At 41.4% G+C, this 144,179-nt stretch overlaps 5 protein-coding genes across 5 annotated transcripts; 2 read left to right on the top strand and 3 right to left on the bottom strand.

The window, feature by feature from the left end:
- Positions 1 to 14,873: 14,873 nt before the first annotated feature.
- dusp6 (dual specificity phosphatase 6) lies at positions 14,874 to 19,912 on the bottom strand. Its single transcript, XM_061035992.1, has 3 exons — positions 18,887 to 19,912; positions 18,087 to 18,521; positions 14,874 to 16,570 (listed from the first exon to the last, which is right to left on the bottom strand). The coding sequence occupies exons 1-3, from the start codon at positions 19,287 to 19,289 to the stop codon at positions 16,257 to 16,259; spliced, it is 1,152 nt and encodes a 383-aa protein (XP_060891975.1). The 5' UTR covers positions 19,290 to 19,912; the 3' UTR covers positions 14,874 to 16,256.
- A 34,521-nt stretch (positions 19,913 to 54,433) lies between these two features.
- On the bottom strand, positions 54,434 to 105,232 carry poc1b (POC1 centriolar protein B). Its single transcript, XM_061035990.1, has 12 exons — positions 104,931 to 105,232; positions 104,387 to 104,471; positions 102,490 to 102,661; positions 102,206 to 102,385; positions 100,830 to 100,937; positions 99,669 to 99,784; positions 99,326 to 99,459; positions 99,114 to 99,182; positions 98,843 to 98,995; positions 98,075 to 98,152; positions 56,118 to 56,429; positions 54,434 to 54,841 (listed from the first exon to the last, which is right to left on the bottom strand). The coding sequence occupies exons 1-12, from the start codon at positions 104,943 to 104,945 to the stop codon at positions 54,683 to 54,685; spliced, it is 1,581 nt and encodes a 526-aa protein (XP_060891973.1). The 5' UTR covers positions 104,946 to 105,232; the 3' UTR covers positions 54,434 to 54,682.
- A 487-nt stretch (positions 105,233 to 105,719) lies between these two features.
- cep41 (centrosomal protein 41) lies at positions 105,720 to 113,176 on the top strand. The gene is made up of 11 exons (XM_061035994.1): positions 105,720 to 105,852; positions 106,163 to 106,226; positions 106,664 to 106,711; positions 107,376 to 107,437; positions 107,722 to 107,791; positions 107,958 to 108,102; positions 109,320 to 109,486; positions 109,573 to 109,640; positions 109,758 to 109,872; positions 110,046 to 110,255; positions 111,192 to 113,176. The coding sequence occupies exons 1-11, from the start codon at positions 105,820 to 105,822 to the stop codon at positions 111,317 to 111,319; spliced, it is 1,110 nt and encodes a 369-aa protein (XP_060891977.1). The 5' UTR covers positions 105,720 to 105,819; the 3' UTR covers positions 111,320 to 113,176.
- Positions 113,177 to 114,499: 1,323 nt separating this feature from the next.
- On the bottom strand, positions 114,500 to 122,045 carry cpa5 (carboxypeptidase A5). Its single transcript, XM_061035991.1, has 12 exons — positions 122,002 to 122,045; positions 120,039 to 120,122; positions 118,906 to 118,987; positions 118,595 to 118,729; positions 118,295 to 118,399; positions 117,240 to 117,341; positions 117,040 to 117,141; positions 116,816 to 116,926; positions 115,976 to 116,066; positions 115,673 to 115,872; positions 115,391 to 115,475; positions 114,500 to 114,853 (listed from the first exon to the last, which is right to left on the bottom strand). The coding sequence occupies exons 1-12, from the start codon at positions 122,028 to 122,030 to the stop codon at positions 114,666 to 114,668; spliced, it is 1,314 nt and encodes a 437-aa protein (XP_060891974.1). The 5' UTR covers positions 122,031 to 122,045; the 3' UTR covers positions 114,500 to 114,665.
- Positions 122,046 to 127,673: 5,628 nt separating this feature from the next.
- Positions 127,674 to 142,690, top strand: tes (testis derived transcript (3 LIM domains)). The gene is made up of 7 exons (XM_061035978.1): positions 127,674 to 127,892; positions 132,764 to 132,849; positions 133,499 to 134,057; positions 134,465 to 135,430; positions 139,126 to 139,341; positions 139,603 to 139,761; positions 141,429 to 142,690. The coding sequence occupies exons 1-7, from the start codon at positions 127,746 to 127,748 to the stop codon at positions 141,618 to 141,620; spliced, it is 2,325 nt and encodes a 774-aa protein (XP_060891961.1). The 5' UTR covers positions 127,674 to 127,745; the 3' UTR covers positions 141,621 to 142,690.
- The last annotated feature ends 1,489 nt before the right edge of the window (positions 142,691 to 144,179 follow it).

The following is a 144,179-nucleotide window of genomic DNA, read 5'->3' as shown; positions in this document are numbered from 1 at the left end:
TTCGTTTTTACACTCTGTCTAGTAAACATGCTACACAAACATGAACTGAAATACACACACATGCACAAACAGGATCCTGTGGACATGCACTAATGGAGAGGTCTCAGAGTGAGGGGGCTGCCCACGGCGGGTGCTCCTGAGCTTGTGGGGGGGGGGGGGGGGGGGGTTAGGTGCCTTGCTCAAGGGCACCTTGGCAGTGCTCAGGAAGTGGCCTGGCACCTCTCCAGCTACCAGACCAATTTCCGGACTTGGTCCGTGCCGGGACTTGAACTGGCGACCTTCCGATTCCCAACCCAAGTCCCTACAGACTGAGCTACTGCTGCCCACAATTGTCTTAATTTTCTGAATATTCTAAAATTTGTATTTTGAGTTGAGACATTGACACCATTACCATCCCAACAAAAGGCTGAATGAAAGTCGAGGAAGAGAAATCATCAAGCTACTTTTCTTCATCACTGAGTGAGGGTTGTGGTGAACTTCGAGTGGATATTTATCGATGTAATTCTGCATCCCTGTTATCTTAAAACAAGAGAGGGAGGCTAACAGACAACCCAGGTAAGCAGCATTAGTTTAAAAAACCTGATTACGGGTCCGTCTGTGTGGGTGTCTTGTTCCTCTCATTTTGTCATTTCTAAAACGGCTCTTCAATGATAATAACTATTTATACTCCTCTTGAGTTTGCTGCGTGGGCTCGATGGAGACAGCGACGATGATTCACAGCCGTTGGAGAGCTTCTTTTGTCAACCAGTGCTTCTCTGTCCTTCTCCCTCCCTCTCTTTCTAGTTCTGTTTATCTCTCTCTCTTGATGTCTCTCTCCCTCCCTCTCTTTCGCGTTCTGTTTATCTCTCTCTCTTGATATCTCTCTCCCTCCCTCTCTTTCTAGTTCTGTTTCTCTCTCTCTTGATGTCTCTCTCCCTCCCACTCTTTCTCGTTCTGTTTATCTCTCTCTCTTGATATCTCTCTCCCTCCCTCTCTTTCTAGTTCTGTTTCTCTCTCTCTTGATGTCTCCCTCCCTCTCTTTCTCGTTCTGTTTATCTCTCTCTCTTGATGTCTCTCTCCCTCCCTCTCTTTCTCGTTCTGTTTCGCTCTCTCTCTCTTGATGTCTCTCTCCCTCCCTCTCTTTCTCGTTCTGTTTATCGCTCTCTCTTGATATCTCTCTCCCTCCATCTCGTTTCTTCAGCAGAGCAATAATAGAAAGATCACTTCAGGTAGAGTCTGTGTGGGTGGAAGGACACGTTGACTAAAGGTTTATAAAAAGATAGTTTCTTTAAAAGGGAAGGTTTCATAAGTCTCCAATCTGACTCATGGTTAATTTAAAGGTTACAGTAAGTTACAGCATTAGTCTGTCCGGTCAGGTTACTGTGCTACTTTCCTTTCTATTCATTCAATGACAAAAAGCTGGAGAAAAACACATTCTGAAATTCAATTTTGGGCCTGAATGAGTCATTCAAGTGGCTAATGAAACAGTGTACATTTGCATAACAGAAAAAAAAAATCATGCCATTTTAGGACCTACTTTTCAAATAATGCCATTCATATTATTTGGTTATTTTACAACAGAATTCAGTATTCAAAAGGGCCCTTGATGTGTCCCACATTCGGTCCTTCATGTTCTGTTGTGGATCAAGCTAACATTAGCACTGTTGGTTTTGATATTGTTCTCTTATAGCACAATAGTAGGGTCTTTCCAAACAAATTAGAAAACTCCTCCTCCTTCGGAGAAAGGGAACCTGCAGATTTCCACTCAAACATGTTCTCGTCTAACCATTCAAGACGTTTCTTTCAAGGTGCCTATAACGGTAAAAAACCTATTATGGTATAAACCATGAAAACTGGATGTTTCCTTCATAGCTTTTCCTGTATCTGGGGCAGCTCAGTGTGGCACGTGCAGAACCTGACAGTGAGCTCTATCAAAACCCTGCAAATCCTTCAGATTCACACTTGGATCACAGGGGGAGGTGGGTGGTGAGGGGAGGGGAGGGGGGGGGGGGGCTGCAGGAACGGGGAGGTGGGCGTTGTGAAGATGTGCAAGCATATACAGCAAGTTATAAAGAGGCACGTGATGTGAGCGGCCAATCTATTTTGGTCATAGCCTGTCAGGTGACACTCTGGAGGGTTTGATAGAGAGGCGTAGGGAGAGGATTTGTGATAATTGAGGGCACTTCTGCAACTCCATGGAGGTAAAAACACAGACAAACCCGGTAATTCTAACATTGTAACTATTTTTGTCCCCAGTTAACACCTTGTCACAGGAGGATTTAGATTCCAACATTTGGCATATTAAGCACAAGCTGCCCGCTCTTAGCACCTGCCAAAACTGGGAATTTCTCACATCAGGACATTCAGGAGACATTTTTGGCATCCTGAACATTGAAAGTGTTGCCACTGAGCACAAATAACAATTTTTATTCAAATTAAGTTTCCTTTTCCCCCTTACACCTGCAGGTTGGGCATGAGGTTCAGTTACTAAATAATGATTTATTGTTATCAGTAATTCAAAATCTTGTACATGTTTTTGAATCTGTCCATCCTCTCTATTCCAACCAAATGTAACCATGAAACAGTCTAAAACTACACAACAAATATAAAAACTTCCACATAATGTTTCCATCCCATGACTCGAAGTGATGAAGCCACTTTTTTAACCACCAAATATTTGTTTTGATCTCCTATGTTATTGTCTGTCTTTAGGAATAACCAAAAAGAAATGAAAGTTGGAATTGAATTCACCATCGAGAAAGCAGTTTTTGTTTTACAAGAAAAAACAAATATCTTCCAAAAATAAATGAACATAATATAATGACTTTTTTTGGTTTGAATTACACAAAACTTCTCAACACTGAAGTTGGATTAACATGAATCAACATCCAGTATATTTTGCCCCTTGGAAAATCTAAAGGCCCTCCTAAAGTTCATCTGACAGAAATAAAAATGCTTTATTTGAGCTGTATAAAGTCTCTTCCTTGTGTGCCTTCTCTTGTATGTGTTATATTTTTATTTGTATTCAAATTAAAATGGTGTACTGTCTTGGCCAGGTCTCTCTTGGTAAGTTATTTAAATTGCACAGGACTTCCTGGTTAATAAGAGTTAAACAAACAAGAAGGACAAAAAAACAAGGAGAATAGTGTCCTTAACAAACAGAGCAAATCATTTTTAAGTTCAATAAAACTCTTGTCTTCAAGCAGCATTGTGAAGAAAATTCATCTTAAAATAAATCTCAGAGTTTTTATTCGTTTAAGAGAGACAATTGCAGTGGGGGTACTAAATGTTAAAGGACATAAAGTCTGTCTCAAAAGGTTTCTTTAACCTCATATACCTTAAAAGATTCCAGATTTCAACGATGTTTCACTTTGTCAAAGGATCAGACCATCTCATCTTGACTGTAGCCTGCTGCCAAAAGACACTCTGTGGAAAAAAGCTTAAAAAAGTAGGCAATGAAAGCGTCACCTTGGGGTAAGATGGTTGTTAAGTTAAATCGGACAGATTAATTCATGTTAAAGTTAAACTCAGATCACGTTAAAGGTGACATATTTTGATAAATGTCAGACAGTTCCAGAGCAAAGTCTAGGTTGAGTTGTGATCACAGAGGAGGGGGAAAAACACTGTGTTGCTGTGGAAATTGAGTGGGCTAAATGGCTGTGATAGAGAACATTGTAATAGACTGTGAACACACACACACACACACACACACACACACACACACACACACACACACACACACACACACACACACACACACACACACACACACAGAGGAAGAGCAAAACACGGCCTGCAGAAACAAAGCTCATCTTTCTAGCTTTCCCCCTACTCCAGACATTCCTTCCCAGCATTCCACAGGGCGTGGGTTGGGGTCACAGGTCCCAAGGACACAAGCGATGATTTTAACAGTGGGGAAGCATGTGAATGAATCCTACACACACGTTTGTGAGGACCATCTGTGATGTAATGCTATTCCCTGTCCGTGACCTGTCCCTTACCTAAACCTACATCTGATTGTAAACTAAAACCCCTCGGCCATGTTTTCACCCAGAAACCGTTCCTTCAACAAATAAGGCGGCAGTAGCTCAGTCTGTAGGGACTTGGGTTGGGAACCTCCGGTTCAAGTCCCGTCGCGGACCAAATATGGAATTTGGTCTGGTAACTGGAGAGGTGCCAGATCGCTTCCTGAGCACTGCCGAGGTGCCCTTGAGCAAGGCACCAAACCCCTCCCCACCACCAGCTCAGGAGCGCCTGCCGGGGGCCGCTCCATCACTCTGACATCTCTCCATTAGTGCATGTCCATAGGATCCTGTACATGTGTGTATATTGTGTATATGTGTGTGTTGCATGACTTACAGAGTGTAAAAACAGAATTTCCCCTTACAGGATCAATAAAGTAAATCTTAATCTTAATCTTAATCTTAAGCACTTCACAAACTCTCCTAACTTGTCCTGATTAAAGTAGTACTATAAGATCACACAGACAATAGGAGTGGGACTAAGCCGAAGAAATACAGGAAAAAATGATTCTTGGAAAATGTGTCTTTCAAGTTGTTTTAACAGCTGAAAAGAGAGAAATGATTTCAAAACTGTTTCCACCTTGCAGTTGATTCCTTCATCTGTTTCACTAGTCAAACAAAACAAGTTCAAAGTGTAAGAACATTAAACTGGTAAAAGCTGTGTTTCTTCTGTTCTTCTTCATGACCAGGAGAAAACACAAATAAGTTCAGACTTCAAAATCTGATCAGCAGATTCTATGATGCAATATGATATGATGAAGTACGATACAGTACGATACGATAGGGTACGGTACGACACGCTGCAATACGATATAATATGATATGATGCAGTGTGATACCACACGATACGGTACTATATGATGTGATGCGATACGGTAGGGTACGGTGCAACACGATACAAGATGATACAATACGATGTGAGACCTTATGGAATACAGTACGATATGATGAATACATTTAGCTGCCTCCACAGAAGCATCAATGAATAAAAACAATAAAAAAACAACAATCCACATGTAAATGGAGAATCGTAGTCAAATGAAAATTACTGTAAGATGGAGATGAGATTTTGTTTTTGTGGAAATGTATTTTATAGATCTTTAATTTTCTCAGGTTGAGATGACATACATTATTTGATTTTATGCTAATTTCATTTATATTTACATTATGTTCTTTGCATAAAATTGCAAGAGTAACTGTTTGATATGATGCACTTTGCCTTTAAGGCTGCTCATGGTTACGCTTGGCGAAGTGATAGTGCTTTAAGACAAGTACGGTATCACTGCTGTTGTTGTTCGGTCTGACATTAAAGTATACGACACGCACAGCAGAAGGTACATTTAATTCAGTATGTGTTATAGTTAACGGAAAGACAACCAAGGATTAAACTAATAATCAACATCACCCAAGAAGCGCCGTTACACTACCAACAAAATATTGTATGCAAACCATTATTGCACAAGATCTGCATAAAATACAACATAAAAAACAGTAAGAGATGAGAACACCCTGAGTATTGCACAAGTCATCCAGCCTTAAGAAACATCATTTGAAATACATACACATGGTTTCTTTGAAGAATATAGAAACCATGTATTTAAGGCTGTAAGGAGCGATGTCTATGTGGGGGTTTTGGAGTAAAAGAGGTGATGATATCAGTGTGAAAGTAGTCCAGTAGTCTGAGAGGCTGTGAGGCGGCAACAGGCCCGACTTGCTGACACTGTCAGAGGAAGTGTGCATTTATTTGAGAGCAGCGATCAGCAGACACCAGGTGCATCCTGCTATCTCATAGTTGACCTCTGGACCTCCATCTGGTGTAAGCCATCATTAAAATGTCATAAAAAGTCCAGTGAACATTTAGACAGTTGCTCAAACAATTATTTTTGCGCCAATACACTTCTGTAAGTAAGTATTTGTAACAGTTCTTTAAAAATGGCATCAAGAAACCCCCCCCCCCCAAAAAAAAAGAAAAGAAAAAAAAAGCTAGACATTGCATGCAGGCTTAAAACTTTTTAAGTCCCACTTTCGAACAAGAGCAGTGAGTAGTTAATGTTTAATAACCACATTCGGACAGTTATAAACTGACTTCCCCACGGCTAAGATTCATTAGTTTACTAATAAGTTGGACAACTAACTAAGCTAGCAGTCAGCGTAAAGTTAATGCAGAAAGTGATGCCTGCTAATTAGTGCTTCCATAAGATTATCCTACAATTTTATTTGCATTGGAACTATTATCTGCTTCGCACGCTAGGAGTTTGATATTCACATGAAAGGTTCTGCAAAAGGCACAAACAGTGCAGTGGTAGCTGAGCAGACAGCTAGCTTCACTCACCTGTCACTCATTATTCAAATTTAAGCCTTAAGATAATGTCAAAGAGTTCTGTAAAACTAACTCCCTCCAACAGTTTATTTAGCTGTAGAGTTATGTATTTTCACATGTGGTCTATGGGGATTTATTCACTTTTAGAGCCAGTCTCTATGGCTATTCAAGGAAATGCACTATCCAAGACTTTTTCTGGGCTTCACTTTGCTGCTTGAGGTTTGCTTTGCTACATTTTGGGACGATTTACAAAGTATGTTTATAAAGCTAAAATCCCGGTTTACTATGCTAACACTGATTTGTAATTTCAGAAACATCTATGTATTTTTTAATGGTAATTTTCACGTTGAGGATGTACAAATTGCAAACATTACAGCCCCCCATCAAGCCTGAAAGACCCTAACCCTAATCCTAATCACGTGAATGGCTCCTGGCTGTCAAAATATGACATCACAGTAAAAATGACATGTCATTCAGACACGTAGGTTTTACCCTTGCTCACATATGGATTCCTCTCACCTGAAGCTGCAACATTATTTTTAATTAGCACAATGCCAGCTGATCAATTAAAAAAAAAATTACAATCTGCCAGCTCAGTGATCTTTATAACTTTATCTTCCTGCCACACACACACCAGTCACACGAGCACATGAACACAGACACACATACTCAAACAACACCACACTGCTCACATGCCCTCGTCCCTTATTTTCACACTGACACAGACGCACGCCAACACCTTAACACATGATTTCAACTTCCCCAATCGTACTCACAAAAACACGTACGCTGAAAACAACCCTCCAAAAAAAGAGCTGCGTTTGCTTAAGGAGTTGTTGAGTACACACAATCACACACACACACACACACACACACACACACACACACACACACACACACACATATTTTCTAATTTTAACCTCTACATCCTGTTAATCATAATCATTCATGGGAGGTGTTATGTTATGTGCTGATATGTTGGTGTGTCTGTGTGTGTGTGTGTGTGTGTGTGTGTGTGTGTGTATGTGTGTGTGTGTCTGTGTGTCTGTGTGTTGGTGAGCATGATCTGCATGAGTGCGAATCTGCCGACAGGAAGTGTTTGTGGGGTTTTCGTTGTTTTTTTGGGAGGCAGTCCATCTGTTGCTTCCGACTAGGTTTTCGGTCACAGCCTGTTCCCTGAGCTGGATTAATAATCTGGTCAGAGAGAGAGACAGAGAGAGTTAGTGAGTGTGTGTGTGTGTGTGTGTGTGTGTGTGAGAGAGAGAGACAGAGAGAGTTAGTGAGAGTGTGTGTGTGTGTGTGTGTGTGTGTGTGTGTGTGTGTGTGTGTGTGTGTGTGAGAGAGAGAGAGACAGAGAGAGTTAGTGAGAGTGTGTGTGTGTGTGTGTGAGAGAGAGAGAGAGAGACAGAGAGAGTTAGTGAGAGTGTGTGTGTGTGTGTGTGAGAGAGAGAGACAGAGAGAGTTAGTGAGAGTGTGTGTGCGTGTGTGAAAGAGAGAGAGAGTTGGAAAGTGTGATGGTGTAAGCGTCGAGATTGTGAGGATTGGCAGTGAAAATGATAGCATGGCTGGCATGCAAGAATGGGTGTGTGTATACGTGTTTGTGTGTAAGAGAGTGTTACCCCCATTAATGTCTATTAGAGTGACTTTGTACGCAGTGTGTGTGGGTGTGTGTTTTAGTTGTGTGTCTGCTGTTGCAGTTTTGGAACTTGAAACACGATCTGCGAGGGCAACAGGAAATTGCTGGAGTGGATGTGAGGGGCTAGCAATGTGACATGGGACAGGTGGGTTGGGGGTGCAGGGTGAGCTGATGGAGGGAGGAGGGGGAGGTGAAAGGGGTGGAGGCGGCTGTCAACACGCTGTCGCTGGAGGGTAAGAGGGACAGGAACCGTTAGCAAAGGATTAGCAGGCGCGCCAAGTTTAGCCCCACAACCTCTTGCCTTTATTTTCATGGTCAGTGAGAAGTGGGGCAGCCGCACTCCTCCTCGACACCCGCAGGACGTCATGTTGGGTGTCGATTCTCAGTAGCTCAGAAGTAGATTGAGCAGAGGCCTGTACTGCAGAGCAAGTTCAACAAACCCAGGGAATATTTAGTTTATTCGGCTTCACTGCCACTAACAAAGGAGATTGCGTTTAGTTGTCGCACAAAGCAGGTTATTAACTCAACATATAAACGAAGAGCACATAAAAGGGGCGGAGTTAGCATCATATGACCAAATATAAACACAAAAAAATCTTCCATTGGCAGATCTTCACATTTCATAAACTCAAAGCAAACTATGTTATTAAAAAAATATGAAGAAAATAAAACAAGTGGCAAGCGGAAAAACTGAAGAGAATGTGAAAGTGCAAAAACCTGCAGTTCCTAGAGTGTCCACTTGAGGCTGACTTCAGCAGCCTCAGAACAAAAATTTGTTCTGAATAGCTCTTTTCTTTATCGGCACATACTGAAGGAAGGGGTGGTTTTTATAAACGTATCTGTTATAATGTTAGGAAGAATAATACTTCCTCATAATAAGGAGCATGGCTGGTCTAACTGACAGGCTGGGACTTTGTAGCTGTTTGTCAGATGACTTAAAACCCACCTCAGCTCCAGCTCTTTGGCTGTTATAGCTTGACTGAAAGTGAGTTTGAGGCAGCATTTCCAATATGGTGATTGCCACCGATGGGCTTTAAAAGTCTGCTTCAGAAACCAATGGGTGACATCACTGAGACTACATCCATGTTTTATACAGTCCATTACTGTTAAACACACTCAAGACTAAAATTACACAACTGCTTTAATAATATCTTTCACTTTTTAACAGTGCTAGTGACTCAACAAGTATTCCTCCTGGTGTTGGTTTCAGACTTTTTAAAGTTACTCTGTTGTTTTAAAAATCAAAACTCCCCACGCAGAAGCTTCTTAGCTGCTCCAACTGGAGGCTGGCGTTATAAGCAAGCACCTGGAATCATTATCCAGATCTGCTACAAAAACTGAAAGTCTCATTCTAAGGGCAGAGTAGCAGTTGTGTCATTATTCCAAAATTCAGTGTCTTTATATATTAATCCCACAAGTAATTTCAGTTTTACTCTCCCCGTCTGTGAAACAATTAGCGCGTAGGTGGCTAAAGTTCTATCACCAATGCTGCAACTCCTACTGGTGACAACAATGGTCAAGTTTGAGTATATATTGATGACACAGCATAGTTTCATCAGTACTTTCTTGTAACTCAAAGTAGTAATGCATCACTTGAGACTAAATGTATCACAGTACACTCTGCTAACTGTAGTCACTTTACATGCCGTTTCTGTCTGTCTGCTTGAAGGTCTGTACAAGACAGCTTCTTCATTTGGATCTAACATCCAACGAAGCAGAGGGTTTTTTGTTTTTTATTTTATTGAAACATGTCTATATCTAATCTGTCATCTCATGTAAAGACATTAGCAAAATGCGCTGGCTGCATTGGCAGATATTCTTACTTTACAAGCTTTTCAGGCCTTATATTTGCTTTTCATATCTCAAAATGAAATATTGATCTGGACTTGTCAGGAAAATGTGGCTTATAGTAAGTGTAATGAGATATTCTGATGAGAAATCAGACACATTCACTCGCCAAGATTTGAGTTTTTGTGGTGCACTGATTTAATGTTGGCTCAGCTCAGTGCATTGACACATTGGAAGTGTGAACCCAATTTTGTAGATTATGCTGTAGCATGAATGGTCATTTCTGTTACTTGATGGCTATAAGTATAACTGTATAGTGTTGTAAAATCATGAAAATAAAATTCTGGCTTTGACAGGACTTTGGAGTGATCATCCTATGTCTCACTTCTGTACATATAGCCCACCCTTGCAGACCCCAGTGCAGTGCTTTTTTAGCCTTCCAGCTGATCGCCTCCCCACCGTACATTTAACTCTGCCCCTATCAGTCATCTGACCACGTATCCACATGCCGACCCCCTAACAGCCCTCACCATGACCCAGCGGTACATATTTCCAGATCCCAGTATGGCCTGCCCTGTCACAGCCGCCCTGCCGATGTGATGAAGGTGCTGATGGGTTCTGCCAAGCCCATCGACATGCCTGTCTAAAATTAGCACCGGTAGTTTCCTGTGCCCTTTAATCCTTGGCTTTAGAACCACGAAAAGGCCAAGCCGCAGACAGGAAGAACGGTCATGAGAGCCCCCCCGGCACTCGACATGCCCTGCATACCCCCAACCCTATCTGTCAATCACAGTGCTGCCATGACATCACAGCGGCCCATTCTAAGAATAAGAGCTTCCCAGGCTTGGCTAAAGTTGGGTTTAGGTTTTGATGTACGACATCCGGAGCATGTAGAGACCTGTCCCTTCACCTGCAGGTTCACAGGTTTGATCCCTGGCAGCAGAGCAAGTCTGTATCTGTTACACTGGCCTTGGCAAGACATATAATCCCATCCTGTCCAGACAGCATGCCTGGCGACTGTACATTTGTGCTTTTAATGTCTCAAATTGTGAATTCATTGAATATTTACTGTACCTATTTTATTTAATGTGAATACTTAATACCTTGCATCTTCTCTTTTATTTTATTTGGGGTTGGTCAACATTATACCTCATAGATATTATGCCATATCAATATTTTTTAACCTCACTTCTTGAGGAGGCAAGTAGTAATCATTTCCCTCCTTCTGGATTTATAAGCAACAACGGCAAATTAATAGTTAAAATCCGGAGGGAAATATGGCCGTATTTCAAGATGAAACAACGTATTTGATAACCCATTAAACATTAGACATTAGCTAGCGTTAGCACTCAACCACTGCAAGCTAACATTGCTATTATAATCATAGGTGCATGGTTGGCTAACTTCACACAGTTCTGGTTGTCTCGTGTAACACAAGAGAGTGGCCTAATGCTAGGATTAGCTTTTGTGTAGTAGTTGCTAACAGGTAATCACATTGATTGTCTGAATTACTCCCCAATGTCCATTCAAATCTTTACTATCCTTAGTTATAATTTAGCAGCTTTGATTTCTATGATTTCCTCAGTATAGCCGTTTTCACATATGCACTCCGGATAATATCTAGATATTTACAGGAGGACTTCTCCGGAGATTCTCCTGAACTAGCAGTTCACATATGCTCCTCACAGCGGGGGACTATCCCTGTCAGAGGGGAGGGGGCGCGGGGGGATTTCCTGATGTAAGACATGACGTAAATAAACAACGCGGAAGTAGCGGCCGAAGCAACAGAGTCCGCTACACGACGTTATAATGAGAATATTTGCCTTTATATCAATGCTATGTGTAATCCAATGGAATGACAACATCCACAAAAGAGAGGAGAACAACATACTGACGAACAGAAAACATAATGCAGCCGTTTAATAACGTGCACGGAGATCGTAGAGGTCGTGGGCAGACACTTTATGCAGTCACTGTATATAAACGTCATTCTCTTTTCATTGGCTGAAATTGAAATCTCCTGAGTATATGCTGCCGCGTTCAGACATCAGCTCACTCGGATATTCTGCGGATAAAATACTAGGGGTCTGGCCGGATAAAATCCGGGTAAAGTCTGCGCGAAAAATGCGGCTGTTTGCGTTCACACATAGCCTAAAGAACCTCCGGGTAGCCAGAGTTTTTCAGGAGATTTCCGTATGTGTGAAAAGGGATTATGACTTAAAATCACAGCAGTATGAAAATATCCTTTTGATAAGAGTATTTGGGTGTCACATCTTGAGCCTTTAGAGTCACTAATTACTTCCTGCCGTGTTAAGATTGTAAATGTCCCGTGTCTAAGATGTGGACACCAGCAAGTTACAAGACAGCTACTTTTATTCTATTACCATAGTCTTTTTTACCGCTGCCTAAACTTTAGAGCAATACTTTTGAAAACTCAATGGTTGAACCAAGACGCATAGACCAAGCAGGTTACCAAATAGATGGAGTTAGCATCTTAGCAAAACCATCAGGCATGGCTGAAGAAGATTGATTGCAAGACTGATTGGACAACATTCCCTTTTACATTCATACCAATGATGCAAGATAATGAACTTCAGAAATAGCAGTGTCCATCCAAGAGGAAGTCACATGCAACCAATAGTAATTACTGTAAGATTGTTTTGCATTCATATTTGTGTGGATCCCTTTTTCTGGGGGGTGCAGTGACTCCATGGTTGCAACAATTATTGAATCAACAAACATCACATTTCATTCCCAGCCATGAGCCTTCATTCTGGAGATAATGCCTGTTGATCCACAGTTCCTCTATGCTTCCTCATATAATTCAAATGGATTGGATATGGTGTTCGATTACAGACTGATAGGAGCGTTATCACACATTGCCCTGTACAGCATATCTGCATTAATCCTATGATGAACTCTTGACTCTTGTTTCCATTTAGTGCAGCCAGCGAACCACATGACCCTATAAAGTATTAAGCAGGGGAGGAAAAAATGAATGAATGATGACATCATTATATGTCAGTATAAAATCCCACAGAGATTTGCCTGGAGGATTACTTGGCATGAATGAGTACAAAGAGTACGCCTGTATAAAACATGAATACTCAACAGAGTTTTCATTTTTTTAGCCAAAGCTACTTCTATTTGTTCTTGTTTTTCCTCGTGGTTATGCAATTTCTTCTGGGTGAAATGGAAAATAAAGAGCACGAAGATCCCATCTAACAAAATGATGCCTTACTTTGTGTACTTTTTGGTTAAAGTAGGATTGAAGCAGTCACATTATTATTGAAATGATTACCCAGGAAACAGAATCTATCACCTGAACTGGAAAGTGGGCAAAGGAGAGAGTGCTGGCACCCTGTGAAAAGTTTGAGTCTTCTTATAAATCATTTACGTCTGGATGTGAGTGTGCAGGTTTGGCTCTTTGTTACATAGCCAATGATTCACTGGTTTTGTTCAGCCGCATGCCTGGTTGTAGTTCCAACTCACACCTGAGAAAGACATGTCTGGTTTTCCAAAGAACATTCTTGATATCGCAAGAAATGAACTCATCATGGGAAAACCAGCGTTGTTATCCTGAGATAAATAAGTGATCTCTGGAATACAACCTAACTTTAATTGCCACCACAGGAAAACAAAGCTACACATGAGGGGGTCCAGTGTCTTGCTCAGTGGCACCTCGGCAGTGCTCAGGTGTTCAGAGAGTGAACTGGCACCCCTATCCAGTTACCAGAGCAATTTCCAGACTTGGTCTGGTAGCTTGTTCTGACCCTCCAGTTCCCAACCCAAGTCCCTACAGACTGAGCTACTGCAGCCCCATTGAAACGTACAGATGTATGGCATCTTCATCTCATTTTTAAGACACTTATTGTAATATCTTGAAATATGATGATCATCTGGACTTGTCAGGTGAATGTGGCTCATGAGAATAGTGAGATCATTTAAACTGGAAATCAGACACTTGGTTGGGTATGAGTTCCTTACTTGATTAACTTGATGATTGAAGCGACTTTAAGAAGATAATTACAGTGAGGATGATGATTGTGTTGACTCACTCTCACTCTTTACTTCAATGTAGGGACTTTACTCCATGACAAGCACAAACACGCTGCACTCATCAAACACAAAGCAGACAAAAAGATCTGAGTGTGAGTCAGTCCTCTAAACTGCCTTTTTTAGAATCACTTAACGCCCACACATCTATTAGCTTTAATCTTGTTTTGATGAAATGGGTTTTCATTTTCCAACTTTTGTTATGCATTTCATTTAGATCGGTTGACTGACTTTACGTATGCTATTATTTTCAATCAGGTTTTACTTTTCATCTCACAATTATGACACCCTACCATTATATAGATTAACTTACCGACTGTTTTTTATGTGCATTCACCTTGTCTTTTTGTAATGCAGTTAGCTACCTGTCTGCTGTTGTTGATCTGTGTGTGTGTGTGCGTGTGTGTTGGGGGACGTTAGTGCAGAGCAGGCAGGCCTCTGCAGAGCTGTGAAGCGAGTTGCTGCTTGCATGTGAACTCTCCGCTCCTCCTCCCTCTTCTGCACTGCGAGTCGATCTCCTCCTGGGCCTCCAGGTCTTTACAGGTACACTCTGCTGCCCTCCCTCTCAAACAACACCGTATCTGGCTACTTTCAGCTCCTTTGATGCCTGAACACAGTGGCCCCGCCTTCAGGAAGCGCCAGAGGGATTGTTTGTGTGAACCCAGAGCCCTCACCACAAAGCAGCACCTGGAAAAACCAGTTGACGGTGTTTACAGCGTGACCGGAATCACTTTGTACCTGTTGAGTCGCATTTTGCAGCTCGTGAATGATTGTCGCAGAGAACAGAATGTCCATGATGCTTTGTTATATAAGCATCATGGGACAGGGCACACTGATTTTGAACTGGAAATTTTAAGTGGGAGATGTGTCGAGCGCTGCAGTTAATGAATAGCGGGAGCTTTGTGAACAAGCCTCGTGATTCAAGGCAACTTTTTGTTTGTTTGTCGTGACTCTGCCGGCTGGTCCGCTGTACTGCGGGTGAGGGGACACTTACAGAAACGTGTTACTGCAGACACAGGACGAAACACACAGCAATGAACTCGGTGGAAAAACAGTCATGGAGAGCAGAAAGTGTAGACAAAATAGCAATTTATTAATAACTTATCTTTTTCTTTACATTCGTAAGAGAGGAGTGTGGAGCAGGGTTGGCAGAGGTTTACCAAGATGGCACCCCCCCGGAAAGAGGCCTTCTCTTTAAATGGGGGGGGGGGCACTTTTCCTCTCTTATCTTCACAAATAAAAAACTGCATTTAGCAGAATTTTCCCTGAAGAGGTGAGGAGAGCAGCGCCTCCTCCTTTCTCTCCACACATTGGAGACTTTTAACCCTTGTGCACAGATCAGGATTACTCACATTAACCTTCAGAGAGACCCAGACAGCACATGATGGCCATGCTGACTCAAACATGCATAGTGGCCAATTAAATGCAGACATGAAAAACTGCTTACGGTTGGATTGTGGCTATTTCAGAAAGGTTCTGTGGGTTTCTATGGAACTGAATTTTGGTGTATTTCTCTGAAAGCTAATGCACAAAACCTTCTGAGGGCAAAAGTAAGGCAAACAACCAAGGTGACTTTGATTTGTGAGGGGGGGGGGTGCAAAAACAAGGCCATCGGCTGAATTCACACGTAAAGCGATTATCAAATATATTACACATGTACACGTTTCTGCACAATTCTTCTTGATTTTTGGCATAATCAACTTAAACATACTGATCAATATGCAGTTTGCTTTGCTTACATAAAAGTAGAATATGAAACAAAGAGAATCTTCAGTACCCAATTGTTGCAAAGGGCGAGTATATATAGTAGAGCAAGGCTTGTACTGTACTGTCTCTTATATTAAGATATATATACACAACGTATAAATGTTGGAAAAGACTCCACAAATGTAAAATTGAGTCCAGTATATAGTGTGCCATTTGAAGCTGGGGTGCTTTAACCCCACACAGGCAAGTCTTCACAGAAGACAAAGCGTACAAATCGTCTTGATGTCTCGGGGGGGGGGGAACGAGTGCTAGACCCCCAAAACTGACCATACAAAAGATTTTTTTAGATCTGTCCAGTTTGAACAATCTCGTCTCTTTGGCACACCAGCCCAGGAGCTTTGAAGCGAAACACACAGCTGTCCGACTTTCATCTGATACAACAGATACAAAAAAAGAGAGAAAAGACCCCAGGAGTCCAACGGTTATATAAGATCGAAGACAGTATCTGCATTCTTTAAATGACTCTCTTTCCCCTTTCACTGTCTCTTCTCATTTATTAAGAAAGCAGCTGCGTCTCGGCCCAAACTGCTTCGGCCCTCCGGTAACGTTGCTCAGCAGCAGTCGCCTCAAACCAGCTGTATCAATGCCATCTCGCCAGACGACGGAAAAAAGAGAAAACTTTTTGCAGCTTTTCCAACAGGAGGTGCATGAGACCTCCGTTTCACGTAGAGGAGCGTTTGAGCAGACCTCACGTGGACTCCAGGGGGTCCAGCTGGAAGACATTATGGTTCGTTGGGGTGGTGAAGAAGAGCGGCTGGCTGGGCGCCGCTATGCGGTTGTCGCACGGGCTCTTCAGGCCCAGAGTGCGCTCAAAGTCTAGGAGCTGGCCCATGAAGTTGAAGTTGGGAGAGATGTTGGATTTTTTCGTCTTGACAATGTCGTAGGCGTCGTTCATGGACAGGTTGAGCTTCTGCATCAGGTAGGCCACCGTTACCGTCACAGAGCGACTGATGCCGGCGAGACAGTGAACCAGGACGCCGCACTTCTGACCTCGAGCTTCGTCTGATGGAAGAGAGAAGGGAGGGAAATGTTATAGACTTCAACTACTGTACCAACCAGGTAAAGAGCAACATTTTAAGCATTTTAATAACTACAAAATGCAATGCTTCTTTGATCAATGTAACTTGAACAACGTTGTCTGTTTTGTCAAACTAACAGTCCCAAACCTTCAAATAATGATAATAAGCAGAAGATCTTCCTACTGCGGCTCTAAACGAAGTCTACGGGTCTGATAATCAACTGATATTTTGAATCTTTTAAATGGATGTTTAGATCTGTTTAGAATGTATGTTTTGAAAGCTCAAGATGCAATATTAGATGCACTTAGCCCCTTTACACGTGATTCAAAAGTGCAGACAAACTAATCAAAACTTCTGTGACATTTAAGTTGAGCTGTATTGAAAGTTGGAGTGGATCCAGGCAAGAGAGAGAGAGAGCACTGGAAGTTATTATCCCGGCTTTCTCCCAGGCGTGTCAGTCAACAAACAGGGGCTGCAGCAGTAGCAAACATAAACAGAGCAGACATTCTTTTAGGTCTTTTTTTTTTTTAAGCCTGGAGTAGCCGGCTGGGAAATTGACTATTACGGTCTATTAAACCATTCTTCCGCTCGCTAGGGTTACTCCGACAATGGTGCCATTTGGGCGTGTAAATGTAGGAGTCATGAGGGCAACCCTGTCAAGGCGAACAGGATGTCAACAGGGCCTGTAAATGGCTCCTTTTGTAATGTGGAGAGGAGAGAAAGAGGAGGAGGGGGGGGGGCAATGCCATGTCCTAGATTACTTTCATTGCCACTTCCTTCCTGTTGCGCTCGAATTACCGCCCTCCCCTTGTTCACTCTCCCCAGTTCTCCTGTTTCAACGTCGCCCTTTGTGCTGCAATTACACAAGCCCCGGGACAAGAGATAGGCCAGGATGTCTTCCATTGAAGTCAGGGCCTTTTGTACACACGCACACACACACACACAGAGTGCATTTTAGCCTGTGCACCATTAGAGGCAGACTTGTGTTCCTCTGCCTCGCACACAATGGCCCTAATCTGCCCGCTCTGTGTCCCTGCCTGAGTGACTGATAAGATCACAGCCAGGGACACCTCATCTAATCTCAATTGCACAATAAGAACATAAGAACTTCCTGGCAGCGATAACACATATCACATTAATAAGATTATGTCCCCTAGTATCACCTGCCGGCCCACAGCTTTGTCTGCTAATGCTCAAAACAATCACAAAGGTCGCCGAAGTGATAAAGGGACGCTTAGTGAATCGAATAATCAATGAACCAGCTGCTTCCTGCTCAAAGAAGGTGACTGTTTGTCTTTTGTAAACACATTTGAGTTTGATACTGTTTGTCAGACAAAACTGGAATTTAAAAAAAAAAGAAAAAAGACAGAAATGATTCATAAACATCACCATGCAGTTTAGTCTATAATTAAAAGAATCACGATTTGCAGGTTTAAAAAAAAAAAAAGTAAATAAGTAGGCCTGTGGCTAAACTGCAGTCAGTGTATTCAGATGCTTACCGATGAAGCTGATGGCCTCTGGGAAGAACTGGGACAGATTCTGGCTCCAGTGGTCCGAGATGGGGATCTGCTTGTACTTGAACTCCCCCGCGTTCTCGAAGAGGTTGGGCAGGTTGGGAGTCACGTTGAGGATGTACTTGATGCCGTACTCCTCCAGCACGTCCAGGTTGGTGGAGTCCTTGGCGCAGCCCAGGTACAGGTGCGGAAGGATCTCCACCGGGAAGGAGGGCTGCGGGTTGGACAGCGGGCTGCCGTCCGAGTCCGTGGCGCTGCTCGGGTCCCGGTCGATGTCAGACTCGATGTCTGAGGAGTCGGAGCTGATGCGCAGCCCGCCGAGGCCCAGCACCTGCGCGGTGGGGGAGCTGCTGTTGGAGGAGCCGTCCAGGTTGGTCTCGCACATAGCGGGATACTCGGCCTGGAATTTACTGAAGCCACCTGGGGAAATGCAAAAGAGACGTGCAATGAGTTAAAGGGCTCTGTGTTTATGTCTCACACTGCAAGAATATGCATCTTAATTTAGAATTCAGACACGTTCAGCTGCACGTTTTTACCTTCCCTGCAGTAAACAGAGCCTACACGTGCTATGCAGTTTTGCATCTCAATTAAAGTAAATAAAGGATCGACCTATTGCTGATTAAAAAGGTGAATGTAAACATCTGAATGTAAACAACCCCCATGATAATAGACATTAGATTTCCCATTAAACGCCGGCTATAATGCGACTCCTTCAGTCTCCGCAGCGCTCTTTGCGGGTTTGACTGAGGAGCAGGGGCCCTAAAATGTGAATGAACCGCACTCACCCTCCAGGTAATAGGCCCTGTATCCTTCGTCCTTCATCCTCCTCAGCAGTAAACCGAGCACCGAGCCCCCGTCCACATTCTCGTTCCACTCCCGGCTGTACTCGTCGTACAGCACGATGGTGTCGGTCTTGCACCTCCGCACGAACTTCTCCCGGTCCTCCCCGTCAGAGAGCAGCGACCTCACGGGCAGGTTCCCCTTCTTGAGTCTGCGGAGCATGAGGCTCGGGATGGCCACGTTGATGGCCGTCTCGACATGCGACGACTCGTAAAGCTCCTGGGCCCGGCAGTCCATCACAAGCAGGCCGTCCCTGCGCGTCTCCAGCTGCTCCCGGAGCCAGCCCACCGTCTTGCTAATCGCCATTACCGAGTCGAGCTGGACGACGGGCTTCAGCTTGTCGAGCATTTATACGCAGGAGTTTAAAAAAATTTATTGGAAGAAGCGAAGGGTTTGGATGGAGTTTCTTGGCTGCAGCTCGACAGAGGCAAGCAACCAAGAAAACAGGTCTGGGATTTGTTTTGTTTTTAGTCCGCTGCTCGAAGGGCCCTCGAGCCGCTTAGGAAGCCAAAAAAAAAAAGAAGAGGAGAAAGTCAAAATCAGACGCATAAAATGTCACTCCGAATAACCGTCAGTGTCCCGTGCGCGTTTGAGAACGAGGCTGATGAACAACAACGCGAGTCTCCTTCACAGATTCCCCGACTGCGGGCTTCCGACTCAGGCAGTCATTCATGCATCTGTCCGGACACGGCTCGTGTTATTTATCAATGAGTCACACCGACCCCTGCGACCACTCTGACGCTTCCTCTGCCGGAAAATAGCTCCACGGATGCAGGTGCTTTCTTGTCTGATCCACGGTAATTTTGAAGGTGGAAAAGGGTTCCTTTCGAGGGTTTTCGTGTGTCTCTTCGGGTCCTCCTGGTTCCCTCCTCCTGTGTCTGTCTGTGTGTTTGTCTGCGCTGTGAATCGACGCTCTGCAGGCTCTCTGGCTCGAGTCTGCTCTCTGCGGCGCCAGGTTGCTGAATGGCTACAAACAGGAGGCGTCTCATTGGATACATTATGTCGACCGGCCAATCAGAGGAGGCACAGCGGCGGTCGCCTTGGAAACGGGGGCCGGATGAAGCGGCCCCGTGTTGATGAATTGTTAATGAGTTTGTCATTCACAAAAACGGAGAGGAATTTCCGCTCCGGATCAAGTGAGTGCAAACAAACAGAAGAACTGCAGGGAGAAGGAAGGAAGGGAGGGGGGAGGGAGGAACGGGGGGGAGAGTGGCCTTTACTTACACCGAAGAAGAGAGAGAGGGAGGGAGTATCAAATAAGAGGGCTGTCATAATGACTTTACATTATTAAGTTTTTCTGGAGCTTTTGAAATTGAAAGATGAACCATTTTGGCAACAAAAGTCACAGATGAACTGTTATCACAATCACATAACACCTAAAAGTTAAATCCATTAAAGCATAGATTTATAGCCTATACTTTTTCTTTGACTTGTAGCTTTTAAAGGGGTCCTAAAAGTAGTAACATAAACATTCAAAATGTAATGTGCTGCAATAAATAAAGAAAACCAAGTGTCATATAGACCTTCTTTTTCTGATCTGAAATTCTTTTAAAGGACATAGGCCTACAAATTGAAACACAGAAAACAATGGGAAAATAATACAACATATTGATACATCACTTGGGACAGAAAGTGGCTATATCAGCAAGTAAACTAAAGTCGTCATGTAATGAAAGAAAAACATAACTAAGAACAGTATACTAGTGGATACATATATGCACACATGTACAGATAGATATAACTTAGTTATCCACATACTCAAACATACAGATAGGCCTACGTATAGCCTACAGATAATAACACCCCTATGAGCTACGTATACATACATGCCTGAAATTAAAAGAAAAAAATGCATCCAAGAGACCAAGTTCCATATATTCCAAATGTGAGCCTTTTTTTTTAGGGAAAACATGCATAAAGAAAGCAATAACACACTTGTTTGTCCATGTGATGACATAACTCTGGATGTTTCTTTCCTTAACCTGCTGACTTCCTGCTGAGGTAAGAAACTCTTGTTTTCTCTGGCCTCCATCCTTGAGATCAGAGGTCAGCCAAACAACAAGTGGTACCAGATCTGTCCGGTAACCCCCAACTTTCACTGAACAGGACATTCTTCCTCTAACTTAATTTTACTTAAACTCAAGTGAACATTCTGGCTTTTTCCTCATATGTTACCATAACTTTATGTTTTAATGCCTAGATATATTTTAAGAAACACCTACCAGTGTGGCTCTAACACTTTACTGCTTAAGAGAGTATTCAGTCTGAATGAATGAAAAAAAAACACCCATCTAATTATGCTTGAAAGATTGCGTACACGTGGTAAACCTACTAGTCTCTATGGAAATGCTAGGGAAACAATTATAAATAGCATTAGACTGCAGACTGTGCACCTTTTCAATGAAGAGCATCACAAATAAACAGATGAATGACAATATAGCTCAGTGTCCTTGTGAGCAGACAGCAGCTCTGCAGCTATTTCTGTCCATGCAGCCTTCACTGGACTGAAGAGGCTCGTCTGTGTGGGTGCTGTGTAACGTGTCACCCTCTCTTTCTCAAACCAACATGGCTCACTCAACTAGATGGGCTACTAATCAGCTCGATAATCCTGTAACACAACTGTAGAAACACCGCCATAAAACTCACGTCAATGCAGCTCATGCCTTTATAGTGTGGAATAAACCAACAGGCTACCATTATAATATTTTACTATCTCTACAGGGGAAGTGTTGGATTGTTTCCTCGTGAATGAACCGGATCTCAGGCTCCTTCACGCCCTCTTGACGCGCACATCTTCGGTCCATACGGCGCTGCTGATCGGCGCTGATCGCTTCCCATTAATGACCTCCTCACACAAACTGAATGCATATGCGCGGAAAACAAAAGGCAGCCTCTCCGCCGGGAGTGTTTTTTTTTTTTTTTTTTTTTTTTTTTTAATCGCTGCAGCCGCCTGTAAACGCACACAAAGGGTTTTAATTGATAAGCTGTTGATTTAACAGGTCTGACACTTCATGTCCAGACTCAGGAGGTTTCATTGACTTCAGACTGCAGGACAAACAACACAGTCTTTACATTAAAGCCGATACTACAGCACTGATCTACTGTCATGTGGGAGTACAAACAATGTGCTATATCGCAGGTGTTATTTTATAATTAAAAATCCCAGACCCATGCAACGTGTTTTGACACGTTTATTCTTACACTTGTGTTTATAGGGACATCTTTATCTTATTTTTTTAAAAGTGGTCTTTTAACCCTTACATATGCGAAAATGAAAAGAATAATGAAGTTGCATTTTTTTTTTTTCAAACGGACTGTATCATAAATACATTTATAAACCCAGCCTTTATAAGCTTAGATGACACCATGAGTAGAAACTGTCCGGGATCAGAGTGCATGTAGGTGTATTCATTGTCATGGAATAGAAGAAGTCTGCTTTTCCACTTTGTGCTAATCTGCCCACCAAAAAATATATATGTTTTATATCTGATATTTGGATAGCACTGGATAGGTATGTTTTCTATACATGGTGTATAAATAAATAGAATAGTTTGTATTGAAAAAAAGGTCAACTCCCAATTAAGAGAGAAATACCCATAGTGCTCTGTAACCTATAAAAGGTAGATTTGACTCTTTATTTTGGTTAAATATTCAAACTAAAAGTGAATATTGGAGCGTTAGCCAACATATAAGGCAAGCATGATAAAGTCATTACGGTGTTGCGTTCAAATGCTCTTCATAAATGTGTATTTTCCAGCTTAGGAGGTTGTTATTCTGTTGTTGATGTGTTTCAATAGTTATTTGTGTTTAATGCTCACAGAAGGTAACGGTTCAAAGTTATACAATATTACACGTTACATTAGAACAAATATGCAATTCCACATCCCTAGCCATGAACACACCATTTACTTTGGTCCACTATTTTGTCAGTATAATGTGACGTCAAATTCTTAAGCTTGGCAAGTCGTGAACCAAAACTTTACCAGGTATTGTTGTTGTGACTCGTCAGGCCATTGAAGTACATTTTCCCATCAGACAAAATTTTTTCCAATTATTCCAAAATAACTTGAATGCAACTTGCATAAATGAACATTAAATGGTGAGTTTTTAAAAGTGTTGCAGGTTTGCTGCTACATTTGCAAAGTGGTGTTAAAACACTTCTAACAAGATTAGAAGATATTATTATTTCTCCTGTACTTATACAGAAAACCTGCTTTCTTCAGGGACACAACAAACTTATCTTTCATTCTACCTTCCTGCAAACGATACATCCCATACACTGTGAGAGTTGAATTCTTCTAAACCCTGCTCTGTGTGTTTCTGTCCAAATATAGTCGTGTTCTGACAGCGGCCTTGTTTCTCTGCGTTCTGTCTGTCTCACACCTCGGACACTAACAGCTCTGTGATGAGATAGCATCAGCGTGCAGGAGGTGTTTATCAATCATCTGCCCACATCCTCTGACACACGTTGTGCAGAATCATCGTTACAGACTCAGAATGCAATGTATGAACTGGAAAGATACCTTATGCTGTTAAAAGGACAGAACCACTGCGATGAGGACATTTCAAATGATTGTTTTATACTCTGTCTGAAAACATCATCATCATGCAAAGTAAATATTCTGTTATTCTGTATTCTGGCTAGGGATGACCCCATATAGTCAAATCTACAACAATTCATAGCAAAGAGCCTCAGTCGACTGCCAATCTCACATTCAAACACCACTTATCACACCAGGATCATCCCATTCCAGCTATGTGGGGGTGCACAATGTCTAATTTTACAGATAATCATCTGTTTTCTCTTTAAGTCACTTTAAGTGTAAAATATATTTTCCTTTTTTTCCTTTTAAGAAGCCCAGTTTTTATGTAGCTGTGATGAGGAAGGAACTCCTCTGATGCAAACTGAAGCAAACATCTGAGGTCATAACTGTGTAAAATAAACAAGCTTGGGTGTGTTTCCATTCATGGAGAAAATCACACAGGCCTTCATACATTTGGTTCAGTCCCTGATAAATGAAAATGTACCTGATATTTCCTCTTTTTCACTCACAGACACAATCACACACACACAGCAGACAACTCTGTCTCCCCCAGCAGCCTGTCTCCTCACTCATTACCTACAAGTCTCTGTGTGTGTATGTGTGTGTGTGTGTGTGTGTGTGTGTGTGTTGCTGCAAACTGCAGTGTCTCTGTGGTGTGTTAGCATATGAAGCGTGTAACGGCCCCGGCGTTAACATTGGCCCTTTGGCCCCAACAGCACCCAGACCCCCCCCACCCCCCCCCCCCACCCCCACCACCCCTCAGCGTGACAGAAGTCCCTCTGAATGGAGCCAAGCTGTTTCTATTCAGCTTCAAATGAATTCTGCTGCCTTTCACCATCAGCCCCTCAGACCCCCCCCCCCCCCCTCCTCCCTCCTGCTCGCTATTCTTCCCTTTCTGCCCCCTTTTTTTGCCCTTGGCCCCTTCTTTTCTACCCCTTCTCACCCCTTCTTTTCATTTTCTCCTCTCTCTTTGTCCCTGAGCTCTGTCACCAGTCTCTGTACATGTACAATATCACATTTGTCAGAAACCTTTGATTTAAGTTTAAATGCAGGCAAATGCTGAATGCCAGAGATTGGAAACTTGCTCTGGTCTGCCTGTTTGAGGTGACACGTCTCATCATGCCCCAACATTACCATGAAATGAAAACACTGGTCACAAGTGTGAACGACTTGCTTCCTTTAATTTTTTGGGTAATTTCCAGGATGTTCTGCTGGCTCTGACCACACTGAGGCCTGAGCCTGTGTCCACACTAACTACCCAAACCAAATCCAAAATGTTTGTATCTTGGTCATAATGTAACACATTTGAACATCAAAGACAACTGGGAAGATATGAAGGTATTGATTACCTTGCATTCATGTAGGAATAAGCGTAAAGATGTGGTTTGTGACTGCCGGGACATGTCCACGAGAATGTCCCCTTAGCCAGAACGAAATCTGAGAAAGATAGAGAAGATTTCAGCACTTGACTTGTTAAGTTGGAAAACATGTTGATCACGCCAATGGATAGAAGGTGAAAGTAAGTTTTTTGTTTATGCCAAGAAACTTGTAATGAAATAATTTATCACGTACCACTTTTTGGTCATGTGTAATGTGCTGTGGGTTGTAATAACTGGTAAAAGTGGTCTAGATTATGTCAGATCAATAAACTGTAACATACAATCTTAATAGTGTCCTTGTTATTTCAAATAGTAAGACTTGAGGCTTGTGAACGAGTCAAATTTAGAGGAAAAAACGTCCCTGTTCATGAACTCTGAGCATCCTTTCACCTTGTAAATTCAAAGGTCAACACAACCAGACAAGGAAGGAAGTTGTTTCAGTTTGTTTCTGTTGTTTGTCCAGAGACAAACAATGCATTTTTAAATGTATGTTAGAAACGTTCAAACTTGTACAAGTGACTTTTAATAGCTGTGGCTACGTTTGAAAACATTAGCAATCACAGTGAAAGGTCAACTCAAGAAAAGCGTGGTAAGAAAACCACACTTTTGCTAACAGTATCTGTTTGTTAAACTGGAAAGCTGAAAGGAAAAGAAAAGATGCATTTTCAGTTTCAGCCTTGTTGTTGTTGTTGTTTGATGTTAAATTACTTTTCATATTGGTGCTAACTGTTAACATACACAGGATGCAAGTTATCCAAGTCCGTGTACAACAATGTTATCAACCCTACATGTAGTTACTGTGTTGCATTAGAGAACTATCGAGCCTGTTCAGTAGAGACTTTCTCTTCATAGACACAAGTCAAACAGATAAAGGCATGAGTCTAGCTCTAACATGTTTAACAGATGGATTTTGCTTTTGTTTTCAAAAGTCGTATTGAAGTGGTCGAAACACCAACGAGGGCTACTCCACCATTGTCAGCTTGTCAATCAACACCCTGAGAAACCTCAGTTCATACATTCAAAGCTTGATCCAAAGGAAACTGGACAGGTTGAAGGCAACTTGATCCGGTTGCCTTTGGATCAAGCTTCAAAAACTTCCCATGACCTAGATGACTGAGAACCTACACAGACATCTCACCTCGTACAATGTTTAACAGAAAAATAATAAAAAAAACACTGTTAGAGGTAGATTTTTTCACAAACACCAAACTTTCAAATCAGGTTTCAAGCCAGCAGCTGACTATCTGTGTTTCTTATTTGGTCTTCATTTCTCTGTATCCTCCTGGAAACCCCCATGACTTTCCTCTCTTTGTTCCTATTGGTTCATCTCCTTCAGCCCTACAGACATACTTGATTTCCCATGTGTTGCTTTACTAGCCTTGTTTTTTCTGTTTTGGGGTTCCTGACTATGTGATCAGTACATCGTAGAGAGGCAAATGGTTTCTTCTCTCTTACTGCCTTGGCCTCTTTAGAAGTTTCACCTTGTCTCCAAACATTTACATGTCAGTGAGGTCTCATTTGCATATTAAATGACCCAATGATGGAATGATGTGAGTAGAATCAGCTTTAATTATCAGATGTGTGTGAACAGAGAGTTTAATGGTCAGTGACATTTGTGCATTACCTCTGATTAATAAACTCCAGTCTGCATGTGGGGCGTCATTGTACCTGCTGGGGGTGTTGTTTTTAGGTTTTTAAGTTCTTGCTCTGGTCTCTTTCAAACTTCAATGAAGCCAGTCAAACGTCTTATAAAGTTGTCATACCATGTAAAAGTCTAAAGCCTAATAAAAACGCTTCTTTCTCAAATGTCAGCCATGTTAAACTGTCCAACCTTAAATCACAGGACGGATTTTGAAGTCACGTTGAAGCAGTTTCATATTCTAAATCCCAGTCTTTAACATCCACCCTCAAGCCCCACTCCTCCAACCCCACCCTCTCTTCTCATTCAGCAGCTAATATTGTCCTCCTCCTTATTTCTTTGCCACCGGCTGCTCGTCTCAGACGGGGAAATCCTTTGTCCCCAAACAAAGGCTCACCACATGCACTAATCAGGTCTGGAGCTGGACCTGTCTGCGTGTTTTTCTGTGATAATGTGCTCACATGACACAGATTCAGGAAGTGAATATGATTTATCACGGACTATAATGTGTGAGAACGACAGTAAGTCAGACAGAGGCAGACAATGAGAGAGTGTCTGCAGACATCGCTGCGTTGCAAAATCCCAAAGTTAGCACATGATGCACAGGAAGTGTGTTTGTGATTGTGCTTTGAAAAGGGGAAGTTGGTTTTAAGTATGAGAGCAGTGATAAACACTTTACCCACTAAAAGTTAAGTAAACAACATGAGAATGTAAACGTGGTAGTTTAGGACCTCTAACCCTTTATTTAAAGTATCTCACCTTTAAAGATGCTTTCATATGAACAGAACATTAACAATGAATATATCTTAAGTTTGAGGATTAACAGATTAGAGAAAAGTGTGCCTTGGAAGGACTAAATAACAGGAACGAAAAAAAGGAACAGAAGTGAGGAAAGCATGGGTACTCCAAGATAGCCATCTGCAAATTTTTACCAAAAATGTATTTGTTTTGAAGTATTTATAGTGCAAGCCTAGGTCCTTCAGTGCACACATGCTAGATGGCGATCACTGTAGTCTCTGCGGCATGTTGAGGTGCATCATTGCAACAAGCAGTAGGCCTTGTTCCGGCAGCATGAAGCCAGGCTCTCAAGTAGAGGTAGCTCCCCCAACCTTCAGTGAGGTGAACTGGCACCACTACCACCCGACGTCCCTGAGACCCAGCCTCCACCATCAGACAATGTAGTCCCTCAACCACCGCCCGACGCCCAGCCACTACCATCTGACTGTGCCATCCCAACCATCACCCGACGCCCAGCCACCACCATCGGACTGTGTCGTCCCTCAACCATCACCCGACGCCCAGCCACCACCATCGGACTGTGTTGTCCCCTAAACCATCACGACAGCATTAATGAACGGCCTGCTCCGACACCACCTCAGGGGCTAGCTAGTGTGGACAACTTTTTTTTAAGGTAAAGCAAAAAAAAGTGTCTCACTTTATCTGAGGGGGAAGTGTGTGTCAGTAATCAAGAGCTAAATTACTTAAAACTTTGTGTGTGAACAACTGAAGTAAAGAAACGCCACACATCTTGTTCCAACCAAACAAGATGAATCCAAAAATGTGAAGGCCATGAAGCATGAGGTCGAAAAGATTTAAATCTCTGAGACAAAACAGGAGGAGCTGTCAGACTCCTGCTCACAGATAAAGACTGCATGCTTCCTTTTCTTATCACACTGATTACATCTTTACGGGAGCAAGACCGCTCACCAGAGCTACACCCACGCAAACGCTCACTCACAGGTGAACGGCACGCGATGCCCTACACATCTCTGTACTGTACACACTGTTCTCCAGGAGACATTCTCTCCTCGTTGTGGTGCTGCCGTGATGAAGGCTGTGGGCTTCTGAGTGCTGACTCAGTTTTAGGAAGCTGTGGGCAAAAGCTGCAGATAAACTCTTTTTTTTAGCTGATGTACAATATAATCAGGCCAAATATTATCAGGATAACCCAAAATGTATGTTAGGCCAGTGAAATTTGTAGTTTAGAGATCAGATTGGTTAAAGCAGTGATTTTTGCTTAGGACAGGAAAAGTACAACATGTGTCATGTTTTCTTGTATTATATGATATTTGAACTGACATTTTTTCAAGGTTTAAATGCAAAAGGGAGATCCAAAAGGGGTGCCTTTAAAAAGAAATCCAAATCACATGAATCACAAAACACATGACCATTTATGTACACTATGCATGCATATGTTGTTGATAAGAGAAAGCAGGTATAAGACATGAGATTTATTTGTGTTGACCAACCATGAGATTGAACCGAAGACTGTTTAAAACATGGATGTAGCCTGAGTGATGCCAAAACAAGAGGCGTTATGAAACCCAACCATGGCCGTCGCCATATTGAAAATGCTGACTCAAGCTAAATATAGGCAATCGAACAGACAAAGAGGTGGAGCTGAGGCAGGCTTTAAGTCTCCTGGCAAACGCTACAACACACCAACCTGTCAGTCAATCCAGCTACATCCTTCTTCAAAAAGTATGCTACTTTATGAATAACTCTTTGCCATCAAAACAGATGAGTTATAGTTATACCCCCCCTAAAAATGTAACAAATAAAGACCTTAGCTATTGAGACCTAAACCACTTTTTGTACCCAGATGTAAACATGTTTATTTCTGCTTTAAAAATGGCCATTTTAATACGAGACCTAATGGGGATTCTTTGGCGTTTAGAGACAGCCACAAGTGGAGTTAAACTGCAGCTTTTGCACTTCAGAATTGGCTTCATTTGGCGTGGGTGGAACTGTTATTGAGAGCAGGAAGTAATGCATGATACAAGCCAAGAACTCACATGGGAAAAGATGCAACACTATTTTTCTCCAAATGGCAATGTGAACATAAAAAAAGTGAGCAGCTCAAATGAAGAATAACAAAGATTTACAGTGGGTCCAGCCTTCAATTGTTCCATAATTCCCCCTATTGGTTTGTAATAAATTATCTTAAAATCCATTTGTTTTACTGATTAAGTTTGCCAGGATGAAGAAAAAGAATGGGCACTCCTTGACTTTCAGTGTAAATGACAAAAGGAGTGTCACTGCATCAATGAAGAGGAGACCCTTCTTCTTTCAACCCACAGTGACATCTCGTCTCTGCTGTGTCAGCCGCCGTCTCCAGCACCCATTCACATGTTAATCACAGAAATAATTTGCACCTACATCACCCAGGGGACTGAGGAGCACACAGGGTGACACACTCAAGCAGACACACACACACACACACGCAGAGACGCAGACAGGCAGGCGCTCATGTTTCCTGTGTTGTGAAAACGTGTCCTGCTCTTACATACACACTTATCTTGTTTCCTGTGCTGTAAGTTTCTGTGTGTCATTTGTGAAATTATGCTCACTCATAAACAATATCCTTAATCTGTTAATCTGTTAGTTTGCATGTCAACATCGAGATTTTATAACTTCCAAGTTATGATTTTTATTGCACAGTGAATGTTTTTAAAATCATTTTCAAGGTTGCATGCTTACTACAAGTGTTCTAATGTGTTATGACACCCAAAACAAGTTAATTGCTTTTATTTATCAGTTATAATGCAAGCATGTTGGACTGCATTTTTAGCAAGAAAACAACTGAAAACACACAAACACTTCCAGGGAGGTTCCCTCCAGCTGTGTCATGACAGCTCCAGACACACACCCATGGCCTAAACTCTGGGAAGACAATGGCGGCTCCAGTGTTATCAACAGCTCCATCACTCTCTGGTTCTGCTTTGCATCCCCTGACTGCTGTCCTGTTCTGTGTGTGTGTGTGTGTGTGTGTGTGTGTGTGTGTGTGTGTGTGTGTGTGTCTGTGTGTGTGTGTGTGTGTCTGTGTGTGCGTGTAAGGAGTTGGGGATTGTGTAAAGGGCTTGGTCAGCTTCCATAAAGTGTATGCGTGTATGTGTGTGAATCCCAAAGAGAGGATTTCCCCTTCACTGAATGTCCATCTCCCTCAGCCTTTGGCCCATTTCTGTCACTTTGCATTCACACGTACATATCTAAAAAAGCCTGATGGACTCTCTCCTCTCACTTGCGTGGCTTTTGTGCAGTTAAGCACTCATCTTACTATTTAATTATCAACCTAGATTTGGCAGTACTTTCCTGAAGAAGTAAAAGTAGGTCAATCATATTGTTTACTCTGATATGACCAACTTTCTTTTTTCTTCCATATCTTGTGATAGTTATGTGAAAGATGTTTTTATGCAATATGTTGCCTTGAGAGAAATGTCAAGAGCCAACATCAGCTTGGTCTTTCTACAGTGTTTGCTGAACCTCGTGCACAGAAAGGAAAATTGAAGAAATCTATAGAAGAGTATATAACCACATCATCTGCATATAGAATGATGTATAATGAGAATACCAGAAACAGGCCCTGGTTGATGCTGAAGTTTCCACACAATGTGGTATAAAAACAGCAGAAAAAAAGCATTCACTTAAACTGGTTTAGCTACAGTACATTTTATATTGGACTAACTTTGGACTTGGTAGTTTTAGTTTTAAAATGCTTTATTGTCACGTGCCATTGTGTGTGTGTGTGTGTGTGTGTGTGTGTGTGTGTGTGTGTGTGTGTGTGTGTGTGTTGTGTTTAGTGTTTCTCTCTCTCCCTCTCCTGTTGCTCTGCAGGTTGGGGCTCTCCCCACTACAGCTGGTGATTGAGCTCACCTGATGCCAACTATTAATCAAGGGACTCAGCATAAAAAACAGGGAGAGAGAGGAGAGAGGAAAGAGGAGAGAGGAGAGGAGAGAGGAGAGAGGAGAGAGGAGAGGAGAGAGGAGAGAGGTTGTGGGTCATACAGTCATCTTGTGGAAGCAAGAGCTTTTCTTACTTCTTCATTGGAAGAAAGGTGTTGTTGCCATAGTTAATAGTTTCTTTAATTAACTAGGATTTTGTGTTGGTGTTTCGTTTTGACAGTGTTTGGCTTCTCTTTAGTTGTGTTTTCAGTTCAATTGTGTATCCACTCTAAGTTGCTCATAAATAAATTAGTTTTCCAAATTCCCCGTCTTATTTCTTCATTCCTGATTTTCAATTTTTATTGTTACTCAGCTCATCCCTTAGCCATTTCGGGGAACATAACATTTATATATGAACTTTTCCGCAAAATCTGTGTAGCCAGGGCTACACATTACATTGTAAAGCATGGTTTCTAAACGGTTACCAATCACATAATAGATGGAAATTGCCATAGAGATGCATTCCGAAATGCATCAGATACATTGTGAATAGTAATTTAGATATTGAGTTGAGATTGCTTTTTCACAACCACCACCTGATATCAGTGGAATTCTTTCCCTGAGTAGGTAATGGAAAAGTCACGGTGTTGTGCTGTTGGTTGAAGTGGACAGAAGTGCAGGACTGTTGCCCTGAACTTTTCACTACTGCGGCCCTAAGTGAAAACAGGAAACGTTTCAGTGAAGGGCGTCCTTTGAGAGCAGGTCTGCAAACAAACAGACCCACTGGAAACAGATGAGAACAAGCATGAAGAAAACAGGAAACACAAATGGGGAGGGGAAGGGGAGAGTTTCACAATGTTGAGCTGTGAAAGTGTATTATGAGTTTTAATGTGAGCCTATTCTTTTTTTGAGACACTATTTCAGGAGGACGCAGTGGAAACGTTAGAGAAGGGCAAAACAGGAAAGAGGAAGGGGGTAGAGGGGACAAGGGTGCTAGAGAGGTGCATTGACGAACCTTGGAAATATTCCTGTAATTCAGTGAGAATTTTCCAAATTAGGTTGCCTCGCTTGCACAGAATCACCTTTGTTTATCAAGAACATCTTTGACATTCCTTGTCAGACCTCTGAAAAGACAGCGTGTGTGTTTCACTTTCTGAACAGCTGTGCAGACGTCAGCAAGTGGACTCAATGTACAGGCAACAGTCACAACAAGACATGTTTGCACTTGCTGTAGATGCTCTGCCTGCTATTGCAGTGTTTACGATTTTACTTTGTATATTTAGAAACTGGAACTATGGACTCGAAAGGAGTGACATTGAGGACTTGTGGACTCAGTCAGACAGCGTGCGCCATGCCCCACTGGGTCAGTTTCTGGAGCATGAGCGCAGTGGAGCGCAGCCATGAGCAGCTGTATACACATCATAGGAGAACTACAAGATTAGGTGGGAATAAAGAGAAAAAACATGCAAACATGATGTTATTATGTCTTTCTGAGGATGATTTGTTGTTCGTTTGGTGCCTGTTTTGACTTAAAGTTGATAAAGTGAAGGAAAATACAATCATGAGTCTGTATTTTGTGTTTTAATTTTAAATTGACCGGACTCGTCAATCTAATGCCTCGTCAATCTGGAAACAGGAGCGTCGACTCAAGTGGCAGCGAACAACGGCATATTGCGCTGAGCGGAAATTGGCAGTTTCTCTGTAATTGTGCTTCTGAAACGCTGTAATGCAATGGGAATTCCCAGAATAGGACACCAATATTAGGCAGTGGCAGAAATCAATATGAATGTACAAAGATGTAATGACGGCGGGGCTTCGTTACAGAATAAGTCAAGTCTTTTTGCGCAACTTCTTCAGACTTCTTGTTTTTCTCACAAACGATGCCTACTGCACCTCGTCAACAAGTGCTGGCAAACAGCTGCCGATGAAACAACAAGTGGAAATGTGCAGAGTCGGATGCATTACTGCCAGACAACACGGGTGTGTCTGTCCTTAAGTCCTCATCTTACACAAAGGGTCATTGTATCACTGTAATCCAAACTACTGCATAAACAAGGTGGACTCAGCGTCATCCGACCACAACCACAATGTGATGTGATTGAATTGTCTCATCCCTTCCTGAAAAACATGCAGGAAACATTAAACACTGGCGTTAAACGATATGTAGCTGAGGAAACCCGGGGCTTTTAGTAATTTTATGACGTCTTGTTAATGTTGAATTTTTAAACCTTTTTTAAAGAGAACAAAATTGAAGTTTATCCTCATAACATTGGGGTCATGTGTCAGGTGATGACCCTGATGAAGGCCACTAAGTGCTGCTGGAGCTTTTTGACCTTTTCAAGCCCTCTCCATGCAGAAAACCCCAATCTGCTTCTCCAGTAACTGGGAAACTTGGACACTGGTAATGTCTCATGGTGATGTCTATAAATATCTCCATTGGGACAAATAGGTGCCTGTATATAGAGTCAGAAAGAAAGACAACAAACTCCTTGTGACAGCAGATGATGAGGTCTGAGCTTGATTCATTCCGGCGCCGCGTGGCCTCCCTCAACCTCAATAACAACCGACTAAACTTCACAACAGCAACCACAAGTCAGGAAATGAGTCGGGCTCAGCAAGTTCAGGCAAGACCCCTCGCTCCTCGACAGCTGCTTCAGCCCCACACGCAGACACTCAGATATCCTGGCATGTTCTGGAGCTTCCCATGCAAGTATGGATGAAAAGTATGGGAGGAATGCGGTAAACACTGGGAAAAGGAAGGAGGCCCTGAAGCAGCGTGGGTAATCACTGGGCTGGGAGGAGGAGATGGCGAGCAGGATGAGGGACATTATGTGGTTGTTTGTTGCTGATTTGCTGGTCGTTGTGTGACCTTAAGTGAAGTGGCCCCTGTAATTAGGATGCTGTAGCAGTTATTACTATAAGCATCTGGTTAGTAGGACAAACCAGAGGAGGAGGACCTGCATGAAGACAGAAACTTTGAAAGTCAACACTATATTTCCTTTAAGAAAATCCATAAAGCATTAGGCAGGCCCAGATACAAAACAAGTACATCCCATTTCAGCTGTATAGCGTGTGATACAGACAAAGTAAAGCTAATCTTTATCTGTCTGAGTTGTTGTGATAAGCACATGCCGAGGCTGCCAATGTTATCTGTATCTTTGCTGCAGAATATGTTGATTTTCTAAGCCAACAGCAAGTGATATGACGTACATGGTGGCCTGAAAGAAGAACAACCCTGATTGCTAACTACCAACAAAACTATACTACAAAGAGCAAAAATGCCATCCCAAAAATGTTTTGCCTGTTGGTGCCCAATGCATCCTGGTACATGTTGGCACTGCAGCCACGTATCTGCAAGCAGGAGTTTTTACCTTTCTTTCTCAGTATTCCTACCAACATTTACTTTTATAGTAGTAGTTTTATAGTTTATATGATACAAAGTAAGTGGATGCATTGTGTGTCAACAGGAACAAGATTTCTTGTTAATTCCACTAAGTGAAATCTGTAGGTTATAAAAGAAAATATTCTTTACAGAACTCTATTGACATTTAAGTTTGTGCAAGGTGTGATCTTCTGCGCTTTTTGCAAAAAGTGAAAAGTTTAAGAATCACATTTTTTATAAGTTTGTTAGAGCCGCAATGAATGATAAAAGAGGGCAAACTATTTACCAGACTTACAAGCAGTGAGCAGCACAACTTGAGCTGAGTTTGAACTCAATACATCCCTGAAATCACACTATGACTGCAATTTTTTAAAGAAACAGTCGTGTCATGAAAGTAGCTGTTTCAGGGAATCCCAAGTGATTGGATAATTTCTGGCAAGTCCAAAATGTAAGAAGAACCCAGCTTTGTACCATTTTATTAATGGAAAAATCCTGAAGCTATGGGATGCTGAAATGATTGTACACATACTATTATTTTCACGCACAGAGCAACTCTATTGTGGAAAAACAACTACTGACCCATGCAGACCTAGACATCAAACCTTACCTGAACCTTACCCATTACCTTTTGGATGAATTCAAATGCAGAATACAAGCTATAAGCCAGGCCTCATCAACCAGCATCTATGGCTTACTTCACAAATTATTTTGTGCATGATAACGAGCAAATCCCGGCAGCAAGGCTCCAAAAAACTCGAACAATGCTTTCCAAGAAGAGTGGAGGTTGATAAAGCCCAATTGCAACACCAAAATCTGGACACTGAGATTTTCAATAATCACATATGGGTGTTGTATTAACTCTTAAAGTTAATGTCACACCATTAGACTATAGTTTGAACATTGAACAATTCCTTTGTTGTCCTCCAGTCAGGTTTTCAACCACATCACAGCACTGAGACTACTCTGGTTAAGGTATTTAGTTGACCACAATATAATACTCGACCAACTGGAAAACTGATAAAACAATAAGTGGAAATGTGCAAAAATCAATAGCAGATTAGACTTGGACTTTGTGAGAATATCTGGTATACGTATATGTACTATGGATATGTGTTTAATTAAAGGTTCTTCTCCCTATGCTGAGCTTTGCATGCTTTTACATCTCATGTTAAACTAACATTTGGGGGAATTCTCATTCTGTGTCAGATTGACACAACTCGTTGAATGTTTTGGGTGCTTTGTAAATGTTAGCAAAAGGTAAAGGGTCTTTTCTATACAGCAAAACAAGAACTGACTCTGCTTGACTCGACCCCACAACCCCCAAGTGTTGTGTGGCTGTGGGCCACCCAGGCTGCCACTCACTCAAACCACCCACACAGTGGGACACCATTGTTCAGATGTCTGGAGTCGGTCCAGGAGAACAGGCCTTGCTCTACTCCATCCCCACTGGAACAATTAGTACAAGGGATGACCTCTGACCGACTGAGTGGCAGGGAAGAAATTAGCTGTAAGGAACTTTGAGGGACGTAAAGCCAGGAGTCTTACACGCTCCTGAAGATAAACAATAACTTGGGTTTTTGGAGAGAGCGGGTAATTTGCTTCAGCTAAGAGGATGTGGTCTCCACTTTGCTGTTCAAAAGTTGAGATCAAAGATGAAAAGATAATCCAACATTTGCAGCGGCAACCCCTGAACTTTGGTGCAACGTGCTCGAGGAAATCCTCTTACAAAAGTTTGGAAGTCCTCTGAACACTTCATTGATAAGCTGTGCATTTCCACTTTGTTGTTTTTGTTGTTTTGTACTACTGCTGTTGCAATAAAGGCATTAGTTGATTAGTTGAAGCACATGCAGTACTTTTCTGATAGGCCAACAGATGTTTGCACTCTTCAGCATAACTCATCAGACTCAGCATAACATATTTCCTTATATTTAGATATATTTATACAAAAAGACATGCTTCTTTGATGGAAGTCGAATTTCTTGAAGTTGGACTAACACACCAGCATAATACTGTTGGGGGTCAGTATTTTCTTGCAAGTATACACCTCAATCGGCCTCCGAACAGGCCTAGGAGTTCTGGGCATGCTCCACAGTTCCAGCCACGTAAAAGACAGCTCGAAACCACCACGCATTTCTGATCAAATGTGGAGACACAGTTTATGTTGTGTCACCTGAAGGAGTACGACATTTTGAAGAACATGGATTTAAGAAGAACATTTTGCCGAGTGCTAACTTGTTTGTTGTGTGACATAATATGTGTACCAGGAGAATGTCCAAAAGTAACTAGCTTAAGGGCGTCATTCATTTAAGGCTTCATTCATGAAGTCCACTTAACAACAGGACGTCTAAAGGTTAAGTTGCCTGACTGCAACTTGCCTTTTGTCACGATTATCATTGAGACCTAGAGTAAATATAACCATGTAAACATGGTAATTTAAATCCTGGGAAGCTGATTTTCTTTCAACGCTTTAGCAGTTGTGACAGTGACACACATGGATAGTGAGCAGTCTGTCACTTTACACTCAGAGTTGAAAGCGGCTAGCTAAATGCTCAAGATTCAGCGATTACCACTCTCACTGCTGGGCAACCTGGGTAACCAACTGTCACCACACATCACACAAACTAGGCCCAGCACGTGGGCACAAACGCACCAATACTTTTACATTCCCAAAAAACAAAACAAGCAGTAAATGTCTTTAGGTTAATTGGCCACTAAATTATTTATTCCAATTCATAAACGGCCCCTTTTATAGTCATCCATGCGTCATATTCATCAGTCCAAGGACACACGTGCACTCCCCTCTCTCCATTCATCTTCCAACACATATTTCCGTTCCCACAGAGGATGAAAAGCAAAATACCCATAATCCTTGGCATTGGCACACCATATCCACCCCAACCCTTGCACCGGTTTTATTAGTGATTTGAACCAGGCCAGATTTGGCACCAATGGAATACTGTCCCCTGCCAATATCCCCATCCGACTGACTGACTCCCGGTGTAGCCACAACACTTTCAATCCCATCAGCCCTGCACAGGGCCAGCTGCCCACAGGTCTCGTGCATCGCTGCGGTGTCTTAAAGGATCTCTGTGCCGCTAATGCCACTTAAGCACAAAGAACTTCATCCGAGGAAGGCTCAGCACTGACGGTGCCCCACTAAAGATCAAACGTCACTGTCCGAGGGCCAGCTGCTCACTGACTGGCCCTTTGCCTGCTCAGCATACTACAGCAGACTGCCAAGACAACAGGAGTGGGGGTTACTGTACCACAGCCAGAGATGACTATATAAGCTACAGGTGCCAGAAGGAAAGAGAGCAGGGCCTAACTGAGGGCTGATGGCATGTGATGCTGAGGAGATCTGATGTCATGCTGCTTGAGTTTTCCTTCACTCTTATTTGGGATTATGTAAAGTTCTGAGTTAAGGCTTTTCTGTTGGAAACATTGATGTGTAGCCTACATGGGGTTTCCATGTTCTCGCCACAGATATAAAATAAAGACAAAGGAATTGATACACAAAATTACTGCTCCTTAAAATTTGTACAAACACAGTACATCTTAATTTAATCTTTTGCGGAATAAAAGCTTGTCACCAGATTAATAGGTCAAAGCTAGATGTACTATTGCCATGGAATTTACCCTGTTGTCTGATGTAGTGGGTGATTGTTCACCCTGTGCGCCATCCAAGAAAAGGTTCATTAATGCACCACTTTGTCCCAATGTTGACATAAGACTTAATTGGAACCAATGGTCTCATTGAATTCTTCAAAGATGGTCAACATCAAAAATTGCAATCTAAGAGCAAATGAAAACCAACCAACTTGGATACTGATATGGTTTATTTTCTCCTTGTTCCAATAATTGGTTAGTGAGGTCACATTTAACGCAGTTAAGTGTATCTGGTCCCATTATTGTTATTCACATAAATGTTTCCTAAAACGGGCATTGGATTAATCCCAAGTCCCCCCCTCTGGCCCAACAACCAATTTGTGTGCATTGCTGAACAACCTAGGGGTCCTTTTTCTTTCATGAATCAAGATGTAGTGGTCATTGAGTGAGTGATGTAACTTGGGTTGGGCTGGGGGTACTCCCATTACAGCACATCAAAAACTGTTATTTGGTCACTGTTGCATGCTTATCATTATTATTTTGTCTGTTTATGTGCTTCATCTGAACAAACAGCTCTGTGCCTCTTTCTTAAAAGTGCTGAATCTGTATTGTTTATGAGAAAATTTTACTTCCTGCCTTCCTGGCGCCTGATCATGGCTTAGCCACAACACAGGCCCCTTTCCCATTTCCCCTCTGTGTTCAGGAAGACCGGCTGTGAGGTCAGGAGGTCACAGCCTGTTTAGCAAAGAGGGACAGTACACGGTGAGATGTGTCGAGACAGGCACTTTGGGTTTGACAGGACTAGAGGTACCAGATAGAAAATAAGTGTTCATACTTTTTTCAAGGGATAAAATAAGGAAACTGAGCCGGATCTAAAGTTGAATCCATTTTCACTTGTGTACTCCTGAAATTTCTAGAAACTTTTAGGCTGGCTGCCCCTGAAATCTTCCCGACTTGCTTGTTTATACACGCACCTGACAGCAGAAGGCTATCCCTGTCAGACGGGAGGTGGTGGTGGTGGGGTCTAAAGGCCCTGACACACCAAGCAGACGGCAAAGAACTAGTAGCAACAAGGGCTGCCAACTGGGGCCGACAGGTAGCGACAGGTAGCGATGGGTAGAGGCCGAGCCAGACACACAGCAAAAACTAGGGCGACGACCGCTCACCGACTAGGACCGACGGCCAACGATCTCCTTGGTTTGTCAGGGCCTTAAGGAGACAAGACACGATGTACAACACAGAAGTTGTGAACAAAGCAACACGGCCTAATGCTATAAACACTTTCACACTTGCAGAAAACTCCTGATATTTTCCGGAGGAGCTCGATGTGTGAACCAGAGTTTCTCCTGCAAGACCCCTAGTATTTTTTTCGCAGCAAGACTGAGTGAGCTGATATTATCCGGAGAATTCACCTCAAGCCAATTGGAGGGGGGAGTGAAATTTACAGTATATCCTGTGACTGCGTAGAGTGTATGCACGCGAGTGCTACCATCTCCGTGCATGTAATGAAGCAGCTACATTACATTTTCAGTTCTGTAGTATGTTGTTCTACTCTCTTGTGTTGAAATGGTGATCGCGTTGAACTACACGTAGCATTGATAAAAAGGCAAATATTCACATTATAGCATCTTATAGCGGACTCTGTTGCTTGTCCGCTACTTACTTTCTTTTTTACGTCACATCTTACCTCAGGAGACCCCCCTCTCGTCTGACAGGGATAGTCTCTCGCTGTAAGGAGCATATGAGAACAGCTAGGTCAGGAGAATCTCCGGAGCAGGCCTCTTGAAATTATGTAAATCATGTATATAGAAAACTGCTTATGATGACAATTTGTTGACGTTTTGTGCATGTGTGTAAGATCTGACCTGGAGATCATTCAGCAATGTCTTTTTTATTTTATTGCTTCTGATTTTGGAGTTTCAATGGGGATGAAAATGTTTTAACATTGAAGAAAATTAAAAAACTCAAAACACTTGTAAAACTAAATATATTCATAGTAAACCTAAGAATCTAGAAATGCCAGAGATTTCATGAAGGACAAAACAACACGATGAAAATAAGATTTGAACAAGAAATTAAATACAGATGTCTTGGGAATCAGAGAGGAAGAGACTTTATCAAATCAATCAATCTGCTCAAGAGGGATTCCCCTTCATTGGTCACGGTATTGATGGCTTTCCAAATGGGTGGAATCCGCTTTGTGCTATCAATTGCTGATTGATCTCTGGTCCAGTGGGACCTCTTTGATGTAGAGAACAAAGGTTTCCTATTGGGTTACACGGGTCACGATTGATGATGCGTGAAATCAAGGCCTCGGAGGGGAAGACAGGGGAAGATGCTCATCTTCCCATAGGAAGATCACTATTTCTTCAACACATGGTATTCTACAAAAATGCTTTGTAAAACTGTTTACATCTTGAAAGGCTAATGAACAGATAAAAGCAAACTTCAAAGCAGTGGTTCAGGTTATTCTGTTGTTGGCAAAGCAAAGTGCCATGAGGTTGATGAATATCTAGAAGGGAATTTTTTCTTCTTGAGTGAATAAATATTTCTGTTTACCAAATCTGGGAGGAGACAGGAGCCATTTTTGACAAAGAAGCACTGTCTCATCCATTCCTTTGGCTGCTCCTCTTGCTTTCTCTCGTCTATCAACCCCTTCCTCTCTTCACTCCCCTTCCTTTCTCCAGTCTGGGGATAGATTCGCTGACAGATGGACCTAGGACATCCGGACGTTTGAGTAGGGAGGGTAGAGAGAGTGCAGACAAGAGAAGGAGGAGGCTGAGAAGGGGTTGATCTGGAGGGAGGGAAGCCAAAAGAAAGCGAACAACAGCAGAGGTTGCCAGAAACAAAGTGTTTCTCCTCGTGGGTGAGGAAGACATGTCTGATTCCAGGAATGGAGACATGATGAAGAGGTGGAGGAAAGGTGAGGGTGGAAGGGGGGCAGTGCATGGGATGAGTTGGCCAACACCTGGTGGGGATTACTGGGAGTAGGGGGGGCTCTGTTGTGTTTTTGAGGAAAGATTTTTTTTTTGTTGGCAAGTTGCTATATAAGAGGCTTGGAGTGGTTGTTGAGGAAGTAGAGCTTTCCAAAACACTCAGACACACACATAGGGTTAACAAAGGTCATGTAGTGTAGGGAACAGCTATTGTTTTTATAAGACCTAATTATAAGTTGCCATTAAAGGATGAAGCTGGTAAAGTGTTTTAGGTATGAAAAAACAACAATGCATTGGCCAGTTTTTAAAATACTTATTATTTTACTTTTGCCTTTACTTGGATAAGAAAGACAAAGTGTGACAGAAAATACGGAGAGAGTTGGGAGTGACATGCACCAGACAGTGTCAGGACTGGGAGTTGCATCTGTGACCAGCTGCGACAAGGACTGCAGCCTCTGTCCTGAGAGGCGCCTGCTCCACCAATTGTGCCAAACCAGCACCCCCAGTATGTACAATTGATTGCTATCATTGCCTGCTGGCAGATGTCAGTGTGTGCACTGTCGACCAAATGATGAGTAGCATCTGGTGGTTCTGAGTTGGTTATCTTTTAAAACAATTTTATTTTCTGTTTGTTTCAGCTCCAAGTCATTCGCAGCACACCACACAGCATCAATACATATCATTAAAGGCTAGAGGACAGTATTTAAGTATACTCTCTTTGTGTTTTGTTGTAAATTCCAAGTTGTAAAAGTTTGTATTTTGGTTCAGAAATAGTATTAAAGAAGTGAGTAAGAATGGAACCAACCAACCAATAACCCTAGCCCTAACCCAAAAGTCAGCTTTGGAGATATTTTGTGAGCTGGGAAATGTATTTAACATGCTAAACCTTAATTTAAGCCATGTTTTTTTTTATGATTGACACGCTGACAGCTATTCAGTTCATTCAGCTTTGTATTTGTATGAGTGGTAAATCTATTGGTAGCTGTAAGGATTTTTGCAAAGATCTAGCTGTGATTAGGTTATTGAGGTAAGATAGAGGACTTGCCAGGTGACTGCAGAAGATTGGAAGTGACTCTGGTGTCCTGACATTCAGTGGAAAGGTCAATGAACCATTAGGGTGACGAGAAGAATCAAGCGGTGGCTGTGACACCAAAGCCTTGCTTATTAAAATCTTTCCCCTGAGCATGAACATTTGTCATTTTGCATCTAGCTAAAACAGGACGTGTTATGTGTATGTGTGAGACAGGTACAGCTCAGAGGCACAGTAAGGTGTTCTCACTTTTTGCTGCAATGGGGGGGGGGGGGGGGGGGGGTTGGTAGTGAGAGAGTGTCCAGTGGAACATTTCAATATTTTCAATGTTTCACAATGCCCACATCAACCCTACTCTTACCAATTCAAACGTGTTTTATATATGGTGCACCTATGTTTTTTGTCCGTTTATCATTTTAAAAATTGAGGATTCACACCCATGAAAAGGAAATAAAAAACACTTAGTTGCACGGGAGAAGTGATGACTTTAATGTTGGTTATAGTAGGTTCAAACTTACGTACATTTGTATTGACAATGTAAAGGTCAAATCTACTTCACTCAAAAAAAAAACATCAGCCATAAGAGAAGAAAGAACGAGAAACGACGTATAAGGAGGAAAGGAAAGGTGAGTGTGTTGAAGAGAAGAAAAGAGGAGATCAGCAGGTAAGGATATTAGCGTAAAGCGGTTCACAAACAGCAGAATGAAAGCAGGCAGGTGTCCTTTAAATCCAATCAGTGAGGGTAAGGAGGATGGAGGGATAAGGGAAGGTGAAGGAAACGAGGGATCAGGCCGGCCGGCCGGCGTGGTGGCAGGAGACACTACAGTCACGTACAGGGAAGTGGGCTACACCACAGGTGCATTGTGGGAGCTGACCCAGAGACTGAACAGAGGGCTTTAGCTTAGTGTGGTGCTGAAAGTACAAGAATGGACAAAGTTATGCACAGAAAAGTTGTTTTCCATGGAAAAAAGGTTGGGAACCACCAACTGTTTTAGATCATGGTTTGAGTAAAAGAGTGTATATTTGACTTTTTCTTAGTTGTTGAAAAAAATCCTTAGATTACAATTTTTTGTCGTAAATAATTTTGTGATTGGGCAAATCCAGCGCCCGTTTTGCCATTAAGTTTGTATTGTCTCACAAAGAACAAATTTGGCTTGTGATGATAAGATTGCACAGCACAACTACATGTTTTATACCCACTTTGAATATCTTAAAATATATTCACAATAACTGCAATTCTAAAAAAAAATATCAACATTTTTTTTGTTGGGATTGACGAAGAAAGGAAGACAAAACAAGCACCATTCACTTGTCACATTTTGTAGAGCTGTTAATCACATGAAGTAATTATCAGAAATAAAACCTATCTCTTCCTGTTTAGCTGTCAATAAAAGTTAGTTGGGCACCATTGCGCACTCAAACAATTTTGCTCAAATGTTTTTCTGCTCTATATCATCACACATGTGACTGGAGGTCAAGTTGTAAACAAGCTTCCTTTCAGCACGTTAGTTGCATTTGCACGCACCGATGTAAGAAACTGTGAATCTTCAGCATTCGACCGAGGAGTGTGTGGTAGAAAACATTAGCTGCTGTGAGCAGGATGTGTGATCCCTCCCTCTCCACACCTCTGAGGTGGACCACTCAGGGACAGACTGTGAAAGCAGGCTTAGAGATAAAACCAATAACCAGGAGAGGATCCTCGAGTCTGGAGCCAAACACATGACTGAGCAGACACATGGAGGCCTGACGAGAGAGAGAGGAAGAGAGAGAGAGAGAGAGAGAGAGAGAGAGAGAGAGAGAGAGAGAGAGAAAGAAAAAGAGAGAGAAAGAGAGATAGAGGGAGGAAGAGAGAGAGGAGAGAGCACAGAGGCAACAGAGGGATGGAGATGATCCAAGTGACACAGTTACTCACATGAGGAGAGAGAGAGTATCATGCTCTCCGTCTGTCCATCACACAGCTGAAGACAATATTTGTTTAAGACTGAGAGTCTGTTGTTGGTGTTCAGACACAAGCTCAGGCTAATGGTTTTACAATGGACTAGTTAATAAAATCATCAGCCAGGAGCATGACACCTGTGTCCCTGTGTTTAACAGTCTGTCCTGGCACAGGGCCTACATGTACCAGCATGCTTTGTGTGTGAGATTATCAATGGAAAGCTGGTGAGCATGTTTACCTGACTAAGTAAGCTTCTTATGAAAACTTCCAAGTGAAAGAAAGTCTTCCAGAAAATCTTTTTAATGGCTAATTTTGCAACTCATGACTTGATATTTTCATTCTCCGTTCACCTTTATATAACTTTTTCAATAATTGATTAATCATCAAGAGGAGAAAATGTCAGGAAAAAAAGTGACATATACCCCTTACAATGAGCCAGACCAAAAGGTGACATCTTCAGATGTTGTTCTTGTTTGGGTTTTGTATTTTATTTTATTGATCAGGTGAGGGTAGGTGGCAGTAATGCACTTGAGAACGTTTAGATTTTATGAAGGATTTCCAGCATGGAGACCGCCATGGATGGTAACATTTTTGGTGCAGAAGTTTCTCCTTCTAGTTTTTCAGTAGATATTTTTACAATGTTTGTGTAGTAACGACAACACAAAGTGTCAACAGGTTGTCTAGGGCAAACCTTAGTCCACTTCATTCAATTTTACAGAATGATCAAAAGTTCTACGGACACAAAAGTGAAAAATCAGAGATGATAAAATGGTTGAAAAGTTAAGGATTCCGTCACAAAACCAAAGTGATGAGTATAATGTTGACCATTTGTGAATTAGGAAAAGTGTGTGCGTGTGTGTGTGTGTCAATAGGATGTGCCAGTTATCAGCCACCCACATCCAGATGGCACCTCTTCTAAATCTGTATTCCTCAGAATCCACTGGAGCAGAAACGCACACTTCTGAGAACGCACAAACTGCGGCTGTGAGTGAGAGAGCTACGCCGGACAATGTCAGGACCTGAAACTACGGACGCTGTCCAGAGTTCATGAGTGAACGGCTTAGGATGACGTTTTGGAAGGCCAAGCAATGATGATGTACAATGACATCCTGACATCTGACGGTTCTGCACTACGGTAATAAGGTCCTTTATTTTTTCTCCTTTATTTTTTCTCCTGACATGGGAAGCGCTCATGGTAGAGTTTTATTGGTTCACCATGAATACAACTTAATAAACAATCACCTGTCAATACATAAAAACATCCAACATTTGTTTGGTCAAAAAACAAAAATGTGTATGAAGACGCTACAATGATTGGACAGGACTCACCAAACAGGTTGTGGACGGCCAGGAAGGAAAGATGTGTGATCCAGTAGAGTGACCTAAGACCTAAATGGCTCCGGACCAAAATACACCAATACGCCAGGAAGTCCACCACTTCCTTATCTGAGGAACCGAGAGTGTTCCCACGTTTTGTCCCTGTTCCAGAGAAAGAGGAACCAGATAAAACAACTGAAAACGGAGCCATGTCGGAAGCTCGGCAGCATTTACGGGAAGTGGAGTTAGAGAGTTTGTTGTTTGTTCCTGGGAATAAGACATGCAGTGAAGTGACTTGACGCACTCAGTCGTTGTCTTTGATCGTTATAAAGTTACGGCACTGGGATATTTGACTTTCAAAGCTGTGTTAATAACATTTTTAAATTACGAGTTTAAAAAAGACCAGTTTATGAAATGCATTATTTATTGTAAATAGTGTGCAACTTTGTTTAGTCTAATAAAGTTCTGGTTTTATTTTTCTCATCTGTTGTTTCTTTTCATTTTGTTTTTCTGTTATGCTGAGGTCTGATAAAACAACTTTTTGATCCTCTGTATGTCTGGCACATTTGACAAATTCATATTTCTATATTGCAAAACCAGAGGCCTCAATCATTTCGCTTTTGGATGTCAAGTCAAGAGCCCCTGAAGTCAAGATTTCTTTTTTTTTTTTTTTTTTTACTTTATGGGACTTCAGGGGCTCCGTAAGAATTCACCAAGCGCTCCGAGACAACTAAGCCAAGTGCTCAGAATGTGGTCTCAAGTTTAGATTTTAGCACTTTGCTACAGGGCTTCACTGCTAATATAATCATCAATTAATCATTCTCTGTCGTACTCGTCCAAATGCTGATTTACAGCCTTGTTAATGTTTTCAGAGACACTTCCTCCCCAAAAGCAATTGTGGTTTATCTTCAATCGTTTTTTTTTTGAAGCCTTATAAATGGATCGTCATCAGTGCATGTCTCAGCAGCTAAACGTTCCCAGCTGTTTAGAAAAGTTAAACCGCAACAATGGTGGAGGAGACACTAGTCTGACTCGTCTTTTTGGCTGGACCATTTTCCAGGTGTTCAGCTGCTGCTGATGTAAGGACATGACTCCTTTACATAGTTTTCATATTATCTTATTATGATAATTCCTTCAATTAAAGGCAATATTCAGCACCACAAACCATCTTAAACACACCTAAAGGACATTAGTGAGGGAAGGAGAAGTTTTCTTTAGTAACCTAGCAACAACGAGCACTGGTGAGAAGCGCTCTGACAAGAGGTCGTGGGCGCAGCCAGCGGCAAAAGCGATGTCTGTGGACACAGACCCTAAATATGAACACATTTTTGGACACATCTGGGTAAAACAACGGCTGTTTTAGCCTGTACATAAACATGGCTTTTTTTCAATGAATCAGAACACACTTGCTCTCTTCTTTGTATGATACAAATCAAGCACACACGTTCAGATAGTAAGGATATCTGTGTTTACTCTCTGCTGTGGCATGACCTGTGTGCTGACGGGGCAGATGGAAAACCAGCATTGAGGAAACATTTCACGGTCAGCGGACATGTTATGTAAATATCTTAAACAAAGGAATGCAAGTGGGAAAAGGCATTCAGCGCTTACTGCAGTTAATTACTTTTTCCTAGAAAAAGGCCAAGGATTTGAGTTAGTTAGAAATACTTTTTTGTAGCTTATTGGAGTGTAAGTCGCTTGTGGACGTTAGCTGGTTATATGTCATGGAAGTGAAACTATTTGGGGTTGTGTGCACTGTGCCCAGGATACAGGAAGTCTGAGGAGAAACAAATAACATTTTATTGGCTCACAAAGGAAGGGAAAAGGGTGAACCTGCAGCCAGAGGCCTTGTGTACATGCATCCCTCTGTTTCCTGTGAGTGAAAGAGAGGAACAGGAAGGCCAAAGAGAGAGACAGACAGAAAACCCAACTCAGGGATCAAATGACAACAAACAGATCATGCAGGAGCAGAGTTCCCTTTGAACCTTCCCCGTGCGGAAGTCAGCTCTCTCCCCCCCCCCCCCCCCCCCACCCCCACTGTCCTCGCTCTCTCTTTTCCCCTCACTTTTATTTCATCCATCGTCCCGCTCCCCCTCTTTCCACCGGAGATGAGCTTTCAGCACACTAAGCCTTGTAAAAACAGGCCACGAGTGTTTAAGCTGAGACCGGTCTGCAAAGATGTCCTGACATGCTACGCTGCAGCAGGCTGCTGGTACTCAGGGCCACGTGTCCCTAAAAAATGTGCTTCCTCTGGACGTGTTTTCTTTGTGTGCGTTGATGTATTAGCAGATAGTGCGGGGGAAATGAAGAGCAGAGACAACAATCAGTGTTTGAAAGTGTTCAATCAAATTACATCTGTTGTTTAACAAATGTTTGGATTTTCATACAAGAATATAAACCGAGTAGTGTTGTTGTTTTTTTTGGTTTTTTTGGTTTTTTTTTCTGCCTTTATTGGAGAGACAGGACCGTGGATAAGGCTGGAAATCAAGGAGAGAGAGAGAGTGGGGAATGACATGTGGGAAAGGAGCCACAGGCCGGATTCGAACCCGGGCCGCCCGCTTGAAGAAGTACAGCCTCCATACATGGCGTGTGCGCACTAACCACTGCATCACCAGCGCCCCGTGTTGTTGTTTTTTAAATTCAATTATAGGAACCAAACAGTGAGCAGAATATCCACTGCGTCTTTAAGTAACGTTATTTATCTTCATATTTTGGAAACAAATCTGTACCACGGGAATATTTTCACTCATCTCACTGGAATCTATTCACATTGTTTTTACTTCAAGTACAGACAAATCTAAATACTTGTACACTTGCATATATTTGGATGTAAATGAACCTGTTACATAATCACCCTATAATTTCAGCATGCTTTGCCCTCCTCACCATTGCACTGGCTCGTACATACTCGGACATTTTAATGTTAAATGTTTGTCAAAGTAGAAGTTTAAACTGAAGTAGAATTGCTGGCAAATGAAGCTGATTCTGATTTATTTTTTTTGCATATATTGTTATGTATAGTTGCATTTTCCCAAAAGTATTCGGGTAAGGCCAATGTGTGAATGCAAACGACCACATTTTTCACCCCTACTCTACCAGGACCTCCCCCTCCTGAGTCAAATGTCCACGGGAAGTTGGGGTGAGCCGATGTGTGAAAGCAGCAGGTAAATGTCAGGAGCATCCATTGAGAAAGGGAGATGATGTTTACACTACACAACCTGTGTGATCTTCATGCATGTAATGCAGCTGCTTTCCGCTCTTTTCTGCTCGTTCGTTGATACTGTGAGTAGGTCAAACTCCTTCAAGCACTAGTACAAAGGCAACAAACTGTCATTATAGAGTCAGACTTTGTCGCTACAGCCGCAGCTTCTTTTTTACATCTAACTTGAGATGCTGAGACACAACCACCCGCCCCACTCCCATCCCGTCTGACAGTGATAACTTCATGCTGAATGACAAAGGTGAATAACAACTTTGGAAAATGACGGGCAGGTTGTCCCAAAACGTTCTAGACTGCTTCAGGAATGCACGTGTGAAACAAAGTTTATAAAAATTGTTTAGAAGACATCATTTAATTTCATCTGAAGTTTAAGCAAGGGCCCTACTGTTAAATGTCAACAACAGCAGATTAAGGGTGGTGTGAGACTTTTTGGAACAAATGCCCAGATCCTGCAGACAGGTCATGCTGAAAATGTCAATCACACATTTTGCTCACTGTTTCTCTTTGCAGACTTAGGGCGCGGTCTCACTGGCCATCTGTACCGTGCAGTACTCAAGCACGATTACCGGTCATACTGGCCAGGACTAACCGTGCCTACAAGCACGATTACCTCTTGTACATAACGTCGTAATACAACACATGCACGCTTTATGTTATTATGAAGCGTGTTCAGTTTACAAACAGGCGGACGAGAGAGAGGGAGAGAGAGAGAGAGAGAGAGACGCGAAGTCGAGTCCGCGTCTGCACATCAGAGAAAAAAGCTACTTCACTGACTTTGCAGCTATTTTTAAGCCATTTTAATCAGCAACAGCAATAAATAAATAAATAAATAAATAAAATAGACGCGCGGACGCCCGCACATCAAGAACAACACAGAGAACATGACAGCTGCTTAGTGGCTTATATTGTGTCATGTTAGTCAGATACAGCCATGAAACTCTGGATTTCATAATGAAGGCTGTCAGCATTGTTTACCCGCGTGCTTGTGCTCGTGCATGAAGTGTACCGTGCCGAAGCACACCTCTCCGAAGTGTGCCAAAAGCCAAGGAAGTGTACCGTGCCTGAGCACGATACGGAGCGGTCACACTGGTCAAACGAACTGGACTTTAGCGTTGAAGCGTGGTTGGGCACGGTACGGATTGCCAGTGAGACCGCGCCCTAAGTCTAGTTCCTGATGCGTATATTAATCCTATGTGTTTTGCTGCATAAATGTGCACGATCAGGCCTGTGCTAATTTGTCTCCTGTTGGAGAGCCAGGGATTGCGTTTTACTGGCTCAGTAGTAAGAACTTTAACTGCCAATCATGCAAAACTGAAAACCTGTTTTGTTGTTTTTATGAGCGAGGCAACGGAAGCAAGTTGTTAAACCCTTCTGGCAAACAGACGGCTTTTTATCCGGCTGAGGAAAAGTCAAACAGAGACATAAAAAACAAACACAGGAGCCACTAGTTGAACAGTGCGCAGGTTTCAATATTTATCTGTCCCCTACTGCACCTATTTGAACAGGTGTCACAGTGTGTGTGTGTGTGTGTGTGTGTGTGTGTGTGTGTGTGTGTGTGTGTGAGTAGCTGTGTACGTTAGATAACCTACAATCAATTACTGCTAAGGCCACATCCTGAGTTCAGAGGTAGACTCACTGTAACTCAATAGGCGTGGGTGCAGAGTCTTCCTCTCCTCTAGCCTGTCTTCCTTCTCTTCTTCTTTCTCTCTCTCCACTCCCTCCTCCTTTGTCCCTGGTCTCCGTTTATCGCATCATCCCCTGGAGGGGGTTAAGGGGGAATTTCCGAAAAGATAATCCTCCTTTTTTTCAGTGACATGCAGGAAGCAGCAGAAGAGAGAAGAGGAGGAGGAGGAGGAGGAGGAGGAGGAGGAGGAGGAGGAGGTGGAGGAGAAGAATGTCTGTTGATTCAGTTGGGAGCAAAAGATAATGTTTACCTTCCGTCTTGTGAAGCAACAACTCTACCATGTGGAGTAAAATGATGCTATGAATGTTTTTTAAATTATCATTTGACCTTAGATAAAAATATTTCTGGACAAAAGCAGTCAGAAGGCAACATTTTCTTAAAGTCAAGGTGGAAAAAACTCAAGACAGACTCAAGAGCACAGGGACGGCTTCCACTTTCCCCTGAAACAAACATACAAAATTCTTGTCGAATTATCAGCTGTTTAAACTGAAGATGACTTTGAGGAGCAAAATGTAATTCTGACACGCAGCGTTTAAAATGAGTACTGCAGTCCAAATTCAACATATTGAAGAGAGCTGTCTCTCCATGCCCCCTACTCCCTGGAGTCCATGAGCATGCAGGTTGCCAAATCGTGGACACGGAAGCTTCAGTGTTTAGCCTGCTCTGCATCGGTCTGTAAACCTTTCTGTGTTCTAACCTCTCTCCATTTTTCAAAAAGCATCTCCAATATTGATCCTAGTTTGAGCACATTTCTGCTCGTGGAGCTGATTAGAAACATGCAGAGGCTTTTTAGGTCGGGTACAATCACTTATATCTGAACCAGTTTGCTTGCCCGCCTCCATCGTTACAACACCTGTTGGTTTGCCTGGCAAACCGAGGGGTGTCCAAAACTGTGGTGTTTGGCAGATAACTGATATCTGATTAAAGGATCGTTATTAGTAACCAACACAAATACACACGAGATAATTGCCTTCACAAATACCTCAACAGCCCGTGAACTCAAGGACAAACATACAAATACAAACACACTCAGCTGAGCGGTAATGTGCGAGCATGCTCTCCCCCGGTGGCAACAGCTCTTTACTCAATATCAACAGGAAGCCCCTCCTCCAGGAAGCTATTAACAGCTGATGGGATCATGTTTACCACACATAAAAGACACACACACACACACACACACACACACACACACACACACACACACACACACACACACACACACACACACACACACACACACACACACACACACACACACACACACACACACAAGGCTTTACACCAAACTGGTGTATGTGCACTCTTTAACAAGGCCTGTGTGCACTTAATGAGATCGAAGTGGAAGTGAGGCTGGAAATTGGTCGTTAAATGTTTGCTCATGACTCTGCCTCCTGCTTTCGTACACAAAAGGTTTTACAGCCCAGTTTGTTTTCTCTTCTTGAGTTTGAGGCCTTCAGGGGCCTTTCTGCAAAATGAGGTAATTTTCTTATTTCTCGAAGGAGTCACTTAAGTTCATATTTACAAGAACAAACCACACACAAGTCCCCTCTTTCATTTTATATACCAGCTATATACGATTTGCAATCCATTGACGTCTTGATACTTACAGGACAGTTACATCACTGTGGTGATTATATCCCATCATGCTCTTGGTGTACATGTCAGTGAAGCAGGAACAGAAGTGGTTTCTGGCTGCAGCTGACCTTGTGTGTGCAGTGGTTTGTGTTTTCTGTAGTGATGGAGGCTGTAATGTTAGCTTGGTTGGTTAGGTCTAGGTTGAAGCCTTTTCAGTATAGCGGGGGCCAAAGCCTCAAAAAACTAGAGAAATATATGTTTGAACATTTTTATCAAAAGCAGATACGAGTTGAGATGAACTTATTGTCCATTGTTTGTCCCTATACTCACCCCACTTTGAACCCACACAACTCCCCACACATCCAAAACACATACAGCTATTTGGTCAAATTAGTTTGTTTTCAATCATATAATAGTTTTTCTACTGTGTTGCAAGTAAACATTAATCTTAGAGCACATTTAGGCTTTTTCATGTGCATTATTGTGGACAGGGGAAGAAAGGCTGGGATGAGATTTCTGCACAATGGACAACAGAAACAGAGACTCTGCATGTTTCTTGTTTTGGCATTGTCTATGGCCCACAGAAGCCTGTGTGCAACATATTTTCATTTACAGTATATTTAAGTTCCATGTGAATTCCATGCCCCCCCACGTGGGTTCAGGACCCCAATGGTTGGGAAAGCCTGCCCTAATAGATACAATATAATATGTGAGCACAGTTGGAAAGACAATGGCATAAATCTCCCAAAACATAAAAACAGCAGGATGAGTTTTGGAGTTATTTTTTTGTACTTTCCTCTTCCCTTTTTTAAATGTCCTTTAAGGTCAAATGTCTTTACCAGAACCGGTCCCTTCTCTGAGCAGGCCGCTGCACTTTATGTAACTGGAAGAGAAAAAAGAAAAAAGTAAGGAGGAGGAAAACCAGTAAAGCCAGAGAGGAAGCGAAGGATGTGGTGAGGAGAGCAAACAGCAGCCAGCGGAGAGCTCCCTCTTTGTGTGGCTTTTTTTTTTTTTTTTTTTTTTTTTTACAGCTTCCTCCCGAGCCGGCCGCATCGCTCACCATATGTCCGCCGCTGGAAAAACATAAACAGCTAAAGTCGCCACGCTGGGTGGAGGCAAGACAAAACATTTCACAGTCAGCGGTAGAGACGAGAGGCCCAATGACACGTATCACACGAACAAGCTTTACAAGATAACATCATGGAGTTACATGGCTTTATGGAAGACAATGACCAGCAGAACAATGATAATTACAGCAGAAACATTAGTGTTGAAGAAAACTGCAGACTAAAGATACTTCAGTGGGTGAAAATGTCAAAGTAACTAATAATAAGTGACATTGCACTTGACCTTCTCTGTTCATTTGAATGCACTATAGGGTCAATATTTTATATGGAAATGACTTTAAATCTGCTTAATGAAGACTCAGGGCATACAATAAACTAATGATAAACCCATTTCACATATTCACCTCACAGCAGGAGACCTTCCCTGTTGGACAATCATCTGATAAACTGGGGAGGGGGGGATCTCAGGAGGCAGGACGCAAAAGGATGACTCGGAACTTGTGGATGAAGCAAAAGCCTGCTATGACAGTTAAAAAAAAAAAAAAACTACGCATTATTGGATGTATTAATATCATCATCATAATTGTGGTAAAAATCAAAATTGCAAGCAGAAAAAAGTAGATGAAGCAGCTTCACTATGTGCACATTTATTGCACCGGTTGTTCACCGATCAGATAATGTAAACTTCATCAACCCCGCTTGCTAGCTCTTGTTAAGTAGTCCTGATAATTACCTGCCGAGTTCACACTCACTCCACCTTCCTGCTAACATTTTACCGAGGGGCGTGTTGCAGGAAAAAGTCCGGGTAAAGTCATGGTGACAAATTTGGAGTTAGCAAAATAAACATTTATGCAGTATTGTATCTCATTTATTGATATGAAACCTGTTTTATGTGATGTGTAATTGATGCATTATAGAGCACATGCTCATTTTAAAATGACAAAAAAAAAACAGACACAAAAATGCAAAGGACTTGTGTTATTGCATACACAGCCGACTGCTAATAAAACATTTGCTAATACACAAATGCACACACGTTAATACACACACTCATGCACACACATTAAGAGAGGTCATACAGCAGACACGCACCGTCTGTTTTCATAGCTGCAGCTGTCCTCGATGGATGTAACACCCATAACACACACACACACAAGTGGAATGTCCCAGTCAGACTGAGCTACGGTGTACAGCTGGACATATTTAAGAAGTGAAGAAAGACACAGAGAAAAGATGTTAGCATCCTCCCCAACACACACACACACACACACACACACACACACACACACACACACACACACACACACACACACACACACACACACACACACACACACACACACACACACACACACACACACACACACACACACACACACACACACACACACACACACACACACACACACACACACACACACACACACACACACACACACACACACACACACACACACACACACACACACACACACACACACACACACACACACACACACACACACACACACACACACACACACACACACACACACACACACACACACACACACACACACACACACACACACACACACACACACACACACACACACACACACACACAGCCCAAATCCTGATTTACCCACTGACCCCTGAGAGAGACCACCTAAGTGGACATCAGAAACCTCATAGAGACACACACACATATATATGTACAAAAGCACACACGCTCTTGAGCAGTCTTTGGAGTAAGCAGTGCAGTCTGTGTCTGTTCCGCGGTCCTCATGTGAAATCTTCAGGCGATCCATCCGACTCCTCGCTCTCCGTCCTCCGCCTCTCCTCTGACCTCTGCACGTCTTTGAGAATCTGGGACTGGTTGAGGAGACACTCCTTCAGCTTGTCCTCAGTGAGGGTGAGACGCTCCTCCAGCACTGAAACCGTCTGTGCGTTTGAGGATGTGGGAAAAGAAGGGAATGAGAAAGCAGTCACAAGCCGTTTTCACATATGCACCCCTTAAAATATCTAGATAATATCAGGAGGACTGCTCCAGATACTCTCCTGACCTGGCTATTCACATATGCTCCTCTCAGCAGGAGACAGTCCCTGTCAGGTGGGAGGGGCAGGGGGTCTCCTGAGGGGTAAGACGTGTTATAAAAAAAACGAGGCAGAAGTAGCAGACGAAGCAACAGAGTCCGCTACACAACGCTATAATGAGAATATCTGCCTTTATATCAATGCTAGAATCAGACTATCAACAAAATAGCGGCGAACAACATTCTGTTGAACAGAAAACATTATGAAGCTGTTTAATTACGTGCAGAGAGATCGTAGCGGTCTCGTTCATTAAGTCTATGCACTGACTCCAGTCACAGGATATAAACATCACCACTCTCTCCTATTGGCTCGAGGTGAATTCTCCTGAGAATATTCTGCTGTGTTCTCACATCAGCTCACTCGGACTTGCTACAGAGAACATACTAGGGGTCTGAAAGGAGAAACTCCAGGGGTGGGAGTTTGAGTGAAATATTTGACTGTTTGCGTTCACACATACGGCAAATATCAGGAGTTTTTCAGGAGTTTTCTGCAAGTGTGGAAGCCTTAAGAGAAGAGTTGTGGACGTGGAAAATCAGAGGAGCAGTGAAAAGTCTGAAGACCTTGAAAAAAAATCCATGCCACAATAATGGAAAATTATGGTGACATTGATTGGTGAAAATGGTATGTGGTTTTTTTTTTTCAAGTAATTGAAGTTTCATTTAAGTAATTATACCTTTTTAAAAAAAGATGGAAGCAGAAATGCAGGAAATACTTCAAAAGGCATTTTGTCACGAATAGAAACAGAACAACATTTTAGTCTGAACACAAAAGAGGGGAAAACAATTCATCAGACTTCACTGCTTTGTATTCTGTGAAGGTTCCACCTTGTCACTTTCGTCTGCTGGCAAACAACAGAATATAAGCTGCTGTGTGGTGTGATGGCAATGAAAGGTGTTTTTATAACCATCTAATCAAAAAATGTAAACGTGGTTTAGATCTAAAATAGTCAAAACCTTCTTTTATTGTCTTCTGTGTTGTTTGTTTTTTATGCATATCTTTGTCTGGGGGTGTTTATAGCCTGTTTTGGCACAATGTCATATACTGTTAATGTTCTTTTCTGGTGATTTCACACTCTGCTGCTGACTTGAATCGACAGTATGGGACTTCACTTTACTTCACTGACCTGTGTGAGAATATCCAACTGTTGCACGATGTGCTGTAGAGTCAGGTCCAGACTTGATGGATGACCAGAGACGACTTCTAGTGGTTGTGTATGCCCTCTCCCCTCTTCATCTTCCTCTCTCCTTCCTTTCCCTCCCCCGCTGACCCCTGTCTGGCTCCCGGTGGCGGCGGCGGCACCCGTCCAACCGACACTTTCCTCTCCCATCCATCCTTCCACTCTTGTAGTGGCCATGTGACACGGCGGCAAACCGTTTGAGTGCTGACTGTTGGTGGCGGTCTGCAGGGGGAATGAGTGTGTTTGACCATTGAAGAGCTGCAGAGCAAAAGACAGAGCAAGAATGTTTTCTTTTTTTTAGTTGATTGAGTTGTGGTGCATTCTGCTCCTCGCCCGTTCTACAGGTGTCACCTTTTTGCCTTACGTGCTGCACATATAGGCCCGCCATGAAGTTTGCCTGCAAACCAAATGCCAAGCTAACACTATCAACATTGTGACACATGTAATATCTTTAAAGATGCCCCTTAACGCCCAATATCCTTCAACAGCCTGTTGGAAATTTTGACAGGCAGCGAAAAAATGACAAAGGACCAGATATTCCAGATGTTTCTGAATATAATGTAAGTGTAATTATTGTCACAATAGACCAGACATATAAACCACCCTCAATGTCTAAAAATATTTAACATAGCCTAGCGGTTATGTTTCACGCCCCCGTACAGAAGCAGTGACCATGGGTTAGAAACCAACCTCGGCCCTTTGCCACTCTCTCCTCCCAACATTTCCTGTCTCTCTTCAGATCTCCTATCTAAATAAAGTAAAACCCTCTCAAATAATAACTTAGCAAAAGTAATTTACTGTAAAGAGACCATGAACAATATTAAACATACATGTTATGTCACTTCCCTGTTTGAAATGTACAGAGATCCAAGTGTAATTACGCAGGCTGACATGGAAATAGTGATAAATAAAGCTGTTCAGGGTTAGCCAGCACAACATCCCTCCTGATTCTTTGTCGTGTGGAGAGGCCTTGAGCCTGTTCTAACTCGGCAGACTGAAGGAGGGCGATGACTCACACTGCTGGATTACTGATTTAACGACTGACTTTCTGAACGACTGACTAACCTGCTGGCTCAACACAAGTTCACAAGGTTATTTTGTAATCCAAGGCCTGGAGAGCTAAAGCCACAGATCGAAAAAAAAAAAAGAAAAAAAAAAAAAAAAGAACTACGACTTTTTTTTTAATCATCTTTACTTTTCTTGGAAATGTGTTTTGAGAAATGGAGTGTAATGAGACATGTGGCGATGGAGACTGAACAAAGTGAGGGACCATGCTGTTCAGTTTAACCAGGGACAAGTTGAAGTCATTCATCACTTTTTCCAGACAGGGACAACTGAGCGTGACCTCATATTTATATCGATTCACACATGCACATGCACCTTGATGATCTTGTTTTTATGATCGTGGGAAGACAAAATTGAAATTGGATTAACTTTCCAGCCCTATCCCCGTGTCTGTGTCCTTGAGTCTAAATAAGAAAAGCACTCAACACATAATGAAGTAAAACAGAGAAAATCAACAATGCTCACATGTATGTAGCGGGGACCTGGAGACAGGTGGTATTACTTGATCAGTAACAAAATTATTTAAAGTGTACAGTTATAATTTCATTTCAAATAAATCAAGTAAGTAATAATTTCCGACCTACCTAAGACATCAGCATTAGTTTTTAGTTGAACATTCACACACATTAGCAGAGACTCTTTAAACAGCTGGACTACATCAGTGTCGAGACTGAAGTGAAGAAATGTTGGGATATATCCCAAAATAATAGTCAGGTTTTGTATAAAGGTTTAGGGCGGCAGGTGGTGTATGGGGAAAAGGAGGTGAAAAAAAATGAGGGATGTGTCAGGAGGATGGAGGAGGAAGGAAGAGGAGGGAGAAGAGGAGGAGGGTGTCACACATTCTTGGCCTAATGCATGGAGCAATCGATTCCGGCTTGCTTCCTGCACACTGTCCACACTTCAAAGAGAGCGCGGAGGGAGGCAGGAGAGGAAGGAGGGATGGAGGGAGGAGGAGAGGAAGAGAACATGAGTGTGTGTGTGTGTGTGTGTGTGTGTGTGTGTAAAGAAAGGAAGGCGGGAGGGGGGGAGGGAGGGTTATGCTTAATTTCTGAGTAGAGGTGAACAAAGCTGTCAGTGTGTGGCTGGCAAGTCTTACTTGCTATCTAGTCTTGTTGCTCTCTTTATTTTCTTCTCTCTTTATCCCCTCACATCACTCCTCCTTGGCAACATCTGGCCAACATCTGCTCAGCTCGTTTTACACACAACCGAGGCAGACCCCCACCCCCACCCCCCAACCCCCCCGCCAGGAAGTTTGGGGGCAATCAAACATTAACAGGCAGGATTTCCCCGCTGGCCTGAGTGTTGAACGCAAACATACGAGCTAAGTGAAACCTATAAACACACAAACTCTGAGATTTAAAGTCAGTAAAGTCTTGAAAGTTTCTGATTGGCCAATTGTAATATTCTGCAGTCTTTATAGTCAGCGCTATACAGGGTGAATCAGACACTGAATGACAAAGTTCACACCAAAGACTCTAGAGGACTAAAATCGATCAGCAAAAAAAAGAGAGGTAAGCGTAACATCAGTCTTTTGAAAAAAATAGTGGATGATGGGCTTTATGGTCGAGTGCTTACTGGAAAAGAAAATGTCAAGATTTTGGCAAGAACATGTAACCAAAAGTCAAGATAGAAGAATGTAGGCACTCTGTGAATTGAATGAACTCACTAAAGCCTAATTATCGACGGCAAACCTGACAGAAGCTGCAGAGAAAATATTTGTGCAAAAACAACTTTACCAGGAGATGAACTATATTACTTCAAACTCACATGGAGCTAAGATCGTACTTTTAAAAACAGAAGACATCATGTAATCTCTGTTTTTCGCTGTGGAATGCCAGGGGGGTCACGGCTCGCAGTGGTTGCGGTCAGTAGTGACGGGAATGCGGAGATGGCGTTGTGCCAGCCAAGGGGTTTCATGTGCGATGGGAGAGGAGTGGGTGGTGAGGCTCGGGTGGCAGAGCACAGCAGAGCAGAAAGTATCCGCTGTGATCATAAGGGGGCCGTGGGAGTGACGTGACAGTGCCCCCACTGACGGTCGTGAGGACACAATGTGCATGTTGTCGACGTGGCGTTGGGAATGAAGGGCTGTTGTATATTCTTTGAGATACAGAGGCTCTGTGCAGTTTAGCTCTACGACAATACATTTAGTTTCAAATGAAATGCTTAATGTATGACATGAAGACACATTTCCACATTATTCACTGGATAGAAAATGTGGTGTTGAGGCGCTGGTGGCTCAGTGGTTAGTGTGTGCGCCCCATGTATGGAGGGCGGCCCTTCAAGCGGGCGGCCCCGGTTCAAATCCGGCCTAGGGCTCCTTTCCCACATGTCATTCCCAACTCTATCTCTCTCTCTCCTTGATTTCCAGCTTCATCCACTGTCCTATCTCTCCAATAAAGGCACAAAAAGCCCGAAAATAAATCTTGAAAAAAAATGAAAATGTGGTGTTATTAGAGTACATGAAGTAGTACTGATGCAGCGTTTGTCTTTGTATTCAAATGTTACCTAAATGCTACTTCTTTTTTTTTTTAAAGGGGAGTTTTGAGTGCATGCTTGAAAGTAACACTCGGGTACGTTTTTTTTCCATACACAGAACTGGCCTAAGTGTTGCTGTTGTTTTAGTAGCAGACTAATAATCACAGGCAAACCGAGAGATGGGTGAGGACTTGACTCGTGTGACTCGCAGACGGTTTACCTAACACGGCGATGTCACGAGAAGAGCGGCTCTCTTCAAAATGTCACAACAGTAGCTGTGATGTTTTACGACCAAAAGGATCCTGCGGAGGAAACAGATGAAAAAAGGAGTCCTTCCTTCTATTTCTACATCAAATCACAGATGTCTGATCAAAAAACATGATTAGCATCAGCTCCAGAATTAGCTTCCTCTCTCTCACTTGGCAGGACCGCTCGCACACTGTGACCCTCACATAAAGAAGCTGTTTGATCTTAATTGAAGGGCCTCTCTGATGTCGAGCCTTTCCTCTCCACCTCCTCTGCTCTACCTGACTTCCATACTCATCTTTTAAAAAACGACCTGATGTTTATTACTGAAAATCCTCTGTGTCAGTCAGACTTTTTACATTAACTGTTCCTATAGTTAACAGTGAAAAGTAAGGTTGCTGTTCGATACTGCATCTTTAAAAAAAAAGTCAGTCATATTATTAACCAAAAGCAGCCATGAGCAAATGACAGAGAGCACAAATACATCTGCAACATTTTGATATATCAGCAGACGTGACTCTTATGCTGCATACTTCGTGCTGTAGGTCAGGCTTACTTTTTGGGTGACACAAAATAGCTGAAATCTAAATTGTAAATCTGAATCAGAAGGTTGAACACGGCTCATAAAGGTGGTCTGTCACGTTGGTCGGAGCATCCTGTCTGCGCTGGAGGAGACACAGATGGGCTCTTCTGCCTCGTGATGTTTAATATTCAAACTGCCTGCCCCTCATGATGCCGAGCTCTGGCTGTGTTCACGCGCTGACCATAATGCGGTGAATGTAGAAAAGGTGAGAGCACGACTGCAATAACTGAGTGCCACTTCTGAACTAATCTATGTGACATCAGATTAATGGATACATTCAATTGGATATTTAAGCCTTTCGCTAACAGAGTTGTCCAAGGCTAGTGCAGGCTGTTTTCAATCATTGTTCATAAAAATATCCACCATACTTTCTGTGTATACCACACATCATCTTGAACAAATTTGTACCAATATGGTATTTTATAACAACAAACGGTTCAGAAAGGTGATGTAAAAAAATGACCAGAACATCTGATGTGAAGGTAGGAAGGGTTCAGGTCTGACAATGCAGGATAGAGTTTGAGTTCTGTGTTAAACAAAGAGTTAAGGTGGAGATTTGGTTTCATTAAAAGCCACTCCATGATGTACATCACACGATATATTGGATATTTGTACAAACAAACATTTGACAAAGCCTCTGGTAATCAGACTAGGGAGGGATGTGTGCGTTTAGTCGACTAAACCCGTTAAATATCATCACCCTCGCTAGTCGGCCCCTTAATAACACGATGGTTAAATGAATTATCAGTATTTCTTCATGTTAGCCGCTGATGCTGGTCAAATGTTATGCTCAAACTGCAACACAGCGACCCGCCAGTAGCTGGGGCTGTAGCCGTAAACTGGCTGTATCTGACACAGCGCCTGATAGTGAAGGCGACTGCCCTAACGACACGTTCACTCCACCTATACCGTTTTAGAAAAAAATACATGATGATAACATATAGGTTAAAGTCCTCTGCGTCTCTATGTGAGAACCAACAGATGCTCCATTAGTATCAGACCCCCAAAGGCCGCACGTGATCCATTGAAACGCGACTTATCTCTGCTTCATCTCACTGTGTCTGTGTCATGCAGGTATCAGCTGGCGGTTATAGGTGACAACAATGAGAGATTTATCACGTGTTACGTAACAACCTTCTGTAGTTTGGTGATTTGGTCACTGGATGTAAATCCAGTTCCTTCTGCTTGTATTAATATTGTTTTACTTTTTATTTTGCGCAAATGTTCCTTGTGTAAATACAGAATGCTCTCCGCGCTCTACAACCCGGATGTAAACAAGCAGAGTGAACAGCAAACATTTTGAAAGATTCAAAAATAATGCTTTATTAGGAACATTTAAGTTTTGTCAGCAGAGTAGCTTGAAGGCTTCAAACAATCACCAAATCAATCTAAAAGGTCCATGGGTAGTTTGGTTTGTTGCTTGCTGAGGTGCACAGGGAATCAGAATGCATTAATAATGGTTAATAAAGCTGTGTGTGTGTGTGTGTGTGTGTGTGTGTGTGTGTACTTTACTTGCTTTTGAGCCTTTATCGAGTATGTCATGATGAAATGGCATGACATTAATCTACTTGTTTATGTGAGACTTCTAATAAGATTCAAGATGTAAAGTGTTTGTTGGTGATGAAAGTGATTTGTGTCTCAAATCTGGTGATGGCTGCCCCATGGTTTGAAATTGAGGATGAGTCATTTTGTAAATATTCAAACTGTAATGTAACTTCATACATGGAAACACTTTAAAAAAATACATAATAGAAATATTTTAAGGATTGTTTTGGCAGGGTCAAATTAGAATATATTTGGACAAAAATGATCAGCAGCTTTCCTTGACACTTTTGTAAAACCCAAGTTTGAAAATATACCGTAACCTCGGCTCATTTCCTGAATTAAATGGTTGCTGTGGCACACTGAAATTGGTCTTGTGATGGTAAGGGGGGGGCGGTTTCCTGGTCACAGGATGCCATGTAATTCGGTTAATAAAGCAGTCTCCACGGAGGGAGGAAATCCTTGTTAAAATTCAAAGGCGCTATTAGCTGGCCCTGACCTTCCACCCTACTTTCACTATTTTTGACGGCCGACAAACAGTTGCACACAAAGCAGATGGAAACCTCTTTGACACATGCACACTAAGCTGTATCAACACACACACACACACACACACACACACACACACACACACACACACACACACACACACACACACACACACACACACACACACACACACACACACACACACACACACACACACACACACACAGAAAGAGTTAATCTCTCAATTACTACCACACACCTTGATTTAAAAATCTGAAGTCACACAGAAGAATCCTTGATCTCTACTTGATTAAGAACAGCAGTTAGGGAACTTATTTTTGTAATTCTAAGTCACATGGCAGTAAAAAAAGATGCACGGTGCTGTGTGCTTCTGGTACCTGTGAGCAGGGAACTGCTGACCATGTTGGTCAGTTTGACTTAGTTGAATGTTTAGATGAAGCGCATCAGAAACCAAATCAGTGCTTTATAACCTCAGCAATAAGTTGACCTCTGCCAGTTAAATGCAAGACCCTAGAATGGTTGTTTTTAGCTAGTGACTACTGAATTTGTAAAAGCAGTCAAAGTCCAGTATGTGTAGTAGAGCTCTATTATTTGTACAAGATACACCTCCACCTCCTCCTGTCCCAGCTCCTTACCCAGAGAAGTTCAAAAAGTCAGCACTACAAACTGCTTTACAGACGTGGAACCAAAACTAAAATGACCCCTTCAGGCAACAAAAGCTGCATGTAATTACAAGCAAATTGCAGTCAAGTTGTGGTGTAAGTTGCAGAAGCCGCAGCAGCTGCATGGCAAGGCAAATGTTGGGACCCTTACTTTGCCCTGTGTGACATTTGCAGTACCCTCATTCGTATGAATGGACCCGCTCCACTGGTGCTGTAACAGTGCCAAACAGAGGCCCGAAGACAGAGACCACCACTCCAGAAGCTGCCTTCCAAAAAAAGTTGTGGCTTAAGTTTCAAACACATTAAACGTGAGAGAGCATCTGTGAGATCAGATCACCAAAAGGCACTGTACACCAAAGTGAAGGTAATACATAATAAGTGAGTGACAGTGGCAAGGTACGTGATGAAATATCGCGTTAGTCAAGATTTAAACGTGTCATTTACAACGTGTCACTTATAATCAGTGGCGTAGCGGTAACAGTTTGGCTTCAGTGCAATGTAAACAAACAGCAGTAACGCTGCATGTCGTCTTTGGAAGATAAAATAGTCCTCTGAAGAACTGCGTAAAAATGACAAAAAAAAAATGATTCAAAAACAAAGTAAAAGTAGCAGCAACAGTTTCACATGCAGTAGTTATATTTGTGATTTCAACACAAGGAGCAGAAATAAAGTATTTGCTGTAAAAGCAGCAACAGGAAACAGGAAGCAGTATCAGCACACTCTGTACAGGCTCACTGCTAAAAATGGGAACAAAAAATATAAAAGGAACCCCCCCCCCCCCCCCCCTGGTAATGACCAAAACACACCCAACATCCTCCTCCTCCCCTCCCCTGCGCACCTGCCCTTAGACCTCAGTCAGGTGGAAGTTAGAACTGCCGAGAGATCTGAAGTGTGTGTGAAGGTTGTTTCCTGTCGGTATTGCCAAGACAACACATCAGAGGATTCTTTTTTCATTCCTCTCTGTCACACACCCATACCCAGGTGCTCTACCCGCACCCACACTATCACATTGTAGCTGCTCAAACAACACACACACACACACACACACACACACACACACACACACACACACACACACACACACACACACACACACACACACACACACACACACACACACACACACACACACACACACACACACACACACACACACACACACACACACACACACACACACACACACACGGTTTAGGATGTCCTTGCCCACATGAAAATACACACGGACACACCCGACTAGAAGAACAGGTAATCAAACTGTCACATGAAAACAAACACATAAATACAAGTCATGTAACCATCATGCAACTGGAACCACTGATCTGATGTAACAGTGATGAAGTTAGGTTGATGTTTTTTTTATAACGCCTGAGCTAAAAGACGAGTTGGAAACAGAGAAGAGGTTCATGTGGCTTTGAGGAAGTGGATACATCCTCTTTATTTCTCACTTTGCCTTTCTCTCTCTCTCTCTCTCTCTCCTATCTGTCTGTCTCTGACATCCACACGCAGCCGCCCACACACTGAGACGAAAATATCCTGTTTGCCGCTGGATTGCCAATAGATACAGTGTGTTTTCTGACCGCATCACACACACACACACACACACACACACACACACACACACGGAGACAATAAACTTCGGCAAGGGGTGAAAGACAAAAAGGGCAGCAACAACCTGCATGGTTTAATGCCAGGTGAGCCAGAAATCAAAACACTGGTGTACACCCATGAAAAAAAAAAAAAACACAAGTAATTAAAATTAATTTTAAACAGTAATGAAAATAAAAATGGCACTGTAAATTAGCTCTCAGATAACATAATAGGCCACTGAAATGTACACTTGGTCTTCATTATACACATACCACCGATAAGACAAAAGACAAAAAGAACAAACATAAACACACACATGCACACAGAGGCACTTAAAGTAACTTGTCTTGTAATCATACTAGCTGTGGAACTACTAAACTGACACACATAAAAACATACAGACACACACACACGTCAGACCAACACTTGACCATTTCTCACACATTTCAAGGATACATGCCAGTAAGCAACACAAAACAATAATTCCTTCAAGAACACAAATTCTATGAGCACCAAAGGCGTTCATTCATAACAAATGCTTCTCACTTAGATTTTTATGTGACAAAGGGCTCATGTTGTCTCACAGTGTCAGCGTGTATATTCGATAAGTTACTGTACGCACAATCGACACCTCAAGGTTCAAGGTGTGAATTCATTCCCAATCCAAGCAGGAAGTTTAGTATGAAAATGTGTGAAAACTGACACCTGGAGAGGGGAGAAAATACAATCCTGGCAAACGGAGACAAGTGTTTCATTTTATAATAGTTGGTTACTTCTATTTCCATCCATCCATCCATCCATCCCTACTTAGCCAAGACCAGGTCACAGTGCCATCAGGGCTAAGCAAGTTTGTCCTTTTCAGCTCCTCATGAGGGATCCACAGGTGTGTGTTTCAAAGCCAGATAAAATATGTAATCATGGATAACATGGCTGGAAAGAGGGACGTCTGACCTAACTAGCTTGGCCTGCTGCCAATGCAACCCTTCCCCGATAAAAGGGCAGAAAATGACTGAATTGATATGGTCAAAATAATTATGTATGTATTATTATTTTTCGGTTGTGAAAATACATGTCCTGCACAATGCTATTCCAACAAGTCTTTTTTAAAACATACCAGATCATTTAATTAGATTCCAATCATTTTCAGTATCCTCTTTGTTTGATTTGTTTAAATCAAATATATCCTCTGAAAATAACTCGAGTCCCGCTGTCTGTGATGCTTTCCGAGCCTTCTGAGCCGTAGCTTCACTTTGTTTACATCGCCGGGACGGCTGGCCGGCTCATCACCTTGCGTATGAAAGTTGTTTAATTGAGGGACTAGAGAAAAGAAGAGTAACATAATGAACTCACTGCTTAATTGAATGTCACGTCATTTCATTAGATCACGGTCATTTCATGTAAATTTACATGCAGTGTGAAGATACAAGCTTAATAAAGATCGCTAGCATTGGGCGCTGGTGGCGCAATGGTTAGTGCGCGCGCCCCATGTATGGAGGCTGTCATCCCAAGCGGGCGGCCCGGGCTCACATCCCACCCGTGGCCTCTCTCCCGCATGTCGTTCCACACTCTCTCGCCCTGATTTCCGACTCTATCCACTGTCATATCTATCCATAAAAGGCACAAAAAGCCCAAAAATAAATCTTTAAAAAAAATGTAAAAATAAAGATTGCTAGCATTAGCATGCTAACACAACAATGCAGCGCGAGTTGTTTTGCTTTCATGCTGGTGCTCAAGGGCGACATCTGCTGGATCAAAAAATCGAATATTCTTCCTTTAACCTTTAAAGGTCCCATATTATGCTTTTTCTGGTTTTATATGCTCTTTAGTGTGTTTTCCAAGTCTCCTGCGCATGTTTAGGCACATCTATGTGCAAAACTTCAAAGTCCACGGAAACGCAGCTTCTCCTACATCCTCCTGTTAGCTGTAGCATTAGCCGCATGTAACGCTCGGTTCTAGCCCTCCTCGCTAAAAATGTGTCAGTGTGACGTCTTGTCAGTGTGAGATCACTGATCTAAGCCCATTGGCTCGTTGTGGCAAGCCCAGCAGCTCATGTTGCACGCCCGTTAACTTCTGTAGCACGCCCACGATATGCCGTAGCCTGCGGTAGCACAGTATAGCTAAGGCGCTAATGTTTATGCTCCCCTCGGACGGAGCCCGAGTGGCTGCATTCCCAATATGGTAAAAGAGGCGGGACATTTCCGAGACGCGTGCTGAGCGACTGACCAATAACGACAGAGCGGATCGGCAGACCAATCAGAGCAGACTTGGCCCACGTGGGGCTCTGCAGTGGGGGCTCAGCAGAGCGTAGCTGATGGACTCAGAGCGTAGAGGGAGCAAGGAGGAGCAGTACATGAAAACAGACACTTTTTTCGGACTTTAGCTATTGTGAACGTACAAAAGTAGGTACATAGATTAAATATACGAACCCCAAAAAGGGCATAATATGGGCTCTTTAACGTAATTTCGAGACATTTGGAGGTTTGTAGAGGTTCACTCACAGCGACATTGCTCGCATGCCAGTAAATCTGAAGTTTGTTCGTATGTATGTTACATTAGCGTCCATTGTCTGGGCATTATGACCAAGTTCAGCAGGATGAATGAGATAGCATCTGTCGCCGCATACCACCAAGACTGAAGATGACGCACGACCTGGCACTGTTTAGCTCACTGAGAGAAACAGGTACATAGTTTATCTGATCAGTGTTTTCACTCCTGTAAGAACAGGAGAACTAAATCAGAGGATGCTAGATCAGAGGAAAATAGAACTACTGGCCAAATAAAATCGGTCTGACCAGACAAAGTGTTTTTGTTAGGACGTAAATGTAAAATAGATCTGATAAGGTGTTTAAACAGAAAGCAAGATTCAGATTGTATTTCACTGTATATCCTCCAAATGTTCAAGAGTGTTAGGTATATTTCATGAAAAACATGGTTGGAAAATATAAATACATTTCCCTCAGTTGAAGTTCATAAAGCAGCAGTTATATAACACATAATGGTTTTTAGTTTTTTGTTACTGCTTAATGGATAGAACACAGCACTTACACTGATAGGGTTACAGGTTCCCACTCATGCTAAACATGAACGCACTGTTTACACTGGAGGGCCTTCGTTGAAAGCATCCTCCAAAAAGGGTTGCTCAGTGTTCATTAATTATGATCAAGCACTCGCAGCGTTGGCTTGGAAACAGGCTTTGTTTCCCATGAACTGGTTTTGTTTTGAGTCTGCAAGAAGACCACCCTCTTTATGTTTGCTACTTTTTGTCTGAAGACCCCTTCAATGAATTAACTGCATTTTAAGAAAATGAGTCACGCTGGAGACATGATGAGGACTACAGCCTTTTGAAAAGCCCTCATTATCAGCAGTTGTCTGGCTCAAAAAAACAAACTTATGTTAATGGTGAATGCAATACAAACCTTTGATAAGTCCAACATGATCTAAAAATAGAGGGATTGGTTAAGAGTGCACAAATGGCTGCAAATGTCCTAATATGGATATTAAATCTGTTAAAGTTGATTTAAGGTGAATGTTGAGGTAAAACAACAAAAACAAACTCATGAGAGTCAAAGACATGGTATGAATAAATAATATAATATCATTTCATAATAATAATTTGATGCACTACATATTGCAATTTGAATAAGATTCAAACTGACAAACCATATGTGCAGGTACTTCAGTGAATCTATAATCACAGTTATTAAGTCAGCCAGCTGCTAATGCAAATGTCCATCTCCCTCACCTTCGTTAAAAAAAAAAGTGTCTGCCTATGACCTGATGTCCCTGCGCTCAGTTTTAAGAGGACACTCCACTCGCTTATATAATAACACATAATGCCAAAGATGAGTCATTGTCATGGGACACAGAGGTTAAGCTTCCTGCAGCTCCCATGAAAAGCAGTGTTACTTTCATTTCAGCGATGCAGCATAACATAACATGTATAACATGTATTTATAGATAGAAGGACAAGGAGTCGTGCCCAAAGACGCACATGCACTAACACATTTCCATAAACACAAACAGCACACTGAAACGTTTACCAGTACGCACAAGTATGATAAGAAGCAGCAGTAACATCGAGCACAGATTTCACTGTTCACTCTGCGTTTTGGGCTAAAGGGCCATTCCCTCTTCACAGCCTTAATTCCATTGTTCTTACCATCGATTTTGATTAAGATGTAAAAGCAGTTGACTCATCGAGTAAGGTAGAATGTGAAATGTTAAACCAATATTGCATAAAGCTGGTCTCACCATTTTGGTTTGTATCTTGTCACCAACATTCGAGGGATGATTGATCATGAAGATATGCGCTGTATAGTTTGCCGTTGGTAATGCCAAATCCCCTGATTTAAATGGAAGTAAATGTGTCATTTACCTCAAACACTGATCCTGTTTTTAAGGAAAGAAAGGCAATATGACGTGGCCATAGACTGTATAAACACGGACATGGTCTCATTGACGTCAACCATTGGATTCTGAGAGAGGCCGCCATATTGGAAATGCCATCTCAACCGAACTCTTGACTAAGAGGCAGAGCTGAGGCGGGCCTTAAGCCTCGTGGCAAACCGCTACAACATGTTGACATGTGCTAGTTTTGTTCATTTCTGCTGTTAAACAGTCTCTAATGAGGATTTCTTGGCTTTTGCAGCCAGCCTCAAGTGAACACCCAAAACGAACTGGGTGTTTTTGGACTGCAGCATTCACTTCCCTTTTCAACACTGGATGTCGCCGTTTGGTTTCCAAATTTAAACCGCGTTGTTTGAAGAGGATGAATTCCGGTTGAGAGACGACTGACTCTACCAACTGAGCCACAGCCGCCCCAAAATGATGATGATGACAAATACTGGATGTTTTCATACCATAGCTTTGATAATTGAAATACTTAATTTCCAGAGTTAAAGTAAATTTACTGTTTAACAGCGGTGTATGTGCCACATTCTTCGAGGTGACAACAAACAGAGTGACACATTAATGCCAAGTATATTTGATGTGCCTTTTAATTCTGCAAACACACAACAGAAAGACATTTTTTAACAATTTACAATCAACTTCAGCATATTTTTTTAAATTTTCAATTTAGGATGATCTCAATAATTGCTAAAAAGTCATATGCATATTAAGTATGTGTGTTTTTTTGTTTGTGTGTACTTTTCAGTGCAAAGGTCATTCTTCAGGCAGGCTGTGGCGGAAATAAGAAAGCATGTGTGGCAGTATGGCTATAATACATGAGAGCAGGAAGCTATTAACATGGCATTACCAGACCAACAAGGGGCAGGAAATTAAATTTGGCTGCCTCTGAGAAGGTTATGTCCCAGCCCTCCCTCGTGGCGGGTAATTGATTATTTTCCACAGCTTCTGTTCTATATATTTTCCGCTCCACTATATTTTCCACTCTATATTGACAGAGGAAAAGGATCATGCCTTAGCTTTGTAGGCTGATTTGCCACTCTTTATCAAAATAAAATCATTTTGAAGTTTTAATTAACTTGACTGACTTGGAAAAGGACAAAAGGTTGAGAAGTGTGATGGGTGGCAAATGTTATTTTCTGTTGTGTTGTTTACTCTGTTAAAGGGTGTCTTTAAAATGTAATGACAAAAGTAAGAGATTAGTCCATGTGTCATTTGACTTTGAGCAGGTACACAAACACTATTCTTGCTTGCTCCAATTAAGAGCACAGACACAAATCATTATTCAGGCCGTGAAGAAAAAGACAAGCGATGTGACAATTTCACACACAAGTAGGGCTGCCCCAATACTGCTGGTTCCATGCTATCTTTGTGCTATCTTGATACTCGTGTACAAACCATGCTTAAAACCAGAAGGTGTTCAGCGTTGGCTACTGCCCCCTGAAATCTCATTAGCAACCCGAGTGACCACCCCAAAATCCTAAACAAAGACACAGTAGAGGCAGCTGAATGACTTCAACACTTGTGAGTTCAGGACAAAATTTCCCAAGTTCATAACTAAGTATCATATTGTATTTTAATGAAGCACTTTCCTCTTGTTATTCCACCAATCTTGTTTAGCCAGATAGAGAAGGTAAATAAGGCCTCTCATTCCTGTCTCCAAATAAAACTTCATACCCCCCCCCCCACCAGCCCAGTCAACAAAGTGTAGCTCAGCCCCTGGTGCCAACTTTATATACAGTATATTTAAATTTTTATGTTTTGCCACTCTGCAAATTTTGCACTTGTTCATTTAAATTTACTCTGTTTTTTGTTTGTTTACTTTGAATCTCCCCAATTTGAAAAAATTCACAATTTTTAGAGGCTGTATTTTATAAGTCATTTATGTAAATACAAATAAAATGACATCCCATGCCAGTTACAGGAGAACTCTTTAAATCATTTGATTGCCTAGACAAAAAAAAGTGTGCAAGGTGAACAATAAAAGGTCATTTTGAGACTTTGAGTTCTGTCTACCTCTGAACATGTATTATGCTGAAATTATGTAACTTCTGCAAATTTCAGGCATATTTTACAGCAATTCTCCTAAAATGACAGTAAACATCACCTGACATAAAGCTTGCTGTTGATTAATTTTGAAACGTCGCTCAATTCTTGTCACGACTTTCTTCACACCAAGCTGAGAGGACAAAACAAACACAACCTCGACTCAACCTCGAATTATGCAACCAAAAGGCAGAGAAATGTCTATACCAAGCATGGTGGGGGTTTTATGTGGAATTACATTTATAGACACGAGCGTAACAAGGCAGTCAAGGATCAGTCGGGGCTGTGAAAGGCTTAAATGTGATGGTGGGTGTGGTGGTGGGGGTAGCTAGCTAGTTAAATTTGTCTAGGAGAGTCAGAAAGACAGACGAGCATGCCATATGCCAAGAGTAAGATTACGGTGGCAATAACACCTTGGTAAGACTGTAGACGTTCATTCTACAAACACCCACAAAGCAAATATACTTTTCCAAAACTGAAGGTGTACTTTTACCAAAATGGATGCACACGTCGTCGACTCTAACACAGTTTCAGTTTAGTCAGTTTACACACTCACACTTGATCACACCCATACAAATACACCCACACACGAGTCTTCCCATTGTCCTGTTGCTGTCAATTGTGTTTGCCAGGAGCTACAGAGCCACTGTTTAATGTGTTTAACTTCAACCACGTTTTTTTTTATATTGCCAACTTCCCCTCACCTGTTACTGTAAATTGGACTGTTGCCCAACAGAGATAAATTGACTCTGCCTGAAATATGTTTTTATTTCAGCATCAAGCATCCTATTTCGCCTCTGGCAGTCTGTAATCTCATTACATGTAAACGTAGAAACAGACCTCCTTTACTTCAAATTATTATCCCTCTGTATGAGGACCCACAGACGTACAAAATCAAGCAAAGAGTAGCCCTTAAAATGCTGATGAGCCAAGGGTTCAGAGAGTTTTCACATGAAGGCTAAATGAAGACTACAGCCAGCATCCAGCTAATGAGTGCACACGGCATGTTGTGTCTGAATAACACAGAAGAACAATTTCACAGTCTGCGTTTGTACGCTAAAAATAATACTAGTGTGTGCACCATCACAAATAAGTTGAACAAGACAAAAAAGTAGATTTAAGCAGCACATCTGATGACAATTGTTGTATTCAATACATGGAATAAAACAGTCATTTCAGGAGTATGAAAAGTGCTCTAAACAGCTGTCAATCAAATGCATTAAACAGCACAGTTCTGTTCTTGTCATTTCTCTGTATCCATGTTACAAATACCAAGACCAGGCTATGTTCACTCTGTCCTCAAGGACAAGTTGAGACAGAATCTCGCACATTGGACACATTGGAAATGTTGCAACAGGAGGTGGGGATCCGACAGACCGACGACTGGCTCTACCACTGAGCCACAGCCGCCCAGTTAAGATTCTAGACACCTTAAAAGGGTTAAGAAATGGACTGTAAGTGGGAGAAAAGACACAGATTTCCTGTGAAGAAAAACTCAGACAAGTCATTCCATCAATTAAACGTGTTCTAGTAAACAAAAGGAAACCACCATTAAGGGCCTTCTAGTGCAAACAATGCCTTAAAAACACATAAACTACAGCACACTTATAAAACACTTTTGTGTTGTGTTTTGAAGTTCTAACAAGCTGTTGCAATATTTTGACCTATATACTCTTTCGCTAGAGGAAGTTCTCGTTTTTTCCTGCAACTGCTCCTCGGGGAGGTCAGAGGTCAGGGTCAGCAGCAGAACAGTACTGCTGGAATAATCAGTGTTTTGCTCAAGGACAGTTCTAGAGGATGTTTACAGTCACGGGGACTTGGACATGAAACATGACCCTCCAAGTTCACATGTGAGCGGTAGATTTAATCAGTGATGCACATGTGGACAAGATTTAAGAGTGACATTTCTGCCAAGCCATGACCCATGCACAGAGCAAAGCCTCACTTCAGGCATACACGTAAGACCAATAATTTGAGTCATCACACTTGAGGGTGTGTTGATGTTTTTTCTTCCCCTTTGTTGTAACTTTCACTTCCCTTTTCTTCTTTAGCTCTAATTTACTTTGTACATCCAACGAGCCAGTCAGCAACTCTAGTTCCTTGTATGTCATCCAACACTCATTTTTTCCCTCTCTGTCTTCTACTATACTTCCTTCTTCCACTTCCACTTTTCTCTGTGTTCCATTCAAAATGGCATGGGCTCTAGTTTATTATCTGATTCCCAGTATCAATGTGTATGCCCTACAATAACTGTTTGATAATCATCAATGTAGGACACCAATGACTAAACAGCCCAGTTATCAAAATGGGTGGACAGTGTTTGTTGCTTTGACAATGACAGACAACAGTCATAAATCACAAAGTAAAACCATATTTAGAAAGCGGTGCCAACCCTGTGTGCTATGACTCACTACAAAACATTCAAAGTTATGTTCTAGGGTTTTGTGATTAGCTTCCTGTCACTTAAAGGTAGGGTTGGTCATTTTCGAAAAAACGAGCATGATTTTGAAAGTAGCTCAGTGCTCTGTCTGCACCCACCCCCTCGCCTCTGTGCTCCCTCAAAAGCCACGAGCGCCATTGTTCCAGAAGCGGACCTCAGATCATCGCTTACATTGTGTAGAAACTAACTCGTCTCATGTCTCATTCAGCGGTAGACTCACATTATAAACATAGGAGTGTGGGCTAGTCCCAGCATGGGGTAGAGAACGAGCAGGGAGACAGGGAGGCATGTTTGGTTCCTTAAATTGGTAACTCGTGGCAGACATTGGTCAAAGTTTTTACATGATTACAACTGCTACAGATGAGGGATTTTCTTTGTTGCTTTTTCAGAGCTCATGAGTTAATAATTTCTGTCAGGACCTAAAGACAATTTAAACCAAAATCTTAAAAAGTGTATCTGGAGATAGTTACAAACCCTGCCTTTAAAGTATACACTTAATGAATTTAGATAATGTTGAAGAGAAAGTAGTCAGTGGTTGAATTGTTGTTAAGCTTACAGTTAAGGACAAATACAAGAAACAACACTTTGTATTTAATCTATTTTACGAGTAGCATTATTTTTACGTCCCCAAGCAAAGTTTCTTGGCAGAGAAGAAATGAGGCTTCACTGAGAAGTTCAGCGGCTCATATCCCGACCTGAGGGTTTTTCTTCAGTTTCTTTCCCACCAAAGTCTCAAGTGAAGGCGAATCGTTTCATGGCGAGGAAGTGAATGAGCGTCATTGTTGGCTTTGCACGGGATTAGCCCATTTTAAAGCCCCTTAGTAAGATTTACCCACATTATTCACATTTTAATGGACATTCCCACCCACACATGCACACGATGCCTAAAAATCTAAATCCGTGGTAATGAATAAGGCTCCAGGGGGCTTAATGCAAGGAAGAAAATTTCAAGGTTCATTGACCTCACTCACTATTTTGCAGTTACAATGAGAGCATTGAGGTTTTTACAAAGAGGATAACAAATATGGTCATTGTATCATACAACATACATGAAAAGCAAATTTGAAGCTAGTCTTACTTATTGAAATATAGTATTTTATCCTTTATATAATTGAGACAACCTGCCCTCCATCCAGGACTGGGGTATAATGCCCATATCATACCCTGAACCAGCCTCTTCCTAGTCATTCTGCTATAGAGGACTGGACAACCAATAGGTGCCTTCTGTCCAGTACCAAACAGGAAGCAGCAAACTGGGCAGATAGAACTAACATGGAAGATACATTTTGGGAGGATCAGCTAGTGCACACACAAAGGCTGAAGTCACCATTTTAACATATGATATATTCTGGACACAGTGTAGCGTTGCCCTTTCACAGATTCATCACACAGCAGGAGACTCTCTGTACCTGATATGTTCTCCAAAACGGGAAGTCTCGGTTTTTGTTTTGTGTCATGTCTGTTGCGATTACCAATTTTCAACTCAGTGTTCAAACAAGTTCAGGAGTGGAGGTGCGAAAAGGACTTTATGTCCACATTAAATGTAATGCGATGGTTTGACATGTGCTTGTGGTAATACTTACGCATGAATGGTAAGTCCCTATAGTAACCGGTGAAACTTGATGTAAGGGTGGAAGAATTCTCTCCCTTGGCCGGCATTACAGCCTCCATCACTGGAGATTAAACAAATCACAGGACATTTTGGAATTGATATGACCTTCTTTATACCAGTGGATCTCAACTGGTGGGTAGGGACCCAAAGGTGGGTTGTGAAGCCATGTTCAGTGGATCCCGGAAGTGAGAATTGTGTCAAAAAAATGAAAGGAAAGTGACTTTTTTTCGAAAACTTTCATTAATATTTGAAATTATGTTAAGGATTTTTCATTAAAGACTTGGTTCTGCATACTTAGGCAAACCACTGCTTTATAAATTCTACTATACATGTTTCTAAAAGAATACACTGTTAACTGAAATGTACATGCCATCATGCACCCTTATTGTCAATATAAATCTTGCATGCAGCATATTCAGTACAGGGACATGTGGCCTATGTTTACATAAACAGTGCATAATCATTCACTCCATGTGTACCGATTCGGTACTTATTTCCTTTGCACTACTTAAAATGTTACGATTGGTGTTTTAGTTATAAAGCACTATGAATCAACACGTTGATAAATGCATAAATTAGGTAGGCCATTCTGCCCAATAGCTTCTGTGTAAAAGGTTGACGAAGAATCCTGACTTAATTAGCAGTCTTTTCTAGTTCAGCAAAGCAGAAGCAGTACTAGAGGAGAGCGTAATAGTTAAAGATGCTGCAATTTGGTGAATGTTATCTTCATATATCTATCATGGCAGAAAATGAAATATTGGGCTTGAAAACAGAAATGTCAACAGCAATCAACAGACAGCCCTAACACCCTCCAGTCCCCCTCCAAAATGCCAACCTGCAGGTATCACTGATAGCGGGTGGCTAAATGAATGACAAGAAAGGCCAGCTGATTGGGCGAGAGAGGCCTTTCATAGAGGAAGCAGCAGCAACAGCATCAAAGGAGGGAATAGAGGAGAAAAGGCTGGGAGGGTTACTGGACTGATTGGCAGCTGGAGCAGTGGGATAGTAGAGGTCATGCTGTGCCTTTGCCCTTCACTGTACAGGCAGGAGGGAGCAGAGAGAGCTGCTGCAGGCCCCCGGCAGCCGCAGGTGGGCTTTGTGGTCTATCATCATGGGTCCTGTAGCATCAAGCTGCTTCTCAGCCCGCTATCAGAGAGACAAACAACAAGCAGGCTTATCTGTCCGTGTGTGTGTCCACAGATTTCCATATGTAAGTGTGCATGTGTGCATCTTCAACGCTGTGCTCCTTCTAATGAGAAATTGCTTTTCATTTTTGTGTGGATGGTCAATATAATGATCATGCATCAGAGCAGCAGCAAGTCACGACGCAACACCTTCAGTTGCAGATCAGGTATTTAAGCCTCTTCAGACATTCAGTCTGTAAATCTTCTGCATCATTCAGGTCATTGCTTTTTCCCTCCCACACATGTTACACATCCTAAGTTTTACATGGACACAGCAGCAGTGCTCACATTAATGTCCAACATTTTTTGGTATTTTGTCTGTTCTGTTTTGTGCATCACCCTCTTGAAAAGCTCTTCTCTGGTGGCAGCACTGAAGGTCAGATTAGACCTCCGTTTGAAGCGCTAAATTAGGCTGACTTCAGCTGCTAACACCCTACGTATGAAACAATGGTATGTATGAGGACTATGATAGATTTTCTGAGAAAAAGAGGATCATGTAAAGTGAGTGGGTGCATATGTGTAAGCTAGAATTCACAGAATCCCACAGACGAACAAAACTTAAGGAGCAATTTGATCATTTTGGCATGATCGCACAATTTTTCAAAACTAACGTTAAAATGTATAATGCAAAGGGCTCTGCTTTTGTGACAAATGAGAAGTGATGTGACCTAGAATGAATTCCGGGAAACCTTTAAGCTGCAGATCTCAGTTTATATTAAGCTCCTCTTCTGAGATGTTAGAAACATTTAACATTTTTTCCCCCCGATTACTTTGTCTGTAGTTTGAGAGGAAGTCCTGTCTGGACAATGCTAAGCCTGTATACTATGAGCTTTATGAGATTACCAAAAAACAAAGAGATTACTAATTTAATGGTGTACCCAAAGATGATTGATCAAAGTTCAGCCCATTTATCTAAGCAGACAATTGCCACTATTCAGAATGGGACTAGGTAGTTGATATTACATTAGATTATCACTCAAAATTAACTGTGCATTTTAGGAGGCACAGTGAGATTGGCAGGAAGCATTTTGTTTGGTAACCCCTTTGACTCTTCTGAGCTCACCCACCTCCTCTTTTGCTTTGGATCCGTACAGTGCTCAGAGCAAAAGGCATGGTAACGCCAGATGCTGTGTTGCCAAAATGTATCATTCATATTGAACTACAAGGACTGAACATGAGGGTCTCCAGGTGACTGTCAGTCTTCCTGGATTTGTGCAATGCTAAGTCTTGGCGCCATAGACTTTATAAGAAAAAGACGTATTCTCAGTGATGTCACCCAGTGGTTTCTGAAGAGTTATTTCGAAGCTGAATGACGGCAGTTGCCATATTGAAAACGCTATCTTCACCAAACTTTTGGCCAATCTAGTATCATGTAAAGAGTTGACGTCAAGGCCGGCCTTAAGCCTAATGGCAAATCACTACAGCGCGCCCACCTATCAGTCAACTTGTCATGTTCCTGAATATGCAAAATGATGCATCAAAATGGATGATTAATAATAAATAAATGAGCTACAATGACTAAAACTGCCTTTAAACCAGTCTGTAAACACGGTTAATAGTGCTGTAAAAAATTGGCATTTTAATTTGAGGTGTTCATGGGGTTTCCTTGGCTTTTGGGGCCAGCCTCAAGTGAACACTCAGAGAACTGCACTTTTTGCACCTTAGCATTGGCTGAATTTTTAAAATTGCAGTTTGGTTTGCACTTTGAAAATTGGAAATGCAATTTCTAAATTCGCGCTGCATAATAAATTGTATCATTATCACTGGACTCATGATGGACAATGTTACAAACAAAAGTAATGTTTAAAAACAGCTAAAGGCATTCTTAAGTGACATCTTAAAAGCTGAGAGTCAATCATCATTAAAACATTAAAATATATCTCGTTCATTTTGCAGGAAACAATCAGCCAGTTGGTCTGGCCTTTTGCCTACACCTACATGCAAACTATTAGGAAGTACAGGCCTACACACAGGTGCTTAAGTATGGCCTGGGTCTGTATCTAGTTCCTCAGGAAGTTCATGTTAAGTCAGCCTGGAAAGGTCAATAAGAAGACATGAGATGATGTGCACTAGAGTACAACCTGGAAAAACATTTTGAGCTGCGCTTAGGTCCAGGTGTGTTTACGATGGTGGGGGAAGTCACCCTACAGACTGGTTATCTATGACATATTGTATTCATGTGTTATTTTAAAGAAGGAGAAATGTATTCATCAGCTTTGAAGAAAACTTTGCAGAGGAGGGACAACTCTCCAGATGTAGGAGAGGTTCTCTTAGGCAATCTTCTGAGAACCACAGAAAAAAATCTTCAAGACAAGGAAAGCATTTTAAACAGTGGAGGCCTTATTGTCATTTACATTGTACCACCTCCACAAGGGCGAGGGGTCAACATCAAACAAGCCAAGCCTTCAAGCCCACACAGTCCTGAAACAGGTGGATCAACAGACTGTCAAATGTTTCCTCCTGGGCACTTCTAAACACCAAGGTTATTGTGCTCCACGAGTGTGTTAGCAACAGAGGAAATGTGGTCCACTGTAAAGGCAGCAAATTCCTACTGCCTCAAGCCATAGACAATAGGAGAGAGGGTTGAAGGAGATGTGAATAGAAGAACAAAGATGAAGATACAGAAAAAGAAAAAAAAAAAAAAAAAACTGGTGTGTCTGCTGTAGGAGCGGCAGCATTATGATTACATGTCGCGGAAACCATGTTTTCACTGGAAGGATGCCGACTTGAGCTTCCTTAAATAGCATAACCTTATCCCTGCATAATGTTTTCATTCTATTTGCTAATTTTAAATAAACTTCTCTTCCTTTTTATAACCCCGTTTTTAGGTTTACATTTTTTATGTTTAAAACGGAGATACTGCAATTTAAGAAGGTAAAAGACTTTGGCAGACAATTAAGTAGTAACAAGATATCATCATCATTTCTGTCATGCATCATTATTGCATACGCTTCTATGGATATCAGAACAAAGATGAAGGGATGAGAGGAGTATTTACTTCCAAGACTCTTTTTGTTGCCAAGATTAACTTCTTTCTATCATATAAGGACATTCTCATCCCCTAAAAAAGACCCAAGTCTGTTGCAATTGCACAATCTTTAGATTGAGCTTTTCTTTTTGATCTGAAGGCTCCTCTGAACCCTAACTACAGCTATTGATGCCTTTATTCAAAAACTGAAAGACCACTGAACTGAGCAGGATTATAAAAACATACGCACCATCCATGGGGGAAAGTTAGACTAACTGGATTGTTGTCTTTCTTTTCAATGGATTCATGGACATGAATTTGTCGTGTTAGCTTGGCCTCTTATTAATCGCGCTCACATGAGCCCTTCTGCACATAGCTCCAGCTGTGTCACACTAGTTTATTGAATCTATCTTATTACGGCCAATCGCTGTCGGTTCAGGCCCAGGCCTTTGAAGTGCTGCAACTGATTCATCAGAGCAGCAAAGGGACTTTCTAAGAATAACCGAGGGAAATAAATGGGTGACTTCCTTTCATTAGGCTCACTTAATTGCTCAAATATATAATTGGTCACAAGGGGAGCGTCTGCACAAAGGTGGCATGTGGACACTTTGAAAAAGAAAGCGGTGATCCTGACTTTGTTCCATTGATACATTTTATTCCTCAAAGATGCTTTAAAAGAAATAAAGACGTACTCACGGTTTGGATTAGTTAAAAGTTAAATGTTGATGATTTGTAACTGAAGAAATTAGTTTGAGGTTGTTGAACTTGCACTTCCAGAAATCTTTGTCCTGTGTTAATGTTACCTATGAGCTTTACATTGATGCAACAAAGACGATGCAAAAATCATCATGTAATCTGACATGTTGGCATATTTTCTTAGACTTCAATGTCAGGAATTTTTATTTGAATTAAACAACAACTCTTACATAGAACCTAATTACAATTCTGGTATCTAAAAAAAAAGATGTATTTTGGGACCTTTAAAGGTTAAAGGAAGAATATTCGATTTTTTGATCCAGCAGATGTCGCCCTTGAGCACCAGCATGAAAGCAAAACAACTCGCGCTGCATTGTTGTGTTAGCATGCTAATGCTAGTGATCTTTATTTATTTATTTTTTTTAAAGATGTATTTTGGGGCTTTTTGTGCCTTTAACGGAGCGGTAGGACAGTGGATAGAGTCGGAAATCAGGGTGAGAGAGTTGGGAATGACATGCCGGAAAGGAGCCACAGGCTGGATTCGAGCCTGGGCCGCCCGCTTGGAAGACTACTGCCTCCATACATGGGACGCGCGCACTAACCACTGAGCCACCAGCGCCCCCAATTCTGGTATCGTTACCAAGTTGAGTTCAGAGGACTTCTGGTAAAGTCCTGCACAGCTGATTATTTATGAGGAGAAAGATTCAGACTCATGCTCTGTGAACATCAATGTAAAGGGAATTTGAGAGTATGTGGTTCCCCAAAGTCACAATAAATGGTGCACAAGAAGAACATTAGATAATTTACACTTTTTTTAATGTAGGATAGAAATGCTTTCATAAACTGAGTCTGAGTTTTAGACTATGACAAGTGGTGATGCTAGTCACACATCCTGCGTCTCTGAGGAATACAAATCTAAAAGGATGCAGTAATGCACCTCATACTTCCCCAGTGTTTCCAGACACAGACTATACAGGCTGCCAAGGAAAATTTGCGAATCATTTTTGAGTTTCAATCGCCATCTAAGATCATATCAGGTAATAAAACAATACATCCCCTCGTTACATACTCACCACACAAGTGTGTGTGTGTGTTTTATACAAATGTAACTGTTGTTTTTTCTATAAACTTCTTACATTATATTTTATCCCTTTAACTTTCAGATACATTTTCATCACATGTGAATAGATGAGCAAGTTACAACCATATCATGTAATACCAACATCCAACATGAGTTTAGCACTACAATTTCTGGAGACTGAAAAACATATATTTGTCGGGGACCCATTCAAGTTTCCCAGGGACCCACTCGAATAAACACCCCTGGGACCCTGGGACTCACTACATTGTAAAAACCTATATCAACATTACTTATGACTTCGATAACATATCTTCTGATACCATCGTTTCTTTTTCCCTAGATGGATCATCTCCATTTAGAAAGATAAGAGAAGCATTAGTTACAGATCATGCCCAACGTTCAGTATGTGGAACCTGAGAGCACATTTATTATAAGTCCTGGTCTTATCCAAATCATTCAGATATTAATTAATACCCACATCACAAAAAAGTCAACACTTGACATTTGGCCCTTTTATTCCAAATGAAGTGAAGTCCATTTAAATGGGACAAAACTAATCAGCATGTATTCTACAAATCATACAACTTAGAAAGTCAAGCATCTTCCATTTATGTAACACATTATTTTCCAGCAACATCACATTCACGTGTGAACTGTCAGATAACACTGAGGAAGTACCAAGCAGCCAAGCGTAACGCAGCCCATTCACAACGTGCACTGTTCTTCTGAATGGAAGTTACATAATCCTGCTCTGCTAGACTGAGAGTTAATACTTAAACAAGTGTGTTGTGACTGTCTGCAATAAACACGAGCGGCAGACATGGAGGCCAGGACAGAGAGAGACATCTTAGAAGAGAGTGAAGGAGCAATCTGATTTGAAAGCTTTTTTATTTTAATCTTCCTCATGTCTATAAAGAAAACAACTGTCTTACCACCAGAGGAAATTTTGCTTCTCGAGTCTAACCCTAACCCTAACCCTGGCAATTTCCTCATTTTTACCAGTCAACTTAAACTGAAATAAAAGACAATCAGGATTTCTGTTTATAGACCATTGTGTTTGCCATGCAGTATGGAGGGCTAAGATACATGTGGGACAGCATGGTGGTTCATCTTTCCATTCATTGACATGACTCAATTCAACCTGGAGAATGACGGAGATAATGTACAAAAAGCAGATGTTTCGATTGAAAGTGTTGTGAAAATCGTGTACAAATAGGCTCATACGCCATGAAAGGTACAAATAGAGAGGACGAAATATTCTTCAATAGCTGCAAAAATGCACCAAAGCAGCTATTAACCTCTTTAACCCAGCTGCTCACATGGGCGGGCTGGTGATTGCGGCGAAGCCAAGCTTTGTTTTAATCCACAGAAACTGATGGCAAATATCACGTTCTGAATATGAAGGACAGGTACGCACAATGATGCCCAAGACATCTCGAAAGTTGGTATTTGATGTGAGACATAAAAATGGCACCATGGCTATGAGTCTTTACTCACTGTAAGTATGGTGTAGTATTATAAAGGCAGGGGCTCTTAAAGGAAATTGCTGAAGAAAATGGTGAATATCCATAAGGGAGATTAGACTGAGCTGCATTGCCACACAAATACCTGCTAATCAGCTTCAGCACTTCAGCAGCTAATACCAAAAGGACTGCAAAGTACCTGTGGGAAACTCATTTGCTATTCAGGATAACCCCGCTGCTAATTGCTAATTGTTCCCCTGAAAGACAATGCGAGCTCAAGGCTAGCCCTGATCCCTCTCTCAGACTATGCTAGCTAACTAACCTTTCCCACGTTCCCACACATACCGGGGCTCACAGCCACCGCAAAACACTTAAGCGTCTTTCACCAAGAGCATTACAATCTGAAACTTAACAAACAGTCAAACAATAATAAAAAAGTATTAGCACTCTGAATCTAACAATATGAAAACATTTTTTGGAGAACATAATCGCAGCTTTTTGGCATAAATCTGCATTCTTTCCAAGCCACAGCTACATCTGATTCAGATTTTCTCACAAGATCATTAGGTTTCAATTAAGTCAAGAAAAAAAGGTGGCAATAAATATAAAGGCAACACAATGTGTTTCACAGAAAGTGAAAAAAGAAACAATTACAGTTACAACAAGTGCAAAAAGAGAAAAGAGTTATTTCTAAGACATACGTAGCTAATACCTTAATACAGTCAAGAGAAGTACAACAAGCACACCGCACACTAAAAGCTGAGACACAAACTGATGAGAAAAGAAAGATTTTAAATCTGCTTTTTAAAAAAATGTTCAGTGTTGTGGCCTATCTCAGGCCCTTAATGAAACACCTGCCTTGGACCTGTGCCCCCACACAGCACCCACAACCTGATTTGTTTCAGGGCGCTTCTCACCAGCGCTCATTGTTGCTAGGTTACAAAAAGTTACCTTCTGCTCCCATCGGTAATGACAGTTCTGTGTTTTTAAGATAGTTTGTGGTGCCTAAAAAAAACATGAAAACAATTTAACTTTCATGTTTTCAAAGGTGTACACACCAATACACTTTTAGTATTAAAATAATACGTTTAACCAGATGGTTTTGTGTGGACATTTCAACATAAAAAAAGAGAATGTATCTATAGATGGTGCAATAGGCTGTTTGAGGCTTTACAATGCAGCAAAACTGTATTTCTTAAAATAGTACCTGAGATTAAATCATCCCACATATCTCACCCCTTGTGTCTCTCAGATACTTTTTAATGTTGTTTTTTTTTTTTTATGAATTGGCTTGGCTACTTTTTGTGATTTGAAAGCTGTCAGAAATACGGATACATATATGTCCATGGAGGGGACCATCCTTGAACTACAACTATTGCTGCAACAGAACTATGTCCCAATGTAATTCAACATATGTGAAACGGAAATGGGAGGCAGGTTACAAGGGAAGTCTTAAGCTGATAAAGTAAAGAGATATGAAGAGAGCAGATTAGATTTGGGAAAGGAAGAGGAAGCGAGTGGATACATCAAATAATAGAATCCCATTAAAGCCATCCATCAGGGCAGCTGTGGTCAGAGGTGGGGGATCCAGTTATCCCTCTCCAGGGAACAGTGAGATGAATGACTTCCTAACAGGTGGACTATGAGCTTAACAGGAGGGGGGGGCTGGCTAAGAGAGGAGGTGAGGTTTAACCTGGGACTGAGCCAGTGTTGGGTTACAGCTGTACCTCCGGAGAGACCCTGACCCCGTGGCTTTCTCCACTCACAGGAAATGGATTTGCTTTCTGAAACCCTTTCCCACAAATCCCCCCCCTTCACTGACACACATAAAGGTGGTGCAGACACAAGTGTGAGGATTCACACATACTGTAGGAGTGTGCACAGAAGGCAAATGTTTAATGAAATATAATGCTCAAGCACATTCTTGTGCAAAAAAAAGATGAATTGGGGCGGTTGCACATAAAAAAGGTTTTCCACAAACAGATCAAACACAGATTAAGAGAAAATGAGCCACAGTTACTCCCTATTCCCTCAGGCAAACAAAATGAGACCGGCCTGACTTTCTCAACCCACCACCCAGCAGAAACTGTAATTAAAGTCCGACTCAAGGTATACTTCTTTCGCTGCTCACCTCACCTGTCTCAAGGTAGATGTCTCTAAATTGTTGGGAAAAAAGAAAACACAAACACATATTCTGGAAAATCAATAATTTGTTTTTCCAGGAGCCTGGATGAGCTGTACAGAAATAATCGTGGCCAGCAACAGAGCCATGAGGCGTCTGATCTGCCTACGCGGTTCACCGGGCCACATCCTCTCTTCCTCCACTCGGGGAGAAAATAGCCTCAGTGAGCAACACTGCCAGATACTGAGGTAGTCTGTTATTTCCACAGATACACAGACACACTTGTGCTTTCATTATGTCGCTGTCACAGCAGTCGTCTACCACAGATAATATTAAAAACGGAAAATTTTGTCATTATGACTTCATGTGTTAGCCTGTTTCCACGTTTAAAACAATTTCAAGAATATAACAGACAATTTTCGACGGCCTATAATCTTTATTTAATGGTCCAGTTAGAAAACAGCAGTTGTAACTAGGGCACCAAATGAGAATGGGAGTGAAATTCGAACATAAAAAAATAGAAAAAACAGAGGACAAATGGAAACTTGGACGCTGGGTTGCAAACATTGGGAAAACAGTTTCAATTCAGCTGATTTCTACCAACTTTTGATCCCAGTGGAACAAAAAAAAACGATGCTTGTTGATAGCCCCAATATGGTTTTTTTTGGTGCATAAGCATCTGTACAAATACATTTTACCCTTTTGAACTAGGTCTCTTTTTAGGTACACTTAAGTGCCTGCTTAACCTCGCGAGTTGTTCTGTCTGTTTTAAGGTCCCCTCTCTAATGTTTTCTTCCCGTCTAACCTGTGGTTTGTTCAGTTTTAAGGGACCCTAGGGGTCTCTTGTATTGTTCCTTTAAGTGTCTCTTCCGTTACTTTTACCCTGTGGTTAGTTCTTTTTAAAAGGTGAACATCAGTGCCTGTTTTCTTCATCTCTTGTGTTGTTCTGTAGGTACCCTATTGTGTGCTTCCTTTAGCCAATCTTCATTTCAGTCAAAGGTTAGGTCTACTGTTTGGTTATATATTAGGGTCTGTCTTTTCTAACAGATGTTTGGTTCTATTTAAAGGGGCCCTTTTTAATGTCTGTTTTCTTCCTTTACAACATGTGTTTAGCTCTGTTTAAAGGTACACTCCCCCCCTTACCTAACCTGAGCAGTTGCTTTGCACTTTTAATATTGCTGAGGATAGATTTGCATAAAAAGCAAGTCAAGAGCACAACATGCCTCGTGCAGATACTAAAGGGTACCTTGTGTTTTTTTATGAGATGCTGCTGGTGAAAATAAAGCATCTGTATGACTCTGAGCACGACTTGGGAATGAAAGGAGAAAATGTTTTGCCAACAGGACAGTCGGTAAAAAAATTAACTTGTCAATTTATTGTTACTCTTAAGAAAAATTCTGAAACCTCAGAACATGATGTAACATGTTTGTTTGTTTTGGCAAATGGACTTTAGCTTGTATAGTGCTTTACTAGTCTTCAGACTCCTCAAAGTGCTTTTACACCGCAGGTCACACCTACCTGACCATCAGTATTAACTAATCCCATTCATTCACATTTATATGCAGCGGACAAAGCAGTGGGAGCAACTTGGGGTAAAGTGTCTTGCAGCTGCAGGAGCTGGGGAATGAACTCCCGGACCTGACTCTAACATCTGATCCACAGCTGGCATTTTCAGAAAAAATTGTCCCTTTCATTGTAACAACTGAAGGGATGGTAGTGAGCTAAAGCTGTTTTATTTTATTACAAGAGTATATCTATGTAACAAACAAGTCATGGTTGTCTAAATTTGTTTATATAAATTTAGCAATATAATAATTTTGCAGACAAAGAAACACATGTTTTTATTATTTGCCAGTCCTCACTACCTTCTCTGGGGCTCAAATACCAGAGAAGCCTGAAACCTGAAAAACAATTGGCATCGAGAGAACAGATTCTAAAAGCAAGCTTGGAATTATTAAATCACATGATCACAAGGGGAAGGCTGGAGTACTCTCGTAATCAAATCTTGCGTCTTTTTTCATCTTATCAGACTTCTATTTCCATCTCCCTTCCCAGCCTCATCCTATTTCTCCAGGAAGGAATAACAGCAAGCAGAGAAGTATATAAAACCCATCATCTATGCCTTTCAGGTGTCCCTGGTACCTGCAATAGACCAGCCTGGTTATTTTTAGCTTCCTGTCAGCACGTTCTCAGTAAAGGCCCCTGAGGACACTCGCTGTACCCTTGAGAGAGAGCACATTCAGAGCACTGGGGGTGGGCAGAGGATGGTGGAGGTGACATGAGAGCAGGGAAGCCCTATGGGACTGAGGGTTTGCAGCTCTCAAATCATTGTTGTCTATGAGGAAAAAAACAAGCTAACTCTACCACTGAGCCACAGCCGCCCCTAAAGCGTGTAGATTAAGAATTAAAGGTCGGAGTGCAGAGGGCTCCAAAAAAACAAGTCGGGGTCAACCAGGCAAAAAGATTAGCTCAAATGAAAGGGACAGAAAAAACTACATTATGCTTTCTTATCCCTATATGTACTACATCAACGTTTAATTAATTTGCACTTACACAAAGGGCCCCTAAAGTAACAGGACATCTGAATAATGTACTACTTCTATCGGTCGTCTCTGTCCTTAAATTGCTCTTGTTGCTGTATCTCTTTAAAAAGAGAAAAAACAAGATCCCAATCTAGATCTTAGGGATACCATAATCATCCAGTCACATGCATCTACATGTCTGCACATTCTGAAGAGGGCTGTTATCCAGAAGGGCTCTGATGTCCTTGAACACTATGAAATCAAAATTTTCAATGTTATTCTTGAGGTTTGTTTTCAACTTTGTCAAAAATAACTGTTTTTTCTTTTGTTTTTTTTAGATCTGTGATTGATTGGCGAACAGTTCAGGGTGTAACCCCGCCTCTCACCCAATGACAGCTGGGATCGGCTCCACCCCCTCGCGACCCTAAACAGGAAAAGGTGTGAAGATAATGGACGGATGCATGGATCATTACTTCATGACTATTTTTCATTAACCACTTAATGATTTTGTTTTTAAAAAGTTATTTTCACGGTTAGAGCCCAACTGTTCTGTTCATCCAACACAACACAATCCCAAGATATTTGATGACAGTTGTATAAAATGCACCAGGGCACAGAGACATGCACAACTTTCAAAGTTGTACGATTGTTTTAGCGATTCAATTACACAACTGTTCATTTTTTATGGCATGTGTTAGGGTTATTTAATAAAGAATGGACAAGAAGAGCTCGCTCATCAAAACATTTCAATGGGAAGAATAAATGAAAAGTCTGTTTTCCCAAGACTACAAAAACACAAGTGAGAGGTGTCACAGGTAAAGATAACAGACCATGCAGAGGGAAAACAAGGTCCTTGAAAGCGAGCTTTCAACGCTGTTTGAGTGCAGATTTGCAGGTATAACAAATTTGTTGTGCTGTTGCAGCTGTTAAGTCTCCTCCCACTTCTATTTTTCTCGCCCTGTTTCATGTGCTCTCATTGGCTTTCAGTCAATCTTTGGTGTCACTGCTGGTTTAAATATTTTTCAAGCTATTGGATTTGGACTGATTCTGGACATGCTCCAATATCAAACCAGCCACATGTCTCTCAGGTCACTGCAATGGTTTGGTGCATATCTCAGATCATGTGTTCAAAAGTTCAGACATTGCAATCACTCGAGTAACCACCTGCTTCCTTTACGTGAGTGTTGTGTAAGGTATGGATAAAAGACCAGAGGTACAGGAGGAGAGAGAAAGGGGCGGGACAAGAAGGTTGGGAGAGGTGAGGCAGGGGAGAGCATGGGAATCCAAAGAGAGAACCCTCTTGAATAAGTGATAAGGCTTGCCCTCCTCGTGTATTTTTGATGAGGAAGATCAAGTTTTTTGAACACTTGCATCCAGCGCCAAGAAGGCTGGAGCAGCCTCAGGGAGTCTCGCAGCAGAACACAGTGTTACAGGACATTCACCGCGTCCTGAGACAGGTTTCCACTTAGACTCCGGTGTCACTGTGGTGATTGATTAGTCAGGAGGTGTCATGCAATATTTCAGTTACGCAAGATCCCATCAGATGCACTCAGGGTTTTCTGCCCATTAAAAGGAGGAGCTCATATAACAGATGTTCTTCTACTGAGAAAAAAAAAAAAAAATCTATTTTACCCGTCCAGGAGATTTAGAGCAACATGAGCCATCTCTTCTTTGTACGACACCACAACATTTTGGTTTTAATGTTGAAGCTCAGGGTTTTCTTTTCTTGCCGTCTTATTCTGAGTTTGGACTTGAGCTTTTCACGTCATCTGACTACTCAAAGTGCTTTCAAACCGCATGCCACACCTATCCATTCACACCCTGATGACATAAGAGAAAGAGCTTTGTCAAAATAATTTTCCCTCAGTTAAGTTAAGTTATTTTTGGGTGCCCTTACTGAATAGGACAGCCGAAGAGAGACAGGAAACGCCAGGAGGAGAGGGTGGAGGGACGACATGCAGCCAAGGGTCGAGGCCGGACCCGGAAACCCACAACAAGGGCCGCAGCTGAACCACCAGGCCATCCAGCAGCCCCCAGCTGTCACATTTTTTAACTATTGGCCATTTAAGTATTTATTTTTTATGAAGGGCCGTTGCCTGCTGGCAAAATAAGAAATGACAATAAGCTAACAGGCTAAAAAGTAGGCAGACCTTTAAACTTGATTCTCAGTGTCACTGTGACGGTTTGAGTTGAAAACACCACCGGCAGCAGGCTCAAATGAATGTAGTTAATGCCATACAAGGTGTACACATGTTCTGTTTGGCTGTATGTTTTGTTATAATATGAGTTCTGCATAAGTTAGAAATGTGTAGTCCAGCAGTGAATGGGAAACTACAGCATGAATGAACCAGTCCGGCTGTGCTTCCACTGAGTGTGTTTGCCTGAGTTTAACAGTGTACGTTTGTGTGCGTGTGTGTGTGTGTGTGTGAGTGTGTGTGTGAGGGTGTTATGCAGCCTCTGGGAGCCCTTGTCCTGGTGGAAAGTGAATCCCTCCCCTCCACCCCGGAGCTGTTACTATCTTTAGCTCGTTTCCGTCGTGTCTTGTCACTTGTGTTCTCCTCTACAGCACTTAAATCTGGTATCTAAACCTCCGGGCCATCCAATATCCTGTACTTCCCCTGAACAGGAAGCTTGAGAGGACTGGGGGGGGGGGGTTGGGGGCAGTCCATTTAAGTACACACTGCAACTCCACAAACATGCATAGCCCTGTTTATTGATGCACCTGAGTAGTCAATATGATCGATGGAAGAACGGAAAATTTCACATGATACAAATAATGCTCTCCTCCACACACAGCGCAAGGACAAATAACTACAAATGACACACACAAACACACACACACACACGCACACACACACACACACACACACACACACACACACACACAGATCTATGACAGGAGGCTTGTAAGTAGAGGACACCTTGTCTGGTCAAACTGGCGTCACAGCTAACGTCTGCAGGGACACGAGAGATGGAGCAAGAAACCAAACCTAACCTTCTGCTATCCAATCACATACATATACATACACACACACACACACACACACACACACACACACTCACACACACGTGCACTGCAAAGGCTGGGTGCTGTGTTTTTTATCAGCAGTATTACTGAAAACATTTAGCCTCAACTCCTTATTCATGGACTTACCAATTTGGACATTTCAGTCCTTACAAAGATAGGCACACCATGAAACACAAAAACACACGCACATTATACCGCTCGGCTGTCTGCTGTGGCCTCATTTCACGCTTGCCATTCTTCATGTGTTTCACAGCTGACTTGACGTCTGTTCAGTGCGATGGCTTTGACACTGTGCCTGCCTTCGCCTACTCTCTGCTGCCACTCATCTACAGGACAGTCTGAATCAGCACGCAGACTGCGATACATTTTTAAGAGGCGACCAGTTGTACAAATGAACAGCGTGTGTTAGAAAGAAACCATGGCTCACTTTATGGGTTTTACAGAAGCACACCACATGCTTCTTTGTCTAAGAAACAATTTCCACCACTTTTCAGGTTATTTCAAAATGCTCAAGACAAAGCTGAGTCATATTGCTGAATGTGTTCCTGAAGACACATTCTTCATATCACATGTACAAACTGAAAATTAAAAATGACAATTGTCTACCTACTTCTATTTGAAAGAAAAGATGACTTCTATAAATTAGCCAGGTCTCATTCGACTGTCTGCCCATCAATTTGTGACAGATAAACAGCAGTTCTGAACCAACTTTAGATGTACAATTTCTTGAACAGTTTCATTTCAAATCTCTTGTTGACTTGTGATGTTTGCGTTGGCTTTTGAATGACTTTTGGATCTCCTTTTATATTAGCTTTAAAAGCCGTATTCAGACTGAAGTTTCAAGCCACGATATTAACATCACTGTGATGATTTGCCTTCAATCTGAATGTCCCAGAGCCGTAACGCAATGTGAATGTACAGACTGGGACACCAATTTAACGCCATCACAGAACCAATATGAACGTACAAAGACGTGATGATGACTGAGCTCAGTTACGGTACTTTCGCAGAAAGAAAAAAAAGCAGTCTGAAAAGGGCCACAGCTTTCTACCTCACCCTCAGACAATCTTTTATCTATCAGCGCTTACAGACATACGTATGTCTCTGTTACGCCTCACATGCAATGTGTAATGATGGATACGGAATGGTGGGGAAACGACGTTCAACCGCCATCACCTCGGAGGCTGAAAAGCGCTAAGTGTGTGTGCATGCCTGAGGGTGTGTGTGTGTGTGTGTGTGTGTGTGTGTGCGCATGTGAAGCTCCCGCTGTGTGCTCACACACAGTGCCCCATTTTGGCTACCTCAACGCCGTAATGCAATGTGAAATCACACACTTGAACGCCTATATTACGTCGATGTTTCGGAACAAAGAAGTAATGAAGGTGGAGCTTCGTTACGGCGCTCGTGTGGCTCAGGTGTTTTGTTATATGTTTATTTGTCTAAAAAATTCACTAAACTAAGTTAAAATTTAAGATAATTTTTATTTGATTCTGTCCAGAGGCCTCTCAACTTGACATCCCTATAATTGAATTTTGTCAACTCAAGTTGTGTCGGACAAAAACCAAAAAGAGTCATTTCAAATTGCTTTCATTGAAAAAATGAAAAGTGATATTTTTAGATGAATCTGCTTTCTGATTATAAAAAGAGTGTAAAAGGTTTCAGTGCTCAAGGACACGCACACAAAGCAGTTACTTGTTGCTGTTTGTTTTTTCAGATACGTCACATTCTGGCTTCTGGCATGTCAGTCAAAGCTCTGCCATGTCAATGGAGAGTAAGGGCACCACCCTGGGCCTCTGGGTGCTCTGTAATGACATAGTGTTCGCTGATAGCTCTCCATTCAGAAGCACTGAGCCCTGCCAGTGACGCTAGCTCACTGCAGAGCTGAATGGCTAATGTAGAGAGAGAGAGAGAGAGGGAGAGAGGGAGAGAGAGAGGGAGAAAGAGAGGGAGAGAGAGAGGGAGAGAGAGAGAGAGAGGGAGAGAGGGGATAGAGAGAGAGAGGGAGAAAGAGAGGGAGAGAGAGAGAGAGGGGATAGAGAGAGAGGGAGAAAGAGAGAGGGTGAGAGAGAGGGAGAAAGAGAGGGAGAGAGAGAGAGAGGGGATAGAGAGAGAGGGAGAAAGAGAGAGGGTGAGAGAGAGGGAGAAAGAGAGGGAGAGAGAGAGAGGGGATAGAGAGAGAGAGGGAGAAAGAGAGGGAGAGAGGGAGAAAGAGAGGGAGAGAGAGGGTGGGAGAGAGGGAGAGAGAGAGAGGGAGAAAGAGAGGGAGAGAGAGAGAGCGGGGATAGAGAGAGAGAGAGAGAGAGAGAGAGAGAGATCAAAAGGACAAAGCCACAGCTGATGCCACATCAATGTCATCGTGTCAATACTGACATCAGCTCCATACCAATTCAAACTTTACCTTGCACAGGACAGCATGTGCACAGGTCTGTTAGCATGTGCTGCATTTAGTGCCAGTGAAGCAAATCAAAAGAAAAGTAAAATAATGTAAAAGTGATAACAGGAGAGGGCACTAAATTAGGTACACAAAGGTCACCAGTGGGAGCAGGAACTCACTGTGAGTGCAGGAACTACCCCATCAAGCCACCCACGTCCTCCCTCGGGCCATTCTCATCTCCCGTCCCTTCCCTCTTTCAGTTTCCGCCCACGCTCGGACCCATTAAGGCAATGGGGGGGGGGGGGACACAGATGCAGGGGCGGAAGGGGAAAGCTCTTAGAGGACATCATCAATGATGGAAGAAAGAGGAGGTAAGAAAGAAAGAAAAGACTGGAGGGAAGGAGAAGAGTGAGGAGAGTTCCTCAGTGATGAAAACAGGAGCTGACAGGAGGAGTAGCACTGGGTAGGGGGGGGGGGGGGGGGGGGGCTCCACGCTCTGGGCCGAGCTAAACAGGGATGACTCTCACACGCACATTCACACTCCAAAGCTCAGTGACTCATGTATGCATATAAAAACAGACTCCGAGTACATTCAAACACACACATAGGTTGGCACGTTTGCCGAGACGCACACACATGCAGGCTCATTCACTCATTCACTCAACGTATAGACTCTCAGAGGCTACGACAAGCTACAGGGGACACTTATGAGAGATGGATGTGCGATGAATGAATCAGTAGCTCCGTGTGTTGCATTTTGAATTCTAGTGCATTTCATTTATCTAAAGCACTAACAGTGAGTGGGCATGTATGAGCCCGGCATTCATGCTGCTATTTTTGGCTCGGCTAAAAATAACGTTCATGTATTAAATGTTTGTGACACCAGGGTGCAGAGAGTTAGTCAGTGAGTTAAACAGGCAGGCACAGTTCCAGCTAGTCTATTATTAGAGCTGCGGCTGCTGCTGCTGCTGCTGCTGCTGCGGCGGCTGCTCCCCGGTTGGAGCCCCCCTCGAGGAGCAGTGCATCGGCACGTGGATTCCTGCTCCCTCCCACCCATCTCTCTGATCTCTCTCTCTCTCTCTCGCTCTCAGATCTCTCAGGGGTCTTTCCATTCAGGCATGCTTGGCTGATTCATGTCGGGAGTGAAGAGGAGCTCCTCCAAAAAAAGAAGAGGGGAAACAGAGGACGGTGCAGAGAGGATGAGAGAGAGAGAGAGAGAGAGATAGAGACACATCTGAGAGAGACCCTGCTGCGTCTGCAACGCAGTGTGAAAAAAAACGAAACAGTTTCTAAATAAATGGGATTTGCAAATCGGAAAGTGAATCCAATAGCACTCAAATATTTTGTGTTCAACTAAAAATGTGTCTGAGCTTTTTTTTATCTTTCTTCATCTTGTAAGGCAATGACTTAATATTACATCGTTTCACAGCTAAGAAAGTAATCTCTGTCCTTTCCAGAAGGTTGAGGCTGCACATTTTCCTAAAATAATCACATTCAACTTTGGTTTAAAGACATTCATTTAACCCACGTGCAGTTGGTCAGGAGCCGTGCATCGGTTCAGTTATCAATGCACTGTATGAATCAAGCAAAATAAATTAAAATGCAAATGTAAAAATAATCCAAAAGTCCATTTAAAGACATTCCTATGTTTGAAATGTTACTGGAGATGATCTTTAACAGTACATCCAGCCATTGCATAGTCAAAGTGAGTTCAAACAACTTCCCTTCCTCTGCCCATTCATCCACTTACTTTCATGTTAACAGCAGAATGTTTCTGGTTATGAATGGCTTCTGCGCAGGCCTGTGTTTACTGGAAGTCCTGAACCAAAACGACTTATCTGACTTGGCCATCCTGATTCTAAATGACTTCCACTTGGCTTGGTCCATTCATGACTTTTCCTCCCACACAGCAGCCAAAGGCACAGAAGGAGACACTAAGAGAAATAGGACAGCACACTAGAGGAACATAACTTGAGCTGTAATTTCCTAAAAACTGTTCCTTCAATTGTTTTCTTGGCTGGTTAATGGAGGGGGGGAGGTATTGAAAGTGAATTCTTTTGTAGCTAGGAATTTTTATTTTCCAACAGCATAACAAGAAAGAGCAAATGAATGGGAATGTTTTTGCTTATCCGTCCCTCAACTCTGAAAAGAACACAAAAACCTCCTCACAACTTACATTGTAATTTAAAAAGAAAAGTCACAGCCCAAAAAAACACTGTTCATCATTTCACTTTAGGAATTAGAAAAGGAAAAAAAAAACATGCCTCAACAGTGCTCAACAATAAACATCAACAAGCTGGAGCACGTTCTCATGTGCATGCTGAGGGTTTGGACATTATGTATTAGTTACCACTGAATGCTCCTTTAAATATTTGCAATGATGCACTAATAACATAGATATGACCGATGACTTTCTCTGCACCTGACTGAACTTCTTTATGTTATTAATTGTGTGAAGACCCCTGACTGTCAGTGCTCCACCTGTTGCCTTGGGTCTCTCCCCCAAGGTTCCCCCATTCAGGTTGCTTCCAGGTAAAAAGGGACGAAGGCAGTTAATTGGATTTTATGCGCCTGGGCACACTGGGCCTGGGTAATTAAGCTGGATCTCTCTCTCTCTCTCTCTCTCTCTCTCTCTCTCTCTCTCGTCATCATCAACTTTGGTTTGTTGTCTTTGTTTTGCCATTGCAATCAACACTGATTTACAGACTGCATATCATTTCATAAGGATATTTTTGCCTTAGTTTTCAATCAATAATTGTTTAAATAAACTGTGTGCTCTCCCTGTTTGTCCAGCTCACTGAACCTGGGTTGTGACAATTGAGCGATGTAAATATAATCATTTGTTATGATTGTTTTATGGTGTATGGTTTGTTGCGTTACTGATGCTGGCTAAGTTAATGCCTAATGCACAACTGGAGGAACATCAACACGGTTATGTCTCAATATGGATAAGGGACCTGAGTTGAGATTACATGTAAATTAATTTTGTCTTCATAGAGCTTGATTCTTGTGACCCTCAGAGACACCACAGATGTTCTGTCATTCTACTTTTCAACAGTTGGGGGCACCTTCCTACATGAACTACTTTGAAGGAATCCTATTTAAAGATGAGACATGCTGCTAAACCAACTCTTACTGCGCTTAGTAGCCACACTTTGGATCTGTAGCATGTAGCAAAGAAATGCCTTTTAATGGATTCAGATGATGCATGATGAGACATTTTGTTGGATGCAATGATAGAAACACATTTGTCTAATGCTCAGTAAACCCGTGCATCAAGATCCACCTACATAAATCTTATGTTTCTACACGTTTATCCAGGATCAACGTTTGTGGAGTAAGCGGATAGCACTAATTCACATCCAGGATTTCACCTTGCAACACATCGTGAACTTGGCTGCTAATCAAGTTCAAGGCCAGGTCACTGCCCGGCAGCCCCAGGGGGGTTCTGCTGATCCACAATAACAAACTACAGAGAGAAATGATCTAGTAAATTCAACGTGGTATTCACATGGTTGAGAGGAAGAAATGCATACAGCAGCTGAAAAAGTTGGAGGAATAGGTCTTATTATGGTAAAGTGTATATTTGCCTGCTGCTCTGACACAGACTCTCAGTGGCTGGCTGTGGTTGTTGTTAGGCAGTATTGACAAAAGTTAAACGTCACAAAAGTCAAAAAGAGGCCATCATTCAATGACAAAGTCTTGTAAATCATACTCAATATTAAAAATGGGAATATTGGGGCGCTGGTGGCGCAGTGGTTAGTGCGCGCGCCCCATGTATGGAGGCTGTCGTCTCAAGTGGGCCGCCCGGGTTCACATCCCACCTGGGGCTTCCTCATTCCCCACTCTCTCTCTCCCTGATTTCAAACTCTATCCACTGTCCTATCTCTCCATTAAAAAGGCACAAAAAGCCCCCAAAAAAATAAAAAATAAAAATAATGGGAATATTTAGGTAAGGCTTATCAGAGGACAAGTGTTGAATGTGGACATTTTCTCTTGATGCTTGACTTTAAGAGTGTTGTTGTCGATTTGATCTGTGTTGTGTTGCGTGTAGTACGTCAAGTAGACACTGCATGTAAACATTTCTTCCACTGCTACGTCACCTGCGCACCTGGGCAGCGAGATAAGGGCCACGTGAATTGGGACGGGGAATCAGAGGAAGCCACACAGTTTTTCAAGCGGGTCGTGTTTTTTTGTCATGTTTTTCATATACGAGCTTGTCTTTACCTTTACACACCCGGCCTTTTGTAGGTGCTTTAAATGATTGTTAACAAAGAGTTTAGCAAATTCCATGATGGACTTTGTTTTTTACCCACCATGAGTTGGAAAGATTTCAGATTCCCTCCAGTGGCCTTTTTTGGTCGTTAGAATGCCACTACAAAGAGTTAATAAACTGTTATTCAGCTTTCAACATCTCAAAGTCACAATTTCTTGTAACTTATAGTACACTTTATGACTGTAATCTCTGCAGTGATATGACGCTCTGCAGCACTGATATGTAGAGTATGAAGATATGAGTATTGTGTGCGTCTTTCTGAACATGATGCTCAAGGAAGGATTTACAAGAATAAACACAGATTTCAGAAAGAAGACAGACAGCAGAGTGTTGCTTTCTGTGGGCATTGATGTTTCTGAAGTGAATGAGCTGTTGTCCTGTGACGCATGTGCATTTAGTGAAGCATGATGGGAAATCTTTCGAGCAGTCTGCACTGCCACCTGGTGGTCATTGGAACACGTTGGTATTCCATATTGTGCACTCTAGTAGGAACAGGTGTATGAAGTGTGTATGTGGTGTAATGGATGATGCAAGCTCCTTTTATAAATGTGTTTTGGATTTAAAATTGGCTTTTGAATCTTTTTAACGAGTTTGTTTTCTGCTTGTTTATTTTTGTCTTCTGTACAGCACATTGAGTTTACTTTTGTATGAAATGGGCTATACAAATAAAACTGAATTGAATTAACTGAATCCATGTCAATATATTACACACTGACTGCTTATATCATATTTCAGGGATGGATTTCCAGTGAATCCCTATATCTTGCTTTCCACCGCATTACTCTCCTATGTAACTGTGCTTGTAAACATCCCTGTAGCCCTCTGTGTGCTGCTATCATTGCACAACAGTTTCTACGTTGTCTGTCTTTGCATCAAGTACCATTATCTCCCCAGGAAGGCTGTTTTCCCATGACAGTGTAGAGAGTTCAGTTCAGCAACATGATTACATAACCTTAGTTTGATCTCACTTTCTTGTAGATATGTGACTGTAGATATAATAGGCCATCTTACCTTGGCGCTGTGAGCAGCTTGGCCCAACTCTATGACCTGAGGATCAGTGGACTGTGTGTCTGCCACCGTTTGACTGATCTGTGGAGAGAAGAGAAAGTTTTAAACACTTTATTGTCCGTTTGCACAGAATTTTGTCTCGGATCACAATCAAATCACAACACACTCAAAACGCTGTGCATAAAAACAGCATATGTTACATTTAAAATCACAGCTCAGGAGTGACATAAATATATAAATAATGTTAGGAGATTCATGTTTTTTTTTTGTTGTTTTTTTTTCCATTTTTTATACTCAAGTATTTTGTATGTGGATATGGACGTATGTGTGCACGCTAAAAATCTAGTTGCTTCATTCTTTTGTTCTTGTGTAATAAATGTTATGAAGCCAAAAAAGACTTTCAACTGAACTGAATGAAGAGATCATGTGAAGCTCCTATTGTAACTTTTAAAACTGTAACTATGATTTCCTACCTGTATAATTTATTGCTCACGTAGATTTACATGTGTAATGTAAAAAGTAGAAGCCTTAACTAGATATATCTTGAGAGTGCAGTGATGGGATGTAAACAGGGTCATTATCAACTAAACAAGAGGTTATGATGTTTTCTCAGGCAGGAAAATATTGTCAAGCCATTTAGAACAGCGACCGTTAGTGAGCCTGAAGTGATCGACACGGTTTTCATTCATGGACTCGGGAAGTTTCTCTTTCTTCCAGTTAGTTTTTAAGGCCCAGCAGATAATGTTGTTGAAGAATTCACCACTGGCTGACCTGAATGGCTCTGGGCTGCTGGCGGTGAAGGTGGGGTCCTCTGGGGTGGATGTCAGTCAGGTGGGGCAGGGGGTCTGGGGTGGACCTCCGGCTGTGCTGCTGCAGGACGTCCTGGTAAGATTTGGCGTCGAAGTTTGTCCTCCACATCAGCACCTAGGCGGGATTGAGGGACCAGAATAACTTCGGTGACCCACATTTCTCAGATTCCCTTCCATTCAACGTCAAAGTAAAACCTCTGAATATAAACGTTATTGAGTCATGAAACACCGACCTTACAATCAGCTCCCCCCGAGGCAAAGAGATCTCCAGCCCTGGAAAAGGCGACTGTGATAACAGCACCCTGAAAAACAAAATCAACATTATCAGAGAGTTAAAACTCATGAAAGGTCTAATTGGAACTAAAACTGGAACTTGAATTAAATTCTTCAGACTGACTATTATATCTGATACTGTGTGATGATGTTTGCTGTGCTGCTGTATGACCTTGTGTCCATGCAGGGTGTAGATGAGGCGCCCCTCCAGCAGGTCCAGGATCTTTACAGTGCTGTCAGTGGAGCCACTGATCAGGTAGTTGTTGGACGGGTGGAAGGAAAAGCTGTTGATTCCTGCACTGTGGACTGATCCAAGGTAGAAGAGGAAGTCAGACACTGAGACAGAATTAGTTAAATATTTACATAGTTTGAACATCATGCTGGAGAACGGTTGGGTTTATTTTACAGCTGGAAACTGTGACTACATGGACAGTGTTGTATATTATAAAGACATCCCTAATTCATTTGTTTAACTTATTATATAATGTTATCACAGCTCTGATGTGTTGAGATACCTTGATAATGCTGGATGAGCTTGTTTGTCCGTAGATCCCAGATCTTTAGTGAGCTGTCAGCTCCTGAGGATGCTAGGCAGGTGCCACTTGGGTTGAAATCAACAAACGTTGCTGATCTGGAATAACAAGCGTCACTCAGTGAGCTGCTTCAGTTTCAAAGTATTGTGTGCATGTACTGTATTATACAGCTAAACCATCTATGAAAAATATGAAGCTAGTTTTACATCAGACTTGTAAAGCATTTTGAAGAAATCTAACTATCTTAAGTGATATTTCAAATTATAGTCTGAAATCAAAATCTATATTTTCCTTCTCCTGGAATCCTGTTTTCAGGGGCGTGTCCAGACTTTTATCAACTGGGGTGGCCCACCTGGAGCACTGACTTATGCAGGGGTGGCATAATGTTTGTGGGCACATGAACCCAAATGAATTTAATTATTTACTCCTTCTATCCTCACAAATGATATGTAAGTAACGTATAAACCTAACTAGCTCGATTCTTTAGGGACTCAAAAACAAAGTTGTATGAGCAAAGTCAAAATTGTATTAATTACCCCAAAAATTGTGTGCTAACTCTTGTACTCTGTCCAACTTGCAAAATTACATTTATTGGCAAGTACCGGTAAGTAAGTCCATTACAAGTAAGACAGCGTGCATGGAAAGTATTTATTTACAATGAAAGCACCATTAGCCTGTTGGAAACAGCCAGAATAGTGGATTTGTACGCAACTCCCGCCTCTGATTTGGCAAATAGCCACTCATAGATTTTGATTTTGAGGTGGCCAATCTAATTTTAAAGGGGGGCCCATGCCACCCCTCTGGACACGCCCCTGCCTGTTTTGAAATGGACTGGTTCTTGTGTGAACGTACTCGTGAGCAAAAACAAACACGTTATATAAGCTCAACCCCAATGACCTATTATCACCATCTAATGACCAAACATACACAATTATACACACACTAAATTGGCTCCTACAGGGGGGAAAAGATGAGATGGTACCCTTCATACAATTACAGCAAAAAAGACTATTTGATATGGTGACTGAAACAGAATTGAAGTCCCATAGCTATAACTGAAAAGGAAGCCAAAAGTTAAGAAGAGTTCAAAGTTTGAGCTAAGAAAAAGAGAGATACAATAAAACTGGTTGTTTTCAAACCTACTCTCCATAGTCAGTGAAACAGTTGATGCAGTGTTTGGTTGACGTGTCCCACAGTCTGACGGTGCGGTCGTCTCCACACGAAGCTATCAGCCGTCCATCAGGAGAAAACCTTCATCAAGAAAAGACAACACATGATTATCATACAAAGTGAGGGAACATCAACTTCTTAGTAATCTTCTGTTTAACACTCCTAATGCTATAAACTTCACCTGCTATTTTACTTTCTTTTCACATTTCAAACACACCGACAATGATTAGAGTGGCAAATATTTTGAAATAGTTCAGATAGAAATCTGTATCCAGAATCGGTGATATCCAGAAGGTGCTCTTTATCTCCTTAGTTTATGATACTAAAAAACTTGTAGCAGAGCCTCACAGCTGAGCAGGAAGTGGTCACCACTACACTATGTATGAGAATGTTAAGTAATACTGTATGTCGAAGAAAGCCTTCTTCTGAGCACCTAATAAAAATCTTTATGTTTGAAGATTACAATTTGATCAAAATGAAAAGGGTATTTCTAAAGGAGCAATATGTAACTCTGACACATAGTGGTTAAAATGGGTATTGCAGTCCGAATTCAAAACATTGGAGAGAGCTGTCTCCCCCTGCCCCCTCCATCATAGAGTCGACGTGCACACACCTTGCCAAGTCAAGTCAAGCTTCAGTGTTTAGCCAGCTCTGCATCGTTCTTAAAACTTTTCTGCGTTAACCTCTCTCCATTTTTCAAGAGCGTCTCATTTTATCCTTGTTTTACCATGTGTTTGGTTATGGAGCTTATTAGAAACATGCAGAGGATTTTTATATCGGGCAGTTATATCTGAACCAGTTCACTTGCCCGCTTCCATCGCTGCAACACCTGTTGGTCTGCCAAGATAACTCGTCTCATATCTGGCAAACCAAGGGGCGTCCAAAAAGGCCTTTTTAGGCTGACTTAAATCTGCCTACCGTCTCTGGTTAAAACAAAAAAACAGACCATTCAGGACCAGAATCTAAACTTAGGAGGAGGACATACTGGCTGCTGCTTTGTTGTCAGAGACGCTTGTATTTCAACATAGCATGTTTCCTTAATGTCTGATGATGAAATATGTCATTTTATGATTTAATTCAGTAGAAATCTTACATATTGCTCCTTTAAGTTTAAAAAAAATCTTAATAATACGTTTATTTTTCTACTCTAAAACCAGTATTGGTCTTAAATTTTAAATTTTATATGTGTCAGGCTCTATTTAAAAAAACAATAGTCTTGATGTGAATTTTTGTTGTATATGCAAGGATAAATATTTGACAAAAAACTTGTACTAAAGCAACTTTTTAGACAACCTGTTCAACACACTCACACACAAACACACTTCAGCATTAGAAGATGGAGAAGGTACCTGGCACAGCGCACCCAGTTGGTGTGCTGGCTGAGAGAGTAGACAAAGCACTGTCGCTCAACGCTCCACACTTTCACAGACTTGTCGTCAGATGCTGTCACCAGTCTGTGGCCATCGTGGGAGAAGGCAACACTTCTTACAGGAGCTGTGTGAGCTTTGAACACAGTTGACTCTCCTTTCCTGTGAGACGCAGACACATCAGAAGGGGAAAAAAAACAGATTAAATACCAAGCCTCAAAAAGTCACACATAGCATGCAAAGTGGTAATGGTAACTTGCGCCTACATGGAGGGCGTCCACAGTCGGACTGTTCTGTCCTTGGAGGAAGTGGCCACAAGGTTACCAAAGGGGGAGAACTGCACAGAAGTGACAGCATCTTGGTGGCCAACAAAGCGGAAAGCCCTCCCCTTTGGAGCCAGATTCCAGATCATCAGATTCTTATCCGCTGACCCAGAGGCTATAGGAAGAAAAAAGAAAGATGAGTGGAGAAAAATGTTGTCAAGAATTACACAATGGATATAATTACTGATAAATCAAAGAGGCCATGACATTGAATAAAGTGATCTCAGTAAGGCTAAACTGAAACAGTTGTTGATGAAGTCTCTGTTAATGAGGGATTCATGTTATTGGAATTTGGTCAGTACAGTATTTAAATATTTTCTAAATCATTTTGGCAAACTGACATGTATACAACAACTTTTTTCCCTTAATTACATACTGTAGACCAGTGGTTCCCAAAGTGGGGGTCAGGACCCCAAGGTGGGTCGCCAGCCACCAAGAGGGGGGTCGTGAGATGCCTTCCATAAAAAAATTAAAAGTGCATAAATATATCTTTTTACCATTTTTGTAAATATACAAAAAGTAGTCCAATGTCATATAAGACAGTATCATTAAGTGAAATGGAAATGACATTTTTAATTCTTTTAGGCTGTTGTATTATTTTGTGTTCCTAGTTTTTGGATAGGTTTATTAGAGTGTGTGCGTGGCTGTCGCTACGTTATATACCTAACTAACCACCTTAAAGAACAGTGGGGGGTCCCCAGTTTCTGTCACCCTTATTTTGGGGGTCACGACCTTAAAAAGTTTGGGAACCCCTGCTGTAGACCATCAAGTCTCTTTTGTTGCAGAATTGAAGTGTAGTTATGACCACTCTTAATATACAGGCCTACAAACACACACAGACAGAATGCTCACTGAGACAGAGAGCCCCCACCACTGTTAAAGAAACCAATATGATCATTCTAGGAAAAAAAGTTTTCTTACAGTTGCTACTAGATGTGATCAAGCTAAAGCATCAGTAAATCATTATGTTTTAGAGCCCCATACTGTCAGCTGGTGCCCTCTATATGTACAGAATGTCCAGCATGTGATCATTTGCTAAAGGTGCACAGTCTCTACTTAAGATCTAACGTATCTACGGTATCATACCGACCATTGTCCTTCTACACAATTGTGCACCAATTAAGTTGTTTTATGGTATAGGACAGGGGTGTCCAAAGTGCGGCCCGAGGGCCATTTGCGGCCCTTGAGGGGATTTTTTGCGGCCCGTGACTTCAAATGAAGAATCAGAAGATTTTGAGGTCTTGATTAAGATCGGCACATTATCTTATTTTTCTTTTTCATGTTAACAAGGGCTGAACAATATTCCTAAAATAGAAAATGTTCAGTAACATGTATGTTGTTGTTGTTGTTTTTTTTAAATCTACAGCTTTTACTATTTTCCACATTATTTTGTAGACTATGAAAAAAAACGTATGTAAAGTTTTTGCAAACAAGCGGACTGTTGTTTAACCATTTAATGACCTGAGCTAAATGCAGAAAGCTTTTCCAAAAACATGAACCACCAGGCTTGATTCTGAGAACAAAACAAATAAAGTAGAACGAAGAAATCTAAATATTTGATTTATTTTATTAAAGGGTTTCTTTAGCGAGCCTTTTGATTCTGATCTACAAAGCCTTACTATTTTTAAAACTATATTTTAAAAAACAAAACCTGTGGCCCGCGAGCGATTCTAACACGACAATTTTGGCCCGCAAGAAAAAAAGTTTGGACACCCCTGGTATAGGAAGTACACAAATAAATGACTTAACACTGAAATCAGTATTCCAAAATGTGTGGGAATCAACAGCATAATGTGTGACTGTGAATGAATACAGGAATACATCTGAGTAGCATCTTTACCCAGTTGTTTGCGGTTTGGGTTGAAGTCTGTGCAGGTGACAGCATCTTTATGCCCTGTGAAGTGTCGCTCGAGGGTTGGGTCGTCCTGCAATCACAGTGAACAGAGTGAATCAGTGAAACTCCTACTTCATCTGCATATTCTTCGTTTCACAATCAGATTGGGGGGGGGGGGGGGGGGAGTAAGTAAGGGAATATCGAACTTTCAATGTAAAGCATTAAAAAGGTGTGACAAGACTTTAGGTCTGGTTGATGAAAACTGTTGTGTTTGTAATATTGGAGGGCTGTGCATGATAGCCCCCAATGGTACACAACCTGTCTGAGGACAAGAAACAGGGCTGAAGAACTTAATTTACCAACAAATGAGTCTTCAATGTTGTAAGGACCCTGAAAGTATTTAACACCTCCCAATCAGAAAATCCAATTAGTTGTGCTGCAGCTCGCAAACTCGCCGACTCAGCTGCTGTAAGTACCAGTACACGTTGTCAAACTACACACACTCTTGTTTAAAAGGTTCGTTTAAGTACTAAAATAAATATGCACTTACCAAAACAGACGCCATTTGTCAAAAAAAAAAAAAAAATGTTGTCAAAAGGAAAGTCGAGCCCTCCCGCTGCTTTGTAATGTTACTTCCATGTCTGTCAAACAGTGCGCCTTCAGCAACTGACTCAGACCAAATCTATCGATCTCAGATCATACCAGTTCCGGTCGACAGTCTTCTAGCAGCCTACTTTTAATCGTGTGGAAGTTCATTGAGAGCAAATGTGTTGAATTGCACAAGGAGTCGAATAACATCCACTGTTTCTACAGCTACACAACTATCTACCTGTGGCTACATTTTGTTGGCAACGAAAGACAGCCTGTGCCGCATTCAGGAGCAATATGAAAACGAGTGAATGAGAGAATCCAAAACGAAAATTCAAATCACAACTTCAAGATAGCATTCGTAACAAGATGTAAATACATATGGCAACCCACTAGTACATTTGTCGAGAGTTGATCAAGGCATTTCTACATCAATGCGGCATATTTATTCGAAAGGAGCTGCCATATAGTCAACTGTAGCCTTTAAACAAGTAAACACGTATAAAAGAATGGAAATTAAATTAGACATATAGTATCGGATACCCATCAAGGTTAGAATATGTGGACATATCAATGGAGCTGCCAAAAGAGTAGTTACTATCATTTAATATAACTTGTAGTGCTATTGCCCCCAAAATCGTATTTCTTCCTCTGAGACTTGAACGCGGCACGTCATTAAGGTGGAGCGTCTACCGCTGCTAAGCAACTAGCCAGCCATATCATACGACACTGCTCTGAGGGAGCGGTGACCCAGTATCGGCTTTTCTGATTGGCCCGTGAGACAGCAGGGACAAATCAGCACGGGGAATGTTAAAAACGAACTGTAACGTTATGTATTTCGGTTTGAAAAGATGTCGCTCAATCGGGGAATCGGCAGTGTTCAGGTAACGTTAGTTTAATTGCAACATTACTTCTGTAACATGGCAACTTGTGACATTGTACTGTCGATGATTGTATCTGCCGTGAACACAGCCTGAGCCAACACAAACAGATGTAGCAGTCATAGTGAGCTAGCTGGTTAGCTGCAGTCAGTTTCAAGTTGCCATATCAACGACAGCGCGCCGGTAATAACATAACGTGGACCTCCCTCGACCCCACAGGCTACCTCGATGATTTGTGTCATTTGTTAACCCGTATTTTTTTATGGTCATCCAGCTAACTTAACATTAATACTTTGTTGTCTTTTCCTTCTAGTACATGAAAAAAAGGATACCAAAAAATGCCAAGTATCAGCATGTTAAAACAAGGCTGGATACAGGTATGTTGTTCATCTACTGGTGCACAATAATGTGTCAAAGTACTCACTCATTCACTCCATTTTTAATAGATCAATGCCTGTTTCATTTAGCTGATAGAGGGTTAACACTCTCAGTCTTTCTATTGTATGTATGTGTCTTAAGTGTGTGTGTGAATACGTGTATAGGTTACTGTATATGTGTTCATATTGTGTTTTGTTTTGAAATTGTGGAATTGGATTTGTTTAGTTGATTTATTTGTCTCTTAAGAGGTGAGGTCCCTTGTATAAGCCTGTTGGCTTCTTCACCTCTCCTGACACACCTTTTATGTTTTTGTTAATCCTATTTTGATGTATTCTTATATGTGTGCTAATAAATAAATAAATAATAATAATAATAAAATCATTTATGATCTTATCGATATTCCAGTTTGAATGTAACAGTCATTTTCATGTTGTAGGTTGCAGCCTCTCAAAGTATATGGAAAAACTCGAGGAGATTAAAAAAAGTAAGTAACATGTTTGGAGAGAAATAAGAACAGCCAAGTGTTCTGCATATGTTAAAGTGATCTCTATATGTATTGTTAATGTCATGTTGTGCATTTGTAGGCTGCACTGATACATGTCAGGTGTTGTCTGTTTGTGTTGCGTCTGATTAAGAAGAAATGTTTCATTTCACTTGATTTTTCATTGTCAGACTGAATGAAATCTTTCAGATTTAATCAACAGTGTAGGTTCCTCGTACACGAGGATACAGTACTTCCTTGGTTAACCCGTTAAAGAATAGGGCCTGTCTCTGTTCTATGGTTTGCCTTAAACTATCGGCTCCATGACGTTAAGTTCAGTCTTTTGGTGTCTTTGGTGTCAGCCAATGGATCCCCTCCTTAACGTTTTTCTGTGTGGAGGTGACTGAGAGGCATTTGCTAATTTGGCACTCCCCTTTTCCCATGGATTGTTTGTTCCTTTTCTTTGTCTTTCCATGTGGAGTGGGAGCTAAACTGCAGAGTCTCTACTCACTGGTATTTCCCAGTTAAAGTAGTTCTTTGCAGACAGTGATCTTTTTGAGTTGACTTGTCTCCTGTTTTCTCCGCGATAAGTGAAAGCAATTCCTTAACAGTAGGTGCAAAGTAAGCAATTTCTGCCACTAATACGTTTTTTTTTGTCTTTTTCTAGATTACAGATATAGAAAAGATGAAATCTTTAAACGGTTGAAGGTGACGACATTTGCACAGTTGGTAAGAATGAATGCTTTTTCCCTAGCACTACTTCAACGTGCTGCAAGACTTGTGTCATTTTGAATAGAATATCAAGCTGACAGAAAATATGATTCACTTATAGAGCTTTTTTATTGGAAGACTAATGATGTGATTAGTTCTGCATGCATGTGAATTACGTTAACTTGGTGTGTAACCTACATCTACAGACTCAAAGACAGCATTCTTTTTGCACTTTCACTCACAAATATTATCAGTTTTCTTCTTCGCATTAGCATCTTTTGTTTTCCCTTTTTTTGCACCAGATACTTCAGGTAGCCTCCATATCAGACCTAAATGAAAGTGAAAATGACGCTGACTCACATTTACCAGAAGGTAAACAGAATGACTTCACTGAAACATTGTAGATCTTTATTCATCTCTTAAACCAATCCTCATTGGTAACTTCCATGAATTTACTTGATACCCTGTAATACATGGTGTGTGTTATTTGGATATAAGTCTCTAACAGGTCTGTTGGGGACTATCTGTTGCTTTGCAGACAGTGTGTCAGCGGTGTCTGATGCAGACCTGGAGAGTCTCTCTGAACACACCAACGGCTCCCCTCAGGTGTCACCGCATTCAGATCACCAGGAGGCAGGAGACAGCACGGACTTCTGCCACACTGCAAGGTCAACACTACTGAGGTACTGTTCGGCTCTCTATCTGGTAAAGCGCCACTAAACAGCTCCTTTTATACATTATTCATAGTTTTCAGTCAGGCGACCGGCGTGGAGGCTTGGAGGGCAAAAAGAGCTTTGGAAAGTAGCAGCCACTAGAAGCTATATATCTGCATGGAGAAGCAGCACAAAAAGTGACAAGATTTGTGTTTTTGTACTCAAAATTAGTTGGCCCTTTAATTTTTGTGTACACACCGTGCAGCGAGCCGTTGTCAAAAATGACAACCCTCAGTCACACTGAAGTCCACACTTGTAATCCCGCCCACAACATCTGTATCAGCACTGGATCAAACTGTGCTTCCATGTCTTGTCCCTGAAGACATCTTCCTGTCGCACGCCCCCCAAAACTCCTCACAATAACCCTCCTTTAATTTGTGCTTTACATCTCCTCCTCTCACCTGCGTCTCTTCTCCACCTGCAGCCTGAACATGAACCCCAGGAGTGTAACTCTATCTGTGCTCCCTTCAGGGGGGGGGGCACAGACTAAGCCTCTGTAATGACAGAGCTTCAAGGTTGCCCTCATATTGTGCGGAGGATACGTAGACGGAGAGAGAGAGTAGGGCATTGCTTATGTACAAATACACAAGAGGATAGTGGTGTGTCTTTACAGTTATTGTTTGGCTCAGCTCCATACGTTTCCCCCTGATTGGTTTGAAACTCTACAGGTCATCTTTTCACTGTTTTCAGGAACAAAATCAGTTACTGAACCGTCACAGGGGAAGTAGAAGTGGGGCTCCAAACATGTTCACCATAGGAATGACCTGTCCCAATGGCCAACAGGTGTCAATATATATCTTAATTGGGATTTTTAAAGACTAACTGTAGAGCTTAGCGGAAAGGTGTACAGACCGATGCAAAGCTGGCTAAACACTGAAGCTTCAGTGTCCAGGACATGGCAACCCGCATGCACATCGACTCTATGAAGGAGGGGGCGGGGGGAGACAACTTTCTTCAATGTTTTGACTTTGGACTGCAGTACCAGGTCTAAACTCTAGGTTCCATAGTACAAGTCCTTTTGATGATGCTTTTATAAGTATGTGTTGCATTTAAAATGTAAGTAATGTTAACAATGTAATGCCACCAACAAATATATATATATATAGATTACAAAGACACACATCTATACATAGGTCTGTATTTCTACATGTATTACAGCCTCTACCTTTATTTTAAATCACTTACAGTGTTATTAGTGGTGTGGGAGAGCTGAACCTCGACAGGAACATTCAGAAAAAGGAGAATGAGTTGGTGTTGATCTCTGAGCCAGTTGACAGGCCCTACCCAGACTGCCCCTACCTGCTGCTGGACGTACGGGACCGGGACTTGTACAACCGCTGCCACATCATCAGCGGTAGGTGCAAGGACATGAAGCCAGGTCGTTCAGCTGCTGGTACCAAAGATATGAACTGTTGTTTCATTTATCTCTTTCTGCTTCAGCACACAGTTTACCCATCGCCATGCTATCTCGAACCATGAACCCCTACACAAAAGAAGTGCTGGAATATGTATCCTTCAACACAAACCTCACAAGTACAAATGCGTCTTTTTGTGTATTGTATTGTATGTAATGCGGGTTGCCACTTTCTTTTAAATCTTCTGAACTTAACCCACGACCTGTGTAGAAAAATGCTGCGGGGAGGATCATCATTGTGTATGACGAGGACGAGAGAATAGCCAGCCAGGCTGCCACCACCATGTGCGAGCGAGGGTTTGAGAATCTGTTTATGCTGTCTGGAGGTAAGATATACTGCAAGCTGTCTCATCTACATCTACAAAAATTAATAGATTACAAAGTTAATCAAGTCATTCCTCATACATTTGTCAAACTAATCCTAAAGAATAATGAGATGGGGGAAAAATAAAACGGTTGCAGGCTCTGTGTGGTGAAAGAGTTGTCATGCCTCTTCCAGGTCTCAAGGTAATTGCTCAGAAATTTCCAGAAGGCATGACGACAGGTTCCATCCCAAAGTCCTGCCTGTCCTCTCCGACATCATCGGGCAGAAAGAAGAGCTCTGTGCAGCCGGTGCACGCGGCAGAGAAGAGGTGGAGGTTTACTTCAGAAGAGCTGGCCAAGCTTCATGAGCAGATGGACGAGATCCTCATCCCCAGTAACTCCAGCAGTAAGACAGAACATTTATACACATATATACATATATAACGTTTTATATTTAAAACATTCATTTGGGTGTCTGGAATACCCTTACAAAAAAATTAGCTGTGCAAAACTGAGCTGTGCAATAGGGTGGAGCGGGAATGACCAATTGGTTAGTCATATTAAGCCGACTTATAAGATGGTTTCTATACTGATTAGAGCGCTCAAGAACTGCCGTCAATGTTGTGCTTTGCCTCTGTGCAATGCCTGTCAGCACCTGTGTGTCCGATCGGACTCAAAGCTGATCGTTTGCTCTTACTGACATTGTTCCCTAAAGCGTCTGCTAAGTGAATTGTAGAATTGTAGAATTATGTGCCAGTCGTCGATATGGAGCTAACCTTCAGGTTCTGTGAAACATGTAAATATTAAAACCTCATCAATAAGGCTGACTAAGCACTAGATGATTTTCAAATCTTTACTAAGGCAAACAGAGAGGGAAATAAAAACGGGGTGTCGGGGGGGGTGCGAGCCACACTGCTTCGCTAAGAAAACAATAGAATCAAGCTGATTTTTTTGCTGGTGCTCGCTTGCATCACCTGCTGTTAGGACAGACCAAGCATACATTTTTTGCGTTGATTTAGAATGTTTTCATGTATTTTGTTCAGAGTATCACAGCTTCACCATGCGTTAACTATGTAAATTATTAATGCATATACTCTGAGATTACATTTTTGTGTTTAACAAAGCAGGCTTCTGAGGACCTTTTCTTTAATGATGTCATGGCTAATTTGCTGCACAATCCTTCAAATGGTTTCCATTAGCGAGACCTGGCTGGGCAGTAATCAGTGAATATTTCTGCACTAAAATTTGTATCTCCTTGACCTAAAAGTCAGTCCTACAAATCATATTTTTGTTCCCTTTTGATGGCTTCGCTTCCCCTCAGTATTGTTTGTGTTCACTGCAGGCCGCATGTCCAGCCGCATGTCGACCAGCAGCTTCCAGTCTAAAGCGTCCAGCGCCCCGAGTCGACAGAGTTCCTGCACCGCTGGGAGGGACAGCGCCCGGGTTCAGAGCAGCAGACCATGGAAATAATACCCGACACCTAACGTCTTCATCCATGATTAAAAAAAACAAACATACCTCCAGAGAGAAGTCCGTTCATTCAAAGGTTGATTCTATCTGCTCCATAGCTTTTACCAGTCTGTAACATGATCCTCTGAGATAAAGCTGCACAGTAAGGTGGAATAAAAACAACTCCACAACCCTTTATATATTTACTCAAACAAAAGAATGTGCACATCCACATGTTTCTAGTTCCCTCAACTACCTTTACCTCAGAAGTTCTTATTACACAGCGCCCAAATGAATTCTTCTGAGGTTTTGTATAATTTCTAAATGTGGGAAATCAAACACACCTCGAGAAAGTGGGAATGTAATCCGCTCAATTTCCCTTCAAAATCAACTTAGGCCCCGTGTCCTCCTAGCGTTTTATGCAGGGGCAGAAAAGTGCTGACTGTGCACTTGGAAGCAGAAAGAAGAAAAACGCAGCCCGTCCATCCTGTCTCTATGACAACAGTCTGTTGACAACGGCCGCTGTATGATCGACACTGCTCTGTTACTTTGTCCTGTATCTTTTTTTATTTAAGATCGTTTATCGACCGATCAGACTCGGAGCAAAGAGGATGTGGGTGCAAGACACGATCAGTAGCCGGCAAAACTACGGCGAGTATCAACATTACATTTGGAAAAGTGCCCCCGTGACGTCAAATGTGACTTCCTGAAAAAGATGAAAGATTTTCAACGCTAGGAGCAGTCGCACATAAAAAAAAGTGCTGGTAAAAAAGACGCTATGCGCCGGGCTTTTTCTCCAGACGGCCGCCCGATGCCGCACGGGCGCTCTCTACTCATTGAAAAAAAGACGCTGGCGCACTAGGTGGACACGGGGCCTAACTCTCGAAAAGATTGTGGGATCAAAACAAAATGTATAATTTCAGACTTGGTGCACTCTTCATCGTCTTTTGAGAGTTACGTCAGACCGAATCATTTCACCTTCAATGTTGTTTTTAATCTATATTTAATAAATGCCGTGTATTTGAATGTCTGCACAGTGAACCTGAAAAGTGATGAATCTGTTTGCACTCGATTTAAATTTTTCACCTGACGCTAATCTCATCCTTTTTGTTTCTTTACCAGTCAATGAACCTGAAGAAGTCAGCACTCATTTTGAACGGTTACCTGTTTAATTGTCTCACTATTTTACAGAACTCTCTCCATACTGACACGACAACCTCCCCATTGGTCGGTGGCATTCTTATGTGACTTTTTGTTTTGTTATGGAGACTGAATAATTGAATGTTGATTTGTGACATGAAGGATATTTTGGGATGTACTAAATGAGGATATAATTTATAATACTAATGTGACAGAGTTTATTCTATTGTGTAAAATAATGAAAAGCTGTGCTGTATTTTTGTAATTCTCGTCACATTGTCCCAAACTGACGACTTCTCAGCCTTCACCTGCGACATGTTTTGGTCCTGTGATGCTGTTACTCGATGATTATTTGTGTTTGTGCATCACGTGACCTGATTTCCTGAAGCCTTCACAAACACACAGACTATAAGTATCACAACATGGCAGTGTCACTAAAGGAGGGAAATGGGCATTTTGTGATTCCTGTTTGACCAAAAAAAAAGAGCAGCACTTGCGTTCCAACAGATGCATTTTTAAAACAGTATTGCTAATTTGTGGCCTTTTGTTTGGTTAGCGTGGTTGTGACGTGTTGCGTGGTTCATGAGCGACTTTCCCTGAATCCTTTGATGTGAAAAAATGTAAGGCTTTGTGATTTGTTTTCACCATCAGTCTTAACTCATACACACACACACACTAATGATCTGATCACAGGATTTAGTTTGTAAATGAATGTTGAATAAATTGTATAGATGTTTACTGTATCTGAATTATTTCTTAGTCTTAACAGTAACTTTCGGAAATGTTGATAGAATATATTTAATAAGCCTTGAAAATCATTGAGGTTTACTTCATTTACATGACCTCATGTCGAGATACAAATAAAACAACAGAGGGATGATTCTCAGTAAAAAACAATCACACACTGTGGTTAAGTGGTTTGAGGTAATTATCTTCATTTATCCAAGAGAAACAAGACTCAATTTTGAGAGTGTGTTGTAAATTATTCCACACACACACACACATAAGTATATATAGCAACAATGACTGATTATTTCTTACTAACTTTGAATTAAATGTACTTAAAAATGCCTTCTGTTAAGAGGGAAGGCTGATCTGTTGTATCAATCGTAACCTCTTCTTATGCTACGATGGTCACACCAAAGGTCAGTTTTAGAAAATTGAAAAAATGCTTTGAAAGAGACTCGTTTTTCTTGAATTAATACATTAAGAATTGTTTGTTTTCTAACAGCGTACACCGACATCAGCTCAAAGTTGAAAGATGAGACGGGAAGGAATAAATTGGGCTCAAACGAAATTAAATGAAGTTTTATTTAAAGCTACTGTGAGGAGTTTTTAGGTGTTGATGAAACAGAAAGACATTAATATTGAGGCCTTTATACGACCAACAAAATCAAATGAGATCATCAATGATAACATTGACCGATTCTATATGGTCATTTTTAATGTCTGAAAGCAGTGCCAGGGGGTCGGTGTCAGGAGAGAAGTGGGTTACAGGAAGCTGCAGAAATATCCTTTGTTTACAATTAACAGCAAATATTCCCAATAGTGATATAGTTGACTGTTAAAAACAACACAGAATGATAAGATTTGTCAGAAAACACATCTTACACACGCACAGGAGGAGATCGGAAAATACATAAGACATGCTCTTTTGTCAATAGATGGCGCTAAAATCGATACTAACAGTTCCTTACTGGAGCAGTGTAATGCCACACATAATTAGGCTGTATTTTTATATTTAAAGTTTAATTTTGTTTTTGACATCTGTAGGTTACTTTTTATTCTCAGACTTTGTAACTGTGTGCTGTCTCGGCCGGGTATCCCTAAAAGAAAATACCTTTAAGTTTTAATGTACTTCCAAGATGAGTTAAAGTTGCATATAAAAATAAGTCCAGTATATGTCTCCAAAAAGCAGATACATTTGATTGGTGATCTTCTCAGTACGGAGAATTTAAAATAATTCAGAAGTGATGCAGACAGAGGTGAGGAAATACAGAGGCAGAATAAACGTGTATCCAACCTAAGAGGCTGTTAAATGATAGAGAAAGAGAAACAGCATTTTTACAGTTTGATCCTTTATTTGTTTGTTTATGGTGTTCAATTTCTCAGATGAATCATGATGATGATGTGATGAAGGTGATATTAGTTATATGGAAAATATTTTGCAGGTGTCTTTTCCAAACATTATCCCTTCTTCAGGGATTTCCACTCACTCATACACAGATTAGTATGGGTTCTTGTAGGTGTGATCCATGATGGCCATCAGAGCCAGCCAGGTCTCGGTGGCTGTGGGGATGATCTGATTGGCTGGCAGGATGAAGCCATAGCGGCCGGTGTCCCTGAGCTCGAAGGTGTAGGAGTACTTGATGCCCTGGTTGTAGGTCCAGTCCACAGTGCTTCCACTAGCCTGGTCTGTAATTGAAAGAGGTAAAAGTCAGGGTATTTTTCAAATGAAGCCTTTTTAGTGGCAGGTAGAGTAGGTTCAACATTGGCTTTAAAATAAGATTGCATTCTGTGTAAAGACTTTAAACACAGTCTTAATATAAATAGAAGCCGCTGGCCGCTGGCCACAGCAGCCATAACACAGGACTGGTCTGTTGACAGCAGCCGTCTCGCTGCTATATTTATATGTATATATATGGACGTTAAGTTTCGTTTCTGGGAGTGAGTTCCCACAGTTCCTTTACAGACTTAGAAATACAGAACTTTCCAGTCTCAGGGGGAAATGAGGCCTGGATGCACGACCATTCAAAAATGCTACCAGTTTACTACTGATACAATGCTTAATGCAAATGGGTGAAGTATCCCTTTAAGCACCATTAAGGGGAAGTGATTAAAGCCTTGGACTTTCCCTTCTTTCAAGACATCATATGGTATTTCCTGATGATTATTGTAAGGTGAGATACATTAGTATAAATATTTATTATAAACAGTTAAGCTGAAACTTACAGATGGTGTTGATGATGCTGCCATATCTGTATCTAGTACCGTACAGAGAGGCCAGGTCAGTGATAGCCTTCTTAGCCAGGTTGTGCTGTAAGAAGTGATAATTATGGTCATATTTTACTTCTAAACATAGTTTCTTATTTTTCTCTTACATATTTTCACCTTTCATAACATAACAAGCAAACCTTAACAGAGACTACAAAACAAATGAGCCTGGCGAACATCTCTATTTTCCTAGTTTGGTCTCATAAATCAGTCATAAAAGGCAAGGGGTTTGATTTTTACCAGCTCGGCCTGGTGCTTGGCTGGAGTCCTGGTGTAGCCGTAGGGGTACAGGAGCATCTGGGAGTAGGCATGGATGGAGACGAAGGCCTTGATGTTTCCGTGGGCCTTCACAAAGTCCACAATAGACCTGACCTCAGACTCGGAATGAGCACTGGGTCCATGGTAGGTCTCTGAGCAGGGGTTGCCACTGGCACCAGGTCCTAATAAGGGATGACAACTGTGTCAAAGGAACTGCAAGAACACGGAAGCCACCATCCGTCTTTCAAGTCCTTCTTAACTCTTGGTTAAGAGGAAAAACTTTACCTCCAAAAGCAGCATCCCAGTTCCTGTTGGGATCAACTCCAACACAGTTGGAGCCGCGGTTGGGCTTTCTGGTCTTACGCCACATACGGTTCTAGATGGATCAGAGAAATTCATTACATTACAGTCATACAACTTAATCTCCATAGAAACAAGATTTTGCTGTCAGAAGTTCTTGTTTAATGTCTGTTGTTGTAATTCATGGACTTAATCAATCATTTATTTCATCAAGCTTTAACTTTCATTCATTCATTTTCAAGCTTACTTACATTCCTATTCTATTTGATTAATATTTCATTACTATATTTCTACTGCTATATCGTATATATTTTGGAGCAACTGAAACGATTGAATTTCCCTCTGGGATTAATAAAGTATTTCTGATTCTGATTCTGATATTGTCCGATGCAGGATAACAATTCATGCTCGGGCAAAGGATGCCAGACCAGTTGGTGATAAAGTAACCTCAGAACCCATCAGCTGACCAAGATGTAGCTTAATTATTCTCTACGAGACACATAGGGAGCCCAAAAATAGTGTCCATTGCCCCCAGAGGAAAAACCTTTTTAAAACATTAACCAGTAAGTTCACATTATTATGAACAAGCTTTTAATGTGTGATTTAATGTGTGATTTAATGTGTGTTTTTGTGTTGTTGATGTCTTTGGGTACTTGAAAAGAGTTTAATCAATAAAATGTATTGTTATTCTTATTATAATGCCATTTTTAAAGCTAACCTGGTGAAGTAAAAAGTAGCAAGAAATAATATTGTCAATGAAGAACCTAAATGTGGCAGGAAATGCTTCTCACTGTTAAAAAAATTATACAACTTTTGGAGACCCACGCTGTTGTGGCTGTAGTAGAAACCATCAGGGTTGGTCACGATCTCCAGGAAGATGTCCATCTTGTTGAGGATGGCGGTGAGAGTGGGGTCAGTCCCGTAAGCAGTCACAATCTAACCACAGTAGTGTTAAGAGCAAATTAGTCAATGCATCAAGGAGGTGTTCACAAACTGCAATGTGAGCGAAGAAGAGAGAAGAAACATAAAAATGATGGCCATTAAAGCACCTTCTTGGCGAACCAGGTGCCGCTGGCCTGGGTGACCCACTCCCTGGAATGGATTCCAGTATCCATCCAGATGGCGGGGCGGTTAGATCCTCCAGTGCTGAACTGTGACACAGAAAAGGTAAAGAAAAGTCAAGCAAAGCTCCAGTTAAAGACCATATATGAATCAACATACCTCAATGAATATTTTTGTTTTTATTTACCTTGAGCACATTCAGGGGACGACCCTCGTAGCTCTGACCGATCACAATCTTGCTGACAAAGTTGGGATTCTCAGCCACAAGCATCTCCTGGAAATTGTAGATCTAAAGAGAAAGATAATATACAGATCATTTTAATGAGAATCATTTGAGTAAGACAGTTGTACAAAAAAATGACTGTTGCCAAAATGCTTTACTGATGTAGATCACCAAGTAAGCCCCTATAGTTTGCCATTAAGGTGGACTTTTACAACACAAAGTCACTTCAACGTCTGTACTTGTGCCTTTATAATATTCTTTTGCAGTGTCTTCAATCATATACACACTTTTAGTTTGAATTGGGCGACTAAGAGGCCATTCAGTCAGGGTTGGCCCAGTAGGCTCCTGGAGCTGCAGGCTGGCAAGAAACATGTAGCCTACCAGGAGGTCTGAAACACTGTAGTTTTAAAGGTTGCCAAATACTGCTTGGGTGGGTTAGGGGCAGGTTGAAGTGTCTTGATGAAAAAGGACTTTTGGTTGGTCTCTCTAATTCTGGCGAAACATCTGATTGGGAAGGTTCAGGGTACAATTCACGTTGTGTACAGTAGTGAGGGAGATCTGCTCAAAACAGATTCAAGGGCACCTTTATTTCCGGGAAAGGTCTCCGGGGTAGTCAAGACTCAGAGATGCCTAAACAAAAGTTTACAAGTGAATTGGACCAAAGACGTTGAAGGTTATGGACGTTGATGGCTTGTCTTTTGTGACTGGCCAACAACGTCCTCATCTACATTTTAAAAATGGGGGTCAAAGTGTCAGTGTGTCACACTGCTCAGCCTACCTGGGAGAGAGAGGCTAGTTTTCCTGCACACTATTTATTTAACCTATCGAAGTCTGAAAGAACCAGGTGAAAATTTGGGTATTCCTTTCAAAAAAATACATATATAACCAAAAATATGTAAAATCTACACATAAAATGAATGTAACCTTTCTCTTTAAACATTACATGGATTAAGTTGAAACTATTTAATAGTAGTTAAAGAAATTATACTTGTGCAGATAAGGTGAGTGTGAGTATGTACCTCGTCGATGGTGTGGTACCTGGAGTAATCGAATCTGTCAGTGTTTCTGGGTTGAGCGACACGAGCAGCAGACTCCATCTCCTCCTTCTCCTCATCCAGCATGGCCTGCATGACGATTAATTATAAATATTTCAGCTTGTGGGTCTACACGTTCTTTATTCTAAATCCATGAATAAGATGAAGATTCTGCCAAAATTGAAATTGAAACTTGTCAAAATGTAAAAACCATGTGCACTTTATTCAGTTTTGATTCTACTGAAGCATGGATTAGAGAATCAAAACGTTTTGGCGGTCTCTTACCTGAAGGTCTTTGATCATAACGGAGTAATCAATTTCCTGAGACTCCAGGTAGACTTTGACAGACTGCAGGCTCTCAAAGGGAACTCTGATATCCACAGGACTGGCGACATCGGTCACCCCCCTCCACATATCCAGCTGAAAGACAACACCAATATCATATGTTTTTTTAAAAAAGTCCAAACTAAATTTAACATATTACTCAAGTGCTAAAAAACAGCTTGTTATGAAACAGGAAATCAATATAATAAAGAACAGAAGGGTGTCACCCATTTTTCACTTCTAGACTTTAAAGTAAGTGGCTGATAAATTACGTTAAACTCGATCATTTCCTCCAGGTCCTTGATAAGAGCCAGCTGGGCTTCATCCTTTGCAGCAATACGAAGCACCTGATGCCTGCAAAAAGAGAACCATGCAGGGCTTCACATTCTTGGGCTCAACTCAAGATCCTCAACCAAGAGAGACGTTGGCACACACTTTAGGTGAAGTAAGATTTGTCAGGGCTGGTTGGTTCTGCTTTTGCCAAAGCTGCACCATGAGAACACAATGATCATTTATTGTGCTGTTTATTTGTTTCTTCTGTTTGGCTGGCAAAGTGACGTCAGGCGTTCAGGTTAATTTTTTTAGATTAGGTCGTTATTGGGGAATTGTTACTCTTTGGTATACTAACTTATATTTGCGTATCTGACTCTATAGTCCATTGATACAATTTTTATTTTTCCAAAATGATTAATTATACATATAAATTATGCCCACATTTGATTGTATCTGGTGGGTGTAAATAATTAGAGATTACTGCAGGTTCTACTGGATTGATCAATGTTTTAGTCCAAAATCAGACTAATATAAATCTATGATATCAAATAAAAAATGATATACATAAATACAAAATTGTAGTTGAGGGCGGGGGGATTGGTGCGAGGAATAAAATCGAGAAAAACAATGAAACAGTAATGCTTAATCTGATTATTGCTGCTATTTACAACATTTGCTTTAGCCAAATTACAAAATTGAACATGATAAATCCCTGTCTCCATCTCAAATCACACTTAAACTGTATTTTGGATGGAGGTACAAATCCCACAACAAATGTTAAAACAAAATGATCTGCATGGCTAGATACATCTAAAGCACAATGAGACAACATAAAGGTCATGCATTACCCCTTCAAACTCCCTTCATGCATCATACAGTCACAAAACCTCCATTGTTGGATTTAAATATGAGTCAGTGTATTTAAAATGATAGAGGAGTTCTTTTATGGCATGATCAAATTCACATAAGCAGGAATCAATTGGATGGATTCAGCCAAAAGATACATTGAACAGGGTTGTGTTTTTAAAGGCACTGCTTATAGATTCAATTATCATTTCACATGCATGCACATTTACACACATCACTTACACTCCACACAGCTCATATACAGGGGCTTTGGCGGCCCACCTACCCCTCAAACGTATCCTTGCCGAGAACGGCCACAAACAGCGCGGTGAGTGCGAGCAGCCCCCTCATCATGACCAACAGAGTGAACCTGGCAGAATCAAACACACACTTATATGTCTGGGAAAGTCAAGGTCACGTGTCCAAACCCTCAACCTTGCTTAAGCTGATGTGAGGGTTGTGTCAGCGGCTGGTACCTTTCCCAAGCCGGAGTGGAGATAGGAGACCAGAAGTTGCATCATGCACTCGTGTTTTTGAACAACAAGATTTGTTCAGTTTAGAGGAAAAGGAAAACCTGTCAGGGTCTGCAGACATTTGTGGAAAAGTCTTCAATAAAGATGAATAACTGTATTTTTGAATGTGTCAACTAAATAAAATAGAACAGGGGGCCGGTTGCAGTGGATAACATCATGTATATTTATGTACCGATAGAAGTGGTTTATAATGATTATTTTAGCTGCACAACCAAAATCCCTGCCTTCATACGAGACTTCTTTTTATGAAAAGTGTCTAAATAGTATTAAAATGGGTTCCACAAATTGTATGTGACTATCAAAAAGCTCTAAATTAAATTATATTTTCATACATTATGTTTTACTTTTTTTAGCTTTTGCTCTTTTTTGTTGTATATAACCACGTTTTGACAAGAAGAAACCACAAATTTAAACTTTAGTGGGTCATATGCATAAGGGGGGATAAAAGGGAAAGCTTTCTGGGGCCCAGTCTCATGGGGAGGGTCCATGAAGGTTAGCAAAAACATGGTCCATCATAACTCGAAGCGGCAATGACCAGATGTTTTTTTTTACACCTACATACAAACCATTCCAGGACCTGCACAAAATTAGGATGACAGAGCAGAAATAAGAAGAAAACTAAAAAAAAAAGATTTATTTTACATATTTGAAATACATTTAAAATCATCGTTGTTAGACTAGCAGTTCAACGCTGCTCGCTGCCTTCAATGCGACATATTGCACAGCCTGACTTCATATTTTCTCTCGTCTTAAATAGTGCAAAAGGGAGTTTGTTTTTTAACCGGAATGTTCTAGAAAATTTACTTTGTACAGTGAACTGCTGACAGGAAACAAAAAAACAACACGCAGAGGTAAAAAAAAAAATCCAACGCTGTCCGTGAAACTAACACTACTAATCGAATGTGTTAATACAATCAAATCCCTTTGACCATCCATTCACTGGGCCTTTCAGGGGGACAGCCATTTCTGTGGACGGGCCTGGTCATAGGCTATGATCAGCCGGCATCAAGTGCAGGTCTGAATTCTTTTTACAGCTCAAGATGGAATCTCTTTGTTCAGCAGGAAGCAGCAGCTACCCTCCGTATTGTTTCAGCTTCCTCTTTGTTACTGTAAGGCAAGGATTATCAACGAGCTAAATTTAAACCAGCTGCTGGGATGCAGAACGTATTCTGCGAACACTAAATGTCAGCAGATAAACACCAGACAGTTTGCAAGTTGAGATGTCAGCGTGCAAAAATTCACATCTGGTGCTTTCCCAGTGTTTCCTTACAAAATGAGATATGTGATACCAGCACAAACACACCAGAAGTACATCACAGTAACACCAAGTCTTAACATAAACCCCAAAGTTTTGCTTTCTACTTCTGAAACAGGAACAGTCATTGGGAATGTTTGAATACTGTGGAATGGACATAAGATAACACTTTAAGTATTGTTAAAGTGGCTGCCCGCTTTATATTAATCCTTGTGTCCTTATTCGGAGAAAATATACATAGATCTAAGAATTTAATCTTTAAGAGCATAACAAGGTACAGAGGCTTAACATTACTCACTAAATCGACGTCTCTCGGCTGTACATTCCCCAGAATCTGCAGGTTTGGGTTATGTAACCAGGCTGATAAAGACATTGCAGAGGTAAAGTAAATACACAAAAGCCAGGACAGAGTCAGGTGTGGAAAACACCTGCTGGAGAGTTTCTCATTCACAGAGACTTACAACAAAAAAGGCAACGTTTTCAGCCCCATCCATGCGTCTTGCTGAAGTGTCTTTGATCTGAACACCGAGCTCCTACCTGCTTGGTTTAGACATCAGTTAAGAGCATGAAATAGAGACGTGGCTTAAAGATGCTTTGGCCACAGTGAAGCAGCATTTAGTGATGGAGTTTATAACTTCCTCATTTTGATTTGTGCTTTTGATGCAGAAAGATGTAAGCAGAATGAATAAGAATATAAGAATGATTTGTTTCAAATGGTGGTTTGGCAGGATTTTGCCCAAAATTAAAATACAACACTTTAAGAAACACAAAGAAATACACCTCTTATAATACATCAAACAATGAGGGGCTTCCTACTTGACTTCTGCTGAATTATATCTTTGTTGATGTTGAAGAAATGCTATTGCGTTGGATGACCATTGATGGGAAGTATGGCCTGGATATTAAGTGACCACAGATATGCTTTAAAGCTGCAAACCACAAGTTATACTTATTCAAACAATGTGGAAATATGTAGTAACATGTAATGACCATGTAGGAAAGTCTTTGATTGCGTTCTTGGGATCAAAGGGCCGATAAGGCAAGAAGTAACAGAAGAAATGAGGCCCAAAAACTCTTCATATCCATGTCTTCAAACATCAATATAAAAGTGTACTTAGTATAAAAAGATAAAGAGCAATGCTACAAAATACTTCACTGTCAGCTTGTCTTTATTGTCATCATAATGCCATTGACATGGTCGCTATGCAACTGAATGAAAAAGTCCTCACAACATAAGAATAGTTATTCAAAACACTACATGACCTCATGGATTACTTTTTAGTTTTGGACAATTTTATTAAAAAAAAGATGGTCATTGGGGCGGCTGTGGTTCAGTGGTAGAGTCGGTCGTCTCTCAACCGGAAGGTCGGGGGTGTGATCCCCAGGTCCTGCAGCCAGCTATACAAAGTGTCCTTGGACAAGACACTTAACCCCAAATTGCTCCCGCTGTTTCGTTGGCCAGGTATGAATATGTATGAATGGGATTAGTTACTTCTGATGGACACTTTACTTAGCAGCCTCTGCCATCAGTGTGTGAATGCGAAGGTGTGACCTGCGGGGTAAAATTGCTTTGAGTAGTCTAAGATTAGAAAAGCACTGTACAAGCTCAAGTCCATTTACCATTTACCATTGTGATAAACTCAGACATCAGGTGTGAGGCTGTGTATACTACAGGCAGGTGAACTTTAGAGCTCTGGTTTTTGGCGCCACCTACAGTCAAGAGCAAACAGGACAAGTGTAAGAGGAAAACAACTTCATTACCCTTTCCAGAAAGTTGCGGCCTCCACCGTGAAGCACAGACAAATAAAATAATACTGTGTCATTCATACTTTACCTTCACCATTTTAAAAGACTTTTGGACTGCACAGACCAGACAGCAAATGCTGGAAACCCTCCCTGTCTGCATTCACATACCTTCCCTCAGATCAACTGATAAGATGGGTTTATTTTCATCCATCATATCATTGTTGTTTAAGCTGCTCTAAACGTACCACTTGACATCACTTACATGCTTACATAGCACACGGTAGCACGTGAGGCTTTAATGATAAGTGATTTTTAAAATTATTTTAGTTTCATGTATATTTTGTGTTTTTTTTGTTGATGTCTTTGTTCTTCATGTTTTTATTACAATTCCTCACAGGACAATAAAGGTTTCATTCATTCATCCATTCTTTTTAATAAACCAACATGTTGTAGATCAAGTTCAGAGGCGGTGACATGAATGCATTTATTTCTAAAGCAGATACTTCACGAGTGACACAAACTTTGCATCATGACATCATACAGCTGCACAGCACATGGGAAACGACATCTCCGGAAAAGGGGGAGAAAAAGCTATGCAGTTAAGGACTCTATGTTACAGATGTTCATCCAGGCATGTATACATCAGACGTCACAGAAGAAGCAGAGTGTGGCTGACAAATAACACCCACATCACAGTCATCAGCCCCAGGTGCCCTGACAGATAACACCGTCCGACCAGTCAGGGTGTAACAAATAGTGTTTCCTGTGAAAAGGCCAGCAGCAGTTCACAGGGGAAGTTGCAAACCGCATTGTTTCCTGTGGTTGAGGCAACGCTGCAGCTGTTTGACAGGCGGTTCAGCACAGAGGAGCATCAGCTTAGTAAAAAAAAAAAAAAATAGAGAGAGGGGGAGAACAGAAAAACCAGGGGTGGAGCAGCGATTTTAAAAGTGAGGGCGTTTTAAGGGTAGGGCAACCTTCGACCCCCCCTAATTATTATTATATGTTAATAAATAAATAACTTTTGAATCTATACACAGACTTCAAACAGGTCCAGCTGTCATGGTACTGGATTTTTTTTTCTTAAATGTAGGTTGGACTCTCTTGGTTTTTACATTTATTGGAAAATACAAAATATCTATTAAGTTTGACCTTCGACCCCCATTTTAGTCTTTACAATATTCAAATTTAAAATGAATGTATTTTATGCAAATGCATTAACATCAAGTTTCAAAATGTACATTGCAGAACAGCACACTTCACTTTATCATCCTTTTCAACACTTTTCAAATACCATAGTTGTTGAATTATGCGATGATTTAAAACTTTTAATAATTTAGCACAATGTCCATCTAAACCATGTCCATGACTCATACCCAGTATCAATGGCTGATATTTTTCAAGAATACAGCAGCTTTCACATTATGTGTCTCAAATCTATTTTAAATCAGTCAACTCAAAACCAGTGTCAGAAAAAGAAAACATTATTTTTTTTTCCAATGAGCTTTTTATTGATTACTGAAAATCATTGGGATCATAAACCACATGTGTCATTCAGCCTCAGCCAAGTGCTGTGAATACAGTCAGTGTTCTTAATACAGTCAGCTAACATTAAGCTTGTGTCCACCTGGTACAAGCCGCTCACATTCTCCTCCCTTGACACACCGCCGAGACAGACAGTGTTGGTATACTCGTTCATGAGAAGCTCGATGTCGCTCCACATCACCATTTCACGGAGCTAGATACATGAAAAGAAATGTCAATCTCAATGTTTGTAAGTGAGATTAACAAGTGTCTAGGAAGGTGGTAGAAAGTCAACTCATGACGATATACCAAGAAGTGACTATTTATTTACAGTGATTAAACCAACACGTGTTAACTCAACAAAACAACAAGAGTTCAATGTAAATAAGGCAACTTCATTCATAATTAAATCAGACTAACAAACACGTTTAAGGCAGCATGTCCTCACCTCTCCTCATGCGAGAACAAATGCCTCCTGGCTTTATAGACGGCCCAATTAACAAAATGGCCGCTGCTGGGTGCAGCACAACTCAAATAGTGGGTTTACACTTTTCTCTTAAAGCAAATAAATCTAAATGAACCATTAAATTAACCTCAGATCATTTACTCAACTAAATGAACTTTAAATCATTAAATTACATCCTATCAGTAACTTCAACATGAAAGAAATGATTAGAAAGAAAACATTTCTCAGAAAAAAAACCCTAACCCCCTAAAACTTATCAATCTCATAAATACCAAGGAAGTGCTGGGCCAGCTCCTTTTAGCTGCATGGGACCACATGGGAAACTGAACAAAAAAACAAACAGAGATAAGATATGCTGTATTTTGTTAGAAACTGGTAGTTTGCGATCCAAATCATGTCTGCGTTTCTAATATATTTAAGTGAACAGTTAATCAATTACTTTTGTATCTTCATTTAGGCAAAGAAGACTTCAGCTGGTCTGACATCTTCCACAGAAGCCAAGCATAAGTTCAAATCGTCTGTTAAAAGTGATTTATCATGTGATTTCTCTGTAGGTTTCATTAGAGGATTGTAAAAACAAACTATTGTTAACAATACAGTCTTGTAAAATAAAATCAAAAATCACACTGAATCACACACCATCAAAATGTTTCATATAGAAAGGGGATGTTTCCTTTTCCATTTTACAATCAACAGAACCGAAAAAGAACCCCTTTAATTGAAACCTTCATCTGTACGCCTGTGTACAGTGGTCATGCTGGGGTGGCATAGTTTGAAGGAACCTTCTCCCTTTTTTCACCTGTGGGCACCTAATGGGCCGCTGTTTACATGTTCATGTATGAATATTCACTTAAAAAATTATTTAAAATGATTAAGCTTTGTGGTTAAGCAGATGAATTAATCTGAACTGCAGGAAATGTATGATGATGTAATTTAATATTTACAAACTGAAGTAGCAATAGTTTGTTGTTTTGTTCTTCTTGTCAGCCAATCAAGTTTGACTTCAGCTATATGTAGACTTGTAGACATTCATCAGTTCATTCTTGCTCGAAACACAAAGACCAACTGTGTGACTTTCTGCCTTCTGAAGCCAATCACTTGCATCCTTCTATCAGAGGAGCTCCATCTCCGATTGGTCAGAGAAAAAGAGTTCTCCTTTTTTCTTCCGTTCCATTTTCCTTTTCCAGTCACTTATTCTGAAGGACAGATTTGTTTCCCCCCTATTGTGAGGTGTCCTTATAAAATCACAGTGGGCCACGGTTGAGACGAGCCTGGAAACAGCTGTGGTGTATGAGTTTGTGTCTCTTGTTAGTTTAAGACTCATACATTGTGTAGCCCATTGCGCCTTTTGATTGTTTTTTAATTCAAAATTCAAAGTATATATATATAATATAATAAGTAAACTCTTTAAAAACGAGGCAGCACAATCAGAATTAGACTTACAGCAGGTTGAATATGTCAAAATACTGTAACATCCTTTGTTATGACAAGAACACGCCCATGTTGCTCTCTGATTGGTCGTCCTACGCTCTAGTGCCCATATTCTCTATTTCTATTGGTCGACAGGAAACTCTATCAAAGCGGAAGTGCCGCCTCGTAAATCAATGAAAAGTGAGCGAGAGTGAAAGCAACGTCAAGCTAGACAGAAAACACAAACAGGTATACGGAATTAAGGAAAAGTTATCTTCACAATAAAGTGTATAAATAAAGCGCAACTGTTTCACGATAACAAATTATGTTATGGTAGATATAATGTTTTCTTCAAACTAATTTACTTTTTTCTTTTTGTTTGTTTCGTTTTTTGGTGCGTTTATCACATCTAATCTTTTGGTCAGTTTTCTAGAAAACCCATTGAAGAGTGTGGGATACTGCAAAGACTTGAAGATTTTTGCATCAATTAGAAGACTGCGGGTATGAGTGAACTTTTAAAATACTTGTATGTAGCATATATTCAAATCTACACACTGTAAGAAAGTGTTAACATCCATCTAGGCTACATGAATATTTCAGCAAAAGATATCCTTTTTGAAAGGTTTACCATTAATGCCTTCATCTAATTGGAAAATTGGCTTTTAATTAACATTTACACCATACTTAATTTGTGTACATTTCATTTGAATTGGGATGTAGACCTACTTGAAATGCCTTTCAAATATTGATATTTGGCGTAGGCTATTTAATGCACATTTAAAAAAAAAAATCTTTCATATTTTGTTTTTGTCTGATGTTAAACATATTGTTTTTGTTTTGTTTTTTTAATTATATGTTGTTCTAAATTTGTTTGTATTGACTCGTTAATTAAGAAGTTAGCCTACTTCGTCTGGACAGCTCTTCCACGTAAGAGCTTTTATTTTGAAAGCTCCCACCGGAAATCCTTTACTTCAGTCTGTTGACCTTGTCGCGGTGCGGAGCAGGACCTCCGACGAGGAGTGAACGAAAAGTGGACGGAGGAGTGAACCGGGTTGTGGTTTTATGTTGTCTTACTCGTTTTTTTTGTCTGTTCCTGGTTTTGACGGATTTTTACAGCTGCGGTTCTTTTGTCCACCTCCTCTGCACCGAGAGAGTAACCCTCCCACACTGACAGACTCAAACATGGAGATAGAGAAGGAAGTAAAGAAGGTAAGATTTCCCTCCTGGTGTTCCCCATATCTCAGACTGACCGGGGAACGCCCTGAAAAGGTGTGCTGAAGACGGGGGCAGGTGGCGACAAAAGTTCAAGTAGCCTACCATTGACAGACCTATGACTCTACTCTTGTTTTTAAATTCTTGATACGAAAATAAAGTGAAAGTGGCATATGGCCTAATTGTAGCCTAGACTAGTGCTGCTATTCCTGTGTAGAGTTCAGCATTCAAACTTTTAAATGGTTCGTTGATGTGTTATGATGTGTGTTATGATGGGATTCGGACAGGGAGGGGGGGGTCATTGAGACTCACAGGAAATGGTTAAATTGGTTCCTCTTAGTTTAGGTTTTACTGCCCGGTGTAATGGTATAAAGAGTGACCGTGGTCACTGCTGACTTTCAGGCGAATGCGTCCGTGGTTGTCGTAGTTACAGAAGATGTTTAAGAAGTTTTCTAATGAATGCCTCTTTGTTATTATTATTAATATTTTTTTAAATAATAATGTCAAACTAGTCATCTGGTATATCTTTAGTAAAACTTCTAAACAAGGTCGATTATTGGTTGGGATGAGAGTCGCCAGTTAACATGGTCCCTCTTTAAACCGTAACACCGGACGTGGATTTAAATTAGAGCAGACTTGAACATTTGTATGGATTTTTACTAAGTTGAGATCTGAGAGTGAACTACAGGAGAACATCATTGCAGGGCACACGCTGTGTTTAATGGACTTTTACATTCATTGCAGTCCTTCTGCTCTGCTCCACTCATAACCCATGGACTATTTGCTTTCACACAGTTATTGTAGGCTATGAAAACATTTGCTTGCCAGAAGTTAGCAAGGTTGCACATTTATTCCCTGTATGTGAAACATGCAAAAAATCTTTTACCTGCTCTCTAAGAAGGTAAAAACAAAAAAAAGACTACAAATGTTTCAAGTAGACTTCTATGAGGATAAGTAGGTCAGTTGTCATGGATGACGGATCATGGAGCATCTTCAGATTGCTCAGATTGCCAGAGTGATGGACTTTATCAGCCAACATTTTTCTGACATTAATTCATCTTTAAAGGAAAACTTATTTCATATAGTATTTACAGGAAGCTCCTGCCTTAAAGTGGGTCTGAGCAGCTGGGTGACCCAGACACACCCGGTCTGACATCTGCTTTTAATCCCTGGAGGAGATAAGTCGTCAGCCTCTGCAGGGTCTCTGGCTGCGGCGGCTGCAGGTCGCTAGAGCGCCTTGATCAGCGGAAGGGTTTCTGTAATTACTGCCCTATTCAAGAAACATCAACCTGTGTGTTAAGGTCATATTATCCTCATGCCATCTCCCAAAATAAAAGGACCAGCTGAAGTAATAAATTGTGACTGTGAGCACACTGTGTACGGGCACATCGTCTGTAATCACCGTAATTCTGCTCAATTTCAGTTTCTGCTGGTGATCCTACTCTGAGACTCTGACCTCATCCTGAGTCATGCGCTTGTCTAAACGCCTCACTGGTTGCCGAAATTGCCACAAGCATCATATCCGAGGAACAGTTTTCAACGGGGCAGAGTGGCGCAATCCTCCTCTTGCTGAAATACATTTGAGATTTCTAAGTGATAAATCATTGAGCTGTCGAAAGTGTCAAATGGAGAGAAAAAAAACAAGGCAGAAAACTGTCTCCAAATAAAATACTGCACTAAATGGCTAATTGCCTGCTTAATGAATTGTAGAATTGTAAGAGAATGTTTTCAAATTCAGCAAACACATCCAAACCCTTCCTTTCATAAAGGGACTAGAGATAATCTCAAGGTCTGCAGAGAAACACGAGGGGGGTCGCACCACAAACAATTAGAGGAGGAACATAATCCTAGAGAAGTCTCTTCCTGTTGAATGTAGACTCACTTATACCGTTGTTTAGTTTGAGGGTGATTACATCTTTGAGCTACTTTCATCATGGCTGCAGTTACTTAGTCCTTCTTTTGAAAACGATGACAGATATGAACTTCAGACAGATGGGTGGGTGGAAGCATAAACTAGTTCAACATATTAAATGGCTGAATACATTCGTCATCTTCAACCCTCCACATACTTAAAAGACGGACTCTTTGCACAGCAGAGTGTATTTTAGTTGTGTTGATCAACAGTGTTGTGAAACCGCTGCTACAGTGTCATGTAGGGAAGTGCTATGAAGCTAAACTGTTGACCTCTTACTTGCCTCTGTTATTCAGGCATGTTGCTGCTCTGCATTAGAACTAAAACATTGAAGATTATATTCAAAACAACTAAAATAATCATTCAGTTTGTTTTCAACTTTTTGAATACCGTTAAAACTTCTACTGATAGCCCGGGCTTTTATTTACTTCAGTCTATAAAATAGAGCCCGGCCGATTAGTCGACCAGCCGATATTAGCGTACTCTGAGACTATCAGTATGGGCTAATTATATCGCAGATATTACAATATTTATTCACCAGTCAAATAGCATTTCATTTTGATTATTGTTGAATTATTACTCTTTCTGGCTGTCACCAGCAGAGGGCGCTTTATGGATTACAACAAGCATTATCACTCTCCAGAGTGTCAAGCAGTGGCGCACGTACATGTGCAGTTACTTTCCAGTTTAGTGACCATCTTGTTTTCATTATATATCTTTTTCACAAGTGTTTGATTACTTCATTTGAGGGATTAATGCAAAAAAAATGTTTATATCTATCTATCTCTACAGATTGAACATCCATCTAAGAAAGATATCAGCTGGTTAACGGTAGTGGGTTTTTTCTCTTCCAGATATCGATATCGGCGCCAAAAATCCCATATCGGTCCGACCCTACTATAAAACAACGTTACCTTTAAGTTGGACAGGCTTGAACATAAGATGGGCCTTTAATTATTTTCAAACAAAACTTGTGGAAACCATTGATGGGAAAGACGATAAAATAGTTAATGAACACCAGAAATACAATGTATCTGTGTGCAAAATTAGAATATCAATAAACAAATTAAATAAATCGTTCATTTTTAAAAAACTGCATGCAGACCTGCTTTACGGCCTGTACACATAACGAGCATCATTCTGTTGTTCTTGAGCAGATGTTGTAGTTTATGTTTAACTTTCTTGCCGTGCTGCAAACGTTTGATCCACAAACTAGGCATCAGGGCCTCTTATGAAGGCCTACTTTAATTTATCAAAACATGCAGCAACACCAGGCTAGTTAAAGGATCTGGGTCTTCAATTGGGGTAATCTTTTATTTGAAGCTTTACAGTATTTATTTTGATGTTGCAGAAACAACATGCTGTGGTCTAAGAAGCAGGTGGTCTGCTGACATTGAAAAGGCTCCATAGCCAGTGACTCCTGTCATTACAGCTGCCACTAACTGCTGCAACAAGATGACTCATGGAGATGACTCAGAGGCCTGTACTGGGTCTTTCTTGGTGTCTGAATGACCTCTCTGCGGAGTTTGTCACCAGAATTTATTAGCCTAGTTTGTGTAGTCATAACAGAACGTCACCGATCAACATTAACTTCTAACGAGTCTGTAAAACAGGGTTCAAACTGACACACACTCCAGTGACCTCTGCCAGAAATGTCGCCCTCACTGTGCTCGAGATAAATATTGAATCCTCCACCAGCCGGGAGCACTTCGTTTGGACTGCTTGAAACCCCTTCACTTACTTTTTGAGCAATGCTTGGGTAATGAGAAAACGCCCTGAGATAAGTGATGGTAGAACTCCATCAAAGACCTTTAGGTACAGAAGTTTGTTTTTGAATACTTTGTCTGGTTAGAACTCAGATTTATTGAAAAATGTATAATTGTGCAGTTTCATACGGGCAAAGTTCTTAAAATGAGTTGAGACAACATGCAAGAATGAAAGTTTGTCTTGTTTGTTTTCCATAGCTAAAGCTAAAAGTGATAGTTTAAGAATCTTAAGTTGCGTCTATGTCTGGAGCTTCTCTGAGATCCACTGCTGTATTTTCCACTTTAATCATGTTCAAATCTTTTCTTCTGCGCCTTAACGGCCGCCGTGGGAGGAAAGTCTCACTGGTTTAATGGATGCAGAAATATTGTCATCTTGGCCCCGCTGTACAAAGCAGGAGTTACTGTCTGCATTCCATGGTAGTGAGAGTCTTTTGGGTCAAAAACATCCTCTGACAAAGGAGCTGCCTGCTGGGATCCCACAGGGCTTTTTAACATCATTGAACAGCTGCCCATGTATGGTCATAAACAGCAGTAATGGCTTAAGGCTGAAAGGGGCATTGTTTGCTGCTGAAGCAAAGAGAAGGATGAAGACGATTGGAAGAGAAGTGCAGCGCACATGCCGAGAAGATGTTTAAAAAAAAACAAAATAACTGATTTTAAGCAACGAGAATTTAGGAGAAATGTTGCCAAATATTTCAAAGGCAACATCAGAAATCATCTCAACTTTGATAATAGGGGTTAAAGTGACTTTAAAAGATGCTTTTCCCCCCCTAAACTGAGACTGTATTCAAGAAGAGGACGTCCATCTGGTTGCAAAAGTGGAACTAATGCAGAATTGCCTAAACACTTGCATTTTTGTAACGGCCAGCAGGGGGCAAAAACAAGTAAATGAACTTCCTTCTCACTCAGTTTATTCCCTCAGTAAACATTTTCCTTTTTAGTTTATGGTCACATGTTAAAATCAACTAGATATAGGTGTAGCGATGCATATCCACCGTGTCAACAGCACACAGATTATTTATTCATTCTTAACTCCTCGAAGATTATCGAGGAGTCATGATAGTATTAATTTGTTGTCTCCATTACTTGTCTGCCTCAAGGAAACTGATCATTCCCTTTCAGTGTTTAAGCATCTAACACAAACTGTGATATCTTAAGTAATCGCTCTCTCTTCTGTTTTCTGTTTACAGATGACCCTCGGACACGAGTTTGGCGCTGGGGCGGCCTGTCTGAAATGCAAGGACAAGTGTGAAGGCTTCGAGCTGCACTTCTGGAGGTTTGTACAGCTTCTGTCAAGCAGCTTAGAACCATCACAGGAACAAGTGTGACAGTGAAGGGTCAGCCTCGATTCCACACCTCCTCTGTCTAGACTAGGGACAATTAATGAGCAGAAACTGCGGTCAGAGAGCATTCAGAGTTCTGCAGAACTTTGAAGCTTATCGTATTGCAAAAGTTCACCCGAGCTTCACTCTGCTGAGAGAAATCTTTGGAGCAGCCTTATGAAGCAGGAGGGGCACGCTGAAGCATGCCTGGCAGTCATAAATAAAGTCAGAGTTACTCTACAAATATGAGCAAGTTGTGTTGAGGCATGTCAAAGTGCAGGTTTTTTGAGTTCAACACTGAGCTTGTTGTATTGATACAGCAGTGTATGTAAGGTTAGAACATTTAAAAAATTTTAAATGCAATGTGCCTTAAGAGAGCACAGTTTTATTCATCGCATTCCAGAAAAGTAGAGACATTTTTCCACACTGAAACAAGCATCTGTGTATTCAATCAATTGTTAGGGTTTCACTTTTATAACACAAGACAATGTCAATATCCAACACATACACTCTCAACCAAAGTAAAACAAGCTTTCTCTCTGGCTCTGTGAAAAATGTCAATAAATCTCTAAAATATCCTGAATGCTCTTCATTCCTCTGCAGAAAAATCTGCAGAAACTGTAAATGTGGCCTCACAGAGCACAACGTGCAGATGAACTCGGAGGAGAACAAGAAGGTGGGGAAGCTGTTCGAGGACACAAAGTACACCGGCCTCATTGCCAAGCTGAAAAAGGACGGCCTCCCCAGCTACAAAGGCAACATGGTGACCATCACTCTGCCCAGTGCCTCCACTGCTTATGCTGTACCGCCAAGTGCTTTTCCCACCATTCTGCCCCCCTCTGCAGCAGCCGGGTCTGTACAGCCTGCCGGAGCTGCCGGAGCTGCCGGAGCTGCCGGAGCTGCCGGAGCTGCCGGAGCTGCTGGAGCTGCTGCACGTACAGCAGCCAGTGGTGCTCAGGCTCCCGCTCCAGGTCAGGCTCCAGGTCACGCTCAAGGTCAGGCACCAATTAGGTCTGTACCAGTCGGCGTCACTGCTGTCAGGGCCAACAAAGTGCCGGTTTCTGTGAGTGCCACATCAGCCAACGCTGTCCAAGTCCCCAAAGACGTGCCAATGACATCTGTCACCTACGAGTGGGCTCCTCCAGTGGCCAATAAGTATCTGGTAAGAGTTCAAACTCAAGTGATCAAGAGTTTGTTTGTTTTCAATATTGATCATTTATCAAAAGGGTCCCAATTATAGCCAATTTAATCCATTTGTTTAACTCAAAATGAAAGTAAATGATTGTTAAGGGAGATGCCTTGCCAACAACTTGTGCAATTTGACTCATCTCCCATTTGGACTTGTAAAGCTCTGTAAGTCTTCTATCTATTTGTTTAGTCTAGTCCTGTTTCTGTAGGACTTGTTTTGCATGTCTATCCAACCACAAGCCTCTACATCTTTTTTTTTTTTACAACAATTTCCCCCCCTACTCTCTTACTGATTGGTCGTTCGCATCTCTGTCCTTCACACAATCTTTCTTTACCCTCTCACAGCAAAACAATTCTTCTTATTTTTCGTCTGACTTCCAGGCGGTGCGTTACATCCAGCTGCTTCCAGCAGAGAAACGTCCGGTGGCCGGCACAGAGGGAGCTGCCTATCGCAGACAGCAAATGGCCTGCCAGCTGCCCGAGCACGACCAGGACCCGTCCAAGTGCCACGAGCTGACCCCCGCGGAGGTCAAACTAATGCAGCAGTTTGTCCGCAAGTACAAGGACGAGGCCCTTGGGGTGGCAGACGTCATGCTGCCTGAAGAGATGGCTCTGATTCAGGCACAAGGACAGGGTGGGGCTGGAGGGGCAGGGGTTGGTGCAACTGTAGCGGGTGTTAGTGCCGGTGGTGGAGTTGGGGGGGCTGGCTATAGACAGGGTGCTGGGGCTGGAGGGCCTGGTGTGGGGCCTATGGCTGGGGCTGGGGTCGGTGCAGGTTTTGGACCTGGCGCTGGGGGTGCAGGGGCTACAGGGCCTGGTGTGGGGCCTATGGCTGGGGCAGGGGTCGGTGCAGGTTTTGGACCTGGAGCTGGGGGTGCAGGGGCTACAGGGCCTGGTGTGGGGCCTATGGCTGGGGCAGGGGACGGTTCAGGTTTTGGACCTGGAGCTGGGGGTAGCAGAGCTGGAGCTGGCTATGGACCTGGAGCTGGAGCTGGCTATGGACCTGGAGCTGGAGCTGGAGCTGGAGCTGGAGCTGGCGCTGGCGCTGGCTATGGACCTGGAGCTGGACCTGGAGCTGGAGCTGGAGCTGGCTATGGAGCTGGAGCTGGCTATGGACCTGGACCTGGAGCTGGAGCTGGACCTGGCTATGGACCTGGAGCTGGCTATGGAGTTGGAGCTGGTGTTGGACCTGGAGCAGGACCTGGTGCTGGCGGTGCACTTTCAGACCCCAGTACTGGACTATCTTTTGGATTTGGACCAGCAGAAGGAGCTGTGGGTACCACTGCCACAGCTGGAGCAATGGGGGTCCCTGGAACTCAGCAAGCTGGACTACCACAACAGGCCTTTGTAAGTACATTATATTTATTTCTCATTCTACCTGTCTGTCATTCTCCTCCACATTTACACTTTATTGGCATCCAGGCCAGATTAGTGGATCAAAATCCTGTCGACAATACTAGACAAGTATATTTATTGTAATGCACTTGTATGGAAAGTGTACGAATATCTTGTATCATCATAGCTGATTGCACATTTTCCCCAGCCTTAATGTTATAATTTGCTCGGCCTCTTTCACTGCAGTTTTCATAATAGAGCACTTGTGTGTGGAGTTAGTGTCCAAGGATCTGGTCTGAAAAGAGTTATGTCCAGCGAGAAGGAAAATGTGACGTCTTCATTTCTTTTCCACCCTCTCATTCTGGTTGAATGTACTCTGCATTGACCAATCAAAATATATTTCAAGGACACAACTCATGAAAATGGTTTTGACTGCAAAGTAGTAGCTAGAAAAGTGTCAAGTTGACACAGACACTCCCTCAGTGTGAAGAACAGGCGAGAGCTCCCATAATAGCAGACATCCGGCCCTTCTTTCCACAGAGGGTACTGTAACTATAGTGGGCTCATAATGAGAATGTCAAAACGTTGATACTGCGATACTATTTGATATCATGTGTTTTAAAATGATCTTCAGTCATATTATTCTCCAAAAGCTGCTCCTAAAAAGCGAGAGAGCACGGTCTAAATTGTTAAAATACATTTGCTGTACCATAACATGGACAACACATTTGTACAGGAGTTTTCCTTCTGTTTTTAGTTATTAAAGTTATGACTGACCCAATGTTAAGTGCAGAGTAGGGAAGAGTGGGGTGAGATGAGCCAGTGGGTAAGTTGACGCACCAGCTGTTTCTAGGCAACTATTTCCATTTCCTCGTCATGTGACCATACATTCAGTTGGCACTTATTCGTTTCTATCTGGCTGTGAAAGGAAGAAGCACATTGAAGAGGGAAAAGAAAAGTCACCACTTCTATCACCAAAGTACATTTTGTGCATTTCAGGGATAATAGCTGTTAAGTCACAGCAAAGTAATCCAGGTCTAAAGTTTTATAGGACACATGTTGGTGATTTGCTAACATATAAAAAAAAAACATTTGAATCATTAAGCTAAAGATTAGCACTGAAGTGCTAAGCTAGGACGTTGTTTCTAAAATGTTGGCTGTGGTGCAAAGTGAGCCAGATGCTGTGAGGTAAACTGAACCAGTGGTTCCCCTGCAGCCTTCATAGATGGAACGTTGACTTGTTGTTTTCATTATGCAGTGCTCTTAAAGCTCAGACTGCTCTGTTTTCTTCACAAGTTCCAAATCTGTTAAAATGTTTTACAAAATGTCAAATTAGGACTGAAACTACTGGAGGGAAATGACTAATTTTCTCTGATTTATTTAGTCATTTATGTGACTGGATGATAACTGGAGTTATTTGAATATGAAATGATACCAAATATTAAACTTCAGTATGATTTTGATAATAATCAAATAAGGTCAAAACCTGTTTTATTCAAGGTAACTCAAATAGAACTCCTGGACTCCCAACATAAGGTTCATTTTTTTAAATTTTGGATTTTTAACTAAGATTGCAGGCAAACTCCATCACACTGTCCTCATTGGACAAAAACATTTACAACCTTCTTCAACCAGCAATCATCCAATATCTCTTCACATTTATCCCGCCCCTGCTTGGGGAGGTCCCTCCCTCAAGTCTGTGATTCACACATTAAAGTGATTCCTCAGAGTGTAAGGAAATTCAAAGGTTGAATTCAGTGAAAGTAAATGTGAAACCAGACAAGTACCAGTGTTTAAATAGTTTTATGCATTTTTCCCCCCAAGTACATTACTTTCAGTAACAAAACAAAAGTGAGTGTAGGTCACAGTCAGGACACTGGAGGGCGACATAAGACTACCTTTAACTTGGGCGTCACTGCACACGATGATGAATGTTGGTGTAATTATGTGTCATAAGTCACCAATGTAGTTTATTTAAAGATATCATCATTCCCACATGCAAGCAGCTAACTTTCACTGTATGGAGCCCGCTGATTTCTTTCTGCTTTAAGTGTTTCTGTGGCCCGTGTCTAAAGAAGGCTCTTCATATTGAAGCAATAATCAGCAGTAGTTATGCAAGAATCAAGAGGACATGAACCAGCATCTACTTCAATGTGTGATATCTTAATTGTATTTACACTTAAGTTATTTTTTATTTTGTTGTTCTCACTCTTTTTGCTTCCTCCCTCCTCATCTTTCCTCTCAGTGTTCATGGCTGCACAAAATCTAGTCCACCCCCTTCCCTCCTGGCAGAGAGTGTCTTTAACGGCTTTATATTAACGTATCTCTACCTTCACCTGAACTCCAACAGCAGTCATCTCTTCTTAATTAACAGCACCAGGGTCAGGTCACAGTGAGCCTTTGGACTATAAAGAGGGAATTCCATCCATTCAAAGCAGTAAAATGTGCCATTCTCCACCATGCAGGGAGTTATGCAGGACAAGAAGTCCAAGCACATGTTTCCAAGTAAAATAACCTTCAATTCAGTTCAAAGGAGATGAACTTGACTTTGAAATGGACTCAAAGAGGAGGAGATTGGTCATTGTGTAAATCTGCTGAAAAGTTCTGGAAGGATGTCATAATTCTTTGTTATGACTGAAGGGGATGAAAGAAAAAATGTTTGGGAACAGGATGCAACTGACTGCTCTAACACAATGTATTCATCTATATAATACATGCACTGTGTCATAAATAAGAGAACTGAATAACAGTCAAGGCAAATATGAGAACAAATGAGGGCTGAAACAAGCTATGAATGAAATGATTTGACAAAAAATATAACGGTTAATCTAAAGGGCCAACAGGGTACCCCGTCCACAGCATATAGGTTCTCAGGTGCGCACGGTTGCAGAAACATACCATGATAAAAAAAATCCAAACACTGTGGCACGCTGAAAACAACTTTTATTTTCAATGTGCCTCAGAGTTTTGATCTATTAAACATATCATGGTCACATCTTTTCCAATCTGACAATAGACTTACTCTGAAGACATATTTGATCACCATTTTTTTTACATTTTATTTTGTAGGCTTCATCATCAATGGGAGAATTAAAACCTTATTTATGATCAATCAGTAATGGATCCCAGGTTGCAAACTTATTAATGAAACTAAACAAAATTAAGAGAATCAGCTTGACATTAAATGTAACATATTATGCAAAATACACTTTGCAATGTGCTTAAACAGGCCGTTTGAAGATTTTTCCTTTGTGACATCACAAAGGGCAGTAACCCCTCCCCCAGGTGGGTGACACTCCCACAACTAGGTGTCTATTCAGCCCTCTTAGTCTGCCTTCTCACTGTAAACAATCGAGCACGGTGAAAGTAAGCCCTAGGCCAACCAAGCCCTTCCAGAGGGGGCGTGGTCAGACACCGCTCATTCGCATTTAAAGCTACAGACACAGAAACAGCCTGTTCTGAGCAGGGCTGAAATAGAGGGGTTTATATGCATGATCAAATACAGGATTTAAGTGTATTTATAAAAACAAACTTCATAGATATGTTTTGGGGAGCTCTGAGACTTATTTAAACTCTTTGGAAATGAGTATAATATGTGATCTTTAATGGAACGTTACATCCACGTGTCAAAATGCTGACAGAGATGGGCCCTCAAATCAGATTCACCACCAAACTAACCATCTCTGTGTTTCTTCTCTCCTACGTAGTCCTGCCGTCAATGCCAGCAGCCGATGGGTCGGGGCGAGCCAGCTGTGTACGCTGAGCGAGCCGGCTACGACAAGCTGTGGCACCCAGCGTGCTTCGTCTGCTGTACCTGCAACGAGCTTCTAGTGGACATGATCTACTTCTGGAAAAAAGGCAAGCTGTACTGTGGACGCCACTACGGGGACAGCGAGAAGCCGCGCTGTGGAGGCTGTGATGAGGTGAGAGAGGACATGAACATATCAAGCATTTCAGAGTTTTCTGAGCTATTAGTATTTTGTGATATTTTAATTTAGACATAAATATTGTCTGATTTTGGAAGCTGAATGGAAACTAATCATGCATGCATCAATTCCTCTGAGGTTTCCAAGGTTCATTTGTTCTTCATTTTTCATTTGTCCCTGAATGCTACACACGAGGGAACCTTAAACCAGGTTGTAGCAATTTTCAATCAACATTTTTATGGGTGTGTGTGTCCACAGCTGATCTTCAGTAATGAGTACACTCAGGCAGAGGGACAGAACTGGCATCTGAAGCACTTCTGCTGCTTTGACTGTGATTGCATCCTGGCTGGAGAGACGTACGTCATGGAGAACGACAAGCCCGTCTGCAAGCCGTGCTACATGAAGAACTACGCTGCGGTGAGACACACTTTCTCTCTGTTTGTTTCAACACTTGACATTCCAGGGTTCCCTTTTTGCAAGGCTGTTTTTGCAAACTACAATTTAGGTTTTTTTGGACCTTCATGGCACCCATCTCATTGAAAATCATGACAGAACCCCAAATATGCAAGTTCTGTTGAGACCTGAGAGTGATATGTGAATATGTTTGGTTCAAATAAAGGTAGTTACCTTGAAAACAACAGGGTAGATGTGTTTATCGCTTGAGTGAAACAATCAACTCAAGAGTGAAGTAGGCAAACACAAAAAGGTATCTGAGGCACTCTGTTACTTTACAAACGTTCAAAAGCCTTTATGAAGCTAAAAATGTGTGGCACAGTGACGCCTTTCAGCTCATCAGAGCGTTCATCAGGGAGCACAAGTCATGGAAGTATTCATGTTAGTCATATGTTAGATTCATCCGCCCAAAACATATTTAAACAGTAGTGTACAACAAAAGTACTGAATATGTTGAGAGAAAAAAAGAAAGTACATAGTTTATACAGTATGTGTGTGTGTGTGTGTGTGTATGAAAATAAAACAAAAAAGAAGTACCCAATAAAAGAAAGGAAGTAAATACAAAAAAGGACATTTAGTTTGTTGCTGGTTATCTTGATTGAGGGCCCACGCAGCTCCTAAACTTTGCTGTTTTAAGAAGAAATGACCTCATGCAGATCTAGATCCTTTCTGACTTTAAGCCATGACTTCATGTTGTTGCCTCCCAGTGGTATCGTCTGAGAAGAACAACAGTCATCATTATTTGGAACAATGCTGTTTTTGACATGTTCTTCTTGCAAAAAATTGGGGTCCTGACCAATTTAAAAGGGTCTCACCAGGGGCGCCAAGTAGTTAGCGGGCACCCACCATGTACTGAGACTGAAGTCCTCGAAGCGGGCGGCCCAGGTTCAAATCTGACCTGTGGCTACTCTCCTGCAAGTCGTTTCCCACCCTCTCTCTCTCTGTCCCTGATTTCAGACTCTATCGACTGTCAAGTCTCACACACACATTGAAGAGGAACATCATGATAAAAGTCAAAGTTAACAATAGCTGTAAATGAACACTGGGAGGAAGTTTCAGGTTACATAATTTACATATTAAGCAATACTACAGGTCTGTTGGGCAGTGGGCCCACCAGAGAATAAACCTTCATAGAGGCAAATAAGGTGGTGAACAAACACATCTGGAATGACCTACACAAACACGACAATGGACATCATGTTCCTCACAAAAAAAATCATTTTCACTGAATAAAGACTTCAATGTCAGGACACGCTGATTTTTCTGTAATGTCTCACTAATTTCTGGGCAAAAATAAGAAGACATTTTTACTTCCTAATTCTTTTTAAGGACCAAACATTTTAAGCTTTTTAATCTTATTTTTCTGAAAAACGATTTTCCATAATTAGCAGTACTCAAAAAACGTTTTGCAGAAAACAGCACATTCCAGTATTTGTTATATTTTACAGTCCTACTGCATTTGATATGCTCTTTGTATCTTGTTTGTCCTTTTTTTTCATCTATTTACTGAAGAGAAGTTAATTACAAAAATCAAAAACTGTTCATAAAGCACTATGAAAAGGAAGTAGACAAATACAGAGATGTAAAAAGGTGACTTTGTGACTTGACATCATTGTATCCTGTCATCCCAGAAATGCTCTTCCTGCCAGAAGGAAGTGGAGCCCGAGGCCCAGAGGGTTTCCTACGGCGATCACCACTGGCACGCTGCGCCCGAATGCTTCAAGTGCTCCGGCTGCTCCAAGTGCCTGACGGGCCAGCGCTTCATGGCGGTGAAGGCCTTCCTCTTCTGCTCTGTGGAGTGCAAGAAGAAAATCATAACTTAGAGGGCCAAACATCTTCTCCAACACAACCACTTGTAAAAACCAGAACAGACTGAACTCCAACTAGAACCAGAGCAGGGAAATCAAACACTGGTGCAGATGGATGAGGGCAGATGATATAATAATGTGGTTTTGTTAGCGATACAGAGTGCCTGATATCTCGAATGTAGCGATGTATAATAATAATAATATTGATAATGATGAGTCTATTTGCTATTTACATTTCCATTTGTCCTCTGCCTTATTATCAGCCGTCTGTCTTCAACAAGTACTTTTTGTTGCTTTTCTTGCACTGTATGTTTTTCTACTGATGAGATTCTTTTTGTATCGGTTGGAGAAAGAGATCCACTATTTAGTGTCTATTAATGTAATTGGGGTCGTTTAACCACTTAAGAATCGACACTTTCTTTCATATGTATCGCTTCCATCGTACAGGAGACTACTGATCTTCACTCTCCTCGATGCAGCAACGTGATGAGCAATAATAGCCAGGTTTAGGGTTTGATTTAGCTCCAGTGCACTGTGTCAGATCCAACTCAAGTGAAATAATCGTACTTTTCCCTCACATCATTATGCGACAGTATTTCTGTGATTTAAGGAATTCAACATGATCACAGTGTTGAGAGGGTTGGAATTAAATTGACCAAACTACAATTGCAGTGTTTTCTTTTAGCCTCAAGCAGCAACTTTTGGTTTCAAATACTTCAATGAAGTGAACAGTAGTGTTTTCATTCATAGAGTTTGGAACAAAACAAGTATACAGTATTTCAGTATACACTCTGGTTATCAGAGTATGAGGTACAGCTGTAGAAACTATTGCTGTCAGCGGTGTGATGACGAGTGGTATAAAGATAAGTGGGTTTCTTATGTAATGTCTCCTCTGTAAGGTACGGAGCCCCTAAAGTCCAAAAAAAGTAAAAAAAAAATAAAAAAATAAAGGGGTGTCAAATCATTCAAATTTTAAATCTCAATTAATCGCTAAAATTCAAAAGTTAATTGTGATTAATCACGTTTTTAATCACATGTTTGACATTTGAATATTTACATTTATAAATAAAAAGTGTTAGGCTTTGCTTTTGGAAGTTTTGTACTGTCTTAAGCTGTGAGTCGTTTACTTACTGTTTGAATTGAACACTGCTTTTATTTTGAAATAAAGTAGGGACATTCTGGTAGGTCAAAGGTTACGACATTAACATATCCACAGAAAATGTATCAAAGGAACGGTAAAAAAGTTTTTACTTTTTGACTTTGGACTCGTCAGCTGAGAGTTTTTTTAAGTGAAATGAGACGTTCAAAGATGCAGCAATTTTGTTCTTTTCCATCACTGTGACTACAGGGAATCACTGATGAGCCTTATCTACAGTGGCTCTAAAGGGACAAAATAGCCTGTGATTAATCGTGATTGAAAAAACTAATGCATTAATTTCAGACCTTAAATAATCACGATTGACTATTAATGGTGACAGTGAAAGAATATTATTCTGTATGAAAAAAATAGTTTCACATGATAATAACATATGCACACAAGATGATAACTTGTGCACAAATAATAATAATAAGAAAATCACTTTTTGGGACTTCTGGGTCTCCGTAGTATGGCTACATGGCTGAAAAGTGCTCAAAATGTACTGAGTTACATTTTATACAATGAACTGTTTACACTGTATTACAGTTAAATCTAGCTACTGTATTAGATTGGAGTTTATACTACAACTGGGACAAATAAAACACATTTATGTCAAATAGTGTAAGCAATTGTAAAATAAATAATACAAGTTGTCCAATATATTTAATTTAAAAAATGTGAAGAAACCCATAATGAAGTGCAAAATGTACAATTCTTCCTTGTGTACTTAATAGAAGTATAATTTCTGATCCAGATGGATGTGAACAATGTGAAATCATTGTACAGAAATAATTACCTTAGTACCAAATAGACAATGGAAACTGCTCCATATTAAACGGTTCGTGTCTTTTCTTCACAAGCACCAATCTGCACTAAAAAGATTTATTTCCCCCAATAATTTCACTGTAATCAACTATTGTAGCAAGAGTTGAACGCTTGACATGTAGATGAGTCTTTCAACTGAAGGCACTATGAAGCTACAGCCGACAAAAACAGTTTCCTCTAATAGTTGACTAAACTGTAACTATGAAGACGGCTCCACTGAAATCTAATTTGCTTGCCTGGTACGTTTCTTTGAACCTGTTGCAGCAGACATACTTAGTGGTTCAGTAAACATTGTTAGGAATAAAGGAGCAGTGTGCAGGATTACGGTGCATCTAGTGGAAAGATTGCAGGACACAACGAACTGCAACCCTTCCCCTGAGCCCCTTCATTCACCCCCTGAAGTCTCTTAAGGCCCTCCATAGAGCCTGGTGACTGGTTTGTCCATTCAGGGCTCCTGTAGAAACATGGAGGTGCAACATGGTGGACTCTGGTGGAAGTGGATATTCTCTCTTTATACTGTAGATATAAAGAGCAAATTTTAAGGTAAGGTAAACACAAGTCTGTTCCTCAGTGGATTAAAACAAATTAAAACATATTGACACATATTTTAT

Source organism: Labrus mixtus, chromosome 4 (genome assembly GCF_963584025.1).
Source record: "Labrus mixtus chromosome 4, fLabMix1.1, whole genome shotgun sequence".
Classification (NCBI taxonomy): domain Eukaryota; kingdom Metazoa; phylum Chordata; class Actinopteri; order Labriformes; family Labridae; genus Labrus; species Labrus mixtus.
This window is presented reverse-complemented; position numbering and strand designations above follow the sequence as displayed.

What these genes read in the sequence shown, in the direction of transcription:
- cep41 (XM_061035994.1), top strand. Translation starts at nt 105,820, where the DNA reads ATGTCGCTCAATCGGGGAATCGGCAGTGTTCAG. An exon ending in TGACTCACATTTACCAGAAG is followed by an intron (nt 107,792 to 107,957) that starts GTAAACAGAATG and finishes GTTGCTTTGCAG; the next exon opens with ACAGTGTGTCAGCGGTGTCT. An exon ending in CATCCCCAGTAACTCCAGCA is followed by an intron (nt 110,256 to 111,191) that starts GTAAGACAGAAC and finishes TGTTCACTGCAG; the next exon opens with GCCGCATGTCCAGCCGCATG.
- poc1b (XM_061035990.1), bottom strand. An exon ending in CCCAAACCGCAAACAACTGG is followed by an intron (nt 102,662 to 104,386) that starts GTAAAGATGCTA and finishes TTCTTCCTATAG; the next exon opens with CCTCTGGGTCAGCGGATAAG. An exon ending in AAGCTGCTCACAGCGCCAAG is followed by an intron (nt 56,430 to 98,074) that starts GTAAGATGGCCT and finishes TTTGCTCTGCAG; the next exon opens with CTCTTCAATGGTCAAACACA.
- cpa5 (XM_061035991.1), bottom strand. Translation starts at nt 122,030, where the DNA reads ATGGGGCTGAAAACGTTGCCTTTTTTGTT. An exon ending in TTATGATCAAAGACCTTCAG is followed by an intron (nt 118,400 to 118,594) that starts GTAAGAGACCGC and finishes ATCGTCATGCAG; the next exon opens with GCCATGCTGGATGAGGAGAA. An exon ending in GGTACCACACCATCGACGAG is followed by an intron (nt 117,342 to 118,294) that starts GTACATACTCAC and finishes CTTTCTCTTTAG; the next exon opens with ATCTACAATTTCCAGGAGAT.
- tes (XM_061035978.1), top strand. Translation starts at nt 127,746, where the DNA reads ATGTTGTCTTACTCGTTTTTTTTGTCTGTTCCTGGTTTTGACGGATTT. An exon ending in TAGAGAAGGAAGTAAAGAAG is followed by an intron (nt 127,893 to 132,763) that starts GTAAGATTTCCC and finishes TTCTGTTTACAG; the next exon opens with ATGACCCTCGGACACGAGTT. An exon ending in GCTGTGGAGGCTGTGATGAG is followed by an intron (nt 139,342 to 139,602) that starts GTGAGAGAGGAC and finishes GTGTGTCCACAG; the next exon opens with CTGATCTTCAGTAATGAGTA.
- dusp6 (XM_061035992.1), bottom strand. Translation starts at nt 19,289, where the DNA reads ATGCTCGACAAGCTGAAGCCCGTCGTCCAGCTCGACTCGGTAATGGCG. An exon ending in CAGGGCCTATTACCTGGAGG is followed by an intron (nt 18,522 to 18,886) that starts GTGAGTGCGGTT and finishes GCATTTCCCCAG; the next exon opens with GTGGCTTCAGTAAATTCCAG. An exon ending in AGAGGCCATCAGCTTCATCG is followed by an intron (nt 16,571 to 18,086) that starts GTAAGCATCTGA and finishes CTCTTCCATCAG; the next exon opens with ACGAAGCTCGAGGTCAGAAG.